This window comes from Suncus etruscus, chromosome 9 (genome assembly GCF_024139225.1).
Source record: "Suncus etruscus isolate mSunEtr1 chromosome 9, mSunEtr1.pri.cur, whole genome shotgun sequence".
Lineage (NCBI taxonomy): Eukaryota > Metazoa > Chordata > Mammalia > Eulipotyphla > Soricidae > Suncus > Suncus etruscus.
The window spans coordinates 82,448,282-82,571,439 of NC_064856.1; the positions used below are offsets into that span (position 1 = coordinate 82,448,282).

At 42.0% G+C, this 123,158-nt stretch overlaps 1 protein-coding gene and 1 non-coding gene across 2 annotated transcripts; one reads left to right on the plus strand and one right to left on the minus strand.

Moving 5' to 3' along the window:
• The first annotated feature begins 27,085 nt into the window (after positions 1-27,085).
• Positions 27,086-27,203, plus strand: LOC126019689 (5S ribosomal RNA). Its single transcript, XR_007499318.1, has one exon. It is a non-coding gene; the product is annotated as a 5S ribosomal RNA (ribosomal RNA).
• Positions 27,204-53,570: 26,367 nt separating this feature from the next.
• WT1 (WT1 transcription factor) lies at positions 53,571-107,361 on the minus strand. The gene is given in 13 exon segments (XM_049780696.1): positions 53,571-53,739; positions 56,541-56,633; positions 58,532-58,621; positions 61,946-62,096; positions 65,050-65,146; positions 87,587-87,637; positions 88,642-88,719; positions 99,411-99,513; positions 100,072-100,194; positions 105,801-106,521; positions 106,523-106,847; positions 106,968-107,182; positions 107,266-107,361. Coding segments are annotated over 13 exon segments (2,265 nt in total). The 3' UTR covers positions 53,571-53,617.
• Between the last annotated feature and the right edge of the window lie 15,797 nt (positions 107,362-123,158).

Sequence of the window (123,158 nt, forward strand, 5' to 3'; positions counted from 1 at the left end):
TTCAAAGTAGGTCAAAAAAGAACCCAATTGGACATCCCTAAGTTCAGGTGAATAGTGTATGATTAACCAGGTCTGAGCTGGTTGCCAGAAGAGAGATGGGAAATAAGCAATTAGATTGCCAAAAATAATACCTATTACATCCCAGGAAAATTGAACATACCAAATATGCTGCAGTGGAGATTTATTAGTGCTTGGGCCAACTGGCAATGTGAGTAAAAATGCCTCATAAAGTGCTAAAGCACCATGAAATGTTGATTGTGAGTCAGTACTAAATGTAAGTCTACATTGGCCATGGTCAGGAAAAATGCAATTACCCCTGAATCCTAACTCTCTGTATGTTTTAAGTTTTTCTTTCTTCCTTCCCGATACATTTGTCACCATTTTCCCGGGTATTGGCCTCTCCTCTTTAAAGAGTCTGCTTCCAACTACAGTGAAAAATTTGTTCATAACATATTTCAAAAGAACTCAGGAGGGGGCTGTGGGGAATCAAAAGTTGGAATAGTTTGAAACTGAAGACATAATGGATAGATATATGTGTAATCAGATTGTTCTCAGGATTCTTCACTCTACCGTTTCTCTAATCTATTGAGTCACTTTCTTGGCCTTGTTGAACCAGTCCTCAAATAAGCCAAAAATGTTGGGGTATTTTTTTGCTGACACTAGCTACAATTTATTGAGTGATAGAATATTCGTACTGTACTTTGCGGCTGAACTTATAGCCTGAAAATTCAGCAAATAATTAGTAAAGAAATATTTTTGCCATGTAGAAAAAAAAACCAAGCAAGATTTGCTGACAGTCTATATCAGAATTTTCAGCTTTCATGAGCCTCTTTTAGACATATATTTTCATAACTGTGAGATATTTCATTTATTATAGACAATGATAGTAAATTAAGTTGGCTGATGCTCAAATTTACTTTTGATAAACCTCTCTTTGGTGTCAACATAAGAATACCTAATGCTGTAAAATGTACTTTGTTTTTGAAGATAATAAGGATAAAAGAAAATTATCCCCATGAATTTGAGTTTTGTTCAAAAGATCTTAAAGGACATCCCAGTAATTTTCTCTATATCTAACACTAGCAAAATCCTAGGCCTTGGCCTTCAATTCGTTAGCACAAAATTATGAGTAAATATAATTGAATGATTACCCAAGGTCATTCTCAATACTCTTTGCTTTCCAGATTCCCACTTTAGATAAAATTTTAGATATTTACTTTCCCAACTAATGATAGCCATAGGATTCAGTTCAGGCCAATTTCATGGAAGAGAGATGCCTAGGGACTTGTGGGGACTTTTGCTACATCAGGAAAAAATGAGAATCCTGGGAGGAGAATATTATTTGTTTCCTTCCTGGTTGGATCACATTTGAGACTATAATGCCTAGGGCTTTAGCAGCCATTTGTGTCCTTGGCAAAACACTGAGTATAGAAAAGCAAAAAGCACCTGCATCTAAGGGTCATTTCTGAGTCACTGTACCAGCTGGAATGGTCTGTCTTCACATTCATATTAAATGAAACCAATAAGCACTGGACAGTCTACCACTTTTTTTTTGTTACCAAAGACATGTTTTGCTTAGTTTTTAAATAATTCAGAGATATGGATTATTAAACCAGTACCCCTTCTTTGAAAATGACCAGATTTTCATATGAGAATCAAGTCTCTATATTATCTTGTGCAGCCACAGAACAAAGTCTGCCTCCCATTGCCAGAGGTCATTAACAGTTAGCCTACATTAGTCAATAAATTCCAACCCCAGACTTGGAATCAGTGGTGTGTGTATATGGAAATGGGGGTACGCAAACAATTATTCAAGATTTGGCAACTTAAGTTGTCTAACCATGGTGAACCTTCAGATTGTTTTTTTTGTTGGAATGCTGAGAAAGAATGCCATTTTACCTTTTTGACTGTTCACATGCAAAGTCTAGAACCCTACAGCCATTTTTGCCAACATGAACTAATTCAATCTTTAAATGAAGCAGAAATCACAAAAGGCAGAACAGAAATAAAGAAATTAAGTCTGTAGGGCCAGAGAGACAGTTGCAAGGGTTAAGGTGCTTACCTCAGTTCCAGTTTGTTCCTTTGTTTCTATATAAGTTGATGAAGTATCTGTGTTGTAGGGTGAATAGATTATACATGCACCAGTAACTCTGATAGGTTAATAGAAACACCAAAAAGTACAGGCTGTTATGATAACCAAGAATTCTTAGTCAACTAGGCATTGTGCTAAAGAAAACCAATATCTCCTACCAAATTTTCCAAATGAGCCCTGTTCAAATATTATCTTGCCAAAGAGTTCCCCCTTCTTTCAGTCAGAAGAGAATAGAATTAGCCAGGGAAAAAGCTCAAAAGGGTGGAGTGCATGTCTTCTATTCACGATGCCCCACTTAGTGTCCCTGCAACATAGGTCCCTGAGCACTGCCAAATGTAGCTTTGGTGGTCCCCGAGTACCACTAGGTTGAGCAGCAGCCCAGTACCAGGTCCGAGTTCTGAACCAATAGGTCTACAAAACCAGACCAAGCATCACATGGAGTGCTCCCAGAAACTCCTGAGAAGACCAAACCCAACTCGCTACCACCACCACCAAAACCAAGCTGGAGACTAGAATAAGAAAGTCTTCTGACTTTTTAACTCACACAGAGAGCTTCAAGCAACTCAGTCTTAATCAGGCCAGAATACTTAATAATGCTACTGGTTCTCACCCTCCAGGTAAGGAGACAAAGGATAACGGGATCCAGACTCTAGGCTTGCTGTTGTCAGTAAACCTGCACCAGGGCATAGCACAAGGGGCAGAGTGTGTGTTGGGGTGTAGCCTGCGCAGGTTGGGTGTGGGTGTTTGTATTGGTCAATTCCACCTTTCCTCTGAGTACCCCTGCAAAGTAGCTGGGTGCAGCGTGGATTCAAAAAACCAGAGGGAAAGGGAAAAACACAGAGACTGAGAAATAGCCCCTGTAAACAGGGTTCAGGGAACGGCTGCATGGGTGATTTCATCCCTGGTCAAGGATGCCATAAAAAAGAGAATTATTCAGTGACAACCATTTTACGTCTCTGAAAAACTTAGACTTGGGGCCCAGAAAGTTTTGGGTTCCAGCAACATTCTACTTTGACAGGATCTTAAAATGCCTTCTGGAGTCAAGTCAGGAAGAAAAATTCTTAAGGTAACTGAATGCAACAAATAACTAAGTATGAAGAATTTCCTCTAATTGCCAAGAAGGAATATGGCCAAGAAGGCCAAGGAAAGGAGGGGGAAAGTGAAAAAAAGAAAGCAGAAACATTATGATAAGAAGAAAAGGGATGTTCATTTTCAAGCAGGAGATAAGATATGGATTAAAGTTCATCCTCAGAATAGTGTAACAAGGAACTTTATAGCCAAACCGACTCCCAACCGGAAAGGCCCCTGTTTCTCGGATCTCTTTGAATTATAGGGAAAGCTAATTGGATCTTCATGTTTACTATGGAGGAAACCAAGTGTTACTCAGGATGTAAATCCTGGAGGTACTTGAAAAGGACAACGTTGACCTTTACAAGCTTCTAAACTTATAGATCTGTTAGGAGAATAAAATTGATTTCCTGACCTTTGACTGGTTCCTCGTCATTTTTTCTTCTTTCAGCCTCCCCCCCCCCCCCCGCCCCTTACTGCCCATCTCATCACTCTCTTTCTGGTGTTATTTTTCTGATCATGCCCTCTGTCCCTGGACAGGCCAGGAGATGGAAACAGGCCTATTCTTCAGGCCAGGCTTGGGACATGCCAGGGGAACTGAAGCCCTGAACTCAGTGGGAAGCCTGTGTCCCCCACACCCCCGGGGAAAATCTACTGTCCCTAGAAAAGATCACATATCTCATAACAATAAAACTAGTGACCACCTGTGGGACCCTAATGAGTGAGAGAGAGAGAGAGAGAGAGAGAGAGAGAGAGAGAGAGAGAGAGAGAGAGAGAGAGAGAGAGAGAGAGAGAGAGAGAGAGTGTGTGTGTGTGTGATGTTGAGTCAAGAATTTTCTGGCCTTAGCTGATTCAATTCACCCACTGGAGAACCCATGAGTCTGTACCTCTTCGTAGTTATACATGTCTCTTCTTCATCCCACTTCAGGAAGTGTCAGTTTCCTCACTTTTATCTTTTTCCTGCTCTCCTCAGCCCCTTTCTCTTTGAGCAGAGCTGTGTACACAGAGGACAGAACCATTTGAACTTAAAGACTTCCATACCAGTGGAACAGGCAATGTGAAGATGGGGAAATAGACTCACAGATGGAAAGTGGGAGTTAGAGGAAAGAGCTCCAAGGAATCGGGTGCCTGCCTTGCACACTCAAGGTCTCAAGTTCTATCCCTGGCACTGCGGAGTTCAAAAATACCTCTGGACAAAAGCTATGGAGGTTCTGGGCACTCCTAGATAGCCCTGGTTGTCTTCAGTGTGGCTAGAAACAAAGCAGCATGAAATCGGCCTCCAATAGTGAGCCACCAAGCCCACTGACTAAAAATATCATGGGGAATATCATGGTCTCTGGCCCTGTGAGCCCTACTCTGGAAGTTGGAGGGCCAGAGAGATAGTATAGTAGGTAGGAAGCTTGCCATAACCTCACAGGAACTCCTGAGTACTTCTAGGAGAGTTCCTGAACACAAAATAAGCCCTGAGCACCACTGGGTGTGGCCCCAAACCCACAAAAAGATGGAGAATGGTTTGGAACCTGAGGCCCATAGGGTTCCAAAGTTGCAGGTCCAGGAGTTCTCGCACCTGACTGCCAACAGCTGTACACAGAGATTATCCTCTCCCCATAGCCTGCCTTTAGTACTCTGTGTTGTGCAAACACTTTGAAACACCACCAGAGTCAGAGTCTATGTGAGGCGATAAGGTGGTCTGGGCAGGCCTAGAGGAAAAGTGGGCAGCAAGAAGTCAGAGAAGGCAGAGCTGTGCCCAAAAAGCCAGACCTGGAAGCAAATAAACTCACCAGTGGGAATTTGTCCCTAATCCTACTCAAAGATACTCCTTCAAAATAGCCAAGGAGTTAATTGTGTCAGTCAGCATCTGCCACTTGGTAGGGTGGGTCTATGTACAGGTCCCTAGTAATGACTTTCTTTTTTTTGTTCTTTTTTAGGGGTATTTTTTGTTTTGTTTTGTTTTGTTTTGTTTTTGGGTCACACCTGGCAGTGCTCAGGGGTTACTCTTGGCTCTCTGCTCAGAAATCGCTCCTGGCAGGCTTGGAAGACCATATGGGATGCCAGGATTTGCCAGGATTTGAACCACCGTTTGTGCCAGGTCAGTGCTTGCAAGGCAAACGCCCTACCACTGTGCTATCTCTCTGGACCCAACTCTTTTTTCACTTCTTTTCATCCAGGTCTCCTGCTTTCAAATCACTATAAATTTTTTTCTCATCTCTGTGAACCTTTTTACACTCAAGTTTGCTACACAGTTAAGATCTAATTTTTAAAACAATAGAGATATTTTAGAGAAAATGAAAAGAACGCTTTAACACATCTGTACTGTAAACTGAAAGTCAGTATCATTTGCCACAAAGATAGGCAGAATAAAAGAGATGAGAATAAGACAATGTGATTAGACTGACTCATTGCTGTCAAAGGCTCTGAACATGAGCTTTGCTCTCATCTTGTGAAAGGAGAATGAATCGCAAGACAGGGGAGAAAGTATAGAAGTTAGGCCCCACTTTGAACCCAGCACTATATGGCTCCCGATCATTATTGCGTGTAGACCCCAAAAATCCTGGGCACCATAAGTTGGGCTCTGGTGGTTCCTGCTATCACAGGTCCCATATCCTCACATTGTACCACTGACCAAGTTTGCCAAAAATCAACAAAACCTGTCCCCAGGCCCCTGAGCACAGCTTGGCATACACACATAGACAATAGATAGTGTTAAAGTGTTTAAGTGTTAAAGATAGGACCAAATGGTAATTAGCTCCTTGACCTAAACTAGAAAGATTTATAGAGAAGCCAAATGCTGTTGAACAACACCAAAGACATCAAGAAACACTAATTGTCCTCTTCCCAGACGTGAGGGAATTTTGCAGGTCCCTTTCATGTTTCCTCAAAAAGCCATTCAGTTACATCAGAGAAGGAACAATCAGAAACCTATAATGCAGCTGTGTGAGCTGAAATAATTCACTTTTCTGGGTCTCAGTTATCCTCATCTGCACAAAGGGAATGCTTGGCCAATGGTCTTGTAGGCCATCCCAGTGGTAAAGCCAACTTCCTCTTTGATTTAAGAAAGTAAATATCAGGGACAGGAGAGGTGGCACAGCAGTAGGGCGTTTGCCTTGCACACAGCTGACCTAGGAGGGCAGACCACAGTTCGATCCCCCGGCGTCCCATATGGTCCCCCAAGCCAGGAGTGATTTCTGAGCACATAGCCAGGAGTAACCCTTAATAGGCATTGGGTGTGGCCCCAAAACAAACAAACAAGTAAATATCATGTGTGGCATATTAGACAGCTCAGGTGAGACAAGCAGCCAGGTAGCAGCTTAAAAGATGGTAGAAAATACAGATGGTTCCAGTGGAAGGGCACATTCTTACTTTATAATAGGCCCTAAGTTTGATCCCTAGGCACACAGTATATGGTCTTTTGAATGTCACTAGTGTGGCCCTGGTGGCCCCTCATTATCTCTGGTGTGACCCCTATTTAAAAAAAAAACATGGTGATGAAGCAAGTAGTACCGTAAAAACTGGAAAAGGTTTAGGATGTGAAAGCATCAAAGATTATTCACTCTTTCTCCTTCACCCAGACTGAAATTAACATTTCAAACCAAGAATGTTTAAATGATGAAGATATTAAGCTCAGTTTTTTTTTCCCCTATCCAACATATTCAGAGCAGACTTGCAATTAGGAAATTAGTCTTCACTTATCTTAAGGCAAGAAAGAACTCATCTCTCCTTTCAAATATGGAACATCCTGGGCATATTGGTTTCTGTTTAATTAAAAGATGACTTAGGGAAGTGATGTAGGAAATGGGCCTAAATTCTATCACATATCTTTTTATATCACATCTTAGTTAAATCCTCAGATAGGATTTGGGCAAGAAAAATCCACTTAGTGGATTTGATCCAATTTGATCCAATCTTAATATTAAATTATGGAATCTAGAGGGAAAAATACATATAAAGTATATATATATATGTGAAAAATGTGTATTGAAGTGTGTAGCAAATGGTAAATACACACTAAACATGTACTCAATTCTAAGATTTTCTGCACCTCAAGAGTCTTTCTCCTTGCTATCTGTCTCTCTCTTCCTCACTCCTCCTCTCTATATTTCTCCTACCTTTCTTCTTACCTCCTTTCTCTTCCTTTCCATTTCCTTCTCAGCTTTTCTCCACCCTTCTTTCTCTTCCTCTACCCCTTCCGCTGGTACTTTTTTCTCTGTCTTCATGAATTTCTCTCACTCTCCCACAGATACCATTCTGTAATGCCTGTCTCCACATACTTAACTACATAGAGTTATCATGCAATAAATCTGTTCATTTGTGTAGAGGCCCCTTTAAAGTGGAAACCATCTTTAGCTGAAACAGGAAGATTTTATTGGCATAGTTTCACACTGCATTCAGGCTGGATATTGAAAAATCTAATCCTGAAGTGTGTGATATACTAGGGGTGTTTGTACAGCATTTGTAAACTCTGTAGACCTTAGCAAAAATAATTCCTACTTTGTTAAATTACGATGGAGAGAACATAATCTCCCACTTCTGTTTCATTTCACCCCAGGATAAGAATGAAAAGAGGATGCGAGTCTCCTAACTGTCCTGGTTTTCTTCTTGGAGTCGTCTTAAGTGTGTTTACAAAATACACACAGTGGACTCCTTAGTAACACACACATGATTAGCCCCTCCTGATATCTGAAAGATATATGAATTGCTGAACTGCTGATGAGAAGGATCCATGAAGAGTTTTTTAATTGGTTTAGTAAGATTATTTCCAGTCAACAATTCTCCGGTTTAATGGCAGAAGATAGATCTGTTTTCCATAAAAGTTAGATGCCAGACTTTTGAATCACTCTGAATAAAAACCATTCCCTTAAAGGGCCACTTGCTATCATTTGTTTTATGGCAAAAAACAAGAGTCAAGATAGAAACTATTATCACAGTATGACATGCTGAAGAGGGACTGGCAGTGATAAGAACACAAACAGCTCTTTTTCCAGTACTAAATTTCCAACTACTGCTGCAGAATAGTCTGTGCTTCGTTGGAAACAAATAAACAAACATAAGCCAACTTGCTCTCATTTGTTTCTATCTGCTGGATAAAAACCCCTGCCTCCTACTTGCCCAGTGCTTTAGACTGTGAAAGTGCTTTCTGTCTAATTTTCATTTGATCTTTAGAACATCTCAGGGAGACAAATAGGGTGGCAAAGAGAGGTAACATTAGAAACAACATAGAGGCTGGAGTGATAGTACTGGGGTTACAGTGCTGACCCCAGCTTAATCTCTGCCAATGCAGAGGCCCCCAAGTATAATTCTGGAGACCCTTGAGAAACACTGGATGTGATCCTGGTGGTCTCTAGCTCTGAAGGTCTGAGACAGCTTTGCACCTTTGGGTCCTTGTATTGAACCATCAATCCAGTTGTCTGCAAATGGCCAGGAATTATCCCTGGGCATCCTAAACTATGCTTGAAAACCCCCTGCCCCAGAAAAAAGCACAAAGATCCATCCATCATGTGATGAATGGACAAATAGAACATGGTATTTTTCATACAATTGCATCTAATTGTGCAACTAAAATGAATAAATTACTGATATATATCACAAAAGAGAAAGACTGTGACAATTAGCAAAGGAATGGAAGTCAACCCAGTGGGTCATATAGTACCTGATTCCATTTTAGCTGAAATATTCTGAAGAGGAAAATCTATGAAAATAGAAGTCAGGGACTAGAGAGATAGTCTAGGGGTCAAGGTGCTTGTCTTGCACATTAACAACCCTTGTTTGATTTTCACACTCCATGTAGTTCCTCAAGCCCCATCAGAAGTGCTCCCTGAGAAGTCCTGAGCACTGCCCAGTGAGACCTCAATCAAAACAGAAGATATACTGGTGGTATGATGGGGTAAGATGAGAAGAAGCCAAAGTTTAAGAGTCTTTTGCTGATTGGAGTATAGAGTGGTGGAGAGTCATCAAAATAGCCAAATATAAATGGTCATGATGGTGAAAGTCTTTGTGAGACAGTGAGAAATCAAGTTTTAAACATTAAATGGGTTGATTGTTCAGTGGTTTCAGTGACACTGGTTCTGAGGAATGAGAGGAACCATTGTGGAATTTAGCAGCATATGATCTCTCATGGCAGCTTGGCTGGCTGCATGGTTGCTGGGGAGACAAACAGGTTAGATCTCTGAATCTTGCCCTGTTTTCTCTCTGTGGCAGTCACCCTTTCTCAGAGATCAGTGCCCCCTGGTGGATGGTGTTTCTGCTGCCAGCATCAGGACTCACCTGTACTTATACTGTGGTATGTAAAACGATGTAAGGATCCAATTTGAACTGTGCCTTAGTGCCTAAAAAGTGTTGGGTGATAGAAGGGAAATGGCCCAACTAACTTAGAACCTCAAAGTACAGCTCAGGGCAGTCACCCTCACATTTGAAGCAGAAAGTTAGAAAAAAATATCGGATCTGGGCGAAGAACTGGGCTTACATTGTACAATGATTTTGGAATTCCTCTGCTGTGCTGGCCTGTGCCCGCAGAGCCTAGACAGGATGCACATGGGCTCTGCCTCCAAAGGTTCCAAGTAATGGCTGAGAGAATGGTTCAGGAGAACTGACTTGATTTAGACTGTGGGAAGCACCACTGATTTGTTTCATAAGTCTGGGCAAGTTATCTAACTTTAAGACTGAACATGTGTGTGTCAGAGGATAATAATAATTCATAAACGGGGCCGGAGAGATAGCATAGAAGTAAAGTGTTTGCCTTGCATGCAGAAGGACAGTGGTTCGAATCCCGGCATCCCATATGGTCCCCTGAGCCTGCCAGGAGCGATTTCTGAGCGTAGAGCCAGGAGTAATCCCTGAGTGCTGCTGGGTGTGACCCAAAAACCAAAAAAAAAAAAAAAAAAAATCATAGCCACTAAGGCTGGCATAGTAACAGAGACTGGAGAGATAATACAGCAGATAAGGTGTTTCCTTTGCCAGCAACCAAGCCTGGTTTGATTCTGGCATTGCATATGATCCTCTACATACCACCCAGAATGATTTCTGAGCACTAAGCCAAGAGTAAGTTCTGAGCATTGCTGGTTACAAGTGAACACATTTCCTTTAATTATTAAAAATTATCTCTGTGACAATTTAATCAGATTATAAAAAATACAGTGCCTAATATACAATGTACCCTAAAAATAGCATAGCCTCTTATGATCATTATATTTATTATTATATTCAAAACTGTGTTATTATGTCTAGAATAGTCCAAACTAGAGGATCAACTTCTGGAATACGGAGGGACCATAAGGTGTGGGAGATCAAACCCTAGCACACTCAGCCATCTTCCCAATCTCTAAAAAAAGCATTTCTGATGCAACAGAATTATTTTCATTCCACGAAAGGAGCTCAATTCAGAACCTTGAATGAACCAAAGTATTGCTTGTTTCGCCTCAAACAGCAAAGCCCTTCTAAATTACAACCCTGGGGAATCAAGATGATAGTAAATTACCCGGCCATCCCATGGCCCAGGGGACTGAGGGTTAGGGTTCAGGTAGTAAGTCCTCGAGTGAATGGACATGCAGCCAGACTGCAGATTGATGGACGTGGAGCGGAGCCGGTTATTTGATCCCCAGGAAATGTTTCTGTGCCGGGGTCACTGTTGCCAGCTTTAGCATCAATAAGGCAGCACCTTTCAGACTAAAGAGTTCAGTTCTATTTATCAAGTTTGAAGTGAGAGGAGCACCAAGGATGATGGAAGCAAAACACTAGGACCTTCTAGGAGAGAAGTGATCTAGGCAGTATCTCCTAGTTTACAGGGGTCCTGCTGCCCATACACCTTCCACCTTCTCCTAGAACTCCCTCACTTTTCTAACCTCTACCCAGAATCAGCAGACATCAGTTCCTTACATGAACCTTTATTGAACACGCACGAGGGACAAGGCACTGGTCTAAGCCTAGGGATAGATGTGATTGGAGCAACAATTCCATATTGAGGACTGACTATAGGCCAGACATTCAGAGAAATGAAATAACTAATGAGGCACAGTCTTTGGTGTACCTGTCGAGTCAGAGAAAAAAAGGGACTGAGGAGAAGTCTCAATAGTGAAACACAGGCCTTGTAGGCGCAAGACCTGGGTTTGGTCCCTGACATCATAACACAAAAATAATAAGTAAAGGGGGGGCCATAGAGATAGTACATGTGCTAAGACTATACTTTCATGTGGCTGGACCAGGTTCAAATCTAACACTATTATGATATAACAAACACTGCAAAGGTGTGGTGCCAAATAAAATAATAATAATATTAATAATGTTATCCAAAAATTGAAGAAGGAATCAGCAAAGTGAGAAAAACCACACATCATGCAGTCCAAAATACAGGAGAATGTGGCAACACCTAATCTGAAAGGATGTCGAGTGACTTCCCAAAGGAAGTGATATTTATCTAGGAATGGAAGAATTAAAAATTAACTCTTGGCAAACAGAGGAGCAGATCAAAAGGAGTAAGTGTGAAATTCATACTGTTTTCAGAATGGAAAATAGTTGCAGTTAGCTATAATGAGAAAATGGAGATTGGTCAGAAACATAGTCAAAGACACTAACTGGAGCTGCATAATTCACACCTGCTTGAACTGCTCTGATACAATCTTTTTTTGGGGGGGGGGCACACCCATTTGATGCTCAGGGGTTACTCCTGGCTAAGCGCTCAGAAATTGCCCCTGGCTTGGGGGACCATATGGGACGCTGGGGGATCGAACCGCAGTCCTTCCAAGGCAGACACCTTACCTCTAGCGCCACCTCGCCGGCCCCAATCTTGTCCTTCAAAACATAATGGCCTCGGGGCTAGAGCAATGGCAGAATGGGTATGGCATTTGCCTTGCACACAGCTGACCAGGGTGCGACACCTGGCATCCCATATGGTCCCCCAAGTCTGAAAGGAGTAATTTCTCAATGCAGAACTAGGAGTAACCTCTGAGTGCTGCCGGGTATGACCCAAAAACCCAAAAACAATCAAACAAAAAACATACTGGCCTCTGGCTCGTGACAAAAAGCAGAGGAATGAAAGTGTTTTGAGGTAGTCATAGGACCTTGTCATTTATGCCACCATCTGAGAAGCTCAGAGTATTGTCCTGAGCCTGAAGTCTGGGAGGTGCATCCCATGGCAAAAGACCCAACTAGATTTGTTTCATCATCCTGAAAGGTCTATACTCTCAACCATATAGTAAAAGATGATGGAAAAGAGCAATTGTCATCCAAATATTAATTCTCTTGGTGAGCCTATGTTCATCATTGGAAATTAGAAGATTGCCTTTCATTCTCTATCTGCTCCCTCTCTGATATGTTAACTTAGCCTTCCAAGCCACTAAGAGCTGCCCAGAGGAAAGTGCTCACTAGAGGATGCTTAGCCCCCTTCAATCTCATGAATCAAACTCACTCTTGGAAGTTATTGTATGTTCTGCCCTTGGGCACTTTTCCTATTGTGTGATATCTGATAACCATGAGTCCCTCTAAGTTTTTTTATCTGAAGGATTCCCTGAGTTATTATCACAAAACTTTTACTGAAATTTTTGTGCATGAAGGCATGAAGATTTTTAGGACAGAAGACAGACCCCCAACACAACAAGTAGCATGTGAAGTGGGGGCAGAGGTTCAGACTTTACTTCCTCAATGGGGGGGGGCAGAGAAAAGGGAGAGAACACAGAAAAACTTGTTTGAAAGACTTTTATCATGGCCAGGGAGATAGTTCTGGGGCTAAGTAAGGTGGATGTCTTGCATCTGCCTGAGTCTGTTTTGATCTCTGGTTTGGTACTATATTGTGCTGAGAATCACCAAGTGTGGCCCAGAGGCTGCTGAGTACTGCCCAGTGACCTGAGTAATCTCAGAGTTGCAAGAATCAAACAATACCAGAGCACCCTTGGACTATGCACTGACCTCTCATGCAGTGTCTGAGAACCATTGGAAGTGGCCCTTAGGGGAGCCCTCCCCCACATATAAAGGATTTTCCTAGGGAGCTGTCTCTGAATTGCTCTCTCACCCTATCTGTGAGCACAGAGGACTATCCTGTCTGCTTGACCAAATGCAGCTCCTCATCATCCTTCTGGGTTGAGGCTTGTTAGAATTTCAGAAAAAGCTCTCAGTAGACAGTATATCAGTTAGATAAACTTGTGCTAGCAAATCACTCCTAAATGTACAGTAAGCAACAATCTTTCCAAGTAGCAGAGGGTCAGGCATTTGGGAGCAGCTGAGCTGGACTTCTCTCCAAGTGGCAAGCTGGTTATCTGGTGGGCTACAGAGTTAAGGGAGTGCTCCAGGTCTGCTGGCCCTGGAGTTGGCAGGAGGTCTCGGGCCTAAACAGATACCGCAGTTTTAGCCATTAACACCAGTCCTCAATTTGTCCTTTCTATCAAAAATGAGTTACTGACTCCAGCTCATACTGAAGCTGAGAGGAAGAGAACCAAGGTATTTGAACATTTTTTTTGAAGGGGGACTCTCAAGCAGTGCTCAGAAAGCCCAGGGGCCACTCCCACAAAACTCAGCTCCACTCTGGGCTTAATGCTCAATCCTTGCCTAGAATGTGATGCCATATGAGTCCAGTGGTGCCAGGGGCTACCAGGGCCACAACTGGCAATGCTGAGGTACCAGGTGGTGCTGAGGATTGAACTTAGGGGTCTTTGAGTACAAGGCATGTACTTCCACCCTGTGAGATATTCCACCCCCCATCGAGATATAATATTTCATGTACTTTGGAGGTAGGGAGAACTGAGGACCATTCCCAGCAGACCCAAGCCTGTTGGTGAGGGCTCACAGTTCATTGATTGTAGCCAAAATGTGCTGTTTGGAGCTTAGGGACCACCCATACTATATCCAGCTGTGCACAGGGATAGCACAAGGAGGGGGGCAGAGCAGGCTGACAGATCAAACTCAGGGCCTTGCACAAGTGAAGACATGTGAGTTTCACCCTTCAAGTCATATCCACGCCTTTGCATATTTAGTCCCTAAATACAAAATAACTCAGGTGTTACTCCTATTGGTGCTTGATCACACAAGATTGTGGTGACAGTGATCGAACAAGTGTTGGCCACTTGCAAGGCAAGCACCCAAACCTCTATACAATCTCTCTGACTCTGCCTGCACATATTTTTAAATCATCAATAGTGGGGATTGGAGGGTGCCTTAGTTGTGAAAGGAACCACCCACAGGTACCTAGTGCAGTTTGGAAACACCAGCACTCAAAATACCACAGCCAGATGCATGTGAGCACTGCAGCTAAAATGTTCAAACAATAAAGTAAGGTGTGCAACCCCTGAAAAATACACAGGTGAACACAACAAAATATGTGACACCCCCTTCCCAGCTAACACCACAGACAAATGTAAGAGCACCAAATATGCAAACACTGAAACCCAGTACATGTGAGACCTCGGTCATCACAACAGCAAGAAATAAAAGGGTGGGAAAATCCAGTCTAGATTCCACTGCTCCTTGTCTTCATGTATCCCTGGAGAAACCAGAATTTAGGTCACAGTCTCCACTGTCTTGGCTACTGAACCTGGAAAGTCATTTAGTCTCTCAATACCACACTGAATAAAAGGTACAACAAGGAAAGTAGCACAGAAGAATTGTTGCCTTGTGATATAATGTACAGAAATGGCTCGGCGGGCCCAAAGAGATAGCACAGCGGCGTTTGCCTTGCAAGCAGCCGATCCAGGACAAAAGGTGGTTGGTTCGAATCCCGGTGTCCCATATGGTCCCCCGTGCCTGCCAGGAGCTATTTCTGAGCAGACAGCCAGGAGTAACCCCTGAGCACCGCTGGGTGTGGCCGAACCCCCCCCCCCCAAAAAAAGAAAGAAATGGCTCGGCACTGTGGCAGGCATGTACACATTTTCCATGAATGGTAACCAATATTATTATTTGTGAAGCAGTCATTTGTGGCCCACTTCCCAGCATCTAGCCAAACTACTGACTCTGTTCCCTTTGTTTTTTGGTCTCAGTCCTGCTCAGGCCAGGTTTCCTTTTGTTCCCAAAGCAAGACGATATGTACAGACTCTGCCCAAATTTAAATGACCCACCACTACCTTTTCACTTACCTCCACTCTCTTACACAGAGGTTGGGAGTCAAGGACTAGATAACTTGGGACCAAATTAGAGATGTGCACAGTCATGTGATGGTTGGCAATTGATCCCAAGTGTCATCTTGGAACAAGGAGCCAGCAAGAGAGATCAAGAAGCTATAACAAAAGCTCTGCATGCAGGAGGCCCAGGTTTATCCAACACCACACACGTTCCCTAAGCACCACCAGAAATGATCCCCAAACACAGAGGCAGAATCAGCTCCTGAGTACTGCTTGGATATAGCCTCAAGCCGAGAAAGCAGAGTTCTCTTAGAATGTGATCTCCTGAATCAGACTCTGGAGAGAGAAGCCGACCATCTCTCCAGTTATTCCCTTGAGTGCTGGAGTTTGCGAAGTCCAGAAGACAGAAGCAGGAGATTTATTTACCCACCTACCTCCCCCCTCACTTCCCAAAGTAGGGGAAGGCTTGATTTGAGTTCCTGAGAACAATAATGAGCTGTCCTCTTGGGGCCCTGTCTGAGGCCAGAGTTGGACTGGCCCTGGGGTTGACCTGGTGCAGAACTTCTGTCCTGGTGACTAATGACTCAGCAAGGCCCAGCCTGGCTGCGGTTTGTCTACAGGCCCCATGACAGGCCCATCCACCCAGATAACCGCAATCTTACTTTGTGGGATCAAATACTGGCTCAGGATTTATGAGTCCAAGAAATGACATGGTTGTGCTCCAGAGGGGGGTGGAGGGATGTGGGGTGCGCTGAGGGGGCCTCTTCTATGCAGTCTTGGCTGCTCTACTGAGCTGCAGGCTGAAGGGCCAGCCGAGAGGACAGGCTGCTGGCGTTTGGGTCGGAACAGGGTCAAGGTACCAGGAACTGGGACAACAGCTGGTTCGTGTCTCCACTCAGGCCTGCTGTGGTGTCAGGGGGTGAGATCACTGCATGGTACATGCTGCTGTGTTCTGTCATCCTAAAACTGAAGACGAGGTTAAAAATAAAAAAAGGCCGCCTTCTCCCGTTCCACACTCAGGGGCTGGAAAAGATGTTTGTCATCGTTCACAGCTCTGCAGCTGAGAGTGGAGAGGCTGGAGGCTGCAAAGGGCACACCTCAGCCCCCAGATTTCTGCTGGGTTCTTCCTTTCAGAACGCAAGCCGGTAAGACAGATTCAGAAAATGAGATGGTGTAGGTCAGCTCTCATCTGAGTTTCCAGGCCTTTCCTTCTCTCTGGTTGGAGTAGACCCGTGCTCCTTCACAGAAGTATGTGCTCATTTCTCTGATTGTGATTCAGATCTATCACTCGGCATTTTCCCAGGCAAGTTGCAGACAGCCACCTCCAAGGCCAACACTGAAGCCTGCATTCCAGGAGTCAAAGAAAATGTGAACTTCAATGGGATAGTCCCCGGGAAAAGGAAATGGCTCAAAAGTCTGGAGAGCATCTTTTGCACCTGGGAGGATCAGCTTCCATTCCCCGGCACTGCCTAGTCCCTCAACCACCACTCAGAAAAATCCCTGGTCATAGAGTTGGAGAATCCCCTGAGTTCCACCAATTGTGGCCCCAAAACAAACTCACAAAAAAGAAATGACTCCCAGTGGCGATGAGCAACACCCAGAGGGCTGCTGGGAGTGTTTTTAACCCTCATTAACCTACATGGAAGATAGCAAAGATTTAGAAACTGATTTACAATATAGATGTTCATGTCTTTAATCTTATAAATTATTAAATTGTCATTTCTCTTCTAAATTGGTTATCTGCCTGAAGATTCGCTTAGGCTCTCCTTCCACTTCCCATTAGTTTTGGGCAGAACACCATACAACTTTACAGCACAGGGACCCCATTAATAGTGTGGTTGTTACTACACACTCTGGGCCAGGTCAGGTTTTATTGCTTTTGGCCCAAGGCAGCTGCACAGTTTATAGAGCAAAGAGAGGTACAGTGTGGGCTAACTGAGAAAGTTATGAGTTTGAGTGAGTTTCTACACTTGAAGATACTTAGCATTTAAAGACAATTCCATAAATGTCATCATTAGATGAATATATCACAATAATAATTCAACCATGGTGTCCAAAAGTTTTAACTGATTTGAGTACAGAAAAAAAATTTTTTTTATACAAGACTGAGGTGTGGGTCTTGTTTATACAGTTTGGGGGTGATAGAACCTTCTGAGACAGGCAGAATGCTGTGGATCCTGGAAAATGCACAATGCGCATGCATGCACATAAAATGTTAAGGTCCATGAATTGTTAAAGTTGATGCAGGGGTTCCCCTGGGAATTTACTGACCCTAGTTTCCTGCTTTCAAATTTATATTTATATGTGTGTAAAATATGTCCAAGCTGTTTTATGTGAAAAATTATAGATATTATATAATGATGGTATACATATATATGATTCTATTTTTTTATGCTTTCAATGTGTATGTGTGTGTGTGAGAGAGAGACAGAGACAGAAACAGACTAACAGAGATCAGTCAATTCTCAGGGGACAGAGATTTTGTACAAGAATTATTTTTACCTTTTAAATATTTCATTTTGATATTCTCATATAATAAGAACATTTCTTCTATTAAGTTATTTTCTTAACAATGAATGCTTCAAAAAATATAAGCCATAAAAATGTCTCAATTAGACAGTACCTTTCGTGCCTGAAAGCCAATACTTCTGAGAGGTCACATGGCCACTCTCTCTCAGGGTTCATTGGATAGAGGGCGACTGAAGTTCAACTGGTTAATTCTGGGATAATATGAAATGTACTTCCAAAAGCATTTTTCTAAAATGAGGAAAGAACAAGTTTGTATGATGGTCTTTCAAATAATTTTAGATTACTTTGTAAAAAAAAAAAAAAGTCTACACCACAAAGCATTTTGACTAAAGATATGTCCTTTTACTTTTTGGCAGAAAGAGGATGTATACTCAAGGATTCTCCTGGAGAAGTTTCTTGATACCCATTTTCCCTGTGGTATCAGGGATCGAACTTGAGGCTCTTGCATGTAAAAGCTGTGCCCCAGTCCTCTGAGCTATCTCCTCAGACCAAAGACCCCAAAGATTGGTACCAGCACACCCAAGATGAGTCCTAACTGTGGAGCTACCACAGGAAATAGGGCCAACAAAACAGCATCCACATTTCAAACTATGGGCATTTCGCAAAGACATATTTGATCCTCACACATGGCTGTGAAAAAAAAATGGGTATATAACACAGAGAAGTAGCAACAAAGATCCAAAAGCAACATAACAGGAGAACTTTGTATATATGTCATGTGTTCCTTGTAGGAACCACAGCCCTGTAAGCTCTGACCTGTCTTTGCTTCTTCGTTTCTACCATGAAAACCCTAGAACAAGCTTATGCCAATTTCTGCTATTTCTCTGAATATGGGGGGGATGGATCCACTGATGGATCCATTAGAGGGAGAGGTGCTAGAGTCTCTGGGACAGGGGGAACAGGTACACTGGTGATGGCTGTGGTGTTGGAATTATGTTCATGAAAACCCATTATTAATAGTATTGTAAACCAAAAATAGTTTTTAAAAATTAAAGAAAGGGGGCCAGAGAGATAGCACGGAGGTAAGGCGTTTGTCTTTCATGCAGAAGAAAGTCATTGATTCAAATCCCGGCATCCCATGTGTTCCCCTGAGCCTGCCAGGAGTGATTTCTGAGTGTAGAGCTAGGAGTAACCCCTGAGCGCTGCCAAAACAAAACAAAACAAATTAAAGGAAGGAAAAAAATAGGTATCTCATGTTTCAAGTTCAAATTGATGCCCTTTCCATTTCATTGAGCATGTAGCTGTTGAATAGAACATACCAATATTAAGTGAGATAATTTTCAAGAAGAACAAATTTACTGCTCTAAAAGTGGTGAACTTTTATGAAACCATAAAGCTTTGTATATATGTCATGTGTTCCTACTATGAAAACCCTAGAACAAGCTTATGCCAATTTCTGCTATTTCCCTGAATATGGGGGGATGGATCCACTGATGGATCCACATCTGCTGTGCACTTGGCCAGTGTCCTGAGGTTAAGTTAAACAGCAGGTTGCTACACTTGAAAACAGTTCTTCCAGGGAAGAAAGGAGAATCAAGAGACTAAGTTAGTTCTTATCAAAATACTTTAGTCATGTCAACAGAAATACTGCAAGTGACTAGCCCTGCCAAAATCTAACTGTGTCTGTGAGCAAGGATGACACTTCTGTCTCACCTTTAAGAAAGGAAAGCATTTATGGGGTTGAGATTATTCTGATTCCTCTTATCTCCTATTCCTAATTCCTCCTTGAGGTCAAGGCTGTTGTAGACTACTGAAGCAGCCCTTGACATGAATAACCCAAATGGCTTATTAGCAACCATAACTGCTGCCATCAGATATTCAAGAATACCCTTCAGTCTTGACTGCCTAATCACATGACCTTCAGGTCATTTGATCCTTGGAATACATTGTTGAAAGCCAGACAAAGTCCCCATATGTCAGATAAGGAAGTTGATTCTTGCAGAAGATCAAGAATTTTTCCTGTCTGCTCATTTCAGTAGTGGAAAAGAAGATACTTAAAACCATGTTATGCCCACATGTCCAAAGTTCTTTCTCCTTAGTTCTGAGATCAGCCAGGAGGCCACAGTCTGTTTGTCCTAGATCTTTCCAGAAAGAAAATAATCTTTGTACACCCACATAAGATAGCTAGCTGTTTCTTAGCTCTTATTCTATATCCCACATACTCCAAATACTTCATTATTTTCTTTCCTGATCTTCACCCTAAAAGAAAAGTAATCTTACTCATTTTATTCATTTAAAAAATAGAGGCCCAGAATCATTCAATGACTTGTTCATAGACACAGACTATGACAAGCAGTATTAATACCCAGGTTTCATCCAGACCTGGGGGTTGCAGAGGGTCAGGTTCCTAATCACCACATTCAGCTTCCTTCCACAGCGGGCTTGTTCCTTAGTCCATTTATCAGGCAACCCAGCCCAGGTTGGGCACCCTCAGGACTTTTGCTTGGTAGCAGGTTAGCTGATTGAATCAAACTGAATACTTCCACCCCATCTGTTAATAGCCCTTCAGCAACTGCACATTAGGGTCCTAAGAGCCCTTAAACTAGCAACTCAAAATCCTTTCTTTCTGCAAAATTGCTCTTTCAGATGGCGAATAAAGTCCACGAGGACACAGAGACAGATTCCTCAAACAGAGCCTCACTCGGCAATATAATTAATAAATGTCTTGGAGGGGGTCAGGGGAAAAGATTTGCTGCTGTTTTGCTGGGCACCTGGGGAGTGAAACACAAGCAATTCAGATGCATTTTTTATTTCCACTTATTGCTTTGTCAAGAGCCTCCATAGTCCATAGGCCAGATGGATTAGGATTTGTTTCTTTAAATGCTTTCATGTTTAAATGAATAGAACTTTACCCCCTTCCATTTCTATCAAATGAAACAACACACAAAGAAAAAGGGGGGAAATCCAAAAATAAAAATAAACTTGAAGTCTCTGTTGAGTCTCTTGTTAACAAATAACATGGACAAAAATAATGAAATAACAAATAACATGAAAAAAATCTATCTTTGGTCCTATTAATGCTTATTCTCATGTTCTAGCTATATTTTCTCCCAAAGGCATGAAATATGAAGTTAACCAAACTTGGTGGAAAGATATAAGCTTGTAATGAATTGGCTGCATCCCTCCAGCCTCCCCCTCCTCCCCACCATGTACTGATAATAAGGGCAGGATTTAAGATTTGGGATCATAAACTTCCAAAGAAAGTCAATTCCAGTGCCTATGACCTGGAAGTCTCAGCCCTTCAGGCCCTGAGTTCAGCCTTGGGTTTTCGTGTTCTCCTTAGAGACTCCGATTGATAGCTGGTGTCTTTGCAGATACAACTTGAACTAATGCCCAGAATAATGGCCTGGCCTTCCATGATTTACTAACCTCACTGCCTGTAGGCCGCCCCATCGAGAGGGTTAATCCCTTAATGGTCCCTGCAGTATGTCCAAACTGCTCTGAAAATTCCACAACCCTCCCTGGAACACTGAAGGGGCATTGAGTGCCCTTTCTCCCCCACCCTCACACCACAACCCCCACCCAGCCCTTATCTTATCAGGTAGCTAATTTCCACAAATTATTGTGTGATTCAGACAGAAGAATGAAATTGCTCTCAAATTGTAAATTTGTCACTTTCTGGACAACTGCTAAGTCAGGAAAATCTTGACCAGGTGGAGCTTAGTCTTGGTTTGAACAATTAAGACCCATAAGTGCATCTGGTTCTCCCTCAAAGCAATGTTTATCAAGAAGAGGGAAGAAAACAGTTAGTGTCGAGGTGTAGCCTGCTATCCGTTTTTTAAGTGGATCCTAATCCTTCTTCAGGGGTAATATGACTCCCAACACATAGTCCCAAACAAAATAACTTGACCTGAAGCACCTCATTCACTGTGACCTTAAGATGGGGATCACCCAAGATGCTTAAATCTCAGCTTTAAAAGTCACTCTCAGACACCACCATCCTCCTGCATTACACTGGCCTCCATCCTACTCATCTGTTCCACAATCTGAGAGATCCCTTTAGATGGGTTTATACTGAGATAAAATTCACAGTCGCACACCCCACATACATATAAAGTAATTCTTTTTAATCTATTTGTGTTTTGCAGGACTAAGATTCAAAACCAGGAGGCATAAACTCTGTCACGGAGTTATGTCTTGGTCCCCAAATGACATATATTTATTTATTTATTGTTGTATTGGAGGAGGAATACACATCCTTGTGCTCAAAATTTACTTCTGGCTCAGAGATCACTCCTGGTGGTGCTCAGTGGATCATATGAGATTAGAGATCAAACCTGGGTGAGCCACTTGTAAGGCAAGCACCATACCTGCTGGACTATCATTCCAGCCCCACAAATGAACATTTGTTATTATCATTATTATTATTATTTTGCTTTTTGTGTCATAGGCAGTGGTGCTCAGGGGTTGCTCCTGGCTCTACTCAGTAATTACTCGTTCTAGTCCTTGAGAGACCATATGAGGTGCCAGGGATTTAACTCGGGTTCTGCTGTGTGCAAGGTAAATGCCATTTCACTGTATTATTCCTCTGGTTCCCCAAAATGGACATTTTAGTATGTTCAATTCAATGACTTTTAGTGCATGTGCCATGTTGTGCAGGCATCACCTATGTCTGGTTCTAATATATTTTTATTTTTTCAGAGACTCTTGCCCACTCAGGAGTCACTAAGCAGCTCCCTTTTCCTTCATCTCCTTCAACCATTCACCTGCTGTCTAGTGAGTCACTAATGCTGGGATCCCACCATTGATGGAATCATCTAAGTGACCTCTGTTGCAGGACTTTTTTCACTTAGCAACATTAGTAAGAGATTTTTATCTCTTACCCACATTTTAGAAAAAATTCTTTATCCATTTTTAAAGCTGGATAGTAGTTTATTGTGTGAATATGTCACAGTTCATTTATTTATTAAGAAGTTGATGGACAGATGGATATTTCTCTAATTTTGGAGTCACACCTGGCAGTGCTGGCAAAAGAGCATATGTGGTGTTGGGGATTGAATGCTGGATCTCACAATTACCGCTCAATGGATCTTTCTAGCTGGCTGTTTCCACCTTCAGACTACTGAATACTGAGAATTTCAGTGCAAATTTTTGTTAGAGTGCCTGTTTTTCAAACTTGAGGCATATGTCTTGAATTAGAATTCCTTCTAATTTTAAATCATATTGTTTTTCTCTCTTTATCAATATGTATGTGTAACTATGCTATATAGATATATTGTTTTTTATGTTTTTGTTTGCTTGGGGGACATACCTGGCAGTGCTCAAGACTTACTCTTGGCATGTGCTCATGGTCACTCATGGAGGTGCTCCAGAAACCATATGTGGTGTATGGTAGCAAACCAGAGTTGGTACATACAAAGCTTGTGCTTACATGCATTTTTTCCCTGCCTCTCTCTGATCTCTCTGACCTAGAGTTGATCTTTTTCAAAAATAAAAGTTCAAAAAAGTAAACTAAGCACCTTATTCAAATATGAACTGATTCTTGATGCATATATGTTAGATTAACACAGGACATTATTCTTTTAAAATGATTACAATACCTTATTTACAGTTACGTACCTAAGCAAGCTATACAAGAATAAAAACCTAACAGATTGCTTTGCTCTTATGCATTATACTCTATAATTTTACTATTTGAATACATTGAATGAATTACTTGATACACACACAAATATTAGCCTCAGAGATCTAGTTTTCCAAACTAGCTATGACACACTCATATTCACCAGTGTCTATGACACAAAAAGCAAAATAATAATAATAAATGTTTATTTGGGGGGGGAGTGATCATCAGATATGGTGCTTGCCTTCCAAGTAGCTGGCCCAGGTTTGTTCTCCAATATCCCATATGATCCTCTGAGTACCATATGGAATGATCTCTGTGGTATGAATGGGTCTTTAATTATATTTTGACCCGTTGCAGTTTTTGTTGTTGTTGTTGTTGTTGTTGTGGCAGGATAGTTACTGAAGACATAACAGAGTTAAAATAGTAACAGGCATGTGAAAACTGGCACAGACAGAAAGCTGAAGGGCTGTTCATCTCACGAAACTTGGGGTATGGGTTTGAACTTCAATCAATACTTTCAAGATCACAAGAAGCATACATTGTTTCATGGAATAGAAAGTAATTACTACTAAATGTTCTAAACTATCAGTGGAACAAAAACTGCTAAAGCATAGAAGGTGATGTCTCTGCTACTCTTGAAATATGTTTCCTCTGTCTGCTTCACTACTCAGTGGTCAACACTAAATTCCCAGTGGCTCATCTGTGACATTTCACCAATTTAAGACAACACTCAAGCCCATCTTGGAATTTTATTTCTGCCCACCAAGACACACCAAGACTTTCTTTTCTCATCTCCTTTTCTATGAAGAAATATTTTTCTTCAGAAGAAATCTCTCCTTTTAAAACATGCCAATTTCAGGGCCTGGAGAGATAGCACAGCGGTGTTTGCCTTGCAAGCAGCCGATCCAGGACCAAAGGTGGTTGGTTCGAATCCTGGTGTCCCATATGGTCCCCCGTGCCTGCCAGAAGCTATTTCTGAGCAGACAGCCAGGAGTAACCCCTGAGCACCACCGGGTGTGGCCCAAAAACAGAAAAAATACAAACAAAAACAAACAAACAAAAAAATCAAACCACCATCCTTATGCATTTAAGGCAAAAGCCCTACCGCTGTGCTATCTCTCCAACCCCATATTTTTCTCTTTTTTAAAAAAGTTATTAACAGGCCCAGAGAGATAGCACAGTGGCATTTGCCTTGCAAGCAGCTGATCCAGGACCAAAAGGTGGTTGGTTCGAATCCCGGTGACCCATATGGTCCCCCGTGCCTGCCAGGAGCTATTTCTGAGCAGACAGCCAGGAGTAGCCCCTGAGCACCGCCAGGTGTAGCCCAAAAACCAAAAAGAAAAAAGAAAAAAGAATAAAACATGCCAATTTCTTCTTGACTGTTCTATTATTTCTTTTAAAAAAATATTTCTTTACTTGAGAACCATGATTACAAACATGTCTGCAACTGGGTTTAAGTACACACACACCTTTACCAATGTTACTCTGCTGCCACCAATGCACCCCATTCCCCTCCACCCCACCTCCTGCCTAACTTCAAAACATACATTCTATTTCTCTCTCACTATAATTGCCATGGTAGTTGTTAGAGTACTTATTTCTCTAACTGTGTAAGCTTGATATAATAGGTCGGTCCTTCTGTTTCTCTGAGGGTCATTCTCTGAATATTCAAGTCTATTCCATTGATCTGAGGGTCTGTCTTTATTCCAATACCATGCTGTTTTAATGACTATTGCTTTGTAGTACAATTTAAATTACATCTTCTTTTTCCTAAGGGTTACATTAGCTATTTGTGGGTGTTTATTGTCCTGAAATGAATTTCAAGAGTGTTTGAACCATTTCTTTGAAGAATGTCTTGGCTATCCTTAGAGGGATTGCTTTAAATTGAATAGTATTTGAGAAGTATTGCCATTTTAATTATGTTGATCCTCCACATTTATAAGCAGAGTATGTGTCTCCATTTCCTTTTGTCCTCTTTTATTTATTAAAGCAGTGTTTTATAGTTTTCTTTGTATAGGTTCTTCACATCTTTAGTTAAGTTGACTCAAAAATATTTGAGTTTCTGTGGTGCTCTTGTGAATGGAATTGTTCTTGTAATATCTATTTCTTCTCTATAATTATTTGTGTATATGAAAGCCATTGATTTTTTGCATGTTAATTTTGTAGCCTGCTACTTTGCTATCTAGATCTATTATCTAGAAGTTTTTTGGTAGAGTCTTTAGGGTTTTCTAAATATAGTATAATGGCATCTGCAAACAGCAAGAGCTTGACTTCTTCCATTCCTATATGAATGCCCTTGGTACCTTTTTCTTGCCTAATAGCTATGGCAATACTTCCAGTACTACGTTGAATAGAAGTAGTGACAAGGGCAACCTTTTCTTGTGCCAGATTTTAAGGAAAGGCTTTCAGTTTTTCTCCACTGAGTATAATATTTGTCATGGACTTGTGGTAAATGGCCTTAACTATATCGAGAAAAGTTCCTTTCATTCCCATCTTGTTGAGTTTTTATCATGAATAGGTTTTGGACCTTATCAAATTAGTCTTTAGTTATCTTTCTTGTGGCATCTCTGTCTCTTTTGGTATCAAAGTGATGTTAGCTTCATATAAACTATAGGGGAGTGTTTCTGTTTCTTGAATTTCCTGGAAGAGCCTAAAAAATCTTGGTAGTAGGTACTCTTGAAAGGTTTGAAAAAAATTGTTAGTGAACCCATCTAAGTCTGGGCTTTTATTTTTGGGAAGACTTTTGATTACCATTTTAATTTCCTCAATAGTGTTGGGTCTCTTTATATATGATAGATAATCTTGGTTCAACCCTGGAAGGTTATGAGTCCAAGAATTTATCCATTTTTTTCCAGGTTCTCTTGTTTTGTAGCATAGACTTTCTCAAAGTAGACTCTAATTACCCTTTGAGTTTCTGTAATATCTGTAATAATCTCTCTCTTTTCGTTTCTTTTTTTTTTTCTTTCCTTTTTATTTCTTTTTTTTTTGTTTGTTTTTGTTTTTGTTTTTGGGTTACACCCAGCCGCGGTCAGGAGTTACTCCTGGCTCTATGCTCAGAAGTTGCTCCTGGCAGGCTCAGGGGACCATATGGGATTTCAGGATTCGAACCACCGACATTCTGCTTGCAAGGAAATACTTTACCTTCATAATATCTCTCTGGCCCCTCCCTTTTCATTTCTAAGTAGATTTATTAAGTTTCTCTTTCCCTTTCTTTGTGAGTTTTGCTAGTTGTTTATTAATCTTGTTTATTTTTTCAAAGAACCAACTCTTACTTTCATTGATCTTTTGGATTGTTTTGTTTTGTTTTTTGGATTTTAAATTCATTAATTTTTGCTCTAAGATTTATTATTTACTTCTCTCAGGCTATTTTTGGTTAATTTTGTTGATCAGTTTATAATTTTATCAGCTATGTCATTAAGTTATTTATGTAGGCCCTTCCTTTCTGATGAGTACTTGCAAAGCTATAAATTTTCCTTTTAGTACCACTTTTGCCATGTCCCACAAATTCTGATAATTTGTATCTTTGTTCGCATTTGTTTCCAGAAATCTTTTGATTTCCTCTTTGATTTTGTCAGTAGTGAGCTGTTTAATTTTCAGGTCTTAAAGTTTTTTCTCTGTGTCTATTTGTAATTCATTCCTAATTTCAGTGTATTATGACCTGAGAAGATAGTTCATACAATTTCTATCCTGTTTATTTTATGGACATATGTTTTATGGGCCAGCATGTAGTCTATCCAGCAGTGGAAAAGAATGTGTATCCACAAATGGCCAAAAGGCACATGAAAACATGCTCCAGTCTACGGCCATACCACCCTGAACACACCTGATCTCGTCTGATCTCAGAAGCTAAGCAGGGTCGGGCCTGGTTAGCACTTGGATGGGAGACCGCCTGGGAATACGGGTGCTGTAGGCTTAAAAAAGATGCTCCACATCACTAATCATCAGGGAGATGCAAATCAAAACAACTATGAGGTACCATCTCACGCCACAGAGACTGGCGCACATCACAAAGAATGAGAACAAGCATTGCTGGCGGGGATGTGGAGAGAAAGGAACTCTTATCTACTGCTGGTGGGAATGCTGTCTAGTCCAACCTTTATGAAAAGCAATATAGAGATTCCTCCAAAAACTGGAAATTTAGCCCTCATTTGACTCAGCTATTCCACTCCTAAGGATATACCCTAGGAACACAAGAATACAATACAAAAATCCCTTTCTCACACCTATATTTATTGCAGTACTATTCACAATAGCCAGGCTCTGGAAACAACCAATATGCCCTTCAACAGATGAATGGCTAAAGAAACTGTGGTACTTATGCACAATGGAATATTATCCAGCCATCAGGAGAGATGAAGTTATGATATTTTTCTATACATGGATATATATGGAATCTTTATGCTGAGTGAAATTAGTCAGAAGGAGAGAGACACACACACGCACGCAGAACAGTCTCACTCATCTACGGGTTTTAAGAAAAATAAAAGACATTCTTGCAATAATCTTCAGAGACAAAAGAGAGGAGGGCTAAAAATTCCAATCCACTACATGAAGCTCACCACAAAGAGTGGTGAGTGCAGTTAGAGAAATAACTACATTGAGAACTATCATAACAATGTGAATGAATGAGAGAAGTAGAAAGCCTGTCTAGAGCACAGGCAAGGGATGAGTGTGGAGGAGGAAGATTTGGGACATTGGTGGTGGGAATGTTGCACTGGTGAAGGGGGGTATTCTTTACCTGACTGAAACCCAACCACAATCATGTTTGTAGTCAAGGTGTTTAAATAAAGATATTAAAAAACTGGGAATTCAATCCTTAAAAAAAAAAAAAAGAATGTGTATCCAGTTTTCTGGGAATGGAGAGCCCTGTATATATCTACTAAGCCACTCTCTTCCATTTCTCCCTTCAGAGCCAGTATATTCTTGTTAGGTTTTAGCTTGGTTGATCTATCAAGGGGTAACAGGGCAATGTTGAGGTCTCCCACTATTACTATGTTTCTATTGATGTTTTCCTTCAAATTTGTCAACGATTGTATTAAATATTTTGCTGATCCCTCATTGGGTGTGTACATGTTTAGGAGTGTGGTTTCTTCCTGTTGTATATATCCCTTGAGTATTAGGAAATGCCTTGTTCTATTATTTCACTTAACAAACACAAATATAATTATAGGTACCCCCAATTTTGCTACCTGAAAAATTTCAAAGTTGATTTTTTTATTTTATAACTAGAAGTTGGGGCCAGAGTGTTAGTACAGCAACAAGGTGTTTGCCTTGCAAATGTGGCCAACACAGGATGGACACAGGTTCGAATCCAGACATCCCACATGGTCCCCCAACCCTTCCAGAGGCAACTTCTGAGCTCAGAGCCGCCGGTGTGACCCAAAAACAAACAAAAAGCCAAAATAACAACAAGAAGAAATAAAAATAGGGTTGGTGTCTGTTTTGCAGTAGTCATTCTAAAGGTAACAAGAACACTCAGCCATAAGAGGGTTACTATCTGCTCCTACATTTGAACCTTTATACCAGCTATGTCTTCATCATATAATTTTTTATCTTATAACATGTATATAATATTTTAGGTATTCTACGTCATTTTGTATAATTTGACAGGGTTATCTTTTAGGTCCAAAATTTTGGTAAAGTTAATGGTAATTAATTCAATCTCAACTTATAAAAGTTTTCAGATAAGGCACTGCTTTCAGATAAGGCAGAAACTTGCATATATAAACACTCCAAAGGGGAGGTTGGAGTGATAGCACTGAATGTACAGTGTTGCCTTGCACATAGTAATCCTGGATTCGATCCCTGGCATTCTATATGGTCCTTTGAGCTTGCCAGGAGTGATTCCTGAGTACAGAGCCAGTAGTCACCCTTTATCATTGCAGGGTATGGCACAAAAATAAAAAAACATAAAATTTTATAAACTCCAAAAAAGGACCATTGGCCATTTCTTCTTACCATATCTGTTCCCTGATGAAAGAATACAGAGATCAGTTATTAAAGTGGAGAGGAAAGGAGCAAAATTTTAGGAGAAAATTTAAAATATAATACTTAAAAAAAATTCTGCCATGTAATATTGAGCATAGACACTGCTGTGAGTAAACTAGGGAAATGGAGCTGAGCAAAATCCACTAAGGAACATATTGATTTTTTTTGTTTGTTTGTTTTTTCGGGCCACACCCGTTTGATGCTCAGGGGTTACTCCTGGCTAAGCGCTCAGAAATTGCCCCTGGCTTGGGGGGACCATATGAGACACCGGGGGATCGAACCACGGTCCTTCCTTGGCTAGCGCTTGCAAGGCAGACACCTTACCTCTAGCGCCACCTTGCCAGCCCCAACATATTGATTTCTTATTGTTGCTACAACCAATGACTACAAAAGTACAAAAAATTAATATATTACAATTTTGTTTTGATCAGTAGTTCAAAATGGTTCTCAATAGACAAAAATTAAAGTGTCAGCAGATTTCCATGCCTGTTCTAGCTCTAGAACCTCTGCCTCCACATTTCTCTGCTTCCTTTATCCTAGATTCCTCTGGAATTATGACTTTCCCCCCTTTTCTCTTCAAAAGACTTTTCTTTCTCCCTTTTTCTCTTATAAAGACTTTGTCTACCTAGCCTAGACAATCCTCCTAATTCCCTCATTTTAAATTTCTAAGTGCAATCATAAAGACAAACTTCCTTTTGATTGGAAGTTACATAGTCTTATATAAGATAATACCCAGTTATCAACCTCAAACAAAAGTGTTCCCCAATTTCCTCTTCCTGGTAACCATTTATTTTGATATGTAAAAGTCCACCTGAATTACTAGATCTTCCCTTTTTGGAGATGGAGAATTGGTTTAAATAAAGAAAGGAGTCTGGTCTTTTGGGCTTGACAGAGAGAGCTTGGCCTAGGCAGCACATGGCAAAGAGAGAGAGGCCATGAAGCAGAAAGGCCAAGAAAAAAAAAGCAGACTAACTCCAATGAAACTTTAACTCACTGGCTTGGTATTATTTCTCCACTGCTACCCTGCTACATCAGATCTGTTCACCTGACGGGTTAAAAACATGGTGACTGGAATGGTCTCACCCAACTTGTGGATTTTTTATTTTATTTTATTTTAAACTTTATTAATTGATTTATTAGTTGGTTGGTTGGTTTTTGGACCACAGCCAGCGGCACTCAGGGGTCAGTCCTGGCTTCTGCACTCAAAAATTGCCCCTGGCAGACTGGGGGATCATATGGGATGCCAGAAATCAAACTGAGATCTGTCCTGGGTCAGCTCCATGCAAGGCAAACACCCTACTACTGCTCCAGTCCTCCATGCAAAGTTTTCATCCCAGTGCTGCCAGAGTAAGCATTGCTCTATGAATTTAAGATATTGTTATTATGTATTAGTTTTATAATCAGGTATGGAATGAACTTTAATAAACCATGCCCCGAGACCTTCTTTAAGGGAGAAACAAAAAGAGGATGAGTCAATTGGGAAACAAAAAACAAGAGAAAGGAGCTGCGGACGTGTTTACGTCCCTAAGCAAAACCTTACTGGGTCAGATAAATTCTCACTGGGAATAAGCAGGAACACAAAGCAGACGAATATAAAATATGAAAATGAAATAAATGAGATCACACAAAATGCATTGTATGGGGGCCCACGTCCAAGGGACAAGAGACAAATTTTATTTTTCAGCTGAGACATTTTAAGCGCAGGCACTAGTATGCAGGGAGTCGTCAGGGAAAACAAAAGAGTTGGAGATCTTCCGGAGAAACAATACAATGGGGACCAGGCCTAGAATCTACATATCAAGTAACTATTCTGTAGGTGAGAAAGAACCCTGCTAGAGTTGGAAGTGGAAGTGTTTTTGGGTAAGCAGAAAACAGGTTTTGCAAGAAACCAGGAGGAGAGAGACAGAAATATTTATGATGTTTATATAGTTGCCGGAAAATAGATTTTTGGGGGGACAGAAATAATTGTTTACCATCATAGAGCTAGATTCAGAAAAACAAGCTGCTGGTGCCAGGTTGTACTAGAAGTATGAGTCACAAATGAACAGGCCAGCGGGGAACTTTTGGCGGGCTTTTGGTACCGAAATTCCTTTGTCTGCAGGAAAGCTAAAGCCGAATTTCTGTAGTGGCAAAAGATACAAAATTCAAATAAAGAGAAAATGTAATGTCACAGCCATGTTCGAATTATAGCCAATAATCCACACAAAGGGTCAAATGATTGACTTCTCTGAACAGGCCTTTTGGCAAATAATTCTTGGGAGGAAGGCACTGCACCAGGAAGGCAAAAGCCACGTCTGGTGCATGCTTTCTTTATGTGGGGGGTAACAGAAAGGGTAATTCTATAATAAGATGATGTCCAAGCCCTCAGAGTCTGTATATGTACATTGAAAGGGGGTGTATAGTTTGCCCATAAAAAGAGAGACTTCAGTTAGCATTAACTAAATGCAGAGAAAAATCCAACTACCCAGAAAGTACCTGTTTCTACAGTTCCAGAGAGGCGCAACCAGAAAAGGGAATGGGGAATTCAGAATTCCCCAATTAATATTTAGCAGGGTCTGCAGAAATGATTGGTATAACTAGAGCTGATGGTAATATAACCTCTTGTCTGTTTTGTCTCTAATGGAAAGCTTGGTGGATGTGAGGGCAGTCTTGTCTCAGCAACAGCATTCACAGCAAGAGTTGACCCTTCATTCTGGTTCCAGCACAGTTAGTATTACCATCAAAGGGAGTTTTCTTTCTACACATCTGAGCGCACAGGCACTTGTAAGACTAGGGTAATTTCTCCCAGTGGTTTAATTTTAGTATTTTCCCCATTAGAGAGAGAAATTAATTAGAACTTGCCCCACAAAGACAAGAATGAATTTTCCTGGGCAAGAGTACTATTTGGTACAAGGGTAAGTTTTATGACTTATGAGGCACCAGAGACCATTTATTTCCCTTTATATATTATTATGAATGCAGTAACTTCATGAGAGAAAAATGGAATTCAAGGAACATTAACGCCTAAAGAGTTACAGCACTTCACATTCCTGTCCAAGCTTGAGAATCAGTAGGATAACTTGGGAAGTTGTGAATACAAGGTCAGAAACTGCAATGAAAAAATATCTAGAATCCTGTTAGATGCTTATGGATCTTTTAAATGTTGTTAGATTCCAAGACTGGAAATGTTAAAAGAATGCAGATCTTCTGAACATTTAAAAATCCTTAAAATGACCAGAGACATGAATCTGCTATGAATCAAAGAAATGCCAAATTCAGTCAAGTGAATCAGCAGATTTAAGGGTGTAAAAGATGTCTGTGAGCTGAGACCAGAATTAAGAATTAGATCTCTTGAATCTAGGTGAGCCTGAGGTCCAGGACTATGAGTAAAGCTTAGTGGAACCCAGCTGTCTTATAGACTGTCTTGAAGTCAGTATCCAGGACCACACTATATGTAACCCCAAAACTGGTTTTTTGATAATGAAATAGGAATGGTAAAAGAATCAAAGTTATTGATGTGTTATGTAGTTATATCTATAACTACATACATACATTTGTAACTTAACTATGTTAAGTTTAATATCTAAAAGAACTTGGCCTTTTAGAGCAGATATTTTTGTAATTTACTTTAAGACAAATAACTCAATGTATTTTAAAATACTTAAGATCATCTCAATTCAATTTACAGAGAACTTTAAATAAAGTTTGAGCATCAACATATATATGAGTTTGATATGTTCTATTTTAATCAATAATTCAGGCTTCCAGGAATTTTTTATTCTTTTAATTATATAGGTAAATGATTTTGTTACTATTTTTATATAATTACTTTATGTTCAATGAGAAGTTATAGTTTCAGATTATACCTTCTATTCCTGTAATATATTTTCTAGAGCCATAGTGCACAATTCTCTTGGTGTTGTTTTACTCTAATTGCTACAATATTAAGTACAGGTTTTGCATATTCTCCCCTTGGAAGACTAGTTTAAAAGATTTATTGGTGAGAAGAGGAGAAAAAAATAGTGTTATGTCTTTGTCAGAGTAAAATTTCAAATTTAGCTCAAATACTATAATCTTGGTTAACAGGTCAACCCTCTCCTCTGCTATTTTGGATGAATTTATAGAATAATAGAATTATTAATGGTACAGTGGGAAGAGTAGTGACTTGTAAGGAAACAGAACTGTTTTGAATGTCAGTCTGTCACTCACCAGTCTATGTCTTAGCAAATTATTCCATTTTTCTGGCCTCAGTGTCCCTCAGAGTTGAACCTAAGGATAGGGAGCTGACAGATGCCTGGTGTATCCTAATAACATTTGGATGATGACCTCATATAAAATTTGCCTTGAAATGTGGCAAGAAACTGTGAATACATCAGATATACTATTTCCTGGCACATAAGACTCCTGGATATTCATCTTTGCTCCCTGTATTGTTTCCCACACAGTGTGGCTTAAAGCAAGAGAAATTGATTCTCTGGCAGCTCTAAAAGCCAGAAGTCTTAAAAGAAATGGCTTTGCTGCCAAATGCTGGATCCATTTTAAAGACTGGAGGGAGAATATGGTCATAACCCTTTCCCAGTTTCTGGAAGTTCCCTGCAATCCTTTGTGTTCCCTCGCTTGACCACACCCTAGGCTCTGCCTCTCTCTTGACATGGTGTTCTTTCCTCTCAACAAGACTCCAGTCATCGTGCACAGAGAATCCCAGCCAGCTGGAATAGATTTCATTTCAACTGATTACTTTGACAGTGACCTTATTCCCCCCAAAAAGTCATATTTTGAAATGCTGTGGAGGACATTGATTTGGATGGGGCAAGAGGCCTTACTCAAACCAATACACATACCTATATACACTCATTGGAAACCCAACTACACATTTTTAAAATGGATGCCTTAGGTAAGGGAGAGAGTGCAAAAGGATGAACTACATGCCTGATGTGTATAAGGCCCTTAGTTTGATCCCCAGCACTGCATGTATCCTTCCACCTGAAGCACTGTCTGGTGTCCCCTAGTGGTCCCAGTAACACTGAACCCAAGCATTGAACTATCTGCCCTATCCTGGGAGTGGTCTTTAGCATCCTGTGAATGCTTCTTGAGAGCCCCCTGCCCCAAATAGGCCATGTTTATTGTCTACCCTTTCCAGGCAATGTGACACACTCAGAAAGTGCTTGTCACTGTCCTGCCATGGACAAGTTGACCTTGCCTTTCTGGCCTCATTTAAAAAAAAATATGGTCAGGACAGATGACCTCAAAAATTCCTATCAGTTAACTAGTTACTAGATTTCTCAATGGAGTCTCATTTCTGTGGGGGAAATCCACTAATAAGCCACTGGGAAAGTATGTCAGAAGCTGAGTGAGGGTATAAATTGGCATAATCAGGTGTCATGGTTGGGGAGCACTTCGGCTTCACTTTAATTGTATTGGCTGGGCAGGGGAGGTAAGTCATTACAATTCAATTCCTGAGCAGCTCAGGCTGTCTTTACTCAGAAAGCAGCTCTAAAGAGGCTAATTGCTGATTAGTAACAGATAAACCACTGGCCTGTGGGATTGTGCTCCTCTGGGGCTTTTATAGGCTATTTAGATTGTTTTTCTGAACCAGTCTTATTAAACAATAAAGTTTATCACTATAAGTGAAATATATTTTGGAAAATGTGGACTGATTCCTCTAAAGCAGAAATCAAAAGAACAAATTCCATTTACTGAAAGTTGTCAGGCATCTAGAAGGCTCCTACATGACACCTTTCATTTAATCCTTCAAATAATTCACAAGTCACGTGTCATTTCATTGAGTTATTGTGCCTCAGCTCCAAACTGACGCTTCAATACCAACTCGGAGAGAGAGATTGGACTCTGCTTTTTGGCACTGAGCACCATGTGAAACTGTCAACAGAGGGCAATGGAGAGACATGGTGGGAGGAAAGTAGTTTATCTTCCTTGCTCTGGAGCGTTGTTTTGCTTTTCTTTGCTCCTGCTGTCCTGTACATCAAACCATGCATTCTGTTCCACCCAATCTAGGAAATCCTCACCCTTAGCAACCTTAGTCTTTTATGGAGTTCAATAATCATGTCACTGGTGCCTTCCTGATGCAGAAACTCAGATATCTTCATTGGGCTTTATATTTTTTCTCTGCTTCATCCACACTACTCAGTTCCATAAAGGATTGTCTCTCATGATCCTCCCAATATCAACATCTCAAACCTTGACCAGAGAGATAGTACAGATGGCAAAGCAATTTCCTTGTATACTTCCTATTTTAGTTTGAATCCCTGATACTACATATGGTCTCTCAGGCACTGCCCAGAAGTCACTCCTGAGCGAGAGCCAGGCATAGCTCCAGAACACCATCCAGTGTAGCCTTAAACCCTAGGGCAAATGTCACCCTTCCAGGAAGTCAACTCTCAATACTGTCATCCCTTTGGCCAACCACTATGGGTCACCTGTATTATGGATGGCTGATTCCTCATCTTACTAATTGTGTACCAGCTCTGGTTGGACCAAACAACCCAACAAACTTCTTTGTTATCCAAGGGGCCAGAATCAAATCTCTCACAACTCTGAATCCTAGGAAAGAACTCTTTGTTCCAATTTTTTTGTAAAAGCCCACTAAATAGGTACTTTTCTCTGTCTCTCTTTCTCTGTCTGTCTCTATCTCTTTGTTTCTCTTTCTCTGTCTCTCTGTCTCTGTCTCTATCTCCCTCTCAAACCCCTGCTAAGGCTGAGACACAAAGCAAAAGCCCCTAATACCATGATCATCTTTTCCTGGCTGGCTTGTCTTATTATTTCTTCACTGCTACCCTGTTTCTTCAGCCCTATCTGAGTGGGGTTTAGAAACATAGTGCCTGGGATGATTTCACAACCCATGGGTTTTATTTTACACTGTCCTTCAGTTCTGCAGTAACCTGTAACCTTTAGAATAATTATCTTCACACATTTATAGTCATTCACCTATCAGAATGCTATGCTTCTGTTGTTGTTGTTGCTGTTGTTGTTGTTGTTGTTGTTGTTGTTCTTGGATCACATTTGGCAGTGCTCAGGGTTTGTTCCTGGCTCTATGCTCAGAATTTGAGAGCAGGCTCGGGAGACTATATGAGATACTGAGGATTGGCTGTGTGCAAGGCAAATACCCTACCTGTGCTATTACTCCAGTCCCTGCAATATTTTATTTTAATGTTAAACCAAATCTATTAAAACGATTGTCTATGTGGCCAACAGAGGTTTGATCCCTGGCATCCCATATGGTCCTTTGTGCCTAACAGGAGTAATTTCTGAGTGCAGAGCCAGGAATAATCCCCTGAGTGCCGCTAGATGTGTCTAAATAAATAAATAAACAAATAAATAAAATGATTGTTTAATTTCTTGGACCCAGACTCTACAAACAAATGCACTGTTTTTTCCTTCCAGAAATGAAAATTTGAGATTGAGAAAGGCAAAATGGCTGATTCAAGATTACAAGGAGCTGAAAGAGTAGTACATAAATCCAGGACTATAGACTCTAATGTATTTTGGCATTTTTGTCATGCTACCCCACTAATCAAAAGTTTGTATAAATATACCATATAAGATAGAAGGATAGGTCAGCCTCCCCCACACCTTCTTTCCTATGCTTATATATCCTGAGTGTTTTAGATTATAACAAGGGCCAAAAATGCAAAATGAAGCCAACTCCTCAAGAAAGATTCTCAAGTCAAGAATGTCAATAGTCATCTTGAGCAAATGGCCAAAATAAACACAGAGGCAAGAAAGGGGGGGCGGGGAAATCTATTTAAAATTTCATTTCTACACACTTTATACATGGTCAAAATTCTGTTCCAAATACATTTAGTTTGAGGCTTATATTTGATTTTTGCCAGTTCCTCCAGCTTTGTCTTATCTGCTAAAGTGCCTTGTTTTGCTAAAGAGAGAGTGAAAGTCCCAGTTTTGGGGTCTTGCCTGTATTTAAATTTGGCTCAGATCAGTCTCATTTCTAGATGATGTACATCCAATTAGCTCCAAAGGGACTCTGGTCCCCGCTGGGTTTGGGCTCAGAGGCAACAGGGAACAGTGTCCATATTCCTGGAAATGAAGCTCTGGCTGCCTCTCAGTTTATCCTGTGGGGAACACAGTCCTAATTGGCCTTAAAATAACCCCCAATATTAATGATTCTCCTTGAGGGTGTTTCTGGTCTTTCAGCTTTGGTCAGAAAACAAAGTTTGGTGCAGGGATGGTTTCACTTCCTGCTGATTAAAAGTAGGCAATCCTGGACTAGGATTGCGATACCTGAACTTGCTGCTCATCGTGTGGTTCCTTGTCTCTCTGGAAAGACCTGGCTCACAGCTCCCAGATAGTTCTACAGTCTTTTGACTCTCAGGACCTGTTGTTGAGCTTCCTTTAGACACAGTAATTTAAATATAGTCACCCCCTCGATTAATGTTCACAGTATACTGGGAAACCCATTTTTACCTGAAATGCCTGACTGTGAATGAAGCCTTAGGCTCCAAAACCAAGACCTGAAGAGATGCAAGCAAATGCTGATGCAGCAAATAATCCACAAAGTGAAAGGGGTTAAGAATGAGTTCAGGAATTCCAACACTCAAGCCAGGAATTTCAACTCACAAGCCTTCTGCTCCTAAGAAGAAAGGTAGCTAAGAGCAGGTTATCCTACCTTACCAGCTAACGATAAGACAAAATCAAAAGACTTGTCACCCTTTGGTAGGTCCAAAAGCCAAGATCGAGATTTACAGATGACTGTCTGCTAGAACCTGTATATATCTTGGGACCAACAAAAAAAGCCCTAGTCTAGGGTTTGAACTACGACCTGCACAATAACCATGATACCCAGTTCCAAAGGTCTGGCAGAAACAATTGTAATGGAATGGGGCTTCTGGAAACACAAAGAAAGACGCTATCCTAGGTGCCATCCTAGATTCAGTGCAAAGACCAAGACCACCAACCACAGAAGATGGATTAAAACGACACTGAGGGAACAGAACTTCTAGAACCACAAAGACTGACTTCATCATAAGTTCCACCCCTGGACCTGTGCAGATACTGAGATCTCTAGATACAGAGGTCTGATTGTATCACCCAGGACGGAGCAAAAGTCTTCCAAACACCACAAAAGCACCACCGGGAGAGTAAATGATCGTGAACAGAGTCTATAGTTAATCCCATGACAATATACTCCAAGGACGGAAAAACCCCGTATCTCTTAGGCCAAGTGAATTGCTTTTCGAATGACCCCAATATTTACTGTGCCAGGGCAGGAGGGAAAAGAAGAAAGAAAAAAGCACAAAACATTGTTTATTTTTTATATATTATTTTTTATCTTCATTTATTATTATTGTTTTTATTTACCTATCTATTTTTGGTCGATTTCTTTGTTTGGGTGTGGTTATTGAAGTTGTTGTCCCCAGTTATACTTTTTTTTTCTCTTCTTTTTTTTTCTTTCTTTATATGCTATGCCATGTTTTTTATCTCAAGACCATGGCGTTTTTTGTTTTTGTTTTTGTTTTTTGGTTTGTTTTTTTTTTTTTTGGTGGTGCTTATCATTATTGTTGGAGTCCTTACTGGATATTTGACACTTCTTTTTGTACTGGTGGAGTGTTTCACCTTCTTTTTCTCCTTCATCTCTCAAATCGATGATGAGAGCCTCTAGAAGGATTCCGCCCATTTTTGGCATATTAGACTTTTACCCCAGTTTATTACTTTTCTCTTCTTCAAACAAAACCATGTAACTTAAACTAGCTAGTCCTGCCTCCCAGTTAGAGGAGGAAATAAGGGAGGCACCAAGACCAAACAGGTGCAAGACTACTAAGTAGTAGGCTAGGTACAGAGGGGACCACATATTCTAGCAGCCCTGGGGGTGAGGGAAGAGGATATGGGAGGTAGGACAAAAACGGAGGTGTAGGGAGGACAAATTGGTGATGGGAATCCCCCTGATTTTATGTAAATATATACCTAAAATATTATTGTCAACAATATGTAAGCCACTATGATCAAAATAAAAATTACATTAAAAAATAAAGAAGAAAGGTAGCTTAGAGAAGGAAGACCAGAAAATAAAAGTCACACCTTCCTAAAACTTGGGCTTTTTGTTAGCAAGATCCAGACTACACCCTATGGTGGAGAATGATTACTAAGTAGGGAGGGACCCAGTATTCCAACAGTAGATCACAGCCTGGGATACTGATAGTGTAGGACCCAGTAATCCAACACCTCACCTCACTTGAGACTCATGAGCCTCATTCTAAATTGTGGTGTCCATATTATATAGGTTCAGATGGATTAGAACAAGATAAAGCCATAGTAGGGATGAGTCACTGACTGATATATACCAAAAGGTAGGTTACACTCCTGATCTGATAAATACATTCCAAATGGAGTCCAAAAATGAAAATGAAGGTAGATCCATCATTTTGTTGGGGAGGGATCTCCAGAGGTTCTCAGAGGTCCAGGGGCCACTTATAGTGACTATCAAACAGTGCAGACCTCATGGGCACAAAGGTCTAGAGATGTGATGTGGCTTGAGACTCATTTTGCTTAAGAATGCCTAGTGTGGGGCCGGAGAGATAGCATGGAGGTAGGGCATTTGCCTGGCATGAGAAGGATGGTGGATCGAATCCCAACATCCCATCCCTGGGTCTGCCAGGAGCTATTTCTGAGCATAGAGCAGGGAGCAACCCCTGAGCACTGCCGTATGCCCCCCCTCAAGAAAAAAAAGAACTCCCAGTATTCACCTGGTGCTGCCTGGGAGATATTGTGCTAAAGATTGAACTCAGGATCTCTTCAATCAAGGCACATGCTCTAGCCCTCTCAGCTATCTCACTCATGAATAATAATTTTAAGGATTTTCCATCAGTTTCCACTAGTGGCAAATGAAGGTAAGGTTGATGCATTTCATAACAACAGACATCACATTGTCACACAGCAGGCATTTACTGCAAAGGGCCTGCTGATGGATAATGCAGTAAAAAGCAATGGCCTTCTCTACACCCTCCTCTTCAAGTTTTTTTTGAACAAGTGCCACCAGTCCATTTTTCCTCCCTGTCATCGATGGCGCTCCATCGATTATTATTCCAACAAACCTCTTCCATGGCAAACCTGCATTCTCAGTGGAATCACACAGATGCTGAAATATCTCATTAGCAGTGGTCTGGCCATGCATTGTATTTATTGTGAGTAGCTCCTCTGTCAATTCAAAATTGCAATCAACACCACGGACATAAATTGTGAGCTGCGCAGTGTCTGGTGTCTGTTACACCTGTGCCCTCGTCAAGAGCAACTGAGTATGCATCAAAACATTTGGCTTTCTCACATAGTTGATGATAAATGTCACTTGACATGTCAGAAATGCGCTCTGTCACAGTGTTGACATAAAGGCTGATTTTTGCTAAACTGACCTTTCTTTTCTGGACAGGTAATAGTTGCAGCCTGTAACATGCATTTTTTAACAAACGTTCCTTCTGTGAATGGTTTCCCTTCCTTAGCAATCATCTCACTAACTATGTAACTAGCTTCAACTGAAGCAACATTCTCTTTGGTTGTTTTCTTGAAGAAATCTTGTTGCCTCATTAGACATGCTTTAAGACTGGCAACCCGCTTGGCTCTCTCATTTCCTTGATATTTTGCACATTCCTCAGCATGTTTAGTTGAATAATGGCGTTTCAAGTTGTATTCCTTGTGCACTGCAACTTTCTCTGAGCAAATAAGACATGTGGGGATGCCCCTATGCTCACAAAGAAATACTGCATCTCCCACTTTTCCTGAAATTGTCTGTGCTCGTCATCAATCTTTCTCTTCACTGCAGGCTTTGATGAAGTCATGATGAAGGTATGACAAAATCTAATTCTGTAATTCCCTTCTCTTAGGCCTCCGATAATGCAAGGGACAGCATACAGGAGCAGCGGAAATGACGTCTGCACTAGGCGCAAAGTATTCGAGATTATTCGCTTACCGAATATTTACAATAAAAAAATCGCATTAGTAAGAAAAAAATCACAAAAAAATCACATTAAACATTTGTATACCCTGAACGGAACTGCTCGGGGTATGCAAATGTTTAATGCGATTTTTTTCTTACTAAAGCGATTTTTATTGTGATTATTCGGATATTTGAAGGCCAGCCTCGGGCCAAAAAATGTTTTACGGAGGGCCGAAAACGCCCATGGGCCGTGGGTTTGAGACCCCTGGCTAAGGCACATCAATAAAGTATTTACGCTTTTAATTCCTTTTTTGTTTTGTTTTGTTTTGTTTTTGGGCCACACCCAGTAATGCTCAGGGGTTACTCCTGGCTATGCACTCAGAAGTCACTCCTGGCTTGGGGGACCATATGGGATGTCGGGGGATCAAACCGTGGTCCATCCTAGGCTAGCGCTGGCAAGGCAGGCACCTTAATTCTAGCACCACCAAGCCGGCCCCTGCTTTTAATTCTTGTGAGGGAGGACAGGGGGAGGGAGGGCATACCTAGCTGTGCTCAGAGTTTACTCCTGGCTCTGTGCTGAGGGATCACTCTTGATCCTACTTAGGAGAACCATATGCAGTGCCAGAGATTGAACTCAGGTTGGCTGTGTGCAAGACAAGTACCTATCCTGATGTACTATCTCTCAGGTTTCAAATACTTTTAAATCTTATTCTGTTTGCATGGAATATTTCTTTCCTCTTTTTTTTTAATTTTTTTAATTTTTTTTTTAATTTTTTTTTTTTTTTTTGGTTTTGGGGGCACACCCAGGAGCACTCAGGGATTACTCCTAGCTCTAAGCTCAGAAATCGCCCCTGGCAGGCTCGGGATGACCAGATGGGACCTTCTGCATGCAAGGCAAACACTTTACCTCCATGCTATCTCCCCAGCCCCTCCTTTTCCTCTTTTGAAAAACTTCTCAACATGGTTAAAAACCAGCCCCCAAAAATAGTAATCAAAGGATATTTAATAGTACTTGACCAGGAGGTCAGGCTTGCTACCTCTCAGCAGTAGGGCCAGATACATTACAAAGGAGGCTCATAATTTATATTTACAAAATGGACCAAGTCAAAAAATTACTCCAATTTCAATATAGACCATGAACGATGTTTCTCCTGGACCTAAGTTATCAATGGCCATTTCCCCACAAAAGGTCCATGAAGGTAGTTCTGACAGAAATCAACAGGGTCAAAGGGTATTCTCTTCTACAACGATGGGCAGGAACTGACAGCTACTAGGACAGTGCTTCTTTGGACACTCCCAACTCTGAAATGGTGTCCCCCAAATGCCTATACTACTACTATTGACTTTCAGATTTGGGGAGCTCCACAAAAGAGGGAGACTTAGGGGATCCTCCCATGTAGTGCTCAGGGAGCCTGGTGTTCACTTCCAGTAACAGCAACCAACTGCTTTTTATTTCTTTTTGGTTTTGGTATTTTTTGTCACACCAGGGACACTCAGGGGTTACTGGCAGGCTTGGAGGACCATATAGGATGCTGGAAATTGAACCAGGGTTTTTCCTGGGTTGGCTGCATGGAAAGCAAACACCCTATAACTGTGCTATTGCCCCGGCCTCCAGCCAACTGTTTTAAATCCCAGGCCCAGGGAAGCAGCACTGCTCAGAATCTGTGGTGCCTGAGACCACCAAGTCCACCCTGGTGGTGAGGCTTAAGGGCCACTAGGCTCATACCTTGTGTGTGTATGTGGGTGTTGGGGGGGAGGGTGAACTTGAAGGCTTCCAAAGACACACCTGGCAATGCCTTGGGAACCAAAATAGAGCCAGGCATTCATATAAATAATACCCCAACTCTGTGATCTCTCACAAGTCCCTAAAATGGGGTGGGGTTATGACCAGAAACTGATGTTTAGGTTTTTTCCCTGAAACCTAAGAACCAACTTTGCCCACAAAAACCTACTCAAATTGGCTCAGATGGAAGGATAAGAGACATTCTGAGGCTGAGCATTTTCAGGCTGCACTAGAGCAGTCGAAGGAAGGAGAGAAGGAAGCTGGTGAAGTGGGGGCAGGGGAGAGTGAGAGACAGGATGAAGCCCAAGAATGACTAGAGAGAGTAATAACGTTCTCTACATAAACAGGTGATAAAAGCTGATAACAGCAATGACAAAGTAAAAAATAAAATAAAATAAAAACACCACTAGGAAGATTTATTAGCTGGCGAACACAGAGCTAAAGCTCACAATAATTCGGGCTGATAAAACCGAGAGGGGCACCAGCCACATAAACATGCTGGCCACTTGGAGGCTTCCGTGTATATTATGATGACACGGAGGTCTGTTGACACCGCACCATCCCCCTGACCCCAGGCACCAAGAGTGATGCCTGACTCATGGGGGCTTGTTGGGGGGACCAGTTTGTACAGGGCTGACACTGATGAGGAACTTTTTCAGGCAGACAAGTTATCCTTGACTGGACGCAGATGGCCCAGTGAAAAATGACATCTGCCAGCAGAGGCTGCCTTTATCAACTGGAGGAGTGCTGCAGGGACGAGACTTCCCCGCCCCGGCTGCCTGGGCGAGCCTCCGGTGTCAGCACCATATCACTGCCTGCCCAAAGCATTCCTCTGCCAGCGGAGCCTCCACATATCTGTTCCCTGGGAGCATCTTGGCTTATGGGGGGCTTGGTACCAGACTCCTCTGCTGCTTGTATTCTGCCTTGGAGGAATGCTTGCCACGGGAAAGGGAGAACCCCCTCATCAGGCCTGAAGATTGTCTAAATATGGGCCTCTTCCCATTATGCCAGGCTCTTCTTGTTGTCTTCCAGCTGGTGGGAAACCCAGGGAAGACCGAGTTTTCCCCAGTGTGTGCCAAACTAGAAACATAGTGGTTTCATGGTCTTAGATAAAACAAGAACAAGCAAAATAAGGATGACTACTTCATTAGGGAAAAATGGAAAGCATTTCTGCTGGTACTTAGGGGCGATCAGGGTTATAACCAGCAATACTCAGGGCCCAAGATGGAACTGAGAGCCTCACCCAGCAAGACAGGTGATCTCACATTAGAGCCACTTCCCTGGGCCCCAATAATGTATGAGCCAGGCACCATACAGAACACATGACTGCATGAATCTGATACAACTGGCCTATAAAATCAATGTTCCATCTACCTTAAATATGAGCAAACTGAGGGTTAAGCTAACCTGCCCAGCTGGGCTGATACATGGTAAATGCAGGAAATGAAACCAAGTTTCACCAAGTCACAGCAACTATCATCCTCATGGGGCATTGTACAGAAAAAGAGGGAAGAGGAATTGTAGTGTTCTGAAAATATGGTGTCAGAAGGATGTATACAGAGCCAATTTCTCCATATTACTCAGATTGAGTAGCTTCAAGAAGATGATTGTCACTTGAGATAACTACCACAATGGATGGACATTGTTCACCATTTCCTCTGAGCCTATGGACACCACTACACATTGGTGTTTGCAGTCACTATTGGGCATCACTACCCTGGAAACATAAGTCAGCAACTCAGGAGTCTCTAAAATTTCAAATTGGCAAGTATATAGGTCATGTTTCATTGAGATAGTCTCTTTGGGAGTACTCAGGAGGTCAGAGAGTCTCAGCCAGAAATTCTCAACCAACTAGACCAGAAGTTCAATGCAAGAGCCCAAATATGTGATGCCTTTCAAGTCTTGTGCTTAGGGAGCCATGTAGTACTGGGTACTGAAACAAGGCTATCCTTTTGCAAAGCAAGTGTGTTTGCACCTAACCCTCAAATATTTCCTTTGTCATTTAGGAAAGTGAAGCCAACTGGAGGTTCAAAGACCACTTGAGTTCTGGGACTGATATCTGATAAGTGTGTGTGTGGGGGGGGGTCCCATCTAGTTCTCACAGACAGCAGCCTCCTTTCTGAAGTGACTAGTGCCTGGATCCTCATTCCTTTAGCCTACTGACTTGGGCAGGTTGGAAGGCAGACAAAGACAACTCTGTGGGCAGAGGAACTGGATCTTACTGATTCTAGCTCCTGCTCACTGCACCGAGAGTAACCTCCTCCTCTCTGCAGCGAAGCGGAACCTAATCTGTAGGTGGTCATGACTTTGGAAATGACTCTGCCTTGAGACCTGGCTGATTTGCCTGGTGATCCAAGGGTCAAGCATCCCCTGAGTTCTTCAGGGCAACCCTTGGGGATATGCAGCTTTGTTAAATGAGCAAGGGTTCTGAGATTCAGTGGCATCTGTACTCTTAACTGTCACTGAGAGGGTCTGACCTCAGAGGCACATTTCTACTCTATAGCTCTTCCCATAATCCTCACCCCTTTTGCTGGGTCTTTCTCCTCTGTGCCTCTCAGAGGAGAATGGGGAAGAGAGGAACCAAGCAGGTTTGATTCAGCATGCAACCATTTTATCTTACCTCTAGGTTTGATGGTAATAGATTTTCACAAAAAGATCAGGTCTTCCAAAGTTCAAGTCTCCTTAATAGCTTCTCTCTGGGCCTCCCCAAAAAATAGTGGTAGCTTGTTTTCACCTGGCATCACTGGGAACTATTTCCACCACACTTTTGTGGTGCCTAGCCCTGAGTTAAAAGGTTTCTTTGTCAGGAGAGTATTACCAAAGAGGTAAGCTCTGTCCACTCGGCTAGTGCTGGGCTAAGAACAGGGATCCCGTTTTACTTCCCACAATCCTGACAAAAGGGAAAGGTATGCTGGGGTTGGTGCAAGAAAAACCTAACTAACATGGGTTATATCTGTGGACTGACTCAAAAAGATACGACAGGAGACTCCAAGTCACCCTGTATTTTTTGTATGGATGTCAAGAGTTTATAGACACATCTCAGGAAAATTCAGGATTCCTGTTGAGACAAAGGGACTATCCTATCCCTGAGCTAGATTTGTAATCCCCCCCTCCACCTCTTCTCTACAAAGCAACAGCTTCCTCCTTATCCTACTCCCTCTGACACTGAGCTTCTTGGGAAAGCAGGATGCTGCTGTTGCAAAGTACCCATTGACCTTGAACTTGGGAATGTTTCTCAGATTTCCCCTTTTATCACTGTCTGACTAACATTATGCTCTGTCATTTCTTAAGTTCCGGTATTTAACACAATCTTCAATGAAGGCATATTTTATAAACAGGCTCCATAACTGGATCCCAGGAAAGGAAACAATTTGCTACCCTGCACCTTTCTTTTCCATGGACATCTGACCTCATGGCTGGAATCTGATCAAGCTTTGCTGTCAGCCTCGGCTGAAGAGTGGGGGTGGGGGTTCAGACTGTCCAGAGGAGAGAAGAGAGGGCTCTGAGCAAGGTAAGAACCAGAAATATGCTAACTCCCAGATCTCTGACCCTGCTGAAATATTTCCTGGAGCCTTGGTTTCCTCACCTGTCAAATGGATATTGCTCTCATCAAAATTCATCTTCAATGCAGGCCGGAGAGATCCCACAGTGATTGGGCATTTGCTTTGCATGTCCTATCCAGGACAGATGGTGGTTCAATTTCTGGCATCCCATATGGTCCCCCAGCCAGGGGGATTTCTGAGCACAGAGCTAAGAGTAACCCCTGAGCGCCACTGGGTGTGACCCAAAAACAAAACAAAAACAATTTCATCTCAAATGGCACTATTTTGGACACAAAGATCTATGCGAAGGTACTGGCTAATATTCTTATTATGAATCACTTGAGCATCTCCGGTTTGGGCAAGTCTTGGGAGTGGGTTTTTGTTAAGTGAGTTGGTGCAGGTTCACATGGGGGTCAGGTTCGTTCAGACAGAGACCCCCTTCCTGTCAGACCTCCCTGACATCCGCACTCCATTCCTCATCTGTCTCATCTTTCTTCCCAGAGTTGCCTCTTTCCATCCTGCCTTCCTCTTTCTCTTGGAGAGCCTCCTCAGTACCCCTTGTGTCCCCAACATGTCAGGCAATCCTTCTCGCCCAGTGTCAACACTCCCAGGGCTCTTGGGATGCATGAAGGGGAATGTGCCTGGTTTCTACAAACCCACCCACAGCATTTATCTCAGTCCTATCCCACTGGCCTCTCTTCCAATCCTCACTGGCTCCATAAAAACGTCTCATCATCTCTGCAACTCACATGTGTGAATATAGTCTGCTCAGATCCGAGATAGCTCAGTCTGAGGTTTTCAGAGTGGCTAATTGTCAGTCTGCATTTAAAGATACTGACTGGACCACCTGGGTCCTTGGGGTCCTTGTCCTTAGTGTGGTGGGTTTCTATGAGGTAGCTTTACCTATGCCTTTTAGTACACTCTCTGTCTGTCTGTCTGTCTGTCTCTCTCTCTCTCTCTCTCTCTCTCTCTCTCTCTCTCTCTCTCTCACACACACACACACACACACACACACACTTGCACTCATTCTCTTTCATAACAAAATTGGGGTTTTGCCAGGAGAAGAAAAAATTTCCAGAGTCATTCAAAGGAACTACTTCCTCAGTGTAAGAAGTTGAATAAAATGTTATATTCATCAAGGAAAAGTATTAAGCTGTGTAATACTTCAACCACTTGATAAACATAAGTCACTAGAAGCAAAGATTTAAAATTTTAAAAGGCCAAGACCTTCCTTGATTTCTAGGGATCTATTATATTGGTTCTTTATTTTTATAATTTTTATTGTGACCATGAATTACAAATGTTTCACAGTAATATTTGTGGTGCATAGTGGCATTGAATCAGGGGTATCCCACCACCAGTGTTGTCCTCCCTCCACCCCAGTTCCCAGCCTCCCCCTCTTTTGCTCCCCCCAGACTGTTAGGGTAACTGGTCCCTCTGTGTATAGCTTGTTGAAGATTGTTGTCATTGACTTTGATGTTTAAGTCTGATCCTTTTTATTTCTACTCATTGTTCATATGACTATTTGGTTCTGGTACCATCCATTTTTCTTTCCCCTCAATTTACGAGGTATAACAAGATGATTCAAGCTATGTGGTTCTGTTTGAAAGAAAAAACAAAACAGGGGGGTCCATCTATGCATTTAATGTTAAGACACTTCTAGAAGCCACAGCCTGCTTTGAAAATTGATAGAAAATTACCCCCCAACTGAGAAGCTAAAGATGTGGCTCAACTAGTAAAGAAGGCTGTTAGTTCAATCTGGGGCACCAAATGCAACCCCCCAGATCCCTACTCCCAGCACTGCCACACAGAGCACCTTGGGAGTGATTCCAGGCTCCAAAACATCAGTGAATGTTTTCTACACTCAATAAAAAATAAACAGGGCTGGGGAAAAAGCTCAAAAGATAGCAGCTCACATCTTTTACCAAATGAATCCTAAGCATGCTTGTCTCCCACCTACACTGGCTCTCTACCTTTCCTCATTATCACTGGGTCAGATCAGTGCCAGAAGATGGTGAGACAGGCACAGACAAAACTTATATTAGCGAGAATATAAGCCACTTAAATGGCCTATAAGCCAATTGAGTAAATATAGGGCCTTCATCTTTGGGAGAATGCCAGGTTGAGTCCTACCCTGAAGAAGCCCTGGCAGTCACTCATATCCCACCACTCTCAACACAGTTGCCCCCATACCAATGGTCCAAATTCACTTCTCTACCATTAATTTCCCAAAGACACCTAACTGAAAAAAATACCTCCAGGTATGCCAGTTTGGGGGCTGAAAACTCTGGAGTCCTTTTCAAGTCAGAGTAGGCAGTCTCTCTCCACCTCTCCATACTTCCAGAACCCCAGAAGACACAGCCATGTCCCATAGCTGCTGCCATGTATACTCACTGGCCTAGCTTTACAGATCCCAAATTCCTAGATACTGGACACCCTAGTAAGAACACACCAAAATAGATATGAAAATATAGAAACCTCCTAAGTTCAACAAACATAATTACACAGAATGCATGACTATCTACAAATGGCTTAGTAAAACCTTCAATGATTTAATGATCCCAGTGTGAGATATAACAATTTTCACAAATCTTCTGTAGGTCAGGACAAGAGACATGAAAGCAGCTTCTGTGTCACTAAAGTTTCTTTTGAAATTCCATTGCCATTAGTTGTAATAGCAATGAATATTAAATTTTTTCGTACCTGCCAAAAAGGCAGGCTTGGAGGTAGGTGAAAATCTGAGCACAATGGTGATGGAAAGGTCATTCTGGTGGTGGGACTGGTGTTAAAACATTCAATGCCAGAAACAACTGTATTATGAGCTATTTTTTACAATGAACTATTTTATGAACACTTTGTAAACTATGACTTTTAAATAAATTTGAAAAGAGGGCTCTCAAACTAACAACATAACAGAAACCTTGCCCCAGTGAGATCACTATTTTGTATTCCACATACCCTTCCTAGAACACAATCGTGGTGCCAACAACCCACAGGAAAGATAGGTGTCCAAAGGCCTTGACTTTTGCTTTAGTTATCAATATGGCGGAACAAATGGTTCTTAGTAAGGCCATATGGTGATAAAAACTGTTGACCAGAAAGGCTGCTGGATCACAGTAAAGAAATCCTCTTCCAAGTTCTAAGATTATGTTTACAGCCAGGGGCGGAGGACTCATTTCACATACAAGAAATTATATTAGAAATTTGACTCAGCATGCGCCCCACACCATTTTCATATGCCCCTCACCTTCAAAATGATGCAATTTGGGGTGCTAAGAATTGGGTGTTGGGGAGGTTAAAATCTGTTCCAAAGAGGGCCAGCCAGAGAGATAGCATGGAGGTGAGGTATTTGCCTTGCATGCAGAAGGACAGTGGTTCAAATCCCAGCATCCCATATGGTCCCCTGAGCCTGCCAGGAGCAATTTCTGAGTATAGAGCCAGGAGTAACCTGAGAGCTGCCGGGTGTGACCCAAAAACCGAAAAAAAAATCTGTTGCAAAGATGTGAATCAAGGCTGGCACAAGGACAGAAAAACAAGCATGACCATGTATGGAGAGGACATCACCTGGGATGCTGCCCCAATGTGTGCAGTCACTGATAAGAGGATGGGTAGATAGATGCCTTGTGGCTGATTCACCAGGTTAATAAGCAATTCTGAGCAGCAGGAATGTCCAGAACCATGGTTCAGGAATCTACTCAGGCTTTCACAAGTGAAACCAAGCTAATTCACTATTCAAATACAACAGTTTCGGCATCATCTCAGAGTTATCAAGATCAATTTACATCAGGCATATTTCTAGAAGAATCATTACTGAGGCCACCTTTTGGGTCCTGGCTCAGTCAAGTGTCAAGACACAGCCCAACAAGCAAGGAAGTGCCTAGGAGCTACATTCACTACTTCCAATTTCCAAATCTTGCACTTAAGCATTCTTCAGCTGATGTCTATGGACATCAAAGACTGAGAAATCCCAATGTAAGTAACAGGAAAAAAGAGATCTGCTGCTTCTCTTAGAAGTTCACACTTTGGTTAGGAGGACTTGGTTTACAAAAATAGAGCCGGTTTCATATTTACATCAGCAGATAGGATCTGACAGAGAATGTGGAAACTGAGCAGTGAGTGATGCTTTGGTCGCTTGAACTCTAATTGAATCAGTCTTTCCAGCACAGAGATGAAAAACACACCAAAATAGCCCTTAACATCCTGTACCTCAGGTTGTAATGAGCTCCCATTGAACAACTTTCATCCAAAACAATCTGCTGATGGTCAAGAGGGAGGGTTTTTAACAACACATGTAGCACCATGCGGGCTTTTTAACCCCAGTTAAGCATATGTGGTCCCAGTGAAGAGATTGGTCTGAGCCCTCTCGCAGCAAATCTTAAATTTGGCTTGAGGTTTGTCTTTCTGCACAACTAGAAGAAGAAAAAGACTGGATACTGCTGGAGGATCCCTAAAGGAATGGGAGAGGAAATGGGTAGTTCTGGGGTTCTGGATACTGCTGGAGGATCCCTAAAGGAATGGGAGAGGAAATGGGTAGTTCTGGGGTTCTCTTAGGTATCACCTATTAATTAGCCTTTGCTATGTACTAAATTCTTCCATCCTTCCCACCCACCTTATTTAATCTTAACTAAGAAGCCTATCAGGCAGCGATGATTTTATTACTAGTTTACAGATGCGGAAACTGCAGGTTGATAATCTCGCTTAGGTGGGTCAGCTTTCCAAAGCCTAAAACCCTGACTGCAAATCTAATGAAGGTAGGGGGTGAAAGAGAAACAGCGTTCTTCCTTAAGCAGTTATAACAATGTGGCTCTGCATTTGTTGTGAAACCTGGCTCGCACTGACTCCCTGATGGTTGCCATGCTTGTATTGAGCTTCTCCAGAGAAAAGCTGTCTTCTGGCAGGAAAAGATAAAGACGGCTGATACAAATGAGTCACCACCATCACTATAATTAACAGTGATGCAAGAGCCAGATGCAAACTCAGGGGCCTCAGGATCTGACTTGAGGGCGGTCCAAACTCCAATGCACAGCAGACTCTGTGCCTGGGTTGCTTACTGTCTGCTTCGAATACCTCTTCTGAAGCCTGGAGAGCATGCAGGCTCCAAGATAATGGAGCCGAAAGAGGCAGCACCAAATTAATCATCTTCTACACAACTGCAAAGCCACCCACCAGAATCTTAACTTATAACTGACAGATAACGTAGATCTTGGCTTTCCCTGTCAGCTGTCTAGTGAAGTCTAAGCACTTTGCAATCCGCTCAGCAGATTTATAGTAACTACAATTGCCCATTTGGTGGTGCGAGGTGTTCAGCTTCTATTCTACTGCCAATGTGATTGGGTGAACTTTTCGATAATGACTCATAAGCATCTCTATTCTCTTTGGATGACTTGGACTAAGAAGTGCTATAATGAGAACCTGGTTAAAATAAATTAAAAGCTGGGGCCGGAGAGATAGCACAGCAATAGGGTGTTTGCCTTGCAAGTGGCCAACCCTGGACCAATGGTGGTTCGAATCCCAGCATCCCTTATGGTCCCCCTGTGCCTGCCAGGAGTGATTTCTGAGTGCAGAGCCAAGAGTAACCCCAGGTGTGGCCTAAAAACCAAATAAATAAATGAAAAGACCAATTCCCAACATGCCACTCACAATGCCCTCTTCCAACCATAGCGAAATACAATTCCTTTACTATGAGAGATGAAGGTTGGGCTCCATGATGGTTTCAGGAATGAATCATTGTCTCCTGAGGTTCCTCTAAGATACATAAATAGTGGTCAGGATCAGGAATGCTTAAACTAGTGGACCTGAACATCTGTGATACCTTTTTGCTTGCATAACAAAGTTTCATCTGGCTACTATATATGAACACAAGAGATGATAGATCTTACCGATTCCTTTTGAATTGATTTTAATTGAGAGCAAAGTGAAAAATGCAGGTTACAATTTTTTTTTAGTGTTACCAGTACGTTGTATGATCAACACCGATACAGTGATGCCTCTAATCTTTATACATTTCCTAATTTTAGATGTCAAAGAGCATATCATTACCAGATATGTATATATTTACATGACAATTTCAAGCAACACTAAATAACAAAAACTCCCCCTTAAAAAAATACCACACACACCCTACCACCTTTAAACAATGGATTTCCTCACACTAGTCTTCTTTTTCTTTGCAAGCCCAAAGTTTATTTTAAGTTATTTAATAATCTTATCAGTTGAGATCATGAACTAGTCCATTTTTCAAAAGAAGAGTCACTTTAATTTTTACAACTTAAAGCCACATAAGAAACACGGTTCTGTACACTCGGGGACACCCCAGATGCTGAAAAAGAACTCCTTTTCCTTTGTGTGAAGAGCTTTAAACATCTCTGAAGATGAAGAGAATCACAAATCCAAAAAAGTCACACCTAAACACAAATACAACTTCTTAAATCTTCAAGCATGATTTCTTAAGAGCCCTGTGCTCAGGGTAACACCGTAGGAATCAGATTGGTTAAGACGCGTTTATACTTCTGTACAAAGGTACTGGTGAGCTCTGAGTCTTTCTTCCTGGCTGCTTGGAAGGCAAGAGTTTTTCAGTGACCTGGTAGCCCTGCATCCCGCCTGTAGGTCAGCAGCCGGCCTAACCTCGGCTATGTCAAATGGCTTCCCCCACAGCCTTCCTCTCTGATTTATTTCTTGCTCTTGCTGTTAGTAAATGGAAACCATGACAAAGTTTACATTAGCAGACACATACACATGCCCCGGTCTATAAATATTCTATGATGGAAAATGGAACGACAACTCCATTCCTACTGAAAAAGAGGGTAAACGGAGGAGAGAGTGGGGTAACAGTTCTTGACAATAGCTCTTCTTAACAGTGGGAAATCCAGATCAACTGGTAATTTTGTTGTTGTTGTTATGTTTTAACTAACCAGAGACCATCAACCACTTTTCCAGGGCCTGCAAGTTGTCTAAATGCAGGACTGAGTCCCACTCAAAAGACAGAACTGGTGGGATTCAGTAGCCAGTGTTGTCTCTGAAGCTGGATAGAGAGGTACAGCTATGTGTTTCTTGGAGAGGTGAGTGAGGAGGGATCTGAAGTCTCCTGTGAACGCCTATTCTCCTGCGTTCTCTGGTTGCTGGGATGGCCCACTGGGCCCTCACAACGCCAACTGAAGTTTGGTCATGTTCCTCTGGTGCATGTTGTGGTGGCGAACCAACTCGTCAGACCGGGCGAACTTTTTCTGACAACTGGGCCACCGGCAGCTGAAGGGTTTTTCACCTGTTGACACAATGGCCAGTCAGAGGTACTGTGGTGGAGAGTCTGGGCATAAGTTCCATTACTAAAGGTTCCCAGCTAGCTCCTCCCCCAAACCCATGCCAACTTCCCTCTCACCTTCTTTCTCTTTTATGTAATAACCCTGCAGCCCTAAGGGTGGGAATCATTAAGAGATGGGTGAGGAGGAATGAGTCTAAGCTACAGGGCATGTCAGTGTAATTCATATCTAACTAGGTATGAAGGGGATCCTTTGTGGTTCTCTCTGTTGCTAAGACTTTTGTGAACTGTGTGCATGTTTTCCCTCTGCTATTTGAATTAGAGGAGTCATACTTAAATGGTTTTCAAGGACTTATTAGTATCATTACCTTGGATATTATTATTAATAATGATGAAGCTGATTCACCATTTAGTAGTAGAACTAATGTAATATGTCATATTGGTTTTTATAATTAGGCATTTTATTTTATTTTTTTGTGTTCTGGCCCACACGTGGCAAATGCTCAAGAGATTACTTCTGGCTCTGCACTCAAGAATTAATCCTGGGGCGGGGGGCAGAACAAGAGCAAAGCAAGTGAGAGCATTGGCCCTGCATATGGCTAAGTCAGGTTTTATCCCTAGCATCTCCTATGTTTCCCTGAGCCTGAAATGATTTCTGAGCACACAGCCAGGAGTACCCTCTGAGCACCACTGGGTGTGGTTCAAAAGCCAAAACCAAAACAAACAAAGAATTACTAGTGATATGCATGAGGGACAATATGGGATGTCAGGGATTGAACCCAGCTCAGCCACCTGCAAGGCAAGCACCCTACCCTTGTATGATCTCTCCAGTCTCGAGTTGGGCATCTTAAAGTAAATCAAAGATACTAGTTTGCCTGATATTTGTTTCTAAGTATTACTTAGAACATAACTCCTGTAATACAGAAGGTTGTTGCCAAGCCATGGTTTATAAATTTGTGTATGTGTGTTTAGTTTTTATGCTAGCTATCAAACCTACAACCTCATACAAGCAAAGTATGCACTCTTACACTGAAACTCAGATTTGAGATTTTTAACAAATATGCCCAAAGAAGGCTTCTCAATCTAAAGATCTTTACAAAGCTCTTCCAAGCATCCTTTTGCAGAGGGCAGACAACTAGCAGATTAAAATGCCAATTCTGTATCAAATCTTAGACATTTTGAACACACACATATACAAATGTACATTCTCCTATATGCTCCTTATAAAGTCAGAAAGGAAGGCATTATCCTTCTTTTACAGAGAAGGCTGCCATTCATGAAGTAAAACCAGGGCAAATCTGTGTCATCCCTCCCAACTCTTACTGTAAGGGACTCTACACCATTTTTTTTAGTTTTTGGGACATACCCAGTAATGCTCAGGGATCATTCCTAGCTCTGCACTCAGGGATCACTCCTGTGGTGCTTGGGAGACCATAAGGGATGCCAGTGATTGAACCTGGGTCAGCCAGGTGAAAGGCAAATGCCTTATCCTCTCCAGCCCCCATAGTGGACTCTCTTTTCTTTTCTTTTCTTTTCTTTTTGGTTTTTGAGTCACACACTTTGGTGACCAGGGGTTAATCCTGGCTCTGTGCTCAGAAATCCTGACAGGCTCGGGAGACCATATGGGATGCCAGGAATTGAATCAAGGTCCATCCCAGGTTGGTCATATGCAAGGCAAAGACCCTATCAATGTGCTATCACTCTGGCCTCCACAGTGTACACTTAACTGCAATTTTCTCTGAAGGAAACATTCTCTGAACCATCTGGATTAGAGATTTTAGACAAACTATTTCATTTCTGTATGTCTTGGCCTATTTGTAAAATGGGGATACAACATACCTTCTCTACCCTTTTGTTATTGCTGTTGTTTGATTAGGGAGATGAGATTGGGTCATACTTAAGTGTGCTCATTGGATTAACATTGGTGGTATGCTTTGGATCATCTGGGGTGCCAGGGATTAAATTTGGGTTGAACACATATAAGGCAAGTGCTATCTGTACTATCTCTCTGGCTTCTTTCTTACTTGTATTATAAGGATGTAATGATAAAATGAGATTACACAAAGCCAAAAGCAGAGGGAACCCACCACAAAAGAAATGGCACTTATTTCATTGTAAATTCAACCAGCTTTGGCAGTGAGTGTCTGTGTGTCCTCTGGTGTGGGAGGAAGAACTATTATTCTGGAGCTGAGATGAGCAAAGTATAAATAGGATTTCTAAAGCCTTCATTCTAAACAGTGCAAGGATCCATACTGGGAAATGTGGACTTCCAGAGGATCAATGCAGCTGCAACTGCTACTGCTATTCTGGAAGGCCATTGATCCTATCCATATGGGTGATTAAAATGTGATGTGACGGGCCGGGAAGGTGGCGCTAGAGATAAGGTGTCTGCCTTGTAAGCGAACGGACCTCGGTTCGATCCCCCGGCGTCCCATATGGTCCCCCCAAGCCAGGGGCAATTTCTGAGCGCTTAGCCAGGAGTAACCCCTGAGCATCAAACGGGTGTGGCCCAAAAACCAAAAAAAAAAAAAAAAAAAATGTGATGTGACAAACTGTAAGCAGTGGAACTTGGTGTCTCTCTTCCTTTACTGTTCTAATGCTGTTCTCATCATTCTCCTACGCTCTGTAGTCCTACCCATTATACCCCATCCCTTCTGAACTACACCATTACTTAAATATGCCTCACTCCCTCTAAAAAATCCCAATCTGCTTAGCAGGTGTTTTCCCCCCTCTCCCATTGCAAACTACTTCACTCAACAGTATTTACAAAAATAATGAAAAATAAATGTGAAGAAAAGTTTACGCACTTGTTTTACCTGTATGAGTCCTGGTGTGGGTCTTCAGATGGTCGGACCGGGAAAACTTTCGCTGACAAGTTTTACACTGGAATGGTTTCACACCTAAATGGACAGAGAAGGTCTAGCCACAGCCCTAATAGTGTGTGGGGGCATCACCTGCCTGGTTCTGAGGATCCAGGCATATTTCCAGCCACACCTGCAGTGTCTGCCTCTTCTGTAAGTTCCCCAAAGATCCCAGGCCCAGCAAAACCTCCTGATTCTGTAGAAGCCAATTCTGTGCCTTTGAAGGCCTCCTGTTGTCAGAAACAATTATTCCTTAACCACAAACTCCAGCTTCTCAATAAGCTTAGTGGGATCTGAGGCCAAAATAACAAATTATATTCTGCTACAAATTGGATTTGCCCTCACCACAGTGTCCTTCACTAAGGTCCAGTGTGTGTGGCAGCAAACTGCTAGTGAGATTTCATTGTTCTGTGGTTCACAGAAAAAAAATATAAGATGTGTCCTTCAAGGAGGAAACTGCACTCTCCAAGCAAGTGAAAGCAGAGATTAACAGATGGGAATATATTAAGATGAGAAGCATCTGCACCTCAAAGGAAATAGTGCCCAGGATACAAAAGCCACCCACTGAGTGGGAGAAACTATTCACCCAATACCCATCAGATAAGGGGCTAATCTCCAAAATATACAAGGCACTGACAGAACTTTACAAGAAAAAAACATCTAATCCCATCAAAAAATGGGGAGAAGAAATGAACAGACACTTTGACAAAGAAGAAATACAAATGGCCAAAAGACACATGAAAAAATGTTTCACATCACTAATCATCAGGGAGATGCAAATCAAAACAATGATGAGATACCACTTCACACCACAGAGAATGGTACACATCACAAAGAATGAGAATAAACAGTGTTGGCGGGGATGTGGAGAGAAAGGAACTCTTATCCACTGCTGGTGGGAATGCCGTCTAGTTCAACCTTTATGGAAAGCGATATGGAGATTCCTCCAAAAACTGGAAATCAAGCTCCCATACGATCCAGCTATACCACTCCTAGAATATACCCTAGGAACACAAAAATACAATAAAAAAACCCCTTCCTTACACCTATAGTCATTGCAGCACTATTTACCATAATAAGACTATGGAAACAACCAAGATGCCCTTCAACAGACGAATGGCTAAAGAAACTGTGGTACATATACACAATGGAATATTATGCAGCTGTCAGGAGAAATGAAGTCATGAAATTTTCCTATACATGGATGTACATGGAATCTATTATGCTGAGTGAAATTAGTCAGAGGGAGAGAGAAAAATGCAGTATGGTCTCACTCATCTATGGGTATTAAGAAAAATGAAAGACATTCTTGCAATAATAACTTTCAGACACAAAAGAGAAAAGAGCTGGAAGTTCCAGCTCACCTCAGGAAGCTCACCACAAAGAGTGATGAGTTTAGTTAGAGAAATAACTACATTTTGAACTTTCCTTATAATGAGAATGTATGAGGGAAATGGAGAGCCTGTTTAGAGTACAGGCGGGGGTCAGGTGGGGAGGAGGGAGACTTGGGACATTGGTGATGGGAATGTTGCACTGGTGATGGGTGGTGTTCTTTAAGAAAAAAAAAAGATGTGTCCTTGTGTCCCCATATCTCTCTGTCTCTGTCTCTCTCTCTTTCTCTGCATATATTAGAGACAATATCCAGCAGAACTGGTTGTGGACTTGAGTAGGCCTGACAGTTCCATGGTGGAGACTCCAGGTCCACACATGCATGAGGGAAGGGAGATGGAACTTAGGGCTTTGTACATGTAAAGCATGTGTTCTACCACTTGAACTCTCTTCCTGTTTGCTCCTTCACTTTTCTTCAGCTGAAAACAATTCTAAAAGACCAATAATAGGGGATCCAAAAAGTAGAATTCATATTCATTAACAAAGAGAATCACAAAATTCACTGTGCCCCAGGAACATACTTGCAGTTAGAAGTGAGCCTTACAAACCTGTATGTCTCCTTTGGTGTCGTTTGAGCTGGTCTGAACGAGAAAACCTTCGTTCACAATCCTTGAAGTCACACTGGTATGGTTTCTCACCTTGGGGAAGACAGATTCTATTTGAAAGATGATTCCGGAATTGGGGTGATTCCTTAAAGAGTCTCTTCTATTGGAACTGAAGGGATCCCCAAATGCCCTAGAGTTTTTCAGGGCAAACTGCTTGTGGCAGTGGGAAAACTAGTTCACCTATTCACAGTTTTCATAGACAGTGGGCACAGAGTAAGGATGGGTTGAAAGGATTCGCTCTCAAACTCACAGCAGGAATTAGCCAGAATGAAAAATTAAGTGCTGGGGTCTGACACTAGGACCACATTCAGCTCTATCACTTGAAGCTCTGCCTTTTCCTTCTCATGAATTAGAGCCAAAAATCTAACAACACCATGGATTTATGAGCAGATTGATACAGATTGTTCATGTAAAAAACTTAGCCCAATGCCTAGCACACACACCAAAACTTGACAGAGTATTTTTTTGCAAACAATAAACCAAAAATGTCTTAAGTCACAGACTGAACTGGAGGCAGAGTTCTGGATGTGCCTTGTAGAAAGCCCCATGAAATAAGTGTTTCATGTTTTATGGCCTAAGATTTGGTGTACTTTGCTACTGACTTCTCATTCCAGCATAAACATCCCCATGATTATAAGACATTTAAATTGAATCAGAAGCCAAAACATTTAGAAAGATCTCCAGTATCCCTTTATCCAAGCAAAGTCAAGTTCGAGTTGATTAAACAACCTGTCTCAGAAGGAAGAAGTTCGACCTCTGTTCTCCAGTGGAGGATTTTAGCCAAACATTGGAACTGAACTCGAAGAATGCACTGGACAATCGGCTCTTTCCTCCTTCTGAGAGTTCTGAGCCATGACCTTCAGGGTCAAAACCAAGTCTTCATGGGAACAGTCAGGTTTCTCTGCTGTGCGGCTGTTTCCATCCTGTTTCCCTAGTTAATCTGCTCTTCCAGAGCTCATTTGTAAATTCAACATTGCACTTTTCTACTTATCAAATGGTCTTTGTGGCCATCTTCACATTCCTATTAGTCAAAAAGTTTTGTATATCCCTCCCAAATTATACTTCTTCTGTGATGATTTCTTCCTTTGTATTTGGATAGAGAGATTTTTCTCCTCTCATTACAGAATATATTTGTAGAATCTTAAATGTAGTGGGCTGCATGCAGCAGGCCTGCCTTTCTCTATTGTTTAGACAGCCCTGAGTGGAGGATGCTGCATTGAACTGTTTCCATCATCCAATCCAATGTCTTAGGTTCATTCCAATTCAGTCTAAATTCTTTTCCTTGTTGTTCTGTTTCTGCCTTGTTTTCCTTTCTTCTGTCGAAACTTACCAACCCTGTGATGGTTAAGACAAACCATTCCTCTTCACAAGAAACCTCTTGGGCAACCCTTGCTCTTTGAACTTTTCATCTTCTGCATAATCTAGTTTACTCTAAGAATATAATGCATAATTTGTACGCATTAGTTCTTATACCTCTTAGCATATCCTAATTCAAAACCAGACCATAAATTCTTGGGAGGAAATGGATTGTGACAGAGGGTTTCAAAGCATATGTTCACTTTCCATATAATCTATGTCTAGATGATTTTTTTGTTTTATGTTTAAAGATTATATTAAATAATTCATGTAAGAAAATATCTGGCACTTAAAGTAACATAAAATTACTAATAACCTGAATCAATATCATAAACAAGTAAAAATTATATCCTTTTAAGAATAGTCAGAATTGGTAAGTTCTAGCCTGTACTTGTTTTGTACTTATATGAACTTCTAGAAGATCCCTATAGGTCTGATATTTTGGCCATTTGGTATACTGTATTCCATCTACACATCACTGAGTCCTCACTACTTTCCTAGATGCTATTTTCCCATTAAAAAGATACATAATCTGGGCCTGAAGAGATAGAACAGCGGTGTTTGCATTGTAAGCAGCCGATCCAGGACTAAAGGTGGTTGGTTCGAATCCCGGTGTCCCATATGGTCCTCCGTGCCTGCCAGGAGCTATTTCTGAGCAGACAGCCAGGAGTAACCCCTGAGCAAAGCCGGGTGTGGCCCAAAAACCAAAAAAAAAAAAAAAGATACATAATCATATAGCTTTTGATATTCTTCTTTGCATTATTCCTAGCAGAAACCTTCCCATAAATTATTATTATTATTATTATTATTATTATTTTTATTTTTCTAGTGGACCTACTTGGAGACACATGTAAAAATATAACATTACCACTAGTTCTCTTATTTTTAGCCTCAAAGCATAATGTCTACTGGCTGTGTACTTTGGGTTATACCAAAATCCATCTCTGGAATGCAGTAACTTAGCAAAATCTAAGGTCTCAAGAGGTCTGAACATAATTTTCTTCCTTACTCAGCTTCCCAAAAGTAAAGTCGGCCGGCAGTAATAACAAAATAATCCTAACAATGAATAAAGCTAATCTATTACAGAAAGGAAGACACCAACTCCCTTGCTGGAAAAACTTTTCCCTGTAGGGGAGATGCAACCACAAAACCATTATTAGTATGAACAAGGCCAAAAGGCAAACAAAAGGCAAACATCAGTGAAATGGCTTTTCACATTCCAGGTGCCCAAAATCTAGATGAGGCTAGTTCTCTTTCTCAGTAGCAGAACACTTCACCTGCATAAAACTGCTTTGTTTATCACCATCAAAAAAAGATTTTTAAATTTGAACCTACAAACCATATTTCCATCTGGATGTGGTTGGTTACTATAATCCAATTTCCTCTGGACCACATTAAGTACTATTTTGTCTTTAATCCATTCAGAATAACTCCTGAAAGTTTCCTGTAGATTGGGATCTGGGTGATCCTAGGTCTTCCTTAATCTTATGATAATCTTTCCCAACAATCTCTTAATTATTAAATTGCAACTACTCAAAAACCCCCAAGCTTGCTTCAGTCATTAGGGAGGCTAATATTTGCTTATTCAGAAACACAAATATACAATAATGTATTAGGTGTTGGTTGTCATTTACTCCTTTCATTCCATTTGATCTGAAGATCCAATTTAGACTTAACAATGACATAAGGCAGGCATTTTCATATCAATTTGCTACATGAAGCAAATGTAATTCAGAGAGAATTGCTCATGGGCTTATCACTTGGTGATGGAATCCAGACTCAGACTTAAGTCCTCAATTCTGTGGGATTCTCTTCTTACCACACTGTCCTACCCCTCCTCTTCAGGAGAAAATAGAACAGTCTTGCAACTTTCTTCTATCACTTGACCTCATTTCAACCCCAGAAATCACCCGATTTGGTGCTAATACAGTAGGAAACAGGCACCACTGAACTCTCTCTGCACAAAAGCTACCAAAATATGGAAGGTAAAAACATGCTTACCAGTATGCTTCCGGCTATGCATCTGTAAATGGGATAGCTTGAAATATCTCTTATTGCAGCCTGGGTAAGCACACATGAAGGGGCGTTTCTCACTGGTTTCAGAGGATGACCGGACGAGAGTTGGGGTTACTCCAGGAACACGTCGAACATCCTATAGGTACATAGAAAGAGAAATGGAGATTTGATACCACACTTAAGTACATACATCAGACCTGAGAGAAAGAAAACATTGGAGTATAATCCTCCCAAAAGGAAGACAAATACAAGACTGAAAATTAGTCCTTGGCCAGACATCCACAACAAACATCATTAATTACAACAGGTCAAAACATTCTCCAATATAGTGCTCTCAAAGTATTGCTATGGTTTTACCAGAACCAGTATTGGAAACATTTCCTTGGGATTGCTTATCCAGAAAGGCTAAGAAAAATATTAGAGGGGCTGGAGAGATAGTACAGGATAGATCCAGGACCTAAGGTGGTTGGTTCGAATCCTGGTGTCCCATATGGTCCCACATGCCTGCCAGGAGCTATTTCTGAGCAGATAGCCAGGAGTAACCCCTGAGCACCGCCAGGTGTGCCCCCCCCCCAAAAAAAGAAAGAATAACTGAAAGAACTTATTCATTCCATTGCTCAACTTTTCTACTGGAAGCAAAAAAGTAAGGAAATTCAAGTAAAAAAAAAGTAGAGTTCTATTAGATTTGGAGACATGGCCATTAGACCTGGGGACCAATATGAAGTGATGAGAAAATCCTTCTTAGGAAAAAGTCAGGTTAATAATTAATCCCAAACTAGTCAAATCTTCCACATATGATTTAATTTACAAAAAAGCCCTGAGATTGGGGTTCTCTGTGAAGGGAGGCTAATACCACTAGACACCCATGGTATATCCAATATCATCTTTTTCCAGTGATACCAAAAGACAGTGTTTCAGTCTTCCATGCACTTTACTTGCTCTTGACCCCCTTTATTTTGTGGGAATGTATGTGTGTCTAAAAACTTTGCTATTAGGCCACAGAGGCCCAAGACAGTACAGTGGTGGTAAGGCCAGCCAGCTGTATATTCAAGACAAAATATTAGATAGGAAACAATACTAACCTGATGTGTAGTTTATCAGAAGTTTTGACAGTGAGTCTTACAAAATGGACTTCATAAAAGGAATGGAAAAGGAACTTTTAAATTTTTCTTTTACAGATGGTAATGCGCTATGAAATTTAGTTGTTGATGTCACTGAAGATATTTGGATGTTTGTTAAAGAAATGAATCAATCATTTTATGTCTCCACTAGATTTCCCTATTTTAGTAACCCATATTTTTCAGTTCTCATGAGACAAAAGAGCATAGTATTCTATGGCATAATGTTTCTGGAAACATTAATCAGAGTATCTCCTTTCCCCATGCATCTTGTGAAAGCCTGGCTCACAGACAACTTATTTCTAGGGAACTGACCATTCCAGTGAGAGTATCATAATGGTCATTCATGTTGCCAAGAGTGAGCCAAATGCGGCTCAAGTCACCAATGCAAATGCTTGGGTCCTGAGTAGTCTTCTCAGGACTACAAAACCCTCAGAAAGGCTTTGCAGATGTGGCTTTCATAGAGTTTTCTGGAATTTTCTATGATGTTTATTTACTTTTTTACTTGACTTTCTTCATTCTCCTTTGAATCTCTTATCTCCCCCAAATGTCATAGCTCACATCACCTAAGCAGCAGAATACACAAATGGTGGCTAAAAACAGGAGTGCTGGAGATGCAGATTTGTACAAGTATCCTTATGTTACGATATCTTCCTGGTTATGTGGCTTTAAACAAATAGCATACCTTCTGTGGGCTTCAGTTTCCTCAGACATAAGGTGGAGATAATAACCAATCTCAGAAAAGAATCCTGAGGATTAAATGGAAGATCTACATACAGATATGGGAGAATCTTAAATGCTTATCACTAAGTAGAAAAATTCAGTCTGAAAAGGTTACATCCTCTGGGTCTAACTATATGGCACACTGAAACAAAAAGGACAAAGAATGGCGATGATGAATTCATCCATGGCTGTTGAGGGGGGAGAGGAAAAAGAGAGGAACAATGGTTCACAGGGCAGTGACACTATGCTGTGTAAACTACTGACAATAGTTGGCAATGATCTATCAATAAAGACTCATCAGTTGTAATAATGCATCCGATCACTTGCAATATATGTTAACATATTGGGAAGAGGAAAGTAATGGAAATTGTGTTTCCAATACAGTTTTGTTTTGTTTTTGATAAGCCTAAAACTGGGGCTGAAGAATATAGCACAGTGGTAGGGTGTTTGCCTTGCAAGCAGCCAATCCTGGAAGGACTCTGGTTTAATTTTTGGCATCCTAGATGGTCCCCCGAGCCTGTCAGGAGCGATTTCTGAGCACATTGCCAGAGTGCCAGCAGGTGTGGCCCCAAAAGAAAAGCAAACAAACAAAAAAAGCCTAAAACTGCCATAAAACATTAAGGCTATTTTAACTCTGTATATAAAACTTAGCACAATAATCGGGATAGTCACCGTTTCTGAACATGCCTGTTGTCATTATTATTGGTGTGGTTAGCAATAATAAACAACAAGATTTCAATGTGGAGTGATAAAAATCTGCCTTAGCGCACTTTAAAAATGCCAATAAAGGGGCCAGAGAGATAGCATGGAGGTAGGTAGGTAGTTTGCCTTCCTTTCAGAAGACAGTGGTTCAAATCCCTGCATCCCATATGGTCCCAGGAGCGATTTCTGAGCATAGAGCCAGGAGTAACTCCTGAGCACTGCCAGGTGTGACCCAAACAAAACAAAACAAAAATGCCAATAAAGTCAAGGATCCAATTATCTCTTCATGCCAGTTAGCCCACCCCCCTTCCAGGAAGGCAGATTAAGCAGAAAAATGTAACTGGATATGAGATGCAGCACTCTGGACTGAGTTAGAATGTGGCTGTATTCTCCCTTTTACCCAGAAGCCACCCTACTATCATGAAAACTTGAGCCCACGAAAACAAACTTAATCAAGTCTACGTGGCCATTAACAAGGAACTACAGGGTTTTTGAGACATGTAGGAGCTAGCAAAGTCCCCAGCCTGCCGAGGTGTTAGTACTCACCTGGATACCTCTGAAGACACCATGTGTGTGTATTCTATACTGGGCACCACAGAGGATGGGTGTCGTGTGGTTGTCATTCTCATACCCCGTGCTGTGGCTACAAACACAAAGAATGGAGAGTGGGTTCAGGAAGTTTCACTCATGCCATTTCGATACATGACTTCAGCAGGATCTCACAGGATTGCAGCTGGTTTCTTTCTTTCCAGATCAAAATTATTTTGGAAGTATGACTGTGTAAAGGCGAAGACACTCAATACTTGTGACATGCTTTTCAGACCCTCCACCTGGCTCAGGTCCTCGCCTGCCTTAGGACTTTGTCACACAAGCCTGGAGAAGTTACTATTCAGTATGACATGCCCAGTAAGAAGTTGACCATTTATAGAGTAGGGTTGACTGATATAACAATCTCAGAAATAAGCAGATGCCTTACGTTCCACATTAAGAGTGCAAGATTTTTTTCAGCACCTCATGACTCAGTTTTTACCAGATAGTACCAAGGAAATGATGACACTTACAAGAAAGGATGCTACATCCTCTGAAGTGGTGTCATATATCTGTGGCTTAGATTAACTTAACTCACTAATTTAAGCCCACCCACAGATGAATATTGGAGCCTTCTCCAGGATTAGGTTGACTCATCCTAGTCCCCTAGGATATGCAGCTAAACCTTGATCTACTCAAGAGAACTGAGGAGTGCACACCATTGAAAAGAACAACCTAGAATGAGATGGATGATCAGGTCTCAAAATGCTCTCTCCTTTCAGATAAAAACTGGCCATCTGTTCTGCAGCTATCTTACGTACAAACGGGCAAGTGAGGATTCTTACCCTGTTAGGTAAGCAACACATTACAATCACATTTCATCATGCGAGTATGAAGGGCCAGAGTCTGTGAATGAAACACTGTTCTTTAAAATGAAGCAGCTGCTTTGCAAAATGTATGGTAGACCCCCTCCCTCAAAGACCAGCTATCATACCTTTGTAACTCAGAAAACTTACTACAGGTTGTGTTCCTAGCAGAAACAAAAATATTTGTATAAAAACATGTACATCAATGCCTGTCTTGCAACTGGCTCACCCAGATTCCATTACCAGTACCCCATATAGTCCCACAAGCCCCAACAGGAGTGACCTTTAGGCACAGAGCCAGGAATAAGCCCTAAACACCACTGAGTATGGCCACCGAACAAAAGCATGTCCACCTTGATTATCAGCCATGTTTTCATAATAACCTCAATGTCTATTATTTTAAAAAAAAAAGTTATGTCATACAATGGCAGATAACTGGTAATAAGAAGGAATAAAGTACTGATTCATTATAATGTGGACAAACCAAATACACATTCACAAGAAAGTCAAACACAAAAGTTGACCTAATTTATACAAAATGTCCAGAATAGGAGAATCTATAAATTATTAGCAATTGACAAGAAGGTGAAGAAAAGTTACTTCAGAAAATGTACTAAAATTTTAATAACGGTTATACAACTCTGTAACTACACTCAAAAGAGATTCAGTATATTGAATTCAGATGGACTACATGGTACACAGACAGACATAAAGTACACCCAAACATACACTGTGAAATATATAAGGATGCTCTTAAAAATACCTCTGGGGTGGGGGTGGAGTGATAGCACATTGATAGGGCATTTGCTTTGCATGTGGTTAGCCCATGACAAACCCGGGTTTGATCACTGGTATCCCATATGGTCCCCAAGACCACCAGGAGTGATTTCTGAGTGCAGAGGCAGTAGTAACCTGAGTGCCACCAGGTGTGGCCCAATAAGGAAGGAAGGAAGGAAGGAAGGAAGGAAGGAAGGAAGGAAGGAAGGAAGGAAGGAAGGAAGGAAGGAAGGAAGGAAGGAAGGAAGGAAGGAAGGAAGGAAGGAAGGAAGGAAGGAAGGAAGGAAGGAAAAGACCTCTAGGCAATAGATTGCTCATGTACCAGCATTTTTAAAAGCCTTTAAGTACAACTGTCATGTGAGAAGTTTTGTCCTCTCTGTTACTAGAGATTCCAGAAAGACAGACAGCCTGGCTGATTAACCCACTTCATCTCAAGTTGTAGGGACATCCTGGGGCTGGCTCAACTCTCACCCAAGTAGAGAACTTTGGAGGAGATGAGAATCTTGCCTACATGACTAAAATGTCCACATGTCCTGGAACCACCGCAGCTGTGGTATTTCATGTTTCATTTTGGCTCTAAGCTTTTTACAAAAAAAGTATCTGTCTCCTTTGCATGAGCAATCTTAGCACTTTTGAAAAAGGGGAGGATTTTCTGTTTCCCTTCACATTCTATACAACCTGCATCCACATCCTTCAAATGATTTTTGACCTTTCTGAGAGGTGAAGGGTAGAGGAGAAATGCTCCAAAGAGCTGAACCAAGATGAATCATGTAAAAAAAATGGGGGAAAGGTCAATTCCAGACTACATATTTCTTTCTGAATTGCAGAATGTGCCTTCCTTCATTTTAAATCTATAGATACTGAAGTGAAAGGAGATGACAGTAGTGAGGTGGCAGCAGGAAAGGGATGAAACAAGAATGGTGTTTCTAGAACTTTCATAGCTTTCAATGCTGTGAGAGAGGTTGATCTACTTAATTAAACCTTTTATGTGAATCCAAAATGTGACTCACACATTTTCTATGACTGTGAAAATTTTCTGTAGGTAACATAAAACTGAATCATTTGAAAGAACTGACATAAAAAGGGGAGAAGTAATGACTCTTGTCTTGGTAGCTCATTTCTGTATAGTTATGTTCATTTCTTAAAGTGAGGTAGGGTGTGGAAATAGTTTTTCTTTAGGTTATTTGTTTTAGCACAATGCTTAAGGAAAAAAATTTTGTATCTATCAAGATATAAGTCAGCAAGCAAAATGTAACCAGCACTAAGACTGTCCCTGCCACATAGGCTACTAGTCTTTTGCCAGGTCTCTGAAAAAGACAGTTGGGTCCCTTATCATTGGTTCTGTAAATACATAAGATAAACACCAGTGTAATTCCACATTGTAGAAACTATAATTCAATGTTCTTCCCCATGTCTGCCCAAAACATCAAATCATAACATTAAATATGAGAGACTCTTGGCTGGAGAGAGAACAAGTGGACACAGAACTTTTTCTTTTCTTTTCTTTTTGTGGTTTTTGGGTCACACCCAGCAGTGCTCAGGGGTTATTCCTGGCTCCAGGCTCAGAAATTGCTCCTGGCAGGCACGGGGGACCATATGGGACGCCAGGATTCAAACCGATGACCTCCTGCATGAAAGGCAAACGCCTTACCTCCATGCTATCTCTCCGGGCCGCGCAACTTTTCTTGTATGTGACCAACCTGAATTCAATCCCTGATACCCCAACATGGCCCCAGAACACTGTCAAGAGTGATCCCTGAGTGCAGAGTCGGAAGTAAGCTGGATATAGCCAGGAATAAACTAGACATAGCCAAGTATGGCCCTATAAAAAAAAAATTAAATGTGGGAAACTTCAGTAAGTAAAAAAACAACTTAATGGTTTTGGAAACACAATCTAAAAAAGGTACAAGACAGCTACAATGAGGCCCATTCAAAGCTTTCCTAACTCATCCTCAATACATAGCAGACTAGTGACTAGCTTTCAAGGCAACCCATCTGATTTGGGAAAAGCTTTAATTGTTAACAAAGTCTAAATCTGCCTCATTTCTACTTTCTAGAGAACCAAAGCTACCTCTTCTATAGCAATCTCTGTGTCTATTCTCTGCTCTGTGGTAAATTAGAACTGAGGACAAAGACCAATTTACTCCTCTACCCATCTTTTCAACTTAGTGACTGAAGTAAGATGCAAAGGTGCAAAGTCAAGGAACATACCCTAAGACAGTCAATACAATTTCTCTTCCACATGATAATGCTCTATATATTTGTGTTCTGTTTTTGGGTCATGCCTGGTGAACTCAAGTCTTACATCTGGTTCTGCACTCAGTGACCACTCCTGGCAAGCTCAGGGAAACAGACTGGGTATTAGATATCAAATCTAGGTCACTCACAGTCTAGGTAAGTGGCCTACTTTCTGTACTATCTCTCCAGACTTTGCTCCAGGTATTTGAAGAAGGTGATTCAGGGTTTCTCAACTATTAAAATGTGAAGGGGATCTAATTTCTTAACTAGCTGTTAAGTTATAATTTATCCTGTTCACTGTTATTTCCTGGACTGGTGAATTATAATAGATTCCAAACACCCAAGAAGGAGACCGGAGAGATAGCACAGCAGGTAGGGTGTTTGCCTTGCACTAGGCCAACCTGGGTTCAATGCTTTGGCACCTCATATAATAAATATCCTGTGGCTGCCAAGAGTGATTGCTGATCTCGGAGAGCCAGTAGTAAACCTTGAAGATGCTGGGTATGGCCCCAAAAACAAATTAAAAAAAACAAAAAACAAAAAACAAACAAGACTCCCAAATCTCCAGAAAGGTGTTTTTCTATAAAGGAAAAAAAATGAAGGACTATCTGAAAAAAGAACATCTTTACACACAATAAAATGACACAAATGAAAAGAATTAGGGCACATAATTTATAAAAAGGGGTTACCTCAGATTTTCAAAGCCAACATTGTTAGTCAAGTATAACACAATCCATTTTGCCCACTGACTGCCATGGTGCAATCCTTGGGTAGAATTTTCACTCTCATATAGATAGAACATTATTATTAAGATAGTTAAGAAGAGCACATCTCATTTAGCACTCAGGTCAATGGTCTTCCACAGTTTGATACACATACAGACATGCACACATGCTTATGCCCGTCAAGAATACAAACCCAGCATTGAAAGATAACACACATGAACCCATAATTGCTAGACCTTTCCATTCTCCTAGGAAAGTTCAGAAATATGTACCTTTGTATAATATCACCTGTTATTTAAATTCCAGTGAATAATTTCAATTCATCAGATGAAATAAAGCCTGCTTCTGGTCAACCAGTCCCCAGATTGCAACTTCTGCATTAAAGCATGACCAAATGAGTCTTTAGTTGTAAAGTAGAAAATTCTAGTGTTGCCCCTCAACACATGGCAACAAGACAGGCATGATACAGATTCTTTGGAGACCTAGTCTAATATCTTCTAAATCCTTTAAGGAACAAAATGGCGATAAGGCAATAGGCAGAATAAGTGTTGCTACAGCAAAATCCAGACATTATCATCTATAGGTATCAGGATTTTCTTCCACGCCCACTTGATGTCTGAGTATAGAAATTACAGAGCATATTTACCATAGTCAATTCAATTGCATTAATATATTACCACAAATTTAGTGGGTTTTAAACAAAACGTAACATTCTTTTAATTCTTTAGTAACCTCATCCAAAGAAATCTCTCCTCGCGGGGCAAAAAGTTAGATCAAGGGCTTCAGTATGTACTTTGCAAATTTAAGGTTGAGTTTGGGTCTAAAGTCATATGTCCTCTACGCACCATGAGGTGTAGCACTAGTGGCCCTGCAACACTACCATAGCACCCAGAATATTGCCAAGAGGGGTTCATGACTCCCCTTATGAGAGTACTCTTCTCTAAGGATATAGGCAAGAGGTGAGTAACCATCAGAAAATTCTCTTATCTGCATTTTATGAGTTTGGTGATGGAGAGCTATAAATTGATCATATTTTATCTGTAATACCAGTTTAGCAGTCATTAGATCTCTTTAGACAAATTCAGACCTCAAATTCAGATCCTCTGAGACTGATAATTTGTTTCCTCCCAGTCAAACTCTAAGGGAATCAAATGGTAAGGAAAGTACAGTACTCATCTATGTTGTACACTCAGTAAATCTTACTTAAATCAATTTTTATTTTATAGCAAAGAATACTGAGATTAAGAGACTGATTTATCTGCTCAAACAAATGACAAGTGGCTGTCCCAGGGGCACTCAGGGTTACTCCTGGCTCTGTGTTCAGAAATTACTCGTGGCAGACTCAGGAGACCATATGGGATGCTGGAGATTGAACCTGGGTCAACCATGTGCAAGGCAAATGCCCTACCTGCTGTGCTATCACTCTGGCTCCATCAGGGCTTATTCCTGATTCTGTGCTTAGGGATCACGCCTGGCAATTCTCAGGGACCATAATCTTTCCTTAGGATTGAAGCAAGGCTGGAAACACGCACGACAGTGCCTTACCCACTGTATTATGTTTCCAGCCTCTTGGGTTCCCCTTCCTTCAAAACTGCTCGCTAGTTCTGAGATATAAACCTACCTGGTGGAGGGCTAGAATGATATAGTATTGTGGGTAGAACACTTGCCCACAGCTGACCCTAGTTCAATCCCCAGCACCATTTATGATTTCTAAGAACTACCAGGGGATTTCCATGAGCACATAACCCTGAGTACTGCCAAGTGTGCCTCCCACAAAAAAATACCATTTATCCTTAGTTCTCTGCTATCATCAGAACTCCTGATTCCCAGCTCTTCTGTTACAGTTATATCAATAAAATTAGTTATGTTGAAGGCTAAAATGTGATGGAAGTAGGGAGGACTAGAAAATGTGGGGGTTGTAAGGAAGAGCAAATTTGAGATATTCCTCAAGGCTAGTCATGTGGCTCAGTGGCAGTGTGCATGGGGTTCAGACACTGGCATTAGAAAAACTCATTTTAATTGATTCAAACAAATAAACAATTCCCTCTTTGGACATATCAGCTTCTACTGTGAGCCAAAATATTTATTTTGGTATTTAAAAAAAAAAAAAAGCACAAGGCAAACTAAGAGAAATGGGTAGTTTAGCCACAACAAAGGAGCTGAAACCAAGCACAATTTTACACAAACATTTGTCCCTCGATGGGATAATAAACTAAGCAGAAACAGTTATCAGCAGAACATACACCTCGTGACTTCATTTCTGGCAGTGGTCTGGACCATACATTTTCCTAAACAGCTTGGAAATGCTGAAAAATGTATCCTGAGAAAGTTTGCTTTTCCTCGACAGCTTTAAACTACATAAACATGTGTCCTTAGAAAGTATACAAAAAAGAGAAAAATGTGTCCCTCATACAACACAAATGATGAGCCCTCTTTATGCTAAAAACCTGTACATTGGTGTTTGCTCCAAAAAAAAACCCTCACCTTTGAAGAGCAGCATCTTTAGAAATGATTAATTTTGATATTCCACAGGCACAAGAAGATTAATAAAAAGGAATTGAGGTTTTACAGATGAGGAAAACCAGAGCTACCCTAAAATGCCTTATCATCAAAAGAAGTGAAAGAGAAAGAGAGAAAAAGGAGATTAGAGAAAAAGAGAGAAAAGGAAAAAGAAAGGAGAGGGGAGAGAAGAATGAGAAAGAGGAGAGTAAGGAGATTAGCCAGAGTACTGAGATTGAAAAGAGAAAGGAAACCTAGAAAAAGGAGAGGAAGAAAGAAGAAAAGTCATTGAAGAGAGAAGAGCCAAAGAAAATTTTAAAGAAAATTAGCCATTGATTAGACTCTTCAAAATTGGGTAAGTCTCTTGTGTCTGTCTCCTACCTCTAATCATGGCCAGATGGGTATCCTACCCACCACTCACCTCAACACTCCCGTTTTCTCCTCTCTTCTCACCTTTGCAGAGTCCAGCAGATTGAAGGAAAGCACATGGGAAAATGTCAGTTCCATATGACTCTTAAAATAAAGGAATTTACCCATCAATCTATCTTTTCTCTCCTGTGTCCCCTTCTCAAGCTTCTCTGGATGCATCCGCACCCGATTCTTTATGGTGCTGAAAATACTTTCTGCTGAAAATCTTGAGAACCATTGCTTCAGTCTAGAGAGCAGTGTGTGGAGTGCAGGGTGAGTAGTGCACTGGACATAGGTTAGAAAAGGGGACTTTCTTAAAGTTTAAATATAAGAGATGAGGATGATCTGCCACTACTCCTCACTCTTGCCCAAAACAAGAAACACAAGTCTAATATAGCCTCTAGACTTAACTATCTGTTTGTAAGAAACAAAGGGGCTTACAGATAAGCATCACAAGAACATCCTGTCTTCCCTGTCTCGGCTCTCTTAGTACTTGATTTTTTTTTTCAGGCAGGCTCAATCTACCCCAGAAAAACTAGCTCAAAATTTTCACATCTTTATCTTCCCAAGGAAATCAAACTCTGTTGGTTCTGCACCAGCAACAACAAACAAAAAGTTAGGAAGTCTTTGATTAGTAAGATTGAATTAAAAGACGAACACGGGGACTAGATTACCTGCCTTCCACACATATGGTCCCAAGTTCTATCTCTGGTACTGCATGTCCCAACCCCACATCCTGAACTGCCAGGTGGAGACTGGATGCCCCCAACATTGCCAGACTTGAGCAGCTGAATTGACACTCAGGTACTTCAAGGGAAGCTCACTAACCCTCCCCCCTCTCCAAAACAAACAAACAAACAAAAAACAGATGGGATGTCCTTTCTACCAACTGACTGGTTCTGAAAATGCATCAATGAAATGAAGATACAAGACAAATCGGATGTAGAAAGTGACCCTATACTGACCCTGTACTATAAGGAATTTAGCGTTTTATTATAAAGAATTCAGAGAGAACAAGCAATGAAATGAAACAAATGCCAACGAAGTGACACTTCACAAATGTTCACAAGCAGGGGGTTGAGTCAGAGATAACTGCAGTTGAAGCAACCAATTATAGAGGATTTAGGAGTTAAAGAATCAAGAAATGGGGCTGGAGCAATAAGAAAGCGGTAAGCATTTGCCTTGCACATGACTGACCCAGGATGGACCTTGGTTCTATCCTCCTCCGGCATCCCAAGCCAAGAGCAATTTCTGAGTGCATAGCCAGGAGTAACCACTGAACGTCACTGGGTGTGGCCCAAAAAAAAAAAAAAAAGAGAATCAAGGACTTCTTTTGGAAAGACTCATTGCTCACACCAGAATACTTAGGTTTAAACCTTTACCAAACAATATCTCAATGTTGGAGGTATTTTTAAAAATTATATTTAAGCCCTCTTGTAAGATCTGCCTTGAGAAAACAAAAATCCAATAATTTTGTTTTTATTTCCAAGAGATTTTTGCAAGTATTCAGTAATATCCTATATTCTAACACCATGGCTTTTGGCTCCACACAAATATTATTTTATTCTTTGCCTGAGTGAAATGAACTAAGAGAAATATGGTACCGGTATTATCAGCAATGTCACACAGCCATTCTTTTGTCAATGAACATATCAAAAACCAAAAGATTATTCTGCTACTGAGAATATTGAAAAAAGGCAAAACATGCTTTTCTCTAATCCAATATGAAAATAAAAACCAAAACATAAAAAATGTTAAATTTTATTGAGTTAAAAAAAAAAACCTGTATCATTATGACCTGGTAATTCAGAGGTATTCATCCCTCAAGATTTATCTACTGCTGATCCTTGTATCTTTATGGCATCCAGTTCTTCTTATATTCAGAGGAGAGAGGACTCATCCCACCATTTTTCTCCATTCCTACTTCCCTCACTCTCTCATTCTCTCCCTCCCCTCTCTCTTTCTTATTTACTTTTTCTTTATTTTTGAACCACACCTGGCAATGCTTAGGTCTTACTGTGCTCAGGCTGTACTATGTTTCTGCTCCCATTTTACTATTTCTCACTTTAAACTTTCTACTTTATTATTTCTTTCCTTGACTTCTCCCCATCCATGTCTCTTTCCTCTAGTAATAGTCATCTTTTATTTTCAGTTAACTAAGCCCCACTAAACCTGCCCTCACACTTCAGGAATAAATATGTGCCCACAGTCTGTCAATCATATCTCACACTGTAGCTACATGATTCCACCTAGGCCAATCAGAGCCTTCTGTAATTTGTTGTTGTTTGCTTTTCCTGGTGAAGAACTGAAAGAGACCATCTCCTTGGGACGATAGAGTTGTAAAAATTGTGAGAAATATTTTTGTCAGTGTAGACTGAACCTGCCTGAGCAAGCAGCAAGCATAGAAGAGAGCAGAGACAGAAGAGATAAGGTATTCTTACAACACTAAGCTACCTCAAATCAAGAAATGAACAATTAACAAGATATTAGAAAATTCAACTTTTTTTTTTCATTCAAAAGGATTTATGCACACTACTAGTTATCACGGCACTCAGTACAACAGGCAAGACTTGGAATCAACCTACACGTCCAACAACAGATGAGTAAATCCTGAAAATGTGGTACATATATACAATGTAATGCTACATAGCTGTAAGGAATGATGCAAGCATGCAATTTGCTGAAACATGGATGGAAATGGAAGGTATTATGACAAATGAAGTAAGCCAGAAAAAGAATATACATACATGTGGTATTTAGAATAACTGCATGAAGGTATGTGATGGTTCAAATGGGAGTTGTCTAGAACACTCTTGGGCCCAGAGTATAGTGAGGATAAGGAAAAAAATAAGTGGAGAAAAGAAAGACAGATGTGAAATAACGGGGGGGGGGGGCAGGGGATAAGGGAACTCAGGTACATTTATAGTTTTGATAAGAAAAGAATTAAATATCCAAACCACAGAGTCAAAACAATCAAATTACAAGACCCAAATTTTAACAACGAAACTTAACATGGCAGGCTGGGGCAAGAGTGGATTGGAGAAGAAGTATAGGTTGGACTCTGGATTTGGGGAACACTGGTCAATGGAGGTTTGACACTGGTGGTGGGGTTGGTGCTGAAACATTATATCTCTAAAAAACAACTATGAATAACTTTGGAAATCACAATTTTTAAAATAGAAAATATTTAATTTAAATTTTTTGAAAAAAATAATTTGAATAATAGCCCTACTCAAAATAAAGTAGTATTTTTTCGGGTGCTTCATTTAACATGTTCATATTTTATCAGTTTCTTCTTAAGAATTTCACTTAATAGATGTATTATGCATGTTATAATGGTTCCATTATATATTTGCCTTTGGTTACTTTTGTTGCTCTTAGGACTCTGTATCATTAGATTTTGCCATTTTAATTACAATACATCTTGGTGTCAAAAAAAAAAAAAAGAGAAATAATCTACCTTTTGACCTGTTTCTTTCACCTGTTTTAGAAAAAAATGTTGGTTAATATGTAATCCCATAGTTATTAACAGGTTAACAAAAATCATTTTTCAATAAACATATTAAAGCATTATTATGCCAGTGAGTAATGATTCCTTCAAATTATCTCCCTTTGAGAGATACCCACTGGTTGTAACCATGCTATTAGCTCTAAAATTTATATATAAATTATATATTTATATATAGAACTTTTATGATTTATATGATTTACATATGATTTATATTATACATATAAATGTTTATATTTATAATTTTATTCTTCTTTTCAAAGTTTCTTTTTATTCTGAGTAATTGTGTCTTCACTTTCTAAGCAATTTATTTCTTCATAGGGCCATAGGCTGTGTGGCTAATAGATATTGTCAATGCACGTGTGTATCATCTTCTGAGCATCAAGCTTTTTTCACCACCGGAAGTGGTTTGCAAATCTCCTATAATTGACCTTTTCTCTCTGATTTCACACTAAGAATAAAGTTGATATCTATAAAGTATAATTGAAGCCCGAGGCTCCAAAACTAGGACCTAAAGAGACAAGAGACACGAGTCTGGAAGTAAATGTTGATGCAGGAAATAATCCACACAGTGAAAGGGTGCAAGAATGGGTTCAGGAATTCTAACACTAAAGCTAGGATTCTAACCACACAAGCCTTCTGCTACTAAAAATGAAAGCAGTTTAGTGGAGGAAAACTGAAGAATGAGCCACTTCCTTTTTAAAACACAGGTTTTTGTGTGTGTGTGTGTGTTTTTTTTTTTTTTTTTTTGCAAAAACCAGCCCACAGCCTAGAGTGGGAAAGGAATACCAAGTAGGGAGAAATCCAGTAATTCCATCACCAGATCACACCCTAGTGTGGTGTCTGAATACTCATTAGGGTCAGACCAGTAATCCAACAGTATGTGATGCAATTTTCCATACCATGTTAGGGTAACAAAATCCCCCCCAAAAATGTGTATGGATCCTAAATACCAAGGGCAGGTTTAAGTGTAATTTTCTTTCTGATTTCAATATACAAAATGGGAACACATTGTTACAGACTACCTCACCACCCGTGTAAGAAGAATCTGAACCCGAGTAAAGTGCTTGCCTTGAGCATAGCAGACCGGGTTTGATTGGTAGCAGCCCAAGTGGTCTCCAGAAGCCCACTAGGTGTGATCCTTGTAAGCAGAGCTAGGAGTAAGCCCTGAGCACAGCTGGGGGTGGCCCATATACAAAGAAACAAAAATCTTGATCTGAGCCTGGAATATGATTCAGCAGTAGAGTGCTTGTGTAGGATAAAGGAGAACTGAATTGAAAAACCCTACAACCTAAAAAAAAAAAACAACAAAAACAACTGGGATAAAGAAAGATCTGGCTTTTCCTTTCTAAGTGCTGGTATTAAGGTTTATCAGAATTCCAATCAATCTAACCAACTAGGTTGTATATTCTCAACTCTGTGGCTTTGTGTCCAGACATGGCTGCTAGTTCCATCCACCAAACAAAATGAGTATCTAGAGCAGGGTGGCGAACAGGATTTTTACCCTCATTCAAAATGGCAAAATGCAATACGCTTTTAATATATTATTGTTAAAATTATATGCTTTTGTGTGTTTGTCTGTTTTGGCAGGTCACTGTGTGGTGTGGCTCTCTGACTCTCAGAGTTTAAAATTTTGGTTCTTTGTGTCGAACTTGTTCGCCACCCCTGATCTAGAGTGTAAGATAAACCATGCATTTAACAAAGATTTTGAAGCTTTGTATTTTCAATCTGGATTCCCAAAGACTACCAGCAGCCTACTCACACTCTTGAATCAAAACTTTTACTTAATCATGCTCAATTTCACAAAGAATGTTCTCCTTAGCTCCAGAACCAAGCACAAGACTGCTCAGCAATCATGCCTGACTGTGCCTTGGATTAAACTCATTCAGTCTCAGGTTCATGCAAACCAAGTGTCTTGCCCCCAAACAATCCTCTCTGGCACTTGAACTCTTAACAAGTAACAACTCTCTGGCTTCTTCAATTAAAATAGAGGCCTATTGGTATGGAAACTATGAACATAAATAATCTCTTCCTCAAGTCCCAACTTTCAAATTGACATTCACAACACAACAAAATATTTCAAGGTGAAGGAAAAGAGAAATTAGAGGATACTGTATTTTCCGGCATATAAGATGACCCCCTAATTTTACAGTTAAAACATAGGTTTAGGCCTATATTTGCTGTATAAGACAGAACGTTCCTGTGCTGCAACTGTATGTACTACAGTGAGCCAATCACAACAAGCAAAGGTTCAAAGTTTATACTGTAATAGACTTCCTCTCTGAATCTGGCCAGTCTGAGCAGGCTTTTTACAGTGTAGATTCGAACAGACATTGTATAATTTGCATGCATACAAAGCCTGCTTGGATTGGCTGAGTTAGAGAGGCATCCGAGCAGCCTTGCAGTGATTGGTGCAGGATCGAGTTGGAAAATTCATTTTGTGGCAATATCTAGAGGATTTTCATTTAGTGGCATATTGAAACGTTTTTCGGGATATACTCGGCGAATAAGATTACCCCCAATTTTAGGTTGACTTTTTTTCTGTTTCAAAAGTCATCTTATACGCCAGAAAATACAGTACATTTACATTTAAAGCGATTACTTTGATGCGTAGGGCCTTAGACCACACCCAGCTGAGCTCAGAGTTCCTGGCTCTGTGCTCAGGAGACCATATGCAGAAGTGGGGATGGAACCAGGGTCAGCCACATACAAGGAAAGCACTTTCCTTACTTACTATTGTACTTTCTTTCTAGCAAAACACATATATTTGAGGTGAGAAGTAGTGCTATTAAAAATCTTAAAAAGGGAATACATATGTTCCTCATCAATAGAGTACACATCCTCACATACTGACCTTGTATGTGTGAGTGGGTTTAATTCTTTGTGCCAAGGACTGAATGAAAATGGATTCAATCCTTGGCATCATATGCACACATACACAATCTTAAAAAGAAATTCTAGAGACATCTGACATAGAGATTTGAATATTTGGTAAGAAATGGCATGTTCTTTTCGCAAGCCAATCTCCAAAACTAATTTTCAGCCTCATATAATCTATGAAAAAGTCCAGTTAAGAGGTTAAAAAATGGCTCAGTGACATAGCATCTGCCTTGTATCCCCACATATGCAAAGTACAATTGTGGGAACAATATTATTGGTATCTTCACCACTACAAATGTGCAACCTCCAGCACTTCATCACTGTGAGCACAAAGTAGGCAAGTTCTGTTGGTCACCACAACCAGCAATAAAATATGATCATCACAACTAAAAACTACCACTGCCAAACATCACAACTGAGTGTGTAACCAAGTGCGTAAACCCTGAAGCCAAGTGTGTGCTACCCTCAGTTATCAGAACAATACAAAGAGAGGGGAAAGAGGATCTTAAAATTTCAATTAAGTTTTTATAAATTGCTCTTTCAAAGTAATTTTTAAATTACCAAAAGTATCCTAAAAATTAAACATTTGCCAGTTCCCTATGCCCCAGACCCACTTTACTATTAAAATTAAAATTATTTAATTATACTATTAAAATTATTGTATTAATTGCATTATTATGGTTCACATCTTACCAGACAAATAGATAAAGTCCAAAACTTGGCAACTAGCAATTGTACAGCATGTAAGGCACTTAACAGGTAAGGCCAACCAAGATTCAATCCCCAGCACCTATATGGTACTCCATGTCCTGCCAAGATTGATTCCTGAGCAGGGCCAGGAGTAAGCCCTGAGCATCAAAGACCACCTCCCACCCAAAATACGGAAATAACAAATAAACAAGCAAAATAAAACAGCACAACACATTCTCCTGAGCCATTATTCCAATTAAACTTGGACACCATTTCTTTGTGTGATTTTATGATTTTTGAAGAAAGTGCATCTTTTCACAATGCCTTCTTTTCCGTCTTTTTCTATAATCTTTTCACCCATATTCTCTGTCAGGCTTTTTGTGCTTTCTCTTCCTTCCAGAGACAGCTGCAGTAAATAGTTGGTCAATATATTTAGGTGTTTTTTTTCCCTCTTCTGATGCAAACTGTTCCCAAATAGTTTCAAATGTTTAACCTCTATATTATGAAGTAACAGAATTCTTTGTCCTTTATTTACAGTATTTCAGTAGTCTAATATTTTTTAAACAGTGAGACTTTGATATTTTTATAATCCAGGGACAATATTAGTATTCCCTTTTGTTTCTTTATTTGGGGGAGGAGAGGGACATACCCAGAAATGCTCATGGTTTACTCCTGAGTCATTCTTGTGGTGCTCTGAAGACCATAGATTGTGCTGGGGATTGAACCAGAATTAGCCAATTTCCAGAGTAGTGTCTTCACCTTGTACTATCTCTCTAGCTTTTCTTTAAAATACTAAATTTGTTCTTTTTATTTATTTAGCTTTTGGGTCACACCTAGCAATGCTCAGAGATCACTCCTAGTTGTGTTCAGGGGACCATGTGGTGTCAAGACTTTGCATGCAAAGTCTGTACTTAGCCCATTGAGCTATTCCAGTCTTACTTTTTAAATAAATAGCTAGAAATAAAACTAAAGTAAATGAATGTGTTCCTTTTTAATAAGGGGGAAATGCCCCATAAAACATGCAGTCGCTCCTCATTACGGAAGTCATGAAAATAAATGTTTCTCAGTATCTATATCTAGCTGGATGTTATGGTATTTTCTTGGGTTGCTCAGAGGAGATGAAGAGATGGAAGAAAGGTTTTCAGGGGGCCAAATGGGAACACAGACATGGGGGGGAGACCTCCACTTTCCTTGCAACACATACACTTGTACCAAGAGCCTAAACCCACAAAATTAACCCCACTTAATTGTCTCTGTCCCTCAGAACCCACCACGTTCTATTTTCCAGATTCAGGTCACATGCACTTCCTTTCATTTGTGCTTACCTCTTCTCCTGACCTGAACAAAACTAACAATTCCCCTCACCTTTACAGGAGAGAAATAATCTACTGCTTTAAATAACACCGTTTAAAATGGAAATGTGGGGACCCAAGCATAGTTCAATAGTAGAGCAAATGTTTTATTGGAAGGCATGAGGCTAAAAGTGTGATCCCTGGTGTAATCGTTTACATGCCCAAGGCACTACAGTTTAGGATCACTAGGGCCTCAGCAAAGTATATGATCTCTGGCACACTGCAAGCTTAGTTGATCACCTCAACTAAAGTGTGCAACTCCTAGTCTTTTGCAACAATCAAAACAAAAGAAATGCAAGGACCTGACATCACATATCCCCTTCCCACTCTAAGAGTCTGAACTGCTCCACATCCTCAGGCTTTACAGCTGAAACATCCAGCCTTGCCAGCCAGATAAGGCAGGAGTAGCCCCCAGTACCTGAACATCATGTGAGATCACCCCTGCCACAAAAAAGGAAAGGAAATATGTAGATAAGGATAGTCTATACTATTTTTTCAGCTATTCATTTATGAAGAGACTGAGAATAATTTTAAAGAGCTATCATTATTGGGGCTAGAGTGATAACACTCTAACAAAGCTGGTGTTTGCCTTGCATGTGGTCAACCTGAGTTTGATCCCCAGCATCCTAACTGGTCTTCATGCCTGTCAGAAGCAATTTCTGAGCACAGATCCAAGAGTAACCCCTGAGCATTGCTGGGTATGTCACCCCATAAAATGAGGTCTTATGAGGGTAGAAAGAGAACTTTGTTATGGTATTGCTTTGGCAGTAATAGATCTAAGCTGAAGCCTATCATCAATTATTTTAAAAAATGATAAATGCATATGTAAGTTCAGAAAAGTAGATGCAACCAAATATTAACATTAATTTCATCTGGTCTTTGGGGGCAAGTTGCCATTTCCTTCCTACACACCTTCTAACTGTTCTTGCACAAACATAAGTCAAAAATCCAACTGGTTGGGCCCGAAGAGATAGCACAGCGGCATTTGCCTTGCAAGCAGCCTATCCAGGACCAAAGGTGGTTGGTTCAAATCCCGGTGTCCCATATGGTCCCCCGTGACTGCCAGGAGCTATTTCTGAGCAGACAGCCAGGAGTAACCCCTGAGCAACGCCGGGTGTGGCCCAACCCCCCCCCCCAAATCCAACTGGTTAATGAAAAATATAGCCAAAATGTTAAAGGTGTATTTTGATGAACATTCAGAGAAAAGAAGTGTTAGGGAAGGATGATTGAAAGTTCAGAAGCTTCCCTTAGTTAAGGCAAAGGAAAAGGAAGCCCTGTTTTAAATTGATCTCTGAATCCTGAAAACCCAGAAGTCCAGAGTTTGGTTCTGGTCATCTATATGACATTCCACATCAAATTCAAAACCAAGCAATGGACATGAGCTGAACAGAAAGCACACTTTTATATATTTATATATTTTATATATATTATATATATATTCCATATATATTTATATATTCCATAACTTTTATATCCATTCATTTGTGGTTGGAAGCTGTGATATATAAATGCACTAGAATATAAATGTTATACAGCTTTTAAAAATATGAAATCACACAGTGCTATAATATGAATGGAACCAAAGGTTATTATATTATGTATAAGTCCAAAGAAGAGGTCAAGCAATAATACAGTGAGTAGTGTGCTTGCCTTGCACACAGGTTTGATCCTTGGCATCCCATATGGTCCTCTGAGCCCACCAGAAGTGATCTTTGAGTGCAGAGACACGGGTAAGCCCCAAGCACCATAAGGTGCTTACCACAAAGAAAACAACAAAAACCACCAAAAATTCAGAAGGGAAAAATCAAGTACCAGTTGATATCACTAATCTTTGGAATGTAGAAAAATTTAACAAAGGAATATTCAGCATCGAATAATGACAAACCTTTGGTATTGAATTACAAAACTTAATAAACTACTGAAGATCTGGAGAGAATGAATATTGGATCAGAGGTGACAAAAGGTGACAAAAGGAGAAGGGTTATGAGTGCTTGGGGGTGTGTGGAGTGTAGTAACTATACATCAACATCATAAGCTTTACCACTATTGTAACCTAACCTATTAAAAATTTTTAACTTGGTGCCGGAGAGATAGCATGAAGGTAAGGCATTTCCTTGCATACAGAAGGATGGTGGTTCGAGTCCTGGCATCACATATGGTCCCCCAAGCCTGCCAGGAGCAATTTCTGAGTGTAGAGCCAGGAGTAACCCCTGAGCGCTGCCGGGTGTGACCCAAAAACAAACAAAAAAATTTAACTTAACAATAACTGGAAAGGGGGCGAGGGAGGAATGGATTTTTCTGTTGGAGGTGGAGGCAGTCCAGTTCACCCAGGATTGCCATTATTATTTACAGAGTAGCTGCTCTCCACCTCTGTTTGGCATCTCAAGCTCCAGGAGCCACTTAAAAGTAGGTGATCTATTTTCAAGAAGTAAATCTCTTTGACAAATACCTTATGTTCATTCTGGAGTAGAAGGTGCTGGGCTGTGTTTGGGAAGGCCCAGCCAGAGAAGACTACTATCTCTTTTGGCACAAGTTCTCAGGGATGAGACCATGTCTAGCGGGGATTTTCTCCAGATTCAACAGCCTTGGCCCTACCAAAAGGCACAGCTTTTGTTTTCTCCATACATCACTCATTGAGAGATTTTTTTTCTTTTAAGCTTTCACAGGTCAAATACTGTGTGTTCCCAACAGTCCGCAAACATCTTGGACCAGCAAAGGGACATTCATTTTGCTCAGTCCTCCTTTAACATTTCTATTGTGTTCCATTTCCCACTCCCCCTCCCAAGTCCTCAGAGAATAACTTTTTCCTTGTTTTAATAACTTGGACCACAGTCAAGGTTGATTTGTTTCTCCATTTTACAGGATATTTTCTTCAGAAAAGACAAAACAGAGGTAAACAGAGTAGTCGAAGCTTCTGAGCAGACTTAGAAAATCCGTAGCCAATATGAACACATAGCAAATGACTTTACTTAAAATAAAAAGCAAACAAAGCAAGGTACCAAAATCAGAATTATATATAAAAGTAAACTGATGTTTAAAATAATAGCATTACAATTTTTTCTGCTCAGGACCCACTTAAGGAACTTACTTTGAGGACCAGAGAGATAGCATAGCATGTAAGGCATTTGACTCGAATGCCCTTGACCTGGGTTCCATCTCTGACACCACATGTGGTCCGCTAAACTTTGCTAGGAGTAACCCTAGCACAAAATCAGGAATCAACCCTGAGGATCCTGAGGAGTGGCAAAATTTTCATTTTATTTGTGGGTCAGCAAAAGGGTCAGAATGAAGGCTTCCGATTTATCAAGTACCTTTTCTTGGACTTCAATTGAAATAAACGTATCTGCTTGAATTTGTCAGTGTTTATGGACTCTGTGGGCTCTCAGATATTTGAAAACAAGTAAAAGAGGAGGAGGAAAAGAAGTTGGTCTGCAGCAAGATTATATTTTCCTTCCTGGTCTATCTTATTTTCATCTCTTGACACCCCTGTTCTCCCTAAAACCCTCTTACCCACTATATTTCACTACTCCCTGTTGTCTTATGAAAAGATGACTTCACAGATATGCTAAGGACACAAATAAGCCTCATCATCTTTATTTTTCAGAGTAATGTTTTAAAGCAAAGAAGACAAATATTTAGTGGGAGGGTTGTCTAAAAAACATGATTTCTTAATTTAAAAAAACTGATAATGCTCTATTGTTATGAGTGATATATGAGAAATCGTCTTTTTTTTTTCTTAAAAGCATGACTCAAACCATCAGTTTTTATGGTGTAGGTCTACCTTGTCACCCTAATGTTTCGTACCATTGGTTTCACAGTGTCAAGATACCTCAGGGGTTAAAGTAAAGAGGTTATTTGTGTTTATCTTTCCTCAATGATTATCTTCATTCATATTAATGTTCTGTATTAGTAGTTTTGGGGGAACATGACAAAAGAAAGTAAATCCAGTAATAAAGATAATAACGATGCCTAACTGTTTCTTCCTGGGTAAAAGGTAAAACTGTTTTCTAACACAACAGTAAAATAGCTCTTGATAGTCTGTAGATATGAAAGGAAATGCTAAGAGGGGCACCATTTTTAAGAGCTTTAAGAGAAGCAAACTGGTATTAATATATCATGAGTTGTGAAATCAATCTGTGCTGTCACTACCAGCATTTTTGTTTGTTGTTTGTTGGGGGCCACTACTGACAGTGTCCAAAGCTTAGTCCTGGCTAATTTAGGAATCACTCCTGGCAGGTTCAGAAAACAATCTGAGATGTCAATTTGGGCACTGCAAGGCTAGCACCATACCTGTTGTCCTATCTCTCCTGTCCTACTACCAGCATTAAAGAAGAAAAAAAAAAGATACAGACTAAAGCAGGATGCATTGATATGCACTGCAAGTAAGCAGGTAAGTCTTAGGGGTAGGGGGTCTTTGTGTGTGTTTATATATTTGTGTATGTGAGTGTATCTGTGTTTCTATATTTGATCTCGATATGGGAGAGCATGTGTGTATTTGTGTATATGAGTGTATTTGTATATTGGAACTCAGTATAAAAGTACTTCTAAATGAAACCATGATCTAAAAAATTTCAGAACTTTCAATTTAAGAATTAAATTCTTTTTTTTTTTTTTTTTTTTGGTTTTTGGTTTTTGGGTCACATCCGACAGCACTCAGGGGTTACTCCTGGCTTTATGCTTCTGGCATGCTCGGGGGACCATATGGGGTACTGGATTCGAACCACCGTCCAAATGGCTTGCCTCCATGCTATCTCTCTGGCCCCAAGGATCAGATTCTGAAGTCAGACAGAAGTAAGCAGATTCCAACTCACTGCTCTACAACTTAGTGAAATGGATCGATTTCTCTAGTCCTCTTATTTGAAATATGGATATAACAACAATATCCAAGAATTGTTGCGAGATCAAAATAGGAAAACAAAACCTTTGTCAGGGATCAATAATATTAACATTACTCCTTAGATAAACTCAGTCCACAAAGGAAAGCTAATAGGATAAACCTATGAGAGATATTAGTGAATAATGTTAATAAATAAGACAACTGCTTTTCTTCTGCAAAGAGTCGCTTTTGTAGAAAACTGTTAGCTGGGGTCATTACATCTTTTATTTTTTTTATTTTTCTCTAAATCAAATACTTAAGATACACATTTTTATTTTAGAAACTCTACTTTTAAAATGTAAGCATCATTTAAAATGGTTCCAGTTTTTTCTTAAACAAGACTGAACAAATTATTCACACTAGATTATACAATAGGGCTTCTGACAAACCAGCAAGTGCCTAATATCGTGTAACTAAAGACCTTAAAGGTATCAAAATTATCTCCCATTTTAAAAGACCCAGATTAAAAATATGCCAAAGTTCCTTATCTGCAATTTTTAAAATCAAGCAACCAAATAAACCCTACGCTTCAGTATGAAAAGAATGTTTAAATTGAAACATACTGCTCAGTTCATAACTATATCCTCTTTTTTTTTTTTTTTTTTTTTTTTTTTGACAATTCAGATGCGAGAGAAAGGGAGCCAGGAATACAGGGTGGGACCATAAGCCTAAAAACCTAAGACAAGTGAAGAACATGAAGAAAGGTAATCTGTTTCGAAGTTATCAGCAGCTCCTTGGATGAAATTAGAGTGAGAAAAAGTTCCCATCAGCAGAAAGATGTATTTTTTGAGGTTTTAAGAAAGTGGAAATCTGGATAAAACACCATGGAAAATAGGAATTGGAGGTGAAGAGAAAGATTTAACAGCAAGTGAAAGAACAACTGGTGATTAAAGGATGGTCAAGCAATAAAATAGGACTGAGTCAATGAAAGAAAACAGGATGAGAAGAGAACATCTACTTCTAATGTTTAAGCAAGGAGTAATTTCTAAAGAAAAAGCTACAGAAATGTCCCAGGGTATAGGCTATAAGGGTGGAGAAAGCACAAATGTTTGAGGAAAAAATAAGACACTTTCCATTGCAAAAAGTTGGTCCATATATTAAGGTAAAAATGAAGTTCTCCATGAGCTATTTAAGGGTAAGTAGAGAAAAAGCAACATGAAAAAGCAGTATTATGACAGAAAAGAAAAAAAACATATCTAGTAGATATGTAGAAAATTGTGTAATGCTACAAATTTAGCATTTGATGAAATATTTATAATCATAAGGTAATAAGTAGAGTTCCTATTGCATCATTAAAAAATTGCTTCTAATTTTTTTTCATGAAAACTGTCTTCATTTTTGCCCACAGTATGTCTACAATATATAAAAGGGGCCAGAAATTTAGCTGAAGAGCTAAAGTACATACTCTACATATATGAGGCCCCATATACAATGCCCATACCAGATAATTATCAACACAGTCCATGGTGGTACCATGAGCACATCCCCATGTGGTCACAACCCTTCTACTACCTCCACAAAAATATTTTTAAAATAATTTTAAAAGGAAATAACAGAAGGTGATTGGAGGGGGAAAGAAAGGGAAGTGGGTCAAAAGTATTGAAAGGTTTTTCCATCCCAGGGCCCACCAACTGCTTCCCTGATTACCCATTATCAGTCCTAACTCCTACATGGCCCCGGTTCCACTCAACAAGGCCTACATCATTCACTTTGCCATCAATGTTTTGTCCACTCACTTGCTCTGCCCTTCTGTCCATTTCATTGAGCTGGCGCTCCCAGCAGCAACTCTAGAAGAGAAGAAGTGGGGAATGGGGAATGGAGCATGCATGGTTCTAACAAGCCCCCTCCCCCAGATCCCAGAATCCAATGAAAGACCCTAAAAACACAGAAAAGAGAAGTTGGCTGTTTAATTCAAATTGCTGAACTAAGTCTTCAATGCTCAGAGGTGAGACAGAGGTACTTGATGGTGGGGTAAAAAGTACCCCATAGGAATGATGGGAAGATCTGGGACTTGAGAATCGGAGCTGGGTGTAGAATCCCAGTTCAATCACTTATATGAATCTGGAAAATGACAACACTTTGAGTTGATCTGCTTATTTGTAAAAAAAGGGCATAAGAGAACACACGCCTCAAAATGTTGTTAGGAAGAGCAGATAAGGTGACCTGGAGGCTCCAAATGAGCTCCATGAATGTGATTTCCAAATGCCCATCCTCCTGACTACTGAAACAAGTCTCAAATGCTTTTTATTCCCAAGTGTAAAGAACTACCCTTACCTAGGCATGACAGCTGTGTTCTCCCAAGTGTAGTTCTTTATACCAAGTACAAAGAAAACCTACTGGTTCAACAACCAGGTATGAACATATCTAACTCTAGATTGTCAAAATCATCACCTCTGAAATATAAATTTGGATCCTAGATTTTTGTAAATCCAAAGCATTTTTGATAAGATAATGTCAACAGTTGTGAGAACAGTAAAAATAAAAAATAAACCACACAAATATTTAATGAGGCTGAATAAGTGCAATTCTGAAGAACTATAGAATGTTCAAGAAGAAAGCCACTTTACTCCAAATCCAGAGCAAAAAGAAAAAAAATCCCCCATTTATATTCCTGGAAATATGATTTTGATTACAGTGCAACAACTGGAGCAGGTAGGAAAGCATCTTATTTTCATACAACCAGGCCTGTTCCTCTAAAACTCTCATCTCTCCATAAGTTAAACAAAATTTTAAAACAGTTCAAACAGCCATGAGTTATTGCTTAGTGACAACGATATCAAAAGTCTCTTACCCTTTTAACGTGGCTCCTAAATTCATCTGATTCCAGGTCATGCATTCAAGCTGGGAAGTCATTTGGTATAAATTGTCACTGTTTAAAAAATATCCAGAGTTAGAAACACAGAACCAGGAAAATAAAAATAGACACTGTTTCTTGCAAAAGAATAGTTTTTTAACTGTTTACCAAAAGCACTACATTTTCTAGAATGACAGGATATATAAGTCTGAAACAATTTTTCATTCTTTTCCACCAATCTGTGCACATAGGAAAAAAAGGGATGAGAGTAAGTTGGGAGCCTTAAAAAAAATTGAGTATAGCAAACATTGAAATTTCCGAAGAGGTATTAAACCTTTGAGGGGAAGAGGCTAAAGGGAGTGAAACTTTGAAAGACAACACAGGCTGGATAACTCAACATTAAAGTTAAAAGCCTGGAGCTGAAAGTAAAAAGAGATTAATTATTCGTGAAAAGGCCATTAAGTTGTTTTAATCAAAAGGATAAGTATCATGTGGATTATGAGGGCTGAGAAGTCAAAGAGTGATGGATGATGGATGGCCCAAGACTCAAGGATGTGACAACACAAAGCAAGGGGAGGATAAACTTCACACAACTGAAGAAATCATTCTCAGTGTTGCAATCCTGGGATAAATTCAAGTTTTGAAAAAGAAGAGGAAGAAGTAGAAAATGAGGACCCCCAAATCTATTCTATCAAGTTCTATGAGGGAAGAAGTGACTGATCATTTAGATTAGTACCATGACAGAAAAAATTCTAAACCAAATAAACCAGAAAAAACTATCCTCTCTTCTTTACACGTTTCTCATTCCTAGAAAGCTAACACATAAATCAACGATTAGAAGTCTCCTAAATTACTGAGCTCCATTAGGAATAAGTTTAGTCTTGAACTTAAATGGTTAAATCAGGAAACTTGAGACCTAGAGATTAATGGTTGGTCTGAGGACCCTTGATCTAAACACATTACCAAAGAGCCATTTTCACTCTACCTTCAAGGCAGAGATGAAAAAAGGTGAGATGCTTTCATTATCTAATGCAGAGTATCGGATGGCAAATCCTGGACAATGTCCATGTTGTCACGGCATTCCTTTAGGTTGCTTCATTCACTGGGCAGAGGCAACACCAAAGTTTAATTAAGGAACACTCACTCCAGTCAACCAACCCAGGAACTTGTGGAGGGGTGAGGGAAAACGCAACAAGTTGGAATAAATGAAGGCCGTGCTCTTTCTCGGCAGAGCTTGATAAATCATGGTCCAGTCCATCTGCCTCTCATAATCACTCCAAACATTATTTGGAGCTCCTTAGTGGCGGGTATACAGGATAAGGAGGAAATCAGATTCCAAGAGGGAATTTTATATATGAAATGTGAAGTGACTTCAAACTGGAAGTATGTGTAGTTTCATTAGTCAGTGTATATCTGGAGCCCATCATTCATCCCTGTGTCTGACTGGCTATTATGCTACTACAATATCCTACATATCAATGAAAAAAAAAAATGATTAGTCTCTGCTTCAGCTTCCCATGTGCCGCCACAGCCCGTGCTGGTCTGTGCCACTACATTTCGTAATTCCACGAATTCTTGCTGTAAGACCAGTGTAATTAATTCCTGAAGGACCCCAATTTTTATTAGAAGTGCCAGCCTGCTACATTTAACATGGGAGAGTTTCTTGAACTTTCTTTGGGCTGACAGTTCATTAATAAACAGTCTCCTCCACACTCTCTACTGGTTTTTGTTCTCTTGCGCCTTTTCATCAAGCAATCCATTTATTAATCTTATCATTAATCTCAGCCAACATGCATTGTATTCCCCAGGCAGCTCTAAATTTTTGTCACAATTTTTTTAAAAAATTGCTCACCGACCAAAATCACTCAGCCCCACCTGACAATTTTCCTAGGCCATACTGGTGAGGTGGGATTTCTAAAATTATTTCAAACTTGCATATAATGAAAAGAATCGTAATTTTCAAGAGTGCTAAGAAACTAGATGAGTACACAACTGGGTTAATAATGTAACTTTGAGGAATCACAAACTTAAAAGTTAAAAGTGCCATGAATTCCTAAGGATTGTTACAAGGTAGTATACAAGGTAGTACCTCAAAGAGAAAAGTATTTTAAGGGCATTATTTCACCACCCCAAAAAAATATTTTTCAACATAGGTTATATGTGACTGTAATATGTATATGTATATGTATGAATGAGTCTATGTATCTTAGTGAATGCTTCCTAGATACACTGTGCCTAGTATGGGAGCAACTGGTTAGACCTAGCACTTGAAATATGAAAAATGTCACCCTTAAAAAATAAGATTTTTAGGGCCAGAGCAATCACAGAGTACCATATGGTCCCCCGAGCCCATGAGGCATGATTTCTGAGCTCCAAGCACTACTGAATATGACCCATAAACCTAAAGTAATAATAATGATGATGATATTTTGGCTATACTGGGTTAGACAGAGTATTTTTAAATATGACTGTCTTACATTTCTCAATGTGGATCTTCAAATTTCATATATATTTGCATTTCTTCCTACTGCGAAGCACTACTTTCTGAGTTTTAGAATCTGGAGAAAATCAGTTCAAGTCTCTGAACCTCAGTTTTCTCATCTCATCAAATGGGAGTGCCAATCTCTCTCAATCTGACTTTACAGGGATATAAAAAGGCCTCAATTGTCCTTTGAAGACAATTCAGAACATCTTTGTTTCTTTTTCTCATCTCTGAAATATTGTCCCTATTCTCAATATTCCTCTCTGACTATGTGGGGCAGGTAAAATTAAAATCTCTGCCTATCACAGGATGACTAGGGCACAGAGAGATACTCAGCACCCCTCTCTCCTATTGTCTCCTCTTCCTCCCACACCCTTTAAAAACTTCCTAGCATTGTGTGACCTCTAAGTGTCAACTTTTCATTACCATTTTTTAATGTTTCTTTCACTTTTGGTTTTGGGTTATACCCTGTAGTGCTGGATGCTACAGATTGAACCAGGGTTGGTCCTATGTAAGACAGGACCTATTGGCTGTATTATCTCTCCAGGGCCATCTTTAACATTTGGGGGATGAGTAAGGGCACCATACCCAGTTGTGATAGGAGTTTCCTTCTGGCTCTGTGCTCAAGTATCTGTCCTGATAGGTCTAGGGGAACAGGTACCAGGGATGACACCTAGGTTGGCTACATGCAAGGAAAGCACTCTCCCCCAATGTACCATTTCACCAGTCCCTCTCATTACCACTAAAATGAGAGCAGAATGACATTTTAGTAATAAAGTAGGAATCCAGAAGTCAAAGTAAAGTGTTCTAGGACACAGTGTGATCTATGCTGTCTCCAGAAAGTAAAATAATTCAAGATGCTCGACACATCCTCTTCAGCTCACTCAGGAGAAAGAGCCAAATAGTAATCACTGAACTCCTTGATTCTAGATTCTAGTGGTCTAAGGAAAGCTGCATTCTGTAATGTAGTTGGGGTGGGCTAATCTGGAAGGACTTCCAGAAAATCCCCAAATTACTAACTAGATTTCCTGAAGCAGCGATAGGATCTGAGCACAATTCTAACCACATCCTGCCTTGTGCTGGCTGGGACTCCTCAGAGGCTCAATCAGTTGTCCTGGCTGGCACGATCCTTCAACTGGAAATCCACGACAGCAATGACAATAACTGTTGCTGGGGAGAGGACACAATGTGAACACAAGCTAAAAATACTGGGCTTAAGCATGTTCGAGCTCTGATCTTTTCAGGCAATCAGTCAACACCCAGCTCTCTTCATGAAAGCTCACAGAAAGAAGTGGTATGTTCAAATAATCAATAGCTTCTGTCAAATAAAGCATCTAATTATTAAATAACCACTGTAGGTGTCAACTGCCTCATTCCCAGAGAAGATCAGATAAGCAGGTGGCTTGGCTCACAGTAACTTGCAATGGTCACGTAGACATGTCAGCTCCAAATGTCTAACTCAGTCTGTTCGGAAGTGAACTCTGGAATTGCAGGCTGTCAAAATAGATTCCAAAAGTCAACGTGTCCTTTCTATTTTCTTAAGTAGATATTTTTCATTAAAAAAAAAGCCACTTGTCTCCTATGTAAGAAATGTTTGAAGTTGGAGGCAAGACAGAAAGGAAGAAAACTGCTCTAACTGGGATTAATGCAAGTTGGAGTAAAATAAAAGGAAGTCAGTTCCAGCAAAAAAAAAAGTGGGGGGGGGGACTTAAAAGGAAATCAGTAGTAGATCATATAGAGTTTGTTTTGGCCTGGACTGCAGTTACTGAGTGCTCGACCTCCACACAAAAAGAAAGGAAGAAAAAAACCCTTCAGCTATTATCTGGACGAGCACTCCTCCACTCTTCAAACCCATGTGTAATTCAAGTACATTTTTTGAAGTGTGTTTACTATATTCAGTAGAACAAGGAAGAATGATCCAAGCTACATTGGATGGAAGGAGCCATCAAATGAGGTTTACACCTCTGCCAGGTAGTTGGCAGCTGACAAAGATCATCCTGATGGGAAAGAAAAGAAAAAAAATAACAACAAAGTCCAAGCCCAGAAAATGTGGGTGTAGTTGGCATCAGAGAACAGAATTCATCTTTCCAGTTTTGACTGTAATAGCACTGCCCTGAATCAACAAAGAGAGTCCTGTGGCTTTAATACCTGATAACCAAGACTTAGCACAGGCTGCAACCAGACATCCACACAGTCCTTCTCCTATGCTGTCCCTCCAGAGGCGCCTTGGAGGCTGCCTGTTGAGAAGTTTCTGCCCAGCAGGCTATGGTGAATAATTATTTTACAGTCAATCTCTTGGTATTGTGATTTCTCGCAAGCTTGCCTGTTAACCAAAGAAAAACCCACTGGGGATTCAACTTCTATTAATAAACACATGGTCAGCACAAAAGTTGCAGGAATATTTGAAACAAGATTTTTTCTCAGTCCCTGGAGACACATCCAATTCCAAAGCCTGAGGATTGGCTAACTCTGCCCACCAGTCTGGAAACCATCTCAGATTTTCTGCCCTTCAGCACCAATGTAGGAGAGGAAACTAACATAAGAATAGTCTTGAGGGAACTTGTATCAAGGGAAGAGTCATGGTTACTGTGATTTTATTTCTCTGAGTGTTAACTGTCACTCTGATTTATCCTTATTTTGAAGGTCAACCTAAAGGGTGGAACAGGTGCCTCCCACTAAGCCCAATTCCTCAGTATATCTCAGGGTTCAGAGAAAGTTTCTCTCACATGAGAAAAAAAATCCAGTGGAAACAAGCTCTACTCTTAACTTCTTTATTTAGAAAATAACCATATTCATCTGAAAATATCCAAATCAGCAGTGGCTATTTTCAGATTGGGAGCCTTCTACTTGTTCAAGGACAAAAGGCAACAATCCTCACTAAAACTGGTAGCACAGTTGCAAAGTAGGGGCCAAGAGATGGTCCAGGGGTAAACTCTTGACCTCCGAGCAGCTGGCCCGTCCTACTTTACCACATATAGCTCCCTGAGTACTACCAGAAGTGATTTCTGAACACAGTTAGGAGCAGGCCCTGAACACAGCTAGATGTGCCCCTTACCAAGTAAGAAAATGCAAAGCTAATAAAATAACAATATAGGGGAGAAAGCACTAGACTGCCTTAAAAAAAAGTCCCAGACAGTTGTTTTTTTGTTTGGTCTTTTTTTTTTGGGGGGGGGGGGGATGCGAGGATTTGGACCGCAGTCCTTCTGCATGCAAGATAAACACCTTACCTTCATGATATTTCTCCGGCCCTACAGACAGTATATTTTAAACACAGTACAAAACAGTAGGTAGAACCAACCTGTGAACTGGACCCAAGATGGTGTTTGGAGTTCCAAGGAGATGACCAAACTATGAAACAGAGAACAGGACCAGAAGTAAAGAGGTCCCAGAAGTTGCCTATTTGAAATAGAAATCAGGAGGATGGGGAGGCATGCTTAGTGAAGAGGATGTGCATTGTTCTTTCCTCTGAAGTCTTCCTTTCCTGGGACATTGCCTCAGAACAAGTAATAAACCAATGCCCTAGAATCAGTTTTCTCTCAGTATTTTATAGACAGAGAGGCAGGCAGGTCTTGGCCCTGGGGCTCTATGGATGCTCAGACTAAACCTCACTGCAGTAGTTCACATCCAGCGGGAGTGTCAAACTAGATGGAACTGCACATAACTGTGGCTTTGAGATTAAAACTAGGGGAGAAAGTTTAGGTAGACTCCCACAAAGTCAAACACTACTGTCTTAAATCTACTAATGGCTTTCTCTGGAAGCTATGGGTTAAAGTGATTAATAATGGGGCTTTAGCTACAACTATGGAAAGACTTTTGTCTATGGAGTCTTCGGACAATGCCACCTTGAGTAAGAGAAAGACACTTATCTGTTGCATGAGGGTGCAGTAAGTAGGAAGAAGATTTCTGAATCTTCACTAGTTGAATTTGAATATCAGCTCTTTTCTTTACAGTGTCTCATAGGGCAAATTTACCTTTACCTCTGAAAATGGAGGATGTAGTTCCATCTCCAAGAGTCTATCTCAAAGAGTTGTTCTTGGGATTAAATAAGGTTAATACTATTAAGTGCTGAGAACAATGCCTCACATAAAGTAGCCTCCAGAAACATGTTATTACTGATCAATTGTAATGCTGGTATGAGCTGTGTGAGAATAATATTCTAGAGAGATGACAATAAGTGGCAGGAATCTCTGCCAGAGTATGGACAGGCTCTGAAGTCAGAAAGACAGAATCAGATGGTGGCTTTGATTCTCATTTGTGTGATCGGACCAATTACTTGAAGTCTCTGAACCTATTTCTTGTTCAGTAGAGATTAGATTACTTACTTTCTAGAGTTATCAGAGTTAGTATAACCCCCAAAGAGACACTATTTCAGGACCCAACCTGCAGTAAACAGTGTACATACTAATGAATCCTAGCTGTGCTATTAGGGGCCCATGTTGCCTTCTTTCTCTTATCATTGGATTTCACAGGGTGGGATTCCACATCTTTCAGAATTCTTTGTGATTTATGGGCAAAACTGTCAACTACTTGGGAGGAAGGGGAGAGATGCAGAATGAGCAGAATCAAACACTAATGCCTCCAATAAGTTTATTGAGAGATAGTTTCTATTCACTCCTACCCATATCTATGAATGGCTTTAACGTTCAGTTGTTAAGAAAAGGAGAGAGGGCCCGGAGAGATAGCACAGCGGCGTTTGCCTTGCAAGCAGCCGATCCAGGACCAAAGGTGGTTGGTTCAAATCCCGGTGTCCCATATGGTCCCCCGTGCCTGCCAGGAGCTATTTCTGAGCAGACAGCCAGGAGAAACCTCTGAGCACCGCCGGGTGTGGCCCAAAAACCAAAAGAAAAAAAAAAAAAAAGAAAAGGAGAGAACTGTACAATTCTCTGGAAGAAATAATGTCTTCCAAACAAACTCAAGAGCACACCACACAGGTGCTATCATATACAGACCACTCCTCTGAGCTGAGCTGGGAAGGGAAATTAGATCCCAAGACTGATCTAATTAGATCTTAAGACTGGGGAAACAGGAGCTTTGGGAGGGCCGAGGGAAAATGGCCTGGCAAGATGCAACAAGGAAAATGAAATACAGATAAATAAGTCTTTCCCATTTTCCCAATGTTAGACAGAAAAGGAATAGTTAGGGGGCCAGTACTGAATAGCTGAAATTCAGAAGTTAAACCATGCATTGATTCTAGTCTAGTCCTAATTCCTCTGACTTTTTCTCTTATATTGCATTCACAAAATCCTCTTAAACTCATATAAGAAAACAATATAAGGGTGGTCGTGTTGATATATAGCCCAATTAGAAAACATCCTACAAGGGTCACAAATTCTTTGAGAGGAGATAGAACTGTTTAGGAAATATTCTGTTTGGAAGCAAGGGGCATTTTTTTTCTGACATTCAAATAAAAAAGGAATACCAACTATAGCACTTAGGAGTACAATTTTGCTCCCAGTTCAGGGTGTCCCAAGAAGAACATATTTTCATCTCTTCATCCTCACAGTAAGCATACAAAGACATCTTAAATCTAGTCATTCAGTCACACACAAAATTAAAAAAAAGGCATCCATAAAAGTTATAATAGGTAGAAAAAAAACAATGATAAGCAACTGTTTCTAAAAGATGATTCTGACAATATTGCTGAACACACTATAAGGCATATTTTAAAATGTATGTAAAATCACAATCAATTTTTCCTGGGAGCTGGAACAACAATATAGCAGGTAGGGTGCTTATCTTGCATACAGCAAATCTAAAATCAAACTCCGAGTACCCTATATATGGTCTCCAGAGCCTGACTGGAGTGATCCTTAAGTGCAGAGCCAGGAACGAGTCCTGAGCACCACCAGGTATGGTTCAAAATAATGTTTTAAAAGCCTATCTTGCTTTCATAACTACCACAAATCATGATATACCAAGTCATGATATACATAGGAACTTGGTTGGGAAAAGAGCTGCAAAAAGCCAGGGTTTGGATGCACTTTATTCTTTCTTCCTTGCTGCTCAGTGTCCCTTATGCTTCCTTTCTACTAAGCCCAGGGACTCACCCATTTTACTTGCACTGGCTGCTCCCCAAAAGGTAAGGGAGGGGGCAATCCAACTGTCACAACTCTGCCTGAAAAGCAGGATTACAACCTACTTCCCAATAGGTCAGAGTAGGTCAGAGGACATGGCTCAGTGCTAAGGTCCCCCCAAAAGTGCTCAGGAACTATGCCTCCTGCATGTAAATCATCATCATCAACAACAAAACAGCCTCTTGAATAATTTCCCTGGCCCCACACAGTCCACTAACCACACAAGCAGGGTAGTCTGGGGACAAAATCCTGGATCAGTAGTGGTGTCAAAGCACACGATGAAGCACGACTGGGTTCCAGTAAGGAAGGTAGAATCATTTCATGATCACTTCCCTACTATTTGCGTTGCATTTGACTATTCTCCATAAAAACCAGAATGAGAGCAACAAGCAAAGGAGCGATTGAGTCCTGAGTGAGTCTAAAGTTTATCGATATTTATTAGATAAAAATTAGTTAAGCTGGGCTTCCTGATCATTTTGTTGTTTTGTTTTTGTTTTGTTTTGCTTTGCTTTGCTTTGCTTTTGGGCCACCCCCGGCGATGCTCAGGGGTTCCTCCTGGCTGTCTGCTCAGAAACAGCTCCTGGCAGGCACGGGGGACCATATGGGACACCGGGATTCGAACCAACCACCTTAGGTGCTGGATCGGCTACTTGCAAGGCAAACACCGCTGTGCTATCTCTCCGGGCCCTTCCTAATCATTTTTATCCCAAAACTCTTGTGCACCTCAATGAATAGAAAGGGTGCCTCAGAATCCCAGATGGTCTGTGTAATAAGCTTGGGTCTGAGGTCTGCGGAAGCCTCTCAGGAGCTCCTTCCCCTCCTCCACCTGCAGGCCCGGAGGTCTCCCTGGCGCAGCAGCGGCGCCCCCACCCAATCTCCCCGGGCAGGCGCTTTTCCTTCCTTCATTACCTCATTACCTCCTTCCCTTGACGTCAGCCCCGGGTCCTCTCGAGGAGAGGAGGGAGCCTCGGGATGAGTTTGGGGGCAGTCGGTATCAGGATCCCCGCAGCACCAGGAGTGTGGGGTGGGGGCGATGAGGTCATGCACACCCAATCCCCGGCCTCCGAAGCCCCTTCCCTGCCCCCGCCCCACCTTCCCACCCAGCGCCGGGCCGGGGGGGTGCAAGCCCGGTTACTAAGCAACCCTATCGAGAGACGCGGGATGCCGGCCAAGTTCACCCAAAGTTGAAGAATAAATTTGGGGGAGAGAAGGTGGAGAGTAGAGCGAGAGCCGAGTAAAGGCGCACGAGGCAAAGAGGAAAAAGTAAAAAAAAAAGAGCCTGGAAGGAAAAAGCAGCAGGTTTTTCCACTACCCGGGAACAGGAAAAGGGGCCCCCGCAGGACACTATGCGCCCCCGCAGCTCTCAGCACACGGTGTGGGGGAGGCAGTGCGTGGCCGGCGCAGAGAACAGAAACCACAGGTGCTGCCCCAATGCTTGGGTCTGCACCAAAGGGGTGGTGAAAGGTGTACCCCGAGTGCCCACACAGGAGAGTTTAGCCCTCCAGAAGCCAGCAGGTGGGGAGGGCTTTGAGCGGTGAGAAGTCAAGAGAGGGTGGAACCTGCGTTGAATCTAGCTTTAGCCCACTGCTTTAAGAATTCTTTTATGGGCCCGGAGAGATGGCACAGCGGCATTTGCCTTGCAAGCAGCCCATCCAGCACCTAAGGTGGTTGGTTCGAATCCCGGTGTCCCATATGGTCCCCCGTGCCTGCCAGGAGCTATTTCTGAGCAGACAGCCAGGAGGAACCCCTGAGCACCGCCGGGTGTGGCCCAAAAACCAAAAAAAAAAAAAGAATTCTTTTATCTCTTGCTCCCCCCAACTCCCCCCCCTTTTCTTTTATTTTTGGTTTTGGGGTCACACCCGGCACCGCTCAGGGGTTACTCCTGGCTCTACACTCAAATCGCTCCTGGCAGGCTCAAGGGACCTTATGGGCTGCTGGCATTCGAACCATCGTCCTTCTGCTTGTAAGGCAAACTCCCTACCTTCCTTCATACTATCTCTCCGGCCCATTTGCCTCTTATGAATTCAAAATAAGGCACATAGTTAAGGAGACAAACGCGAACTCAGGTGTGAATCTGAGTTCATTTGCTTTACAGAACCCCGAAGGGCAAAAGGCACCCTCTGCCTCCAGGACTAGCATGAGCCCGTTGGCCCCGCATCGGACGTCCAAGATCCCCTCCAGAGTTCCGGGGGTGCTGAGCCCCTTCCTACCTGCTGTAGGGCGTCCGCAGCAGCAGGGCCTGGCTGCTGGTGCAGCTGTCGGTGGGCGTGTGGCATCCATAAACCGGGGGTGGCACCGAATACTGCTGCTCACCTACAGAGAGCAGGGAAGAGCTGGTGAGCATCTCCCGGGATCAGAGGTGGGAGTGAGTCCGGGAGTGAGAGTCCAGGATGCCAAAGCGTGCAGAGGGGGTTTTGAGTACCTGACGACTTAAGCATCTTCCTCCCTTTATTTGCTCTCTGCAACTATGGCCCAATGACATTGGAGGGGAAAAAAAAGACCCTCTGGGTCTTCGTAGCCTTAGTTTGGAAAGATGTTCTTGGGGTGAAGAGAGGGAAATCGCAATCGTTTCAACTGAGCGAGATCTCCGGCAAATTAATCCTCTTGTGTATGTGTGTTTTGGGGGTCACAACCTTAGTGTTCTGGGTTTACTCCTGGCTTTGCCCTGCGGGATCATATGGGGTGCCTGAGTTGGAACACAGTGCCCGACCTGTTGGACTATCACTACAGTCCCTCGGGCAAATTATATTTAACATTCCCTCCACCCTTTTAAGTGACTTCTCTCCCCAGTCTGCGGTGAGCTGGAAATTCTTAGGGTGATGGGGAAGCTTGGAAGCCTAAGAAGAAGGCCACATCGTCCCACTTGCTTACCCAGCGAGCCCTGCTGGCCCATGGGGTCCTCATGCTTGAAGGAATGGTTGGGGAACTGTGGTGCATGGTGCGAGGGCGTGTGGCCGTAGCTGGGCGTCCCGTCGAAGGTGACCGTGCTGTATCCTAAGGAAGCATTGAGAAAGAAAGGAAATGGGGGGTTAAAACCAGGACCCCAAAGGGGGAGAGCAGGGGCCCTGCCTTCGGGTCCTCTTGTCCTTGGTTACCCCACCCCAACCTTCTGCAGGCTGCTGGAAGGGAAGCCAAGGAATCCAAGCCCCGGTGTGCGCTCGGGACAGGCGGGATCCCCGCCCTTTCCCCATTAAAGCCTCACCTCCATGCGGCTCCCCAAGTTATTTACGTCCCTGTCCGGCTGTGCCTGTGCTCCGAAGGCCGGGCCAGTGAAGGATGAACACCCTCAGCCGCCCGAGCGGCGGAGAAAGTTCCTCTCCCGCCCCCCTAGCCCCCCAAACCCACCTCGCGGCTCTCTCTCCGGGGCCGCGCGGCTGAGCGAAATGAATCGGCTCGGCTGACCCCGCGCTGACTCGCGGCCGTAAATCAGGGGTCTGCGCACCAACTTTCATTAATTACTCGGAGCCAGTTAAAGGGCATGAGCTTGAAACGGGGAGAGTAATTACCCAGTAATGCTATCTGTCTGAGGCTGCGCGACCCGACACCACGGACACCCAAGTCCCTCGGGAAAGGAGGGAAAAATAAAATAAAAGAGGGGGCCCTTCCTGTTGGGCCCACAGCCGCGACCCTGCGTCCTGCTCCTCCCCCTGCAGACCCACCTCGCACCCAGAGGATCAACTCTGACCGCCCCGCGTGGGCGACTTCCTCGCGGGTTGGGCGGGGAAGGTTGTTGCTTTGGGAGGATGCCCGGCGCTGTTTCCCCCCTTTTTTCCTGGATGTGAGCCCCTCAGCCTCAATTTCCCTGCTGAGAAATCTACTAGAGCCATACATACGGGGAGTGAGGGGTAGGGCGTGCAGGTGCTTGGGGATAAAAAGGTTTTAACATTATGGGTTGTGTGTGCATTTGCTTTAAGCTTGTACCCAAACACCACCAGTTTCTGGAATCTGGCCTCCTGAGAAATGCTCTCCCCTCCATGCTTTGAGCTGTGGGAACCCAATATTAACACCTCCCCCGCATTAACCCTCTTCTTTTGGCCTGATTTGGGGTCACAGGCGTTGATGCTCAAAGTTTAATTCTGACTCTGGAGCTCACGGATCACTCCTGGCGATGCTGAAGACCATTAGAGATGCGTAAGACTGAACCGGCTCAATAAGGAGTACAGCCCGACCTCTGTATTGTCACTTTAGACCCCTTCACTTTTATTTTAGTAGGGTCCCCTTCTGCACGGGCTCTAGAGGCCTCAAATTCATGCAATGAGAAAGAGATTTGCCTCTTCAAGTTCACAAGTTCACATCCATCGCATCCCTGTGTAGTCTCTGTGTAGGCCCTAGCCCCACAACCGCTCTCGATATCCACCCCCCCATCCTCAGAAGTGGGGTAAATCTTAAGGGACTCCACCCCATCCTCCAAGGCAGGAAGGAATCAAGTATTTGCAACAAGTGTGCAGGAGGTTTGTGTTGAATAAAATCCTCCCAATTATGAACATGTTAGTAACCGTGGTGTTTAAATAAATTTTTAAGAAAAAATCCTCAATCTCTGAAACAGCACCCTTCCCCTTCTCGACCCCCAAAAAACAAGTCCGGATTCCATCCGCTCACACCAGGGTAGTTCGGTGTGCCTGTAGGGCGACCTTTGACGGGTTCTATACAGCAGGTCCAGTCCCAGGCACTGGTTTTAGCTGCAGGTTGGCATCTCAGAATGCCATCAGCCCCATTATTTCCCGTGACCCCAGAGGCCTCCATTTCTCCCCCTCTAAGTGCTCCAGATAACCCCTTCCAATGTCGCTGGGTGACACCAGACGCCTCTCAAACCTATCCTATCCACCAGCTTACAAACAAAATTTGAGCATGTGCACCCAATTTTACAGAGGCAAGACCTCGAAAGGGCTATGTTTTTGTTGTTTGTTTAAAAATAGGAGAGGATAGAACCGCCACCGAAGAGCAGGGCATGGCTCCCTACTTTTCAGGGAAGCTGCGCCCCAACTTTGTGGGGGGGGGCGGTGGGCAGTTTCCCCGGGGCCCACAACCCCACCGGGGCACTCAGATCCCGATGGGCCAGAGCCTCTCCCCCACCGTTCCTGCAGTCCCCAGCTGGGCAGTGGTGAAAGCGCTGGTTCTGGGGAGGGTTGCTTTTAATTAGGGGCTTATCAGACGCAGGACTGATTAGAGCGCGCGGTCCTCGGGCCTTGCGCTGAGCCGGGCGGGCTGCGGGGGAGGACCAGCTGCTGAGCCGAGGGCCGCAGCGTGTTCAAAGACTCCTTGTATACTGGCCTTTCGGGGGCGGCTCCGGCGGCCAAGGTAGCGTCTTTCCCACGGTTACTCTAAGCTCGGGAAGGGAGTGCAACCTTGACCGCACCAGGCTGCGAGACACGTTCTGCGGTTCCCTCCTCCGCCCGCGGAAACGCAGCTCGGGAAGCGCCCAGCCCGGCCGAGTCTCCAGGGAGCCTAAGGGCTGGAGTGGACAGAGGCCTCAGGCCGGAAGGTGGTCGACCACTGACAATGCTGATTCCGCTGCCCCGCAGGAGAACGGAAAATCTGTTCTCCAAAGAGGGATCCGAGCAGAGAAGCTCCCTGGGTCTTCTGCCAAGTTGGCTTCCCCATCTGATTCTAGGGTGGACTAGTGATGCCAAGGCTGCCTCTTGCTTCAAGGTTCTGGGGATGCCACGCCGGACAAATCATCTTTCTCCTCCCTAAAATCCAATTTTTTAACTCAGGAGTTTGAGAATACCCAAGTTAACGGCTTCCTCTTTTGCCCGGACAAACCTTCCCAAACCTCACACAAAGTTGCAAGAGATTCAGTGCCCACACACAGCCAGCCATTGGCATTCATTCTCAATGGAAGACCAAAATCCTAGCAAAGCAGGTAGCCATAACCATTCTGCATTGACTCCCAACTCTTGTCACTGCCAGAGAGCCGCTGGATGCTTGAATTTCCTCCCACCTCAGGCTGTTCGTTTGCTGTCACCTCCGATGCTCATTAATGTATTAATAGTCAGTCTTCAGAGCCGGGCAGAGATGAGGTGATCAATACATGTTTGCTGAAAGAATGTTTAGAAACTCTGGGGGTTTGGGCCTGTTAATAATGGAAGCTGGGGTGTAAAGGGTGGTATTGGATGGATGTACTTGGGGAACACTGGTGTAGGGAGGTCGACTTTGGTGGTGGAATTGGCCTTGGTTCATTGTCTGAAACGCAACTATGAAGGACTTTGTAAATCAGAATGGTCTTAATAAAATTAAAAAAAAAAAAAGATTCGAGGGCAGCTCTTGACTTGAAATGAGATGTGATGCCTGGGGGTAGAGGGTGAGGAACCACTACATGGCTCTGTGACACTGGATTTTGACTTTGTTTTCCCCAATCTCAGAAATGCTATTGGGAGATGCTAGGAACCCTGAAAATTAGAAGAATAACTTTGCAATCTCTAGGTCTCTGAGTCCACCCTTTGCCAATTCCAGGGCTAAGAACTGCACCTGAGCTCGCCTCAGCTTCCCAGGGATTGTCATCCCTTTACAAACTCGACCCACTTCTAGGCTAATTTTGAGAAAAATCTATGGAGGGAGACTGGAAGTTTGCTACAGAGACTTCACTCTTCACACTTGGGGGGAGGTGCTGTTCACCTGCTTATCCTTCCCATCACCTCCAGTGTTCTCTTTTCTTTTTGACAACATCACTGGTCTAAGCAGAGTTTTCACCTTCAATGTAGCAGCTGCTAAGGACTAATAGCAAATCTTGGTTCCCCAGCCTGATGGGATGTGGGCACTAGGCCTGCCTTGTAGAAGGCTGGACACGGGCTCAAGAAGGCTGGACACAGGGGCTCAAAATAAAGGATAGCGGCCAGGCTTCAGAAAATATTCCAGAATCTGGATGGATTCAAAATAAATGATAGATGACACAGGCCTCTTTTGCATCTCAGGACTTAGGAGAAAATGCCTTCTCTCTGCTTAACACGTCCATATATTCATCACACACCTGCCCACCAGCCTCACCATGTGTGATGCAGCTAACAGTGTGGGCTGCTGTTTGCTGATACTTGAAATTCAAGCAGCGGAAAGTGAACTTCTGTCTCTCTGACAGCAGAATTACAGGACCAAACCTCCACGTTGTCCATCTCTGGTCTTTTCAACTGATAAAACTGAAGTAGGAAGACTCACCAGAGGTCACCCAGAAATGACACTCATGAAGAAGCGGCATACACCTCTGTGATGGGAGGGTAGGACAAGCTGTCTCAGTATCTAATTAGTAAATTCTTAGTTTAGGGTAGAGGGTTCCTTCCACAGGATTGGTTTTGGTTTGTAGTTCTTCACCAAGAGGTGGTTTCTGGAATCCTAGAAGTCGAGGGGTCAGCAGTTTCGGTTTCATCTGGGCTTTTGGGGAGGAGGTAAGATTGGACTGGGGTAGACATAGTCTGGAAATATGTTTTTAGGTATATAGTAAGGGTGACCATGGGAAGAAAGACTTGTACTTCCTTGCCTTGGTGTGAGGGGGCTCAACACCTCCCAGAAACATGCATTCCAGAAACATCTCAGTCCCTACCTAGGCCAGAGTAAACTGTTGTTCCAGGAAACATCCACCATTAGTTTGTAAGCCTTTCCAAAAAATACCGCACAAACCGAACTGGTTAGGTTCTCCAAACCCAGATGTCCGATTAGAATAAATTTAGAAACAAAAGGACAGCTGCTGGGCTGGCTTGTTTCTGCTCTGGTCCCTGAGTAGAGAGTTGTGAGCCAGGGACCAACTTAGGGTGAGAAGACTGTGTCCCTGGAGAGACTGAACACTACGTGCCCATCCTGATTCTAACCTCCCAGAAGTTGCCAAAAGAAAAAGAAGAAATCGAACCCCAATGAAGCCATTGTTAAGCAAGGTGCCGGCACAGGAAGGCTGGTAGGTACCGCACCGCCTCGGTAAACCTGGGCTCTATTAACTTTCCTTGCGTCCCCACGTCTGCAAGCTCATAGTCCCGGGTTCCATCTCTTCTGCAACCGGAGAGATGAGGCTTACGCCACCAAAGACAGGTGTCATGAGCCCGCCGACGCCCACAATTGCCCGAAAGCGGCTATTTCGTCTTGGGCCCGTTCACACTCTCATTCCAGTGCGCCACGATGCTTACAGCGCGTCTAACGCGCGGCGACACCCCAGCAAAGTGGTTGGCTATTACTCAGAACTTTCGAACGTATCGGGAACAGCACGGCCTGCGCTCATCCGTATCCCAAATCTGTCTAAATATCCCAAAAGTTTAATGCCTAATGGCTAGTGGCACGCACCGGGAAGGGAAGCTTAAGCGACAAAACTTTTGCCCCAGACATAACCGAACAAAGCACCGGTTCTCTCCCAACTCCCAAAGGGGTTTGGAAGTCTCGCTATTTTTGAGTCTCTCTGGAACCCAGAGACCCCCAGACGACCTCCCGGCTCAAGCGAACAGCCTTGCTCCTGGCTCTGAAGGATGTCTGGGCGTCTCCTCCCTTTGGGGACTCCGGGGCTGCTGTTTCCTCCACCGTGATGTCCCGGGGGAGACGGCTAGGGTGGAGACGGGGTGTGGGACAGGGGCCGTCACAGAGCGGCACCCACGCGGGCGCGTCGAGGGGCGCTCCCCGGACTTGCTTACCTTGGTTGCGGATAGCGGGCTGGCTCTCCAAGCAGCTGGGCAGATAGGGCGCGTTGGGGAACATCCTGGCCTGGCCGGAGGGCGCCTGGCTGGGCGGAGGAGGACCGAAAGGTCCGTAGCGACAAGCTCCAGCTGTGCCAGTGAACTGGCCCGAGAAGTGGACGGTGAAGGCGCTCAAGCACTGCTCCTCATGGGGCTCCGCGCCGCCCCAGCTCGGCTCCTGTTTGATGAAGGAGTGAGGCGGCGGCGGCGGAGGAGGAGGCGGCGGCGGGGCCGGCGGGGGCGCAGGGGCGCCCAGAGAACCGTAAGCCGAAGCCCCGGGGGGCGCGAAGTCTAGCACCGGTGCCCATTGCGCAGCGCCGCTCACCGGCAGGGCGCAGCCGCCGCCGCCTCCCAGCGTGGGGACCGGGGGCAGCAGCGCGTTCAGATCCCGCACGTCGGAGCCCATCTGCTGCGACTCAGCCACCGACGGCCCTCGGCTCCTCCGGCCCGGCAGACGCTCGACGCTCGGCTCGATCGCACCCAACTTGGCCCAGATGCTCCCCGAAGGGCCGCGGAGCCCCGGCTGCTGCTGCTGCTCTGGCTGCTGCTGCTCTGGCTGCGGGAAGCAGCCAGGCCCGGAGCGGCACGTCGGCGAAGACGCCGGCTCCGGGACACACGTGGGAGCAGCGGGCTCCAGCGGCAGGAAGAAGTCCAGGATCGCGGCGAGGAGGCAGCTGGGGGCCCCCCGGCGCCCCGGCTGCTGTCCGGGCTCTGGGTGAGTGCGTGGGGGAATGAGTGGGAGGGTGGGCGGGAAGGGAAAGGGGGGAGCCGACAGGCAGGCGGTCGGGTGGCGAGGACCCCGGGTGTGGGCCCTGCCCTGAACTCCTTACCCCGGCTGCCTGGCTGCCCTCCGCTTCCCAAAGCTCAAATAAGAGGGGCCGGCGGTGGTGGCGGAGGAGGAGGAGGAGCCAAGGAGTGTCGGCCGTTCCATTCACACCGCGGCCCCAACCCGACCCAGCTGGGGCGCACGCGGCACGGGCGGGGGTGGGAGGGGGCCGCCCTAGCCTCGGGTGCGGGGGAGCGGGCCCGAGGGAGCGTCCCACTAGGAGACACCCTCATCTATCCGCCTTGTGTTCCCAGCTGGCTTGGGGGTGGGGTGGGGGACCCCCAACTCCTCCCCCCCACCTCCCCATCTTGACTTTAGCAAGTGTGGGAGACTGGGGGGAACTGGCCCGTGGCTTGAGGTGAGCGGAAATTGTCCCGGGTCGAGGGTGGGGGTGAGATCTCACTAGTGGGTTAGAGACAGGGACTGGGGGAGCTCCTGCGGGGGTGGGAACCTCAGTGCCCCCTCCTCCGAGATTTCCAATAGGCAGGTTCCCTAACTCCGCACTCTCATGGCTCTATGGTCAAGGGGGGTTTACTGGAGAGAGGGATGAGTTCCCGTGAATAGACTTAAGACATGGGCCAGGCAAATGCAGGCTACTGGAGGGGCTGCATCGATTATCATAAACAATTGCGGTTCCTTGGGGAAAGGTTTGCGCTCTGTTTTGCGCTGACCTAAACCTGTAGCCTCGGGCATTTAACTTCCTTCCAGGTGAGAAGTTTCTAGTGTCTTGGCTGTGAAGTGGGATAAACAACGGCTAGTTTTGAGGAGGAGAGAAAACACAGAAATGCCCAAAAACTCCCCCCCCCCCCCCATAGTCCTGGAGACTAGTTAAGCGCCTGGGGTAGGTGATGAGATGTGTGTGCCCAGTCCGAGGGCAGGGGCCACCCGTTGAGTGTTCGGAAGTTACGATTTCACGTTGTGACCAATTAGATGGGCCGAGGAGTCACCGTGGTCAGCGTGGTCCGTGGACCACAGCCCCGCGCACCTCTGGGACACTACGCGCCTGGCAAGGTCAGATTAAACTCTTGCCTTCACCCAACATCCCAAGCAGGTGTGTCTGGATTTAGTTTTTCGGTTCTTCCAAAGTAGTCAAGGGCTTTCGGGGAAACGGACCCTAGACCAAGAGAAGCACAGGGGAGACTAACTGGGGTACAGTTTCAGGGATGCGTGGAAACTCCCAGGAGAGCCTAAGAGGTAGTAGCGACCACGCAATCTGGCTGAGGAGTATGGGCCTCCCGCACCCGGGAGACCTAGAGATCCAGCAACCTGGCTCACAACTTTACAGCCAAACCCAGGCAAAAGAACTGGAATGCCACACCGAACGAAACGGAGCCTTTTCAAGAGCTTGTCTTGGCCTACATCTCAAACTTGGTTTTAGTTTATTTACACCGAGTATAGGAAGCAGTTGTGAACCCTGTTTGTGGATCCAGAGCATGTGTGTGGGGTCAGAACCGACAATTATCTTTTGGGGTCTCTTATCACACAGATACTGGAGTCCCTGAGAATAAAACACGGGCAACTGCTTGCTTCCTCCGGCCACCTTCGTGGCTCAGCACACATTCCTACTGCACGTTGAGCACTTGGCTTCTCCAAAGCTTCTCCACTCCGAAGTTTTTTCTTTATAAAGAAAAATAAAAAAGCCAGCCTGCCTCTTCCTCCTCTGCTCTCTGGGTCTCTCCCGCTGTCGCACGTCGGGCCCCACAACCTGCAACGCTGCGGGCCGGGCAGAAAGATTTGGCAGAGAGCGTACGCATTTTGTCTTTTTGGTGGCCAAAAGCCAGGCGACACCAAAACTCTCAGGACACCGCCCTTTATAGGACTCAGATAGTTTTCCACTTCTTACTTGTATTCGCTCTTGATTGTAGGAAAAAAGCATTTTTCCTAACTCACAAGCGCTCTAGGAGGAGAAGCTTTTCCGAAAAGCCAAGAATTGCCATTCCAAACGAAAAGATGTAGATTATTTCTTGTTTGCTCTCCTCTTGGGAGAGGGAGAGAAGTGTTTGATGCAGGGTGATTGCGAGCTTTGTTGTTGGAATCCCCGGTGTCAAAGGCTTTTCCCCCCTGTGTGTGTGGGAGGGTGGTGGTGAGCTAATGTAGAACTCCTCTACCTTCCTCCTTCTGTTGTCCGAGAATACTGGAGGAAGGGAAGGACAGTAGTACAACCCTCTATTTCAAACTGGGGAAGGGGGAGCTTGGCCCTGACCTCTTTGTGGATAAGGAGGTGACCACGCCAGCGATGTTCAAGTCTCCCAAGGTCGTGGTCTTAAGACTGTAGACTTTCCACCCGGCCCCTGGGTCAAGTTTATGCTGGGTTATCCAGGGAGGCGGCTCCCCAACCCGGTTGAATTTAGACATGTCTAGCAGGATCAATTCCCTCTTCTTCCTGCAAACATGCGGTCCTAACCTGACTGACTGCTTCCTTCGGTTACCCCCATCTCATCCCCTTCCCTTGCCGGTTGGCACCTAGGCTTGTGGCACAAGAGATCTGGTTAGAATGACTAATGGACAGTGCTGAAAATCCAGCCTCCCCGCCCCTCTTTCTGCGGAGGACTCTTGAGAAGAGCAGATTGGAGTCAAAGGCTGGTTAGGAGCAAGGGCTAGGTCGATGTCAGAACATGAAGTCGAGCCAGCGCGTCGCCTGCAGCTGTGCAACCCCCTCGAAGCCTTCCTAGCCTCTTGGCGCCTCGGGGTTCCTCTTGGTCAGACAGGATAACGGGATGCTAGCGCCCACGTCCTGGTGTGTCGACAATTAGACGGGTGTGATGGCTGATAAACTCATAAACGTTGTGCATGCGGCTACTATTGTGTGTCGAGGTCACGTAGCAAGTGAGTGGCAAAGCCGCACTGAATGAAGCACAGGTCTTTCAGCTTCTAATTCCTAATTTTAACCTCCGGAAAGGAAGGAGCAAGACAGAGAGATGGGAATATCCCCCACAAGTATGTACATTAGTAAAGCAGCATTCTGATCTGGAAGGTAACCTTAATGGTCCCATGGCTCAAAATTCCCAGGAATGCCAATGAGGAGGACCTCTTCCCCTCCTCGGACCCAGTTCCCACACAAGCAGATTCCAATGTAGCCAGTTGCATTTCTCTGAGAGCCGAACAGAGAGTCTCGCAAAGTCTCGGCTCCAAGGATCAGAGTGAACTCCCAACTGCACTCCTGGCATCTCCCTGGGCTTCTGCGATCTCTCAAGGGCTGGGGCCACTAGCCCGCGCCCGGGACGATGGAGTAGCTAGGAGAACAAGCGCTCCGAAGCAACCAGTCCAGCTGCAGCGTTCGGAGCTGCAGAGCTCCACGCGTCAGACCCGCTGCTCCTCCTTCCCTCGCGGACTCCAACGCTTAGCAATCTACCCCCACATCCCACCCCCGCTGACCGATGGACAGGGGCTAAGACTAGCTTCAAGCCCAACTTCATTTCTTTGACCACTCCAACTTCATTTCTTTGAATCACACTAATAAAATTAAAATACTAATAAAAGTGAGGGATTTTCTCTTACAGCTCACCTCCCTCCCCCGTCTTCCTCTGTTTATTTGAAAGGAACTTTTTGGCCAATTTTCTCATCTGCGGTTCAAACTCAGTTCTTTGCCTCGGCTTGGGGAATCTCGGGACCTCTCCGCGCTGTGTAAAAACTTTCCCGCTCCCCAGGATGCAGTGCCTGGAAAAGCCAGGATTACCCTTCTGGTCTGATGCCACTCTGAGATGGTCCCCGAGCGCCCAGAGTCTCCAGTGAAAGGATTCCGCAGCGCTGCCTCTATTATTGTACCGTAAATCTTTTTAAATTCTGGAACTAATTATATAGAGGATATGTCTCAATTTGTTCTGCATTAATGCCACTGAGGGGATGGAGGCCGGGCCGTGGCCAGCGCAGATACATAGGCCCATGAAATTGATGAACTGAGAGTTGCTTCCAGTGCTGAGCGCACCATCTGGAATTCCAGTCTGAGGTTACAATTAGAACTCCTGACCCCAGATTCAACTTTGCAAACAACAAGGAAAAAATGGGGAACAGAAAAAAAGAGGGAGGGGAAACCCAATTTATTCTGCACCTGTAAAAAAAAAAAACCAATCTTAAAATATTTTCTAGCGTAAAGGATTCTAGCCAAGTATCTCTTTTGTATTTTTAACGTATAAAGTGCAATGGCAAAGATTTTATAGACTGGATTTTTATTATGTTTTCTTTCCCTCTATTTTGTATATTTGACATAATAGTCAGTTTTTCTTTAATTAGGATTTAACGACAAAAAGTCAAAATACTCTTAAGTAAATTGGTTTGCTAAAACTCACATTTGTGAATCTATCCTTAAGAAACTAACTTCACCTAAAAAAATCTGTCTCCGGGCCCGGAGAGATAGCACAGCGGTGTTTGCCTTGCAAGCAGCCGATCCAGGACCAAAGGTGGTTGGTTCGAATCCCGGTGTCCCATATGGTCCCCCGTGCCTGCCAGGAGCAATTTCTGAGCAGACAGCCAGGAGTAACCCCTGAGCAACGCCGGGTGTGGCCCAAAAAAAAAAAAATCTGTCTCCAAGAGCTGTTCCTCCTGTTATTCCTCCACTCTATTAGCAGAGGTTTGTGTTTGTGTTGCAACTTTGTTTTCGAGATCAATTTCCTCTTTTCTTTAGTAACACACAGCTTTATTTCCTTCCACTCTGACACCCTAAACAAAACGAAGGACCAGCCAATACCAGGGAATCTGTTAAATTTATTAGCATAAGTGCTTAGGCAAACCGAGATATAAATCATTCAGATGTATTGAGCCATAAAGTATCTCACTGAAGTCAGCCCTTCCTGGCGTATAAATATTCAGATAAAAGAGATGGTGGAGTGATAATACCATGGGTAGGTGCTTGCCTTGCATTCAGTCAACCCGGGGTTCAATCCCTGGTATCCCATGTGGTTCCCTGAGCCTGATTCCTGAGCACTGAGCTAAGACTAAGCCTTGAGCACTGCTGAGTGTATGTCCTCCTCAAAAGAAAGGTATCAAATATATTTTAAATGGAATGTATGTTGTAAAAAATATCTACATTTTATGTTTGGAATATTGGGCTAATGTAAGGGCAAGGAAGGGACTGGTCTTTTAGCCCCGCAGTGATTAAAAAGACATTAGTAACAGAAGAAAAAATTCAATTTTCACTTGCAATATTCAGTAGACAGTGCCTTTTAATATACAGAAGTATCATTGACGAAAAGCAGAATAAGGGAAGAATTCTGAGAGCAAAAGGTATATTATCTTTTTAAAATACATATTTTAAACATTCTGGTTACAAGGTTGTTAATAGTTTTTTTTTTTCCACAGATAAAGTTGTTCATGATTGGGCTACAGTCATACAATGTATAACAACCTTCACCAGTGCGCATTTCCTGCCACCAATGTCAACAGTTTCCCTCTCACCCTCCCTGATGCCCTTTTTCTTCTCACCCATCCTTTCCAGCCTGCCTCAGGGGCAGGCATTTTACTTCTCTCTTTCTCTCTCTCTCTTTCTCTCTTTTATTCCTTCTCTCCCTCACCCCATTGTTCCCTCCCATCAAAGGACGATTTAGCTTAAATCTATGTATATATACATGTGCATATATATTTCCCAAAAGGCTGTGGCTCTTCAGGCAGCTAAGCGATGTGCCATTTATAAAGAGTCACCTGGGCTGTCCTTTGAGAACCCGGATGTGCAGCTGGCCAACAGGGCCAGGAGGGGCAGTTACTAAAGGTGGATTAAAGGTGGACTGAAAGGAGAAGGTGGGGGAGTGAGGAAGGGGAATTGCCAGAATTCCTAAACAGAGCTTCACCTAGACAAAAATCAGGCCAAATCTTGCAATGTCTTAAAATCCCATAATTACAGTTCCCCTGAAAGTCATTGCTTTTTAGAATATTCTTTGCCTTTTAGAAATGATCCTGGGGATTTTTTTAATCAAGTAATCTGTCAGAAAAAGGGCATATCTCCTTTCCCCACACCCATGTCCCTCTTCAGGGCCATCTTTATGCTTTCTATTCCATTCACTCAAAGTGCAACAACTATTTATTGCCCTGTCTAGTATGCCATGTGTGGCATGGCAGAGCCTGGGACTACATTAGGATCAAGAATTCTAACCTGCTCTCACAGAGCTTATGTTCTAGTAGGAATGACAGATAAATGACTAGCAGCCAAGTCAGAATATTTCAGATCGTTTAAAAAGGAGCAAGACCTTGAGTGAGACTGACAGAGGTGAGATGGAAATGGGAGCAATGTCATTTTTTGACTTATTTTCATTTTCTATGCACAAAAGCAGATTTTAAAGATGCCCAGTAAATATACTGCTCTGCCATTTGGATGCAGGAGAGTTCGAAGGGTTTGGAATGTTGGTCTGGGTAAACTTCTGCTTCGTAAGCAGCTGGGCTTTATGATATCAACAGGGCAGCTGTTTTGATAGAGCTAAATAAATGTCAAGCTGGTTGAGTGAAATTCACCTCAGCTCTGAAAGGTATGAATTCTCTTCAAGATAAAAGCAGCAACAGCACCTCTTAGAACTAGATGGGCAAGGCATGTAAATTGTCTTGTGCCTGGGATGCACTCAGAAATGGCTAATTTTTTTTATATAGAGAGAGGTTCTATTTTTTATTGTTTCTAATTAATTGATGCATTCTGGACAGTATCAATAGCATGGCTGAAGAAAAGATAGCATTTTTGCTCTTGTTGAGTCAAAGAGAAAGCCAGTAAGCAATAACCTTGAAGAAAATTGAAATTATTTTGTCTTTCATCCAGATCCAAAAATAAGAAATTTTGTTTCAGAATTCTAGTCAGAGACCTTCTCAATGCTCATGTCAGCTTGAAAAATTGAGGATTGGATTTTAGGGGTGTTCCTTGCTCCAAAAAAAAAAAAAGAAAAAGAAAAAAGAAAGAATTCCAGGTTATTAAAAGTGCTAGGTATCAAATCTTCTCTTGGCCAATAACTGTGACCTTGGGGAATGACGTTAAGTTTTCAGGACCCTTGTTTATAAAACTAGCATGATAATAAATGTGAAACAAAGCATATAGAGTGATTCGCTAATTCAAAGCTCTCAGTTCCACCAGGAGGATCTGAATGGAGGAAATGTTGGAAGTGCTGGTAAACATCACTTGATTGTCTTTCTCTGTAAAGTGGAAGAGTATTTTTCACCTAGGACTCTTGTGTAAGATACATAAATGTAAGTAGTGCCACTACTGTTCCATAGGCTGCTGGCCTTCCTGGGCTCAAAGCTGAGCCTTGTTTTCACATTTCTAATTTTTTCTTCTATAAGTAGAGGACAGTAGAAAGACCAGACTTGGGGATCTGATATTTACATCTTCCTCTGCTTCTTGTTTTTGTCCATCACTTTTGGGTAACTTCTGTATTCTTTGTTGTGATAATTTTTGTAACTATTGAATGAGGCTATAACCTTCAAGACACTTGTTTTTGTTTTTCTTCTTAAACAATAACCTAATAACATATAAAATGCCTACAAGGTGCCTCACATATAGTATGAAATAAATTATAATTATTAAAATTTCAGTTTGTCAATCAGAAAATGTCAACTGGCTTCAAAACAACATCAGCCAGCCCAAACCTGAATTATGTTGTGTGATTTTGAGCACACACAAAATTAAAACCCTACTTTTTAATTTTAAAATTATTCCTAACTCAATGAAATCTCATTTTTTAATATATGGAAGCATTAACAATGAGTTTCTCTAATTATGAAAGATTTTGCACTACATTTTCCTTGAATAATCCAGTATGTATCAAAGATGTTGGTAATTTACGCTTGTCAAAGTAAGCAGGAAACTTTTCAGCCAATGAAGAGAAAAAGCATTTTGACTCTCTTCCTGAAGTTGCCACATCACATTTATTAATAGCTTTGTAAACAGGCTTAAACATAGTATCAGCTTGCTGCTGAAGACGTTACAAAAGTTTATGAGAAGTTGCTTAGAAAAAACAAGTCATTAGATATCTGATACTAGTCAATACTGCCTGTATTCCAACTCTCAGTAAATCACAAAACAAATGAGTAATCTGTTGTGATCAGTGTTCCAGATCTTTCTCTTATTAGTATAAAATATATTTAAAGAAAGTCCAAGAGCCTAAATAAAAAATTTCCCCAGAGATAATAAATATTATCTAATCTGTAAGTTATAAGTGACTACTTAAGTACAACTTTTGATGTCCTATTTAGTGCAAAAATATGTTTTTAATTATCCCAAGCCTGGAACTTAAATAACTATTCCATTATATTTGCGTATTTGTAGAGTGACACTACGTTTAGATTTGCCCATAACAACCTCTGTTTAAATGAATTATTAATTGCTCTTTTACTCTCAAAGTTCTTTTGGGTTTGTAAGTTTCAGAGGAATTGTATTTATTCATTTGGGGGGCATATCTGACATGCTGAGGAGACTCAGTAGTGCACAGGGGACCATGTTATGCTGGGATTTACTTTTATTTCTATAAAAGTTGTCAGAAAATAGCGACTTCAATTGTAATATTTTAATGTTTAAAAAGATGCAGAGACATTCTTATTTTGATGACTTCTCATTTCAGTCAAAGACCATAATATTAAAACTTCAGTTCTATAAAGCTTTTTCTTTCTTTTTCTTTTTCGCAGTAGGGAGCAGGTACACCTTAAGGTTCTGAGGAAATATTGTCTGTGTCTTTGGAATGTTAGGAGTGACCCTTGGCAGTGCTCAGAGGACCATTTGTGGTGCCAAGGATTAAAATGAGTTGGTTGCATGCAATGCAGTCACCTTAACCCTATACTTTTTCTCTGGTCCCTCTATAAAGCTTTTTTCTAAGAGCAAAAATCCAATAATTTAATTTTTTTATATTTTCTTATTTATATTTTGAGGGTCTGGCTTGATTAACCTAATGTACCCAGAAAATCCTCTATTCATTAGTAGTTTTGAGCTAGATACTGACAAAAGTTTGCTTGTTTTCCAAATCTATGATATGAGCTGGGGAGAGTCCTTGGGGCAGGGTTTTTTTTTTAAATGATTTTTGCCTTCCCCTCTCCTGGGAACATCTGGCAGTACCTAGAGACAGTTGACACAACTCAGTAGGGATAGGAAATTGGCCTTTAGTGGGTAGAGGTTAGGAAGGCTGCTAAATATTCTTCATTGCACAGGTAGGTCCCCCCACCAAAGAAAACAATAATAATTCACCCTTAGCTATCAATAGCTTGAAGTTAAGAAGCATTTACCTAGGGTGTTGCTTACCTAGGATGTTTACGTAGGGTATTGTTTAGTAGATGAAGAGATGATTCGTTTCTAGTGGGAATAAAAAGCAAAAAGCTTTCAGAGAAAGGACCTGGAGATAAATCCCTATTCCACCAGTCCTGGAGGTTGCCCCTTCCCAGGCTCAAGAAATGGCAGGAAAATAGGCCAAAACTATAGCACAGCAAGTAAGGCATTTGCCATGCACAAGGCCAACCTAGGTTCTATCCTTGGCATCCTATCAGCCCCCCAAGAACCACCATGGGTAATCCTACATGCAGAGCCAGGGGTAATCCCTGAGCATGACTGGATGTGGCCCCGAAACAAAACAAACTAACTACAAAGAAATGACAGAAATAGAGGTGTATAAGTGAGAAGTAGAAAGTAATACAGTTGCCATCCAGGGAGGGAATTTGAGGAGCTATTTTACAGGGGCTAGGCTTAAGGAGTTAAGGGGTTAAGGTTTAAGGGGTTAAGGTTTAAAGGACTGCATACTACCAACCCCAGTTCAATCTCCAGTACCACATATAGTCTCCTGAGCACCCCAGGAGAGATCATGAGCACAGAACCAGGAGTAAGCCATGAATACAGTTGGATGTGGCCCAATCCACCCCAAAGAGGGCAAATCCATGTGGAACATGTAGAAAAAATAGAAAAACAAAGTACACACAAATTTAAGCCAAAGTATTTCTGTTCTTATGTTATGCTCTGAGATCCCTAAATGTAGCTAGTATTTTATAAAACCACACAAATCAAAGGCAGCATAAACTTTAATGTTCAGAAGGATCATCTTTCAAATACCATCTTGTGGTGTATATATATGGAGAGGCATGTAATTTACTTCCTCTCTCCCACATTTTTTTACCGCTTACATATTCCTTGTGACTCAGTTTTATATCTCGTCAAATTAAAAATGGGTTCTTAAAAATGCCTCCTATCAAGGCACAGAAAACGCTGAACCATCACTGTCATTAATAGAACATTTTAGGAATCATTGCAAAGAAATATTCTTCTAACCCAATTCACTGTCTTGCTGCAGATTATACTTTTCTTTTCTTATTCTTATTTTTATTTTTATTATTTTTGGTTTTGGGGCCACACCCAGTGGTGCTCAGGGGTTGCTCCTGGCTATTTGCTCAGAAATAGCTCCTGGCAGGTATGGGGGACCATATGGGAAGGGATTCGAACCAACCACCTTAGGTCCTGGATTGGCTGCTTGCAAGGCAAACTCCGGCCCCAGATTATACTTTTCTTGACTAATGGAATATACTATGTGAGAAAGGACTACAGAGCGAGGTCCATAGATATAAGCCATTTCACCCTTAAAGTTCATCCAGGAGTGGGGACAGGACCCTTATCACCATGTTGACATGTTTACTTCTGCAGAAGGAAAATATTGCTGTTTCTCAGTGTGTTTGTTCAGTCCATTCACTTGCCTGGAGACATACATTTTCTTCTTTCCTTTGATGATTTGCAAATAAATTAGCATGATCCACTAAGGTCTGCCAACATCTATGCATTGTTAGAGAAACCTGAGAAGTTGGGAAAAATGACTGCAATGTTTCATATCCCAATACTGTCTTCTTAAGGACTAAAATAAATAGCATCAGATAGTTTATATACCTGACATATTTATTGCTGCAACCCCGCTGAGCACTTACCATGGTCATGTGTTCTCACACATTGATTTCACAAATTGTGTTTTGAAAGAAGTCCGGGAATTGCGGGCCAAAGAAACAAGATGTTATCTTTTGGAAGGGATAAGCCCACTCTAATGGAAGAGGGTAATCCATTCTGAGGTTTGGAAAGCCAGTGTCCTCCAGGGGGTGTGATAAATCCACAGGATCTGAATCCAGGATTTTGCACTGGGACCTTGAAGTCAGCAGGCATAATTTAGTCTGTTCCAAATAAACACAGTGTGTCACTATTATTATTGGATAAGCATGAACATCTGTTAGGACAATTTCCTCCTATTTCCTAAAGGCAATTATATTCACTGAACACAGTTTTAATTTCGCCTTTCACATATGGATCTAAAATGAGAATATAATATCAAAGATGTTTCTCTATGATCTGTCCTTGAAAATTAGATTTGAAGGAAAAAATTTCACCTGCTCTGCTCAAATGGCTCACAGGCTTGTAGAAGCCCATGGAGACTCTAGTTCCCTTCTGAATTCTGTCACAGAACTCTTTCCAAAGGATGAGAATAGCTGAGACAGCTGGGCTTCTTTGTTCAAAAAGAAAATGTTGTCCATACTTAAAGTAATTATTTGAGGCAAGAGGAATCTAACCATTATTATTATTATTATTATTATTATTATTTTTTGGTTTTTGGGCCACACCCGGTAACGCTCAGGGGTTACTCCTGGCTATGTGCTCAGAAGTTGCTCCTGGCTTGGGGGACCATATGGGACACCGAGGGATTGAACCGCGGTCCGTCCAAGGCTAGCGCAGGCAAGGCAGGCACCTTACCTTTAGCGCCACCACCCGGCCCCCAAATCTAACCATTATTTAGTGAACATTCCTCACCATTTCCTGTTTAGATACAATATGATGCCTTCTTGGTATCACCCAGTTCACAGGGGGCTCCATAAAATGACTAGATTTGAAGGTGTTGTTAGATTATAGCCACATAGGACCTGAAGGGACATCTTCTCAGATAATAGTTACCTAAGATTACACAGCTAGTTGAAATATAAAATATGTAATATGAAATACTTTATTGTATACAGGAAATCACAGGCCTGTGGGAGGGGAGGCCAGTTTTATGTAGCACCACTCACTTATTTGTATTTGCTAAGTATCTGTTTCAAGGCTGGCAACTGAACTAGAAATACAGTCTTTCCTTAAGGCTGATTTTTCTATATTATTTAGTTACAAAGTAAGAAGAGGCAGTCACTGCTCTAAGAAGTGTCCTTACAACACTCACTTGTACCAAAATTTTTTCAACCATTCTCTAGTAAACAGGAAAACTATTGGCTACTTCATTATGTTTTACAAGGGAGACCTCCTGAGGTGAGCCAACAAATAATCATAATGTTGTTGGAATTAAGAAAACAGTAATTTCTGGAAAGCTTACAAAGGAAAATATCCAAGATGCTGACATCTTTTTACTTGAATTAGTCAGTGTTGCCTGGTTGAAGTATAGTAGCAAGGATACCCCAAGGGGGAGCTCTTCTGATTTGAAACAAAATTGAAATCATTCACTGATCAAATGCAAGTACAAGACAAGCCTTTCAGATCAGAACTACATTGAGAAATACAGTCAAAGGAAGATAACCAGAAAGCCACAAGAAAACCATGAATCCCCACCAGCCTAGTTTTGTTGTATTTTTTTTTTCTATTTAAAGTTGATGGAAACCTGACAGTATTTGGGATTGGGTGGGAGTTACACAGAATGTAAACATAACAGACTGACCAAAGACTAAGTTCTAAGATAGAAAACAAATTAAAACCAAAAAAGATTTTCTCCTGTGATGACTCCCAAAGGACCTGAAAAGCATTTCAAATGTGTCCAGTAAGGCATTAAACATAATTATCCCAGAGAGCAATCACTCCCTTACTCGTTTGAAAGTATTTTTGTCTACAAATAAGAGAAGTGTTCTAAATTGCCTCCTTGGCTTACTTTAAAAGGTCTCTAGAACAAAAGTACTTTGGGTGACCCCAGGATACCTGGCAGCAGTAACCAAAGATGTGGATGAGACTAGAAAGATAAACAGATGATTCACTGTTTGATGTCAGACCTAAAATATTGCATAATTAAATCAAATAAAATACTGAAACAGAAGAAAAAAAAAGGAGAATCCCATCAGGAAAATGAGTCAGCTTATTTAAGAGAATGTTAAACAATTTTTAAGGCATATTATAAAACCACACTTATGGAGGCTAGAGAGATAGTACAGTGGGTAGAGTTTTTGCCTTGCCTGGATTCAGTCTCCATGACTCTATATATAGTTCCCCAAACCTCACTAGGAGTAATCTTTTAGTGAAGATCCTGGAATAAACCTTAAGCACAACTATGTGTGACACCCCCCCCCCCCCAAAAAAAAATCTCTTATGCTCCCCAGATCATTCTGTGAGGTAACTTTAAGTCATTAGAATTAACTTCCCTCCTCTCATCCCTATTTCTCCTCTGCCTTCTCTTATTGAGTGCTAGACTGTATCACACATACTCTCTCCTTTTCATAACAATCTTCTCTTCATTAGAGGTTATTATCACAACTTTGAAACGAGGACACAGATGTTGGGAGGTCTTGATCGGCTGTCGCTAGCATTCGCAGCCAGAACAGTTGTTTTTTTGTTTTGTTTTGTTTTTGTTTTTGGGCCACACCCAGCGGTGTTCAGGGGCTACTCCTGGCTGTCTGCTCAGAAATAGCTTCTGGCAGGCACGAGGGACAATATGGGACACCGGGATTCGAACCAACCACCTTTGGTCCTGGATCGGCTGCTTGCAAGGCAAATGCGGCTGTGCTATCTCTACCGGCCCAGCAGTTGTTATTTTATATGGCATAAAATCTGAATTCTGGAAGGAAGTGAAGTAAATAAACGTTGGAGATCTACTTTTGTTGGGGATCTATGACACTACTCTGGCAAAGCATATCCTCAAATTAGATTTACTCTTGAGCCTAAGAAAAATGAAGTTGTTTTTGTGGCAGAATCGGTTTCCACCAAAAAGTGTGAACTGAAGTCTGACCCACCCACCTCCTGCTTGTGTCAAGTTGTCATACCCTACTTTACACAATGGCACATCCTTGAATTTAGTTTTGTGTTGTTGCTATTGTTGTTGTTAAAGTGAATAATAGTGTAGAGTGAGTGATGTAAGGGAGTTAAAAAATTAATGTACTGTTTCAAGGACTCCTAAGGTGATTCCCCCCCCCTCTGAAGTATTCTTCCTCCCTCCTCTACCTTCTTTCCTCCTTTCTTCTCTTCCTATTCTCCCAAATTCAAATTCAAAATCAAATTTGAATTTTCATTTGCCAGGATTGAATAGAAAGTAGAGACAGGGGCCGAAGAGATAGCCTGGAGATAGGGTGTTTGCCTTGTATGCAGAAAGACAGTGGTTCAAATCCCATCCCATATGGTTTCCTGAGCCTGCCAGGAGCGATTTCTGAACATAGTGCCAGGAGTAACCCCTGAACGCTGCCGGGTGTGACCCCCCCCAAAAAAATCAAAAACCAAAAAAAAAAAATTAAAAAGTAGAGACAAAATGCATTACACCAATATTGTATACAAATAATAAAAAGGGACTCTATAGAAAGTAAAAGAGCTCTTTTAATTATTTTTGGGGTGGGAGAGTTGGGCCACATCAATGATATTGGGGGCGAGAGGAGAGGCTGCTGCATACTCTGTGCTCATTTGTTGCTCCTGGCAGGTACTGGGGACCATGTAGCACATGTGTAGCACAACTCACTCAAATGTGAGTTGATTACATTCAAGACAAGCACTTTAACCCTATTCTTTCTCTCCAGCCCTTCTCTTCCAGTTTTTAACAAGGCAGATGTCAGAAGATCTTAGAAAATAAATGATTTCTGGTGCCAGAATGATAGTACAGTAGGTAGGCTACTTGCCGTGGGTCTACCTGGGTTTGATTTCCAGTATCCCATATGGTCCCCTGAGCTTTGCCAGGTATGATCCCTGAGTGCAGAGCCAGGAGTAAAATCTGAGTACCATTGGGTGTGACATTCCCCTACAAAACCCAATAAATCACAACAGATGACTTTATAGGCACATGGTGGCACTTCTCACATATGTCAACAACTCTGTCAGAGTTGAATTTCTGCAGCCCCTCTATTGGTAAGTGATAAGAATTCACTGTCCCAGATAGGAAGTCATTTGCTCAAACACAGAAACAGTTCTGTATGGCAGAGTGCTTTAGGAAGTTAGCCATGGATCCAATTTGGATAGTAGGTCTTACCAGAGATATCTCTGGGATGCAATCTCCCCTTTACTCCTGGAGGAAGCACTAAAATAATGAATTAAGGACTATGGGTGGAAATTGGAGCCAGCTGTCTGAGAATTGTCCTAATATGATGAATACCAAAGTGAGAGAAGTCCTTTTAACCCAAGCCATGCTTCAGGTACTGGGCACAGGCAGAAAAATTGAAGCACTGGAGACAAGGAGAAGCCATATGAAAGCATTGATTGAACCAGAGAGCATGGGGCTTAAGCTACCTGTCTTGCATAATGCTGACCCCAGTTTGATCCTGCAGAACCACATACAACCCCCCCCCAAGCATCCTGGCATCCCATATGGTCCCCTGTGCCTACCAGGAGAGACTTCTAAGTTCAGAGCCAGGAGTAACCCTTGAGCACCACTGGGTGTGACCCCAAAAAATGAAAAAAAAATGCATTTTTAAGGAGTAATCCCTGAGAACAGAACCAGGAGAAAGTCCTGAGCACCTTTGGGTTTGGCCCAAACACTTTCCTCATCTCAGCATAGATTTATATGCCTATAAGACACAGTCAGTCAGAGCTGACATAGTATGCAGGGGAAAAATAGTCCAACCTCATTTGTTCTTTCTCCTTCCCATTCAGTATTTTCTATTGGTCCAATCCTATCAGCAGAGGAGGCAAGACAGGTTACTGATGTATTCCATACAGATAAGCATCTTGGCACCCACTATGGAAAAAGGTGGAAGAGAACTGGAGAATGCTTTTGGGATATATGTAATGAGAGATGGCTGGTTGTGCAATTATAGATTTGAAATGAGTATGTCCTCATAATTGTGAAGGTAATGAAGACATTACTCTTTTGGTCTTTTTGCTTCTAGCATTGCTTTGAAAAATTATTCATTCTAATTCTTGAGTCTATATATGACATGAGCCTGTTCGCTCTAAAATGGAGAGGCTCTTCTCTTTAGAGATCTTCTAAAATGCTTCTGCCAATTCTTAGTAACTTGTGTTAAAAATAATTGATCCAAAGCAAATGCACACTATCCAAAGATAATACACAGGTGAGGCACTTGCCTTGTACGCGGTTGATTTGGGTTTGAGCCCTGGCACCCTAGATGGTCCTCCAGTACATTCCAGAAGTGATCCTGAGTGCAAAGCCAGGAGTAGACCCTGAGGACCACCAAAAGGTGTCCCAAACCAAAAACTATTTAATTGACGGGACTCCTGCTTCGGAGTCCTCCCTCCCCACACTGGGAGCTTCTTGCTCTCTTTCTCTCTTCTTTTCCCCTTTCTTTTATTTTTAATAATATTTTTATTTAAACATCATGATTACAAACATGATTGTAGTTGGGTTTCAGTCATAAAAAGAACACCCCCCCTTCACCAGTGCAACATTCCCACCACC